At 46.0% G+C, this 144,179-nt stretch overlaps 1 long non-coding RNA gene across 1 annotated transcript; it reads left to right on the forward strand.

The window, feature by feature from the left end:
* The first annotated feature begins 38,724 nt into the window (after positions 1 to 38,724).
* LOC141207939 (uncharacterized) lies at positions 38,725 to 91,565 on the forward strand. Its single transcript, XR_012278212.1, has 3 exons — positions 38,725 to 39,067; positions 44,026 to 44,112; positions 91,283 to 91,565. It is a non-coding gene; the product is annotated as an uncharacterized lncRNA (long non-coding RNA).
* Positions 91,566 to 144,179: the final 52,614 nt, after the last annotated feature.

Raw genomic sequence — 144,179 nt, forward strand, 5'->3', positions numbered from 1 at the left:
CCGCCCCACAGTCAGCAGAGGGGGTAGCTTTTTGACCGCCCCACAGTCAGCCGAGGGGGTAGCTTTTTGACCGCCCCACAGTCAGCCGAGGGGGTAGCTTTTTGACCGCCCCACAGTCAGCCGAGGGGGTAGCTTTTTGACCGCCCCACAGTCAGCCGAGGGGGTAGCTTTTTGACCGCCCCACAGTCAGCCGAGGGGGTAGCTTTTTGACCGCCCCACAGTCAGCCGAGGGGGTAGCTTTTTGACCGCCCCACAGTCAGCCGAGGGGGTAGCTTTTTGACCGCCCCACAGTCAGCCGAGGGGGTAGCTTTTTGACCGCCCCACAGTCAGCCGAGGGGGTAGCTTTTTGACCGCCCCACAGTCAGCCGAGGGGGTAGCTTTTTGACCGCCCCACAGTCAGCCGAGGGGGTAGCTTTTTGACCGCCCCACAGTCAGCCGAGGGGGTAGCTTTTTGACCGCCCCACAGTCAGCCGAGGGGGTAGCTTTTTGACCGCCCCACAGTCAGCCGAGGGGGTAGCTTTTTGACCGCCCCACAGTCAGCCGAGGGGGTAGCTTTTTGACCGCCTCACAGTCAGCCGAGGGGGTAGCTTTTTGACCGCCTCACAGTCAGCCGAGGGGGTAGCTTTTTGACCGCCCCACAGTCAGCCGAGGGGGTAGCTTTTTGACCGCCCCACAGTCAGCCGAGGGGGTAGCTTTTTGACCGCCCCACAGTCAGCCGAGGGGGTAGCTTTTTGACCGCCCCACAGTCAGCCGAGGGGGTAGCTTTTTGACCGCCCCACAGTCAGCCGAGGGGGTAGCTTTTTGACCGCCCCACAGTCAGCCGAGGGGGTAGCTTTTTGACCGCCCCACAGTCAGCCGAGGGGGTAGCTTTTTGACCGCCCCACAGTCAGCCGAGGGGGTAGCTTTTTGACCGCCCCACAGTCAGCCGAGGGAGTAGTTTATTGACCGCCCCACAGTCAGCCGAGGGGGTAGTTTATTGACCGCCCCACAGTCAGCCGAGGGGGTAGTTTTCTGACCGCCCCACAGTCAGCCGAGGGGGTAGTTTTCTGACCGCCCCACAGTCAGCCGAGGGGGTAGTTTTCTGACCGCCCCACAGTCAGCCGAGGGGGTAGTTTTCTGACCGCCCCACAGTCAGCCGAGGGGGTAGTTTTCTGACCGCCCCACAGTCAGCCGAGGGGGTAGTTTTCTGACCGCCCCACAGTCAGCCGAGGGGGTAGTTTTTTGACCGCCCCACAGTCAGCCGAGGGGGTAGTTTTATGACCGCCCCACAGTCACCAGAGGGTAGTTTTATGACCGCCCCACAGTCACCAGAGGGTAGTTTTATGACCGCCCCACAGTCACCAGAGGGTAGCCCCTAACCTATTAGTCCCCTGTGCAGCTGCACTGGTTGCACCAATGATATCCACTTAGCCTAGTAAAATCTATCATCCCTTATCAAAGCTGAGCAACAAAAAACTCTCCTAGTTACCCATAGCAATCAGAAATTAAAAGGGTATTCCCATCTCCAAGATCCTATCGCAATATATAGTAGGTGTAATAATAATAATATTAGCAAATACCTCCAATAAGAAATGTAGAATACTTTTTCTGATTCGCTATGTTTCTTTCCTCATGTGCAGGCATTGCAGGACCTTAGGTATCTATGGTTACGACCACTAGCAACTAGATAACTATCGCTATAAGTGGTTTGTAAGCATGGATAGCTAAGGTCCTGCAATGCCTGCACATGAGGGAAGAGACATGGCGAATCAGAAAAACTATTCTACATTTCTAATTGGAGGTATTTGCTAACATTATTATTATTACACCTACTCCATATTCCACAGTGATATAAAAAAAGAATAAAAAGGGGAGACAAGGGGCGCAGAGTCTAAGTGTAGATGAATATGTGCATTTGCCACAACAATATTTGTTTTTTGCACTCACCCTTTAGATGTCTTGTATTTTCACTCAAATGATCTGAATAGTGGATCAGCTCTTTGCAATCCTCTGGTCTGCAGCACAAATGCGGGAACTATGTCAGCCCTGGTATAAGGCTTGCATGTTGGATATTGTAGTGGAGAGAAGATTTCCCTTTTTCGGCGCTTCCAGAGGATAAGGATCGTTACAGATGAATTCTTTTTCTCAAAATCAGATTTATTCGGACACTATATTAAGAACAAACAACGTGTTTCTGCCAGCAACGGCCTTCATCAGGTATAATATGCACTTGTAAGGACTTTAAGGGAAGACCATCTTTATAGACTAGTTACTCTTAAGATGTCGTGTTTTTTTTTTTTTTTTCTTTCCTTGACTTGGTTGAATTGATTAGGATTGACACCACACCCCAATTAAGTTAGGAGAGTGGGTAGTTGTTCAGCATTACATTCTAGCACCATTCTGTGTACTAGAATGGTAGATTTTTTTATATTAGAATAAACATATATATAATAAAATTCCTTTCTCTTATCATTTCCTTCACTTTCCCCTCCTTATATATATAGAAAGAGAAAGTGATATATAATAGTAATTTTAGAATACATAGTTGTGATTAAAATATACCTGGTGATGGTTATATTTATATATAAAAAAATAATAATAAATAAATTACATAGTACTGATCATAAAAATACATAATTGTTAGTCTAGTATATAAAAAAATTCATAAAATATAACCATTATTTTTACAGGAATGAGATCTTACAATAAAACAAATATTATTTTCAGTATTGGTAAATAGGGCTGTGCATTATTAAATATACATTTTTTTTCTTCTTTTTCCCCCTCACACATTTTCCACTATATCATTAAGACCATCTGGATATAGGGTTTTCAATCTAAAGATCCAAAAAGACTCTTTTCTGTTTAGTTTCTGGAGTTACCTTTATGTCAAATTGTTTGTGGTGTTTAACTAAAAGGTGTCTGGACAAACTGTGTTTTAAAAAACCTTTTTTGGTGTTGTGTCTGTGGCCATTCATACGCGACCGCAGTGTCTGTGTAGTGCGGCCCACGTATTGAAGACCACAGGCACAATTGATCACGTAGATAACGTGATCACTCTCACAAGTAAGGTGCTGGTTTATATTTATTGTCTCTCCTGTGCTTCTTGATGTGATACATTTTTGTTTGTGACTAATGATATTGCAGCAATGACATTTTTTTGATCCACATCTAAAAACTCCAAGGGGATTTTGTATAGGAGTCTTTTTTGGTCTTAAAGGAGAGAGGGGTTTCCCTAAGACACTAGGCGCAATAATGTTCCCAATAGTAACCGCCCTCCGGAATGTGATACCAGGATTCTCCGGTAGCCACTTTTTGAGAAAGGAATCCCTTCTTAGAATGTACCAATACTTTTTTTAAAAATAATAAATACAAAAATACTGAAAAAATATCATTCAGTACCAAAGACAATATTTCAAAATCAGAGAAGTTAGCTCTCAAGCAATTGAAAAATAATAAAAAAATAGTCATCAGACAAGCTGATAAAGGAGGTGGAGTGGTCATTCAGGACAGGGAAACATATCTGCAGGAAGCTCACAATATCCTAGCAGATAAAAAATACTATAACAAATTAGATACAGATCCTGCAAAAACATTTAAATCAGAATACCACATGTTCATAAATGTAGCATATTCACAAAATATTATCAATAAAAAAAAAAACGTTTCCTGACAAACAAAAACCCAAACACAGCAATTTTTTATCATTTACCAAAGGTCCACAAAAACCCTGTAGTACCACCAGGTAGACCGATTATTTCCGGTATTGGATCTCTAACTAGTCAGTTATCTCACTATATAGACTTACATCTTCAGGACCTTGTAAAAAAGCTACCGTCTTTCCTCCATGATTCTTACCAACTTATAAAGGAATATAGTTCTTTAAACTGGGAAAATGATTATCTTTTCATTACACTGGATGTGAATGCTCTGTACTCCAATATAGAACATAATATGGGAGTTGAAGCAGTATCACACTATTTATCTGAGATTCCAAATATGCCGTCGGCCCAGAGAGATTTCCTTCTATTAGGCTTAAAGTTTATATTGGAGCATAATGTTTTTGAATTCCAGGGTGAATTGTTCCTGCAGCAGTTTGGCACCGCGATGGGGACTCGGGTCGCGCCAAGTTTCGCTAATCTTTTTATGGGGCGATTCGAGTCCTCATCTCCCATCAGCCAAACACCATTTAAGGAACACATATTGCTATATAGGCGCTATATAGATGATTTAATCATCTTCTGGAAGGGCACAGAAAAACAAGCTATTTCTCTTATAGAGGAACTTAACAAAAATAGTTGGGGTATTTCATTCACATATAACATGGATAAAGAAAAAATCCATTATCTGGACCTGGAAATCAGTCACTCTAATAATAAAATTATAAGTAAAACCTGTTTTAAAAAAAACGGATTCTAATGGATTTTTGGACTTTCGGAGCGCACATTATCCAAAATGGAAGCAGAACATACTGTTCAGCCAATAGCTGCGCATCCGAAAGAACAATACGAAAGACAAAGATTATGTGGAACAATCCAAAATTCGGACTAAAAAATTCTTGGATAAAAAACACCCCAAAAAATTTATAGCAGAAGCCTATGAAACCAACCTGAAAAAAACTCAAAATGAATGTCTGTATGAAAAACTCACAGAAAAAAAACAGTGCTCTGTTATAGACAATGAACAAACAAATACGTACAAAAAGAGAGATAAAGAAAATAATACAAGATGGCAATATAATTTTATTACTGCTTTTAATCAGGGAAGTGTGAAAGTAAGACAGATTTTAAAAAAGTATTGGTACATTCTAAGAAGGGATTCCTTTCTCAAAAAGTGGCTACCGGAGAATCCTGGTATCACATTCCGGAGGGGGGTTACTATTGGGAACATTATTGCGCCTAGTGTCTTAGGGAAACCCCTCTCTCCTTTAAGACCAAAAAAGACTCCTATACAAAATCCCCTTGGAGTTTTTAGATGTGGATCAAAAAAATGTCATTGCTGCAATATCATTAGTCACAAACAAAAATGTATCACATCAAGAAGCACAGGAAAGACAATAAATATAAACCAGCACCTTACTTGTGAGAGTGATCACGCTATCTACGTGATCAATTGTGCCTGTGGTCTTCAATACGTGGGCCGCACTACACAGACACTGCGGTCGCGTATGAATGGCCACAGACACAACACCAAAAAAGGTTTTTTAAAACACAGTTTGTCCAGACACCTTTTAGTTAAACACCACAAACAATTTGACATAAAGGTAACTCCAGAAACTAAACAGAAAAGAGTCTTATTGGATCTTTAGATTGAAAACCCTATATCCAGATGGTCTTAATGATATAGTGGAAAATGTGTGAGGGGGAAAAAGAAGAAAAAAAATGTATATTTAATAATGCACAGCCCTATTTACCAATACTGAAAATAATATTTGTTTTATTGTAAGATCTCATTCCTGTAAAAATAACTGTTATATTTTATGATTTTTTTTTATATACTAGACTAACAATTATGTATTTTTATGATCAGTACTATGTAATTTATTTATTTATTTTTTTATATATATAAATATAACCATCACCAGGTATATTTTAATCACAACTATGTATTCTAAAATTACTATTATATATCACTTTCTCTTTCTATATATATAAGGAGGGGAAAGTGAAGGAAATGATAAGAGAAAGGAATTTTATTATATATATGTTCATTCTAATATCAAAAAATCTACCATTCTAGTACACAGAATGGTGCTAGAATGTAATGCTGAACAACTACCCACTCTCCTAACTTAATTGGGGTGTGGTGTCAATCCTAATCAATTCAACCAAGTCAAGGAAAGAAAAAAAAAAACACGACATCTTAAGAGTAACTAGTCTATAAAGATTGTCTTCCCTTAAAGTCCTTACAAGTGCATATTATACCTGATGAAGGCCGTTGCTGGCAGAAACGCGTTGTTTGTTCTTAATATAGTGTCCGAATAAATCTGATTTTGAGAAAAAGAATTCATCTGTAACGATCCTTATCCTCTGGAAGCGCCGAAAAAGGGAAATCTTCTCTCCACTACAACCTACTCCATATTGGGAGAGGATTTTGGAGATGGGAATACCCCTGTAATAAAAGCTGAGGTCTGACTGGTTGCTATGGGTAACGAGAATAGTTGTAATTCTGCTCCATAATCTACATAATTTCTCCCCTTTCTCATCATTCAGGTGGATGTGACGGGGTCCTGGGTCTCCTCCTCCGCTTCCATCCGGTCAGTCTTGTCATGGCTCAGTGAAGGCTAAGAAGCGGGTTATTCTGTTCTTCTTGGCTTCTCCTGTCCCTATTCTCCAATCGATTCTTCTTGCCTTCCTTGTGGTTTGTGAGCTCCCGTGTGTCTCCTCTCACCTGCGCTCCTGTGTATGCAGGCACCTGCCATTGTGATGTCATCGCTATGTCATAGATTCCACATTCCGGCACCTGCCATTGTGATGTCATCGCTATGTCGCCATGCTTCCACATGCTGGTATGTGCCTCTGTGATATCACAGCTTTGGCCAATATGGCTGTAGTCCTGGGGCAGCATAAGTCACATGACTGGTACCAGTCGTATGGTTCAGGACATTGCAGTCCAATTGAAGAAATCATTGCTGGATTACAATCCGGTTTTCCACACAATTTACCTCACACACATTATTTACACCAGTGCATTATTAATGGCCGTACAGAACTAGCCCTCAAAAAGGCTGGGTTTATTGAGGTCCTGACAAGACCAGGTAATGAAGGGTTTATTACAGGGTTTGATATGGAGGTTGGATGTGGAACTAGGAATGTGATAGGCTGGTGGTGGAGTTATAGTGAGATTTATATAATAGGAGGGCAGCCATATTTGGCGTGACATTCAGTGCTGGCTTCACTTTCCTCTCCTACAGACATCATTGACATCTGGAGGAGGTGGGAGAGCAGCTGCAGCGGTCAATTCCTCCAAAGTACGAGAGAGTGACGACACCTCTGATTGGCCGCAGGGATCGCGGGCCCCGGGAGAGCCAGTGCTGACACTGCTGGAATGGCCAAACCAGGTCTTCATAGGTAATTGAATAAAATGGAGGTTTATTTAGAATAAAGTTACAAGTAAAGGTATAGATAAGGATAAGATATAAAAACCTTATCCAGAAACCCCTATGAATGAGAAGTGGGTCTGCCTTCTTGCAAAAGGGTGCAGTATTTAAATCTAAATTTCTCTCATGCATGGAGTTTCCACGCACGCCCAGACAATATAATGAAATGACATGGAAATCTGTATTCCAAGCAAAACATCCATATTCACAGGTGATTAGAATGAGAGAAAAATGTATTTTGAATAATAGTTACAGTTCAGAGATGGAGATGAGACATAAAATGCGTATACAGGACCCCTATGATTGAGAGAGGGACCTACTCTGTTACAGAAGAGTGCAGGATCTAAACCAAAGTTCTGGCTCACAGTAACAAAGTTTCCATGCATGTTCAGATTAAACATTACAATTCTTAGTTCTCAAGGATAAGTCTGTTGCAGGAGACCTCCAGACGCCTGGTTTCTGTGAGTACATTTTATCTATAGAATAACATGGTACAGAACTTTCTAACAATATCTGCAGGCTCAGCCTTGATTTCCCTTACAGAAACAAAACATCATTTAATAAAGCTAGACTATATCAGACATATCACAAGTAATATAACATATTGGAAAATTATGGATTATAATTACTGTATTGATTATTTTTTTTATTAGAAATATTTAAAGTAAAATATAATTAGTACTTAAGCATAAATCTGACAAGGAGGCTTCCAGGCGGTTTGTTTCTGAAAGAATATCTGATCTATAGTGCAATGTCTTACAGAACCTTCTGACCATATCGGAAGCTTAGCACAGAGGCAGATCTGTTTTCCGGCACCCGGAGCAAGACTTCAGTTTGGCGCCCCCCACACACACCGCTCATGCAGTTTGAATAGTAGTCATGTGACCGCTCATATACGATTTGCTTTTTGACAGTCACGTGACTAGCTGCTCTTCCTAATTCTCTCAATTTCAGTGAAAAACTACAGCCCCTATTTCATGAAGAGAAGCAGGATTAAAGGCTAGTTGTCACATAACCGTAAGTATGAAAATCACATACGAGTGGTCATGTGGTGTCTGCTGGACCCAGCTAGCAGAGCTGAATCCTGACATTGAGTATATTGCACGCTGTTAAGGTTGGGCATGCTACAGTACTTAATTTTATAATTAAAAGGGTTGTCCAGGTTTGTGATTAAAGTCGGCAGTAACTCTAGGTGGCTGCAGACTTCTGAATACTCGCAGCGCATGCACTGCACACTTTCACCTTTCCTCCAGCACAGGAGAATCCTGAAAGGTCATGTGAGTGCAAGTATGAGATTTTCATACTTCTGGCCACATTCCAACTAAACGTGACCAGCCTCACTCAAGTCATTTGTATAGAATGAGGCCACGCATGTCTAGTTGGCATGTGACCAAGTGTATGCAAATCGCATAACTGTGGTTTCAAGATTTCCTGCTCTCACCACTAGCGCCAGAGAGTCCTGACCGCATGCAGTCCACATGCGCACGGTGAGAATTCAGAGGTCTGCTGTCAGTGATTGCAGACTTTCATCACAAATTTGAACAACCCTTTTAATTTTCCTAAAACAAATAAAAACAGAGTAACTCTTGTCAGACAGCACAACACTTTATTAATATGGCCATGTATCATGTAATTTTATAAGTTATGGACTGTTCAATGTGTACAGGATCAGAACCAATAACTGCACAATAATACATCAACATAACTACCAGCAGTATGCAAAAATACAGCATCACAACCCTCATCAATACAGTACAACACCAGAACCACCATCAGTACATGTACTGTCTCCTCCTTGGTATGTCCTCACACTGTCTCTTCATGTTACCCCTTTCCCCACATTACCCAGTCTCTATTATGTGCCCGCACAAGCTTTTCTCCTCCTATACTGTCTCCTGACACCCCCCCCCACCATTCCTTATACTATTTCTGCACACATCCCCCCCCCCCGTTCCTCATTATTTCCACACACCCATTCACGCTTGCTCCTCACACATTCCCTCCCCGCAGTGTTTCCACACACATTCCTCACCCCCGCTCACTATGCTGTTTCCTCACACATTCTCCCCTTGCTCTCCATTCTGTATCCCAATGCATCCCCCTCCCTATCCTGATCCCACACTCATCCCCCCCCTCCTCTCCGTACTGTTTCTTCACACATTCTCTCCATACTGTCTCCTCAAATTCACCCAGCATTACAATAATTCTTTCGTTCCTTCAGCTTAATTGGAGCGCTTGCCACACCAACAGACATTCTTCACGCCTATGTGTCGCTGAAGAGTGTCATCAGCAGTATAATCAGATGACCTGATGACGCTGCTGACGTCGCCCTGACCCAGAAGTGCGGGAAGTCAGTGCTTGAATTGTTCTTGTGCATGAAAGACGTGAGTAAAGTTGATTGCTGGGAGCCGTTGTTGCACCTTCTCTGAGCCGGCCATCAAGCTAATAGCTGAATCCCACTATGGGGGCGGCAGAGACACGTCTGACCGCGACTTTAGGTGGCCCGATGGCGCCCCCTGGCCGGCTGCACTGAAGTTTAATGCCACACCTGCACCCCCTTAGATACGCCCCTGATTAGAATTGGTTTCTTTTAGCTGAAACAAAACATCACTTTATAAAGCTGACATATAATCCATCATTTGCCAATATGTTATATTACTTGTTATAATAGCTATACGGATTATTTTCATCAGTTCCCACCTTTGTTTTGCACGTAAACAACTCTATGAATCACAAAATTAAAAGCAATAGCTACTTTTTCAAGCTTAAAAGTACACTGTTTCTATTTTGAATATTCATGTGTATTTGCAATGTCTAGAATTATAATAACACAAATTGCAACAATAGGTTTTGAGGAATGAAACAAAGAACTCAATCAACTGAGCTCCTAGGGAACCTATTTTGGATGCTATCACTTGGAGCTCTTTTACATTCTTGAGATGCTCAATCACAACTTCAGAGCTATCAAAGATACAACATTAATCCTCCACGAATGAACACACAACCTTGAGCTGCCAGTAAGAAATCTGCTACTCTACATGTCTGTTCTAATTCTAAAGAGATTTCTGCCAGAGCATCAGAAGTCTCATTGATAACCTGGTCCATAATATTACTATACAGATTTAGCTTTTTCATAATGAGGATACCCCAACCTATCAAAATTGGGGCCATTGAATAGAATCATAGATTCGTAGCTGTAAGTGACCTCCAGGTTCATCGTGTTCAACCCCCTGCTCAATGCAAGATTCAATAAACCATCTCCGGACAGATGTCTGTCCAGCCTCTGTTTGAAGACTTCTATTGAAGGCGAACTCGCCACCTCTCGTGGCAGCCTGTTCCACTCATTGATCACCCTGTCAAAATGTTTCTTCTAATATCTAATCTGTATCTGCTCCCTTTTCAGTTTTATTCCATTGCTTCTCTTGTTTCCATGTGCAAATTAGAATAAAGATGATCCCTCTACACTGTCCCATCCCTTCAGATATTTGTAGACAGCTATTAAGTCTCCTCTTGGCCTTCTTTTTGCAAGCTAAACATTCTCAGATCCTTTAACCGTTCCTCGTTGGACATAGTTTGCAGTCCGCTCAATATCCTCGTGGATCTTCTCTGAACTTGTTCCAGTTTTTCGATGTCTTTTTCAAATGTGGTGCCCAGAAGTGGACACAGTATTTCAGATGAGGTCTGACCATGGAGGAGTAGAGGGGGATAATTACTTCCCTTTATCTAGATTCTATGCTTCTCTTAATACATCCCGGAACTGTTTGCCTTTATTTCTGCTGCATCACACTGTTGACTTATGTGCAGTCTGTGATCTATTATTATACCCAAGTCTTTTTCACATGTGCTGTTGCTTGGTTCTATTCTTCCCATTCTGTAGATGTCCTTTTCGCTTTTTTCTTGCCCAATGAATGTAATTTTAAAAGTGGTAAAAATATCCCTTCTGATAATGATAGCCATGTGATGTGAAGAGCTAATCAGTTCTTTAACCCCTTCACCCTTGTTTCACCTTCATGACTAGGCCAACTTGTACAATTTAGACCACTGCCACTTTATATTGTAGTAACTCTGAACGCTTCAAATCCCAATGATTGAGATTGGGGTTTTTTTTTTGACACATTGTACTTTTAGTGGTAAACTTACAGTTAGGTCCATATATATTTGGACAGAGACAAAATTTTTCTAATTTTGTTTCACAATATTTTTATTGAATTTTATCAACATTTAAACACGAACTCGAACATGGTTCGCATGGGGGGGGGGCATGGGGGGGGAGGGGAAAGAATTTATGAAAGGGGAAGGAGGGTAATCAGGTACATTAACATTGTTTATCCAAGATAATATAAATCAAAACAAAACAGAACAAGTAAAAGCGAATACGCTTAGTAATGACACATTGGAACAACATGTTAAACCCGTGTGAAAGGTTTGGGAATGACTATTGTCTGTCTATGGTTTCTCTTTAATCGGGGAATTTTTTTGACCATAATGACCATTTTTTTAAGTTTCTTGTTGAGCCATTTATGCTGGAAGCATATCTGAACTCGTACGATTTATGGAGTGAGATTCTGCCTAGAAGTTCGAAGAAACGAGGGGGATCTGGTTTCTTCAAGTTATATGCGATTGAATTTTTTATTACCAAACATATGTGGATGATAAGGTATCTAGTGTGTGAGGTCAGTGATTCCAACTCTTAAGGACCAGAGAGCCTTCTGGGGTGTAAGGGCGATTTCTTGGTTGGTTAGGTTATTAATTAGTTTAGACGTCTGAGCCCAGATTTTTTTAATTTTGGGGCAGTTCCAGAAAATGTGGATCAGATCTCCGTATTGCCCGCAATTTCTCCAACAGAGAGGGGAATTGTTGGGGTCTATATGCGAGGGCCTTAAAGGGGTATAGTACCAACGTGATAACGTTTTATAGTATCCCTCATGTAACGCCATGCAAATGTTGGAGGAATATGATGAGCAGAGGGCGTTTTCCCACATCTCCATTGTGAAGGATGTATTTAAGTCTACTTCCCATTTTTTCATGAATGTAGTTTTTTTTAAAAATGCGTCTTTGTTAAAACTTGAGTAAATATATTTCAGACTCCAGAAGATGTTATGGTTTGTATTACGAAGTAAGTTTATAGAGGCCTCAGACATTGATTTCCTGCTGGATAGAAATATTCCAATCATGTCCTTAGTCATTGAGTAGTAGAAGAACTCGTCGGATGTCAATTTAAATTTGGATTTTAGTTCTGCGAAGGGAATAAAATTGCTACTGTTAAAAATGTCTTTGATTTTGCTTATGCCTATGATGGGCCAATGAGAGGGGAATGGGTGATTGTAGATTGCTGCGATATATGAAAGAGGAAAATTCAGTGAGTTATTTGAATTGTTTTTGCTTCTATTGAGAGTAATGAACTTTCCCCAAGCAAATAAAGCAGCTTGGAAGATAGGGTGGGATGGAGTATACCGGGATTTTTTGAAAAGATTATTAAGGAGTAGATTTTGGGGAAGAAGGTTACCATTGAGCAATGTCTCCAATTCAATCCATGCTGGAGGGTGTTTTGAATGTAACCAGTATTGGCTTTGTTTAATTAAATTTGCTAAATAGTAAGCGTTCACATTGATGAGACCAATGCCACCGTTAACTTTGCTTTTATATAGCAAAGCTGTCGGGGTCCTCACTTTTTTACCGCTCCAAATGAATGTATTGATAAGGCATTGCATCTTGGTTATGTATGGGGCAGGAATAATTAAGGGAAGGTTTCTTAGTACGTATAAGATTTTAGGAAGTACAAATGCTTTCAGGATTAGCGACTTGCCTAGCCACGATACGTCTTTGTCGTTAAAGTATTGTAAGTCTTTATTGTTTCTGTAATTGAAACCATATTTTTGGTGATAATTGAGTTTATATTTTTTGTGATGATGATTCCTAGGTATGTGAATTCTTCCTCTTCCCAATCGTAGTTAAAGTCTTTTTTTATTTTATTTATTATGCAGTTGCTTAGGTTGATTTGGATTATTTTTGATTTTTTGTTTATTTTGAAATACGATATTTCCGAGAATTTTTCCAGGGTGTTTGTTACCTCTTTGACCGAATTGAGGGGGTCAGCTAGTGTAAGGAGAATATCGTCTGCAAACAGACTAATTGTAAATTGTGGGGAGCCTGCCTGTATCCCTTTGATATTTTCATTTTCCCTGATTTTTTGTGCGAGGGGTTCAATTGCCAAAGCAAACAAAAGAGGTGATAGGGGGCAACCCTGCCTGGTTCCGTTATTTATTTTTATTGGGCTAGATAAGTGATTGTCGGCGTATATTTTGGCAGAGGGGTTAGAGTATAACGCGAGGATGGAAGACAAAATTTTTTCGCCAAAACCAAATTTCATTAGTGCAAGTTTTAAATATAGCAAGTTGAGACGATCGAACGCTTTTTCAGCGTCAAGAGTCAGGAGGATTGATGGGGTTTTGGATAAATTCAATAATTTGATAATATTAATGAGGCGTCTCGTTCCATCTGTAGATTGTCTTTTTTCGACAAAGCCAATTTGATCGTTGTTTATTAAGGTAGGTAATATAGATTTTAATCTATTTGCCAACACTTTGGAGTATAGTTTGACATCGGTGTTTATAAGGGAGATGGGCCTGAAGTTTTTGCCATCCTCCGGATTTCCTTTGGGATTGGGTATAAGTATGATTATGGCTTCCAGCATTTCGTCTGGGAATGAGCCCTGAGACGCTGCCTTATTGAATACTTGGGTGAGGTGAGGGGTAAGAATAGATTCGAACGTTTTGAAATATTCGTTGGTGAATCCGTCGGGGCCTGGGGATTTATAGGGTTTTAGTTGTGTTATTGCCTCGACGACCTCTTTTTCTGTAAAGGGGGATGATAAGGTTTCTAAGTCATGTTTACTGGCTTTTGGTAGATTAATTGAGGAAAGGAATTTGTTGATGAGTTCTTTGTTAGGCTTTGGTATGGAATCATTTGTGTTAATATTATATAGTTTATGATAGTATTTCTCAAAAGTGGAGACAATCTCTTTTGGGTGATGTTTAAGTGTGCCATCCTCCGATAGAACTTTATTAATCCTGTTTTGTATCCTCTTTTTCTTAATACGGTTCATCATAAATTTAGTCGGTTTGTTCAAGGATGCATATATTTTAAATTGTGAGTTCTTGACTAGAGATTCGAAGGGGGCAAATAATTCTTTTTTGAGTTCTACTCTTAAATTATTAATTTCTTGGCCAATTTTTTGAAATGGTGGGTAAGTGTTGGTTTGGATCTCCTCCTTAGATCTAATTAAGGCTTGGAGTTCTATAATTTTAGCTCTATTTTTCTTTTTGATGGAGGATGACAGTTTCAGCAATGTCCCTCTGAGGACTGCCTTATTAGCATTCCAGAGAGTAAATGGACTAATGGTTTCATTTTCATTTAAGTATTGTTTTAAATTTTTCTCAATTATAGATCTGTACTCTGGTGAATAAAGGAGGGACGGGTTGCATTTCCAAAGAAAGTTATTAGTGAGGGGTGGGCCTAACCTAATTTCTCCCAGCAAAGGGGAGTGGTCAGAGATAGATTTTGGGAGAATTTCAATTTTTGAGATGGAAAAGACATCAGTTAGAATAAGGTCTATTCTGGATGCAGTCTGGTGGACGTCTGAAAAAAACGTGTACTCTTTTGAGGTAGTGTTGATACACCTAAATGCGTCAAACAGCTCGTTTTTTATTTGCCACGGGTTTAGGGAAGCAGATAGACATCTTCTGGGGGATGAGGAGTCCATATGACCATCAGGAACCATATTGAAATCACCCAGTATAAACAGTTCTCCCTTCTTGATTTTGGAAATCTTTTTCATCACCTTGTTAAGAAAGCTGATTTGTCTTTTGTTGGGAGCATAAATGTTTACAATTGTACAAATCTTGTTATTGACCCCACAAACAAGAATGTGATATCTGCCATTAGGGTCAGAAACCTCTTCTTCAAGTTTAAAGGGGACGGTATTTTTGATTATAGTGGCGACCCCCGCTTTTTTTTTATTCTTGTTTGTAGACTCAAAAATGTTAGTAAAGTTTTTGTGGCCGAATTTGGGATGATTGGATTCTGAGAATTTTGTCTCTTGTAGACAGATAATGTCCGCTTTTTGGGAGTTAATTTCTTTCCAGAGGGAGAATCTTTTATTCGGGCTATTTAGTCCCTTAACATTATATGATGACATTTTAATACTCATGTTGGAGAATGCTTATATTCAATTGGGAAAGGTGGAGAGATTTAGGAGTTGGAATCAGGTAGTATGTTAAAGCTTTTTAGATGACTACACAGGTGAGTTATTATAAATGTGTCATAAAATGTGTGAACAATTCACAATGCAAACAACAAACAAATGAGAACAATAACACAACTTTTAGATTGTACGTGATAAGCGAAGTGAATATTTGTGTAATAAAATCACAACTTCTAGACAAACCTCCAGGGGATACCTACTAGTCCGTAGGGTTTTTTTTCTGGGGGAAAAAAGTTCGTGAAATTGTCCGATGTAGAACAACCAAGTTGTTAGAAGAGAAAATCCCAGTGTGAAGAGGTCCAGTTAGGATTGCATGCAGTTGGTATATAACACACTACGAAACGCATAATACCTGTATGATGAAAAGGTTATATAATTATAACATAACATTAAATCCTTCAACAACGTGGAGGGAAACTGCAGCTTTAAGGAGTAAACAAATTTTTAGAAAAGGTAATGGTTAGCCGGAAGTTCAACGATTGTCCCTTTGGGAGAGAGGAGGGACTTTAAATGAGGAATCGTCCTTCAGCGAGGCAATAAATTTACGCCCTTCCTCGGGGGAGAAAAGAACGATGGTTTTTCCTTTGTGAAAAACTAATAGTTTTAGCGGGAAGCCCCATCTGTAGGGCACTCCCGATTCTCTCAAATATGTCGTGGTGTCTCTGAAGGATTTTCTGGCATCTATTGTTTCCTTAGACAGGTCTGTGTAGATTTTTAGATCTTTAAATGGTTCAGGAAAGGTTTTTTCTACCTTGATAAAGTTTTGAATTTTTTCTTTTGTTTGGTAGAAGTGAATTCGTAAGATTGTATCTCTTGGTGTGTCGGCTGCAACTGAGTTGGGATGGGGTAGTCTGTGGATCCTGTCTATAGTGAGTTCTTGATTGGATAATAAGGGCAGAGCTTTTTTGAACACTGATTTAGCGTATTCAGATAGATCTTGTGGTGGGACTGTCTCCGGGATACCTCGTATTTTGAGGTTGTTCCTTGCAGTTACGGTCCTCCAAATCCGCAAGTTTTGCTCTGAGCTTGTTGATCTCTGCGTGGGTATTATACTGGTCGTTTGTTGTTTTTTCGGTTTTGACTTCTACAAGAGTAAGTCTTTTTTCATAATCCTCCAGTCTTTTATTGAAAACTTGGAAAGTGGAATTTATTGTTTCTGTTTTTGTCCAGAGTAATTTTCATATTATCGTTGATCACTCTGGCCAATTCTAACATGTAAGATTCAGTGTTATTTGAGGGAGGTGGAAATTCCTTGAAAATGCCTGAATTGTAAGAAGCTTTATCGGGGGTCTTGGGCCCGTGATCTGTTTTCTGCTTATTTTTTTCCGGGCTATGATTTGGGGATGAGTCTGTGAAGTCAGAGTCTGAGTCAGACTCAGCGTGATCCTGGCACACTGTGCCCTTGTGACCCCAGCTTTCAGGTTTCGATCTTTTATGAGATATTGAGGTGTCCATTCCCTCGAAGTTCAGATTGTTAGGTGCGATTGAAGGAGGATGGTCCTTGTTTATGACTGTTGGAGGGGATAGGATAGAGGAAGAGGGATTTTGGAAAGAAGTTTGTGACACTTCTTTTTGGGAATTTTTTCTGGAGGTTGATTTTTCTTCCCTTTTGAAGGGAGATCTGGACTTGAGAGGGCTTGCTGTATTTGGAGAGTCCTCCAGGGTATTACAGTATGTGTGGTAATGAGGATTTTTCTCGGCAGGATTTTTAGATTTATTTGTAGAATTAGAGGATTTGCTACTTGCAGTAGCACTTTTTTTGGTAGAGCTCATGTTTGACTGTGTCAGTTAGAGCAAAACTTTAAATTTTTAGACAGGATTTGATTTTGAAATGAGTTTATCCGACACCTCTGTAGTTTATAGGTTTTTGTAAAGAAAAAAAAATGTTATTGGATATTAAATGATCTCAACCAAGCAGAGGTAATCTGTCAGAGATATAATTAACCTGTATTACTAAGTTAGAAAAATACAAGTTAGACGGTTGGAAATAAGTCCGTGGGACTCTGTAATCCTAACGTTTAATATGATTTTCCTTCTTTTCCAGTGACAGGTTGAGACCTATTGCCTGAACATAGGAGAGTTTTGTAGGGGATCCAAGTAAATGATACGAGAATTGAACCTTAAGAGATCAGTAGCACTGATTTATTGTGCCAAAATTGAGGAAGTCACAACTTTGTCGTGTTATATGTGTCATAGATTTTGCATTCAGATGTGATCTATGCTCAAGATTGGCAGTTGGCAGAAGTAATTCTGTAGATTCAAGTAGGGAACAGTGTTACGTTTTGCAATTCCAATTAGTGCTGCGAGATGCACTTAGATTCTGCTGTTGAGGCAGTTGACTGTCAGGTGTAACACTGTAGGTGTTAGGGGAGTTGTAGCTGTGATATGCGGATGGCAATCTGTATTCACACTCTGAGTTCCAAAAGAGACAGAACTGCAATGTATAGATGCAATGTGCCACAAGGGCCAGTTAATATTTAAATGCAGAGCAGTCAGCAGTCTGTATTCACACTGTGGGAGCTGAGAAGGACGCGATGATTCCTTCGTTCGCCAGGTAGTAGGGGGGGGACGGGACGGGGGAGTATGTACTAGCCTGTACTATGTCTCCGCTGATCCGGTGTCCTCTTCGCTCCCTCCGTGCAGTCCGCGCTGTCCTCCTCACCGTGGTGCTGGATCTTCTCCTCCGTGCCTTCCTGTGTGGGACCTCGGTCGGCCTTTTCGTGATCCAAGGGTGTCAGGAAGGATGTGGGTTTGTGATGAGGCACAGCTTGTTAATGGTGCCTGAGGTGCTGTCGCCTTCCCTCTTCTCCCTTGGGAACTTGAGCTGTGCTTCTGATGGTGGGAAAGTGCAGCCGCCGGCTTCAAGTAGCTGGAACAACTTCAATTTTGGTGCGATTTCTTCAGGGAAGGTCTCAAAATACTCCTGAGAATTTCCCCAGACGGATTTTGTAGGAGCATTTGGGATTTCCTCATTTAAATTGCTTTGAGGTAGCTTTGATTTGGTTGCCTGTACGGAGCTCAGCTCTTCTGCAACCTACATCAGCCAAGCCCAGGCCACGTCCCCCACTTCTACTTTTTAAACCATTTTCACTATGCAGCATTTTTCCACACCTGCCTGTCTAGTTGATTGGAGGGGTTTCGGTCCTGAGGAAAGGTCTTGGGAGCCTGCCAACAACATCGTTCTCCCCCCTGCGATTTTTGAGCAGTTTCTCCGTCGGGTTGGCCTAAAGAACAGTGGGGCGTAAGGGGGGTGCTGTCACAGCAGTAACTCACGTGCCTCCTCAGCGTCGTCCTACTCTCCATCGTCAGCGTTCGGCGTCTCCTCCCATCAGGTCGGCTCGCTGAGGTTTGCCTCTTGCAGCTCTCCTCCCATCAGGTCCGCTCGCATGGTGTTTTCCATTTGGCCTTAGGGGGCATGGCCGGTCTCTGCAGGAATTTAACCCTGCTTTGTCCTGCAGAGATCAGGAGTGGTACCTGGCGACTACCTTCGGCCGAGACTATCCTCGCCACCAGAGGCTCTAGTGAAAACCAGTTAGTAGCTTAGTGACGCCACTCCAGGGTAAGCCCGGCCCCAGGAGCAGTGGGTCCACACCCAGCCGTGTTACAGGAAGTTTCAGCAGTTTTTATTTTAAGTACATTAAGACTTTTTCTGTTGAACAACTTCCTTTGTAGAGAAGCTGTCACTTGACATAAATGTGTAAATTTTTCCGTTCTCATGAATCTGCGTCATTTTGTTTTTCTTTCCTGTGCCCCTTCGTTTCTAAAATATGGCACTTTACGCCTTGTGTAAAGTAGTCTTTTTAGCCAACTCGGAGTGGTCTTTAACCCCTTACTGGCCAGGGGCGTATTAGTACGCCCCAGGCCATCACCCCCGGTTCAGCACTGGCTCTGGCGCTGAGCCCGCACTGAACCAGGCACATGTCAGCTGATTCTTACAGCTGACATGTGGCTGCAACAGCCGTTGGTGGAACTGCGATCTACCCGCAGCTGTTAACCACTTAAATGCCGCTGTCAATCTCCGACAGCGGCATTAGCCCCGCCCATCGGTGACCTGTCACGTGATCGCGGGTTACCGATGCGTGGGCATGGCAACCCGTGGTCTGCAGCAGACCCCTGTGGTTGTCATGTCTTGCTTGCTATGAGCGCCACCTAGTGGTTGGCGCTCATAGCACATGAGCATTTCTGCTACATAGAGGCCATCTGCTCATCGCCTTTCTGAAGCCGAGCCGATCATGTAACTGCAGCTTCTGGTCTCCTGTGGAGACTATTGAAGAGGCAGAAAGTGGAAAAAAATGTTTTAAAAAATATGAAAAAGGTAAAACAATATATAAAAGTTTAAATCGCCCCCCTTTCACCACATTCAAAATAATAATAAGAAAGAAAAAACACATACACATATTTGGTATTGCTGCGTTCAGAATCGCCCATTCTATCAATATAAAAAAAAGAATTAATCCGATCGGTAAACGGCATAACGAGAAAATTCTAAACGCCAGAATTGTGTTTTTTGGTCGTCACAACATTGAAATAAAATGAAATAACGGGCGATCAGCTCGACACGCAAAAAATAAGCCCTCACTTGGCCCCAGATCCCGAAAAATGGAGACTCTACGGGTCCTGGAAAATGGCGCCATTTTTAGCAAACGTTGGATTTTTTTTCACCACTTAAATAAAAAAGAACCTATACATGTTTGGTGTCTACAAACTCGTAATGACCCGGAGAATCATAATTGCAGGTCAGTTATAGCATTCAGTGAACGTGGTAAAAAAAAAACAACCGTGGAATTGCATTTCTTTTGCAATTTCACCGCGCTTGGAATTTTTTTCCCCGTTCTCCAGTACATGATATGGTAAAACCAGTGATGGGATTAAAAGTACAACTTGTCCCGCAAAAAATAAGCCCTCACATGGCAATATTGACCTAAAAATAAAAAGGCTATGGGTCTGGGAAGAAGAGGAGCAAAAAATGAAAATGCAAAAATGGAAAATGCTCCGGTCATTAAGGGGTTAAAAAGACCCCCATGTAGAGGAGTTTTGTATCACTACCACTTAGCTAAAGGGACAAGATGAATATATAAGTAAGAGGAGTGGAGTGGCAGATGGAAAAGGGAATAAAACCAATCCCAGATCCAGAAGAACAGCGGCATTTACACCAAATAAATGTTCTAGATTTATGACAAGTGACAGATCCTATTTAATGTGATTGTTTCTGTGACATTACAGCCATTTTCTGCTATTCTAGAACTCCTTTCCATATAAATGTATTGTGGGCTCTAGATGGTACCGTGTCTGCGATCATTGTAATCTCCATTACTGGATAGAATTAGAGAAGAAAGACTAAGGCTCGAAGCTGTGACCAAAAATTATCAAAAGTGACTGCAGATTTTATTAGTATTTTTTTTAGGCAAAAGGAGTTAATAACAGCGATCACCTGACCGGGGTCTTACATCTTCAAGCAACTATTCCCAATCATCTGGGAATCTACAAGAAGAAATGTCTTGTTTGCAGCCACTGATTTCTCTGCCTCCATTCAGTCCACAGTTGTGGATTTGTCCGGCTGAATCTTCCATGAGGCTTTTCCTCCATCACTGACTGCGAGGATCCATCACAGAACTGCCATAGATTCAGCTTATGTGCTCAGACATCACTGGGAGCCCCCCAGCAATGTATACATGACATTGCCAGAACAGACCACCCCACTGTATCCAGAGCTGATCATTCCGTACTAGGACCCTGGAATAGAAGTGGACGGCCCCCACACACAAGGGGCAGCTGTGGACGTGGTCCTGTGCCGGCTTCATTAGGGCAAGGTATATAGAGGATCTCATCTGTACCGAGAAGCCGGACAAGCAGTCCTGCAGCAAAAGTGACCGAACACTGCGAGGGTCAGGACCTAGGACCACCTCTTGGGAGGAGGAGGATGTTTTAATGAAGTATAAAAACTTAGGACACTATAGTCCTGATTGATCAATGCAATTATGCCAGAATTCTGGTGTAAATCACTTTGAAAAGTCACAATTTTTGTGCATTGTTGAGTTGATCAAAAATGTTGTGACGTTTGGTGTTTTCTCGTCAGTTTTGCCCAGCTTCACCAAAATGGGCAGAGTTGGGGCAGGATGGAAGTGTGGCACCACAGCTTGTCTAATTCATAGCGAACTGTGGCTTCCCTTACACCAGAAATCTTACTCCAGTCCGTGACTGGAGTAAGATTTGTGGCAAGGTGCACACACCACTTGTCAGAAGTGCATAATTCATGCGCCACTTAATGAATCTGGACCGTCTGACTCCAGCACGCTCCCTCATCAAGAGCAGCTTGAATATGGCCAGTATTAATGAATCCGTGTCCTAAGTGCTTTATTAGTTAAAGAATAACCGTTGTTCTAATTTTTGTTTTGTAAATTAATATTACACATGAAAATAAGTAATTTTATAATCTTATCAGAGAAGTCTTCTTTTTCCTGCTGGATTGATCTTTCAGTCTCAATTCGCGGTAACATCTGTAAAATCTGTATTCAGTGAAGACAAACTTTCCTATTAGTGAGATAGATGACAGTTAGTGCTATTAATACTCTTTACAGAAGGAAGGGGAGGAGCTAGCGGAAGGGGGAGGAGCTAGCGGAAGGCACAGACCTTCTGCTGCAAGTTCTCCTGAAACCACAGTTACTTCTCCATGGAAGATTGCAGCTGGTGTTTATACATAGAATCCTAGAACATTAGAATTGGAGGAACCTCCAGGGTCCTAGTGTCCAACCCCTGCTCAATGCAGGATTCACTAAAGCATCTCAGACAAATGTCTGTCCAGCCTCTGTTTGAAGACTTCCATTGAAGGAGAATTCACCACCTCTCGTGGCAGCCTGTTCCATTGAAAAACGCACCAAATCTGCAGCGTGTGCACACAGCCTTGATGTTCTTTTGGTCACAGGCAGGTCTTTGCACAGTCCTGAATGATAAGTACAGCACATACACGCTAAGGCTATGTGCACACGTAGCAGATTTACATGCATTTTTTCTGCCAGAGAGAAGTGTTTTTTCAGCATTTTTTCAGCGTTTTTTCAAGCACTTTTCCAAGTGATTTTGAGCATCACCTGGAAAAGTGCTTGACAAGTTGGTCACACAATATAAATCCATGCAACCGGCAACCGGCATGGATTTATATTGTGTGGCCAACTTAGATGCTTTAAATGCTGCATCTATAGTAAAAAAAAAAAAAAAAAAAGAATTAAAAAGTTAAAAATAATAAAAACCCTGTATACTCACCTCTCCAGTCTCCTCCCGGCGGCGTTCTCTCTCTGCAGCGTCCAGCGGTATACTGGCAGGACCTGCGGTGACGTCATTTAGTCAGCTGATGGTCACGCGACCATCACCTGACCTCTGACGTCAGTGGTCGCGTGACCATCAGCTGACTAGATGACGTCACCGCAGGTCCTGCCAGTACACCGCTGGACGCGGAGGAGAGAGGACGCCGCCGGGAGCAGACCAGAGAGGGGAGTATACAGGTTTTTTATTTTTAACTTATTTATTTCTTTTTTTCACCGCTTGGTAGCCGGGATGAAGAGGAGTTGTAGTCTCTCTTCTTCATCCTGGGTACCACACGCACCCAGATTACGCTGCAAATTCTCGGCCATTGAATTTAATTGAAACGCAGCAAATCCACATATACCTGCGGGTTTGCTGCTTTTCAATGGCCGCGTAATCGCGGTAGAAATGGTCATGCTGCGTGTTGCAACGCAATGCCAATTCGGCGCGCTAATTAGCGCATCATGTGCACAGCACATCCCAATTCACATTGCTTTGCATGGCAGACGGTTTTACATGGGCACATAGCCTAAGAGCGGGGAGCGGCTCTAGTGTCACCGGCTGGGATGGCACAATCACTGTCAGCAGGATACAGGGGACATTATCAGAAAGGAGGAGATGACGTCTCTGCCCTCTCGCCTATCAGAGAATAGATGGCTGTATACGGGGGGCCTTATCCTCCTCTATTACACAGCACTCAGCTCCTAAAGGGAATGATTTGACCATAATACAATATATTTGAGTGGGGCCAGTGCTCCAGGTTTACGTTCATAATGTTGAATGGAGATTGATCAGTGCCAGTGTGTCTGAACAGGGTCCGAGCCCACATCTCCTGAGCTCAGGCTTTACACTGAGCATCACTGTCACGGAGGTCAGATTAGAAGGGCATGGAGCACGATGTGGATGGTTGCCTCCGTATCCGCCATTACCTGGACTGCTAGCTTTACCTGGACACTCTGGATCAGCTCCTCCGTCTTGTCGAGACCTCTAAGGGCCTGTTCACACAAGCAGATAAAATATCATTCAGAGTTTCATCCAGAAAAGTGGGAGAATTCTTTTCTCACTTGTCGTCCATGTGCAGTCCAGATCTAATCTGGCTTTTTAACCATTTACAGTTTCCAGGGCTACAGGATTGCAATGTATCTGTAAAAAGCAGATTTTTTTCTGTACCCATAGACTTGAATGGGTGAATCTTGTCTGACGGATGAAACGAGGACATGCTGCCATTTTCTTTCTTTATTTTTTGCTCACACACAGATTCGATCAGTGACAAAAAAGAAAAATGACTCCTCTGCACTTTCCCATTGAATCCCATTGGTCTGAGTGCCGTCCATTTGTTCCACAGACAACTTTCCTACTGAAAATACATTCGTGTGAACGAGTCCTAAGAAAGACCTTGTAATTGGTTATTAGATGTTGACTGAAGTTTGGCTCTGAAAATGCAGGGCTCTTAAAGACGTTCTCTAATACTTTAATGCAGATGATTTATGCATAAAATAGGTGGTCTATATCAGATCGTTGTAGGTCCGACTCTTGGCTCCCCACCAATAAGCTGTTTATAGCTCTGGCAACGGCCGGATGTAACTTGTGAACAGAGCGCACCCCAGTGGCCACTGCCTGGTGCTGCAGATCACCTCCGGTACTCCTGAATAGCTGGTCTGCACCCGGCAGCGGCCGCAGTGTACGGAGCGGTTTTGTTCCACTTTGAACATTGCCTGCATCTTACCAGAGGTGATGACAGCTGATCATCGGGGGGCCGATGGTTGGACCCCCACCTATCTTATATTAATGACCTATCCAGTGGAGTATAAAAGTGTTGGATAAATCTTGTTTCCATCCCATTGTCTTATACAGCGTGTATCTGTGTTCTTTCTGTAACCAGATGGGCCTGACCTCTGATGGTTCTTCTAGGCTTCTATTACAGCTCTTACAGCCCCAGCATGCATCATTTGTGCTGGAGAGGAATATGAGGACGCAGGAGCAAATAGAAGAACAATTAGGAAAGCTTGGATTATTAGAAGAGCAAAAAATGCTCATAGTGGAGGTGAGCCGATTATTATTTTTTTTAACTTTCATTTTTATATTTTTTTATTTTTAGGACATTTGTTTCCTCTCTTCAGAAAATAACAGCAGATAAGATTGATTAAAGCTTCTGGAAAGGTGTTCAATAACGTCTGATCAGGTGGCTGGTTTGTAATGGTTGTCCCATCTTACCAATCCCTCTCTTCTACCATGAATGTGACATTGTGGGATGAATATATATATATATGTATATGTGTATGTGTGAAAAGTTGTTTGCCCCTTCCTGATTTCTCATTCTTTTGCATGTTTGTCATACTTAAATATTTCAGATCTCAAAACAAATTTTAATATTAGACAAAGATAACACAAGTAACCACAAAATGCAGTTTTTAAATGAAGATCCTAATTATTAAGGGAAAAAGAAATCCAAACCTACAGGGCCCTGTGTGAAAAAGTGATTGTCCTCTAAACCTAATAACTGGTTGAAGCACCCTCAGCAACAACAACTACAATCAAGTGTTTGGGATAATTGGCAATGAGTCTTTTACAACACTCTGGAGGAATTTTTGCCCACTCATCTTTGCAAAATTGTTGTAATTTAGCCACATTGGAGGGTTTCCGAGCATGAACCTCTTTCTTAAGGTCAGGACTTTGACTAAGCCACTGCAAAGTCTTAATTTTGTTTTCCTTAAGCCATTCAGAGGTGGACTTAATGGTGTGTTTTGGATCATTGTCCTGCTGCATAACCCAAGTGCACTTCAACTTGAGGTCATGAACAGAAGGCCAGACATTCTCTTTCAGGATTTTTTGGTTAACCAGCAGAATTCTTGGTTCCATTTCCACAGCAAGTCTTCCAGGTCCTGAAGCAGCATAACAGTCCCAGACCATCACGCTACCGCCACCATATTTTACTGTTGGTATGATGTTCCTTTTTTAAAATGCAGTGTTACTTCTACGCCAGATGTAATGAGACATACACCTTTCAAAAAGTTCAACTTTTGTCTTGTCAGTCCACAGAGTATTCTCCCAAAAGTCTTGGCGATCATCAAGATGTTTTCTGACAAAACTGAGATGAGCCTTTGTTCTTATTGCTCAGCAATGGTTTTCGTCTTGGAACTCTGCTATGCGTGTCATTTTTGCCCAGTCTCTTTCTTTTGGTGTAGTCATGAACACTGTCCTTAACTGAGGCAAGTGAGACCTGCAGTTCTCTGGATGTTGTTGTGGGGTCTTTTGTGACCTCTTGGATGAGTCGTTGCTGCGCTCTTGGGGTAATTTTGATCAGCCGGCCACGCCTAGGAAAGTTCACCATTGTTCCATATTTTTGCCTATTGTGGATAATGACTTCCACTGTGATTCGCTGGAGTCCCAAATCTTTAGAAATGGGTTTAGAACTTTTTCCAGACTGATAGATCTCAATTACTTTGTTTCTCATTTGGTCCTGAATTTCTTTGGATCGCAGCATGATGTCTAGCTTTAGAGGATCTTTTGTTCTACTTCACTTTGTCAGGCATGTCCTATTTAAGTGATTTCTTGATTGAGAACACGTGTAAACAGGGCTGTGTGGGGCTACGGAAATTGAACTCAGCTTCCCAAAGATGTGACAAATCACAGTTAATTTATGTTTTAAGGAGGGAGGGGCATCACTTTTTCACACAGGGCCCTTTAGGTTTGGATTTCCTTTTCCCTTAATCATAAAAACCTTCCTTTTAAAAACTGCATTTTGTGTATACTTGTGCTATCTTTGTCTAATAGGAGTCTGCTGCTGACATTGGTATTGGGGTAATGTCCCCCAATTCTGTTACTATCCTCCATCCTGGTATGTATGGTCCCTCCTTCCTGGTATATGTGGCCCCCATCACATCTTGGTATACGTGACCCTCATCCCCATCCTGGAATGCATGGCACCCCTTGAGCCCCCGGTATTCATGGCACCCCTTTGATCAACCATCCTGGTATGCATGGCACCCCCTGATCCCCATCCTAGTTTTCATGGCACCCCTTGATCCCCCATCCTGGTATGCATGGCATCCCTTGATCACCCATCCTGGTATGCATGACACCCCTTGATCTCCCATTCTGGTATGTATGGCACCCCGTGATCACACATCCTGGATATATACAGTAACAGACCAAAAGTTTGGACACACCTTCTCATTTAAAGATTTTTCTGTATTTTCAATGACAATGAAAATTGTACATTCACACTGAAGGCATCAAAACTATGAATTAACACATGTGGAATTATATACTTAACAAAAAAGTGTGAAACAACTGAAAATATGTCTTATATTCTAGGTTCTTCAAAGTAGCCACCTTTTGCTTTGATGACTGCTTTGCACACTCTTGGCATTCTCTTGATGAGCTTCAAGAGGTAGTCACCGGAAATGGTTTTCACTTCACAGGTGTGCCCTGTCAGGTTTAAAAAGTCTGGTGGATACACAGCTGATAGTCCTACTGAATAGAATTTGTACTATGGCAAGAAAAAAAGCAGAAAAACATGTCCCCAGCATGAGACACCCATTCAGGGCCGGCGTAATGGCAAGCAGACTAGGCATCTGCCTGGGGCCTCCAGCCCGTGGCATGCCTCTATAGGGTCCGTGAGTTCGTCCCCCCGCATCGCGCATTGAACTGTATCGGTAGCGGGGGAATGACTGTGCCTGCAGAGTGGAGCTGCTGAGACGCTCTGCAGAGCATGGAGCAGCTGGAGAACGAGGAGAGGTGAGTATTGTATGTATTTGTTTTTTTATACGTGGTGACCATAATACTGCAGAACTGGGGGGCTGCATTATACTGTATGGAGTGGCTGAATTATACTCTATGGTTGGGGCCGAATTATACTTTACGAGGACTATGGGTTGCATTATATTATATGTACTATATGTTTGGCTGCATTATACTATAGGGAGGCTGCATTATACTCTATTAAGGACTGAGGAGAATGCATTATACTATATGAAGGACTATGGGGAGTGCATTATACACTATGAAGGACTATGGAGAGTGCATTATACTATAGGGAGGGCTATGGGGAGTGCATTATACTATAGGGAGGGCTATAGGGAGTGCATTATACTATATGGAGGGCTATAGGGAGTGCATTATACTATATGGAGGACTATGAGGTGCATTCCATTATATGGAGGACTATGGGGAGTATATTATACTATATGGAGGGCTATGGGGAGTGTATTATACTATATGGAGGACTATGAGGGGCATTATACTATATAGAGGGCTATGGGGAGTGTATTATACTATATGGAGGACTATGAGGTGCATTATACTATATGGAGGGCTATGGGGAGTGTATTATACTATATGGAGGGCTATGGGGAGTGCATTATACTATATGGAGGGCTATGGGGAGTGTACTATACTATATGGAGGACTATGAGGTGCATTATACTATATGGAGGGCTATGGGGAATGTATTTACTATATTGAGGAAAATGGGCCACATTATACAATATGGAGGGCTGTGGGGCACATTATACAATATGAAAGACTATGGGGAGTGCATTATGCTATATGAAGGACTATGGGGAGTATATTATACTATATGGAGGGCTATGAGGTGCATTATACTATATGGAGGGCTATGAGGTGCATTATACTATATGGAGGACTATGAGGTGCATTATACTATATGGAGAACTATGAGGTGCATTAAACTATATAGAGAGCTATGGGGAGTGTATTATACTATTTGGAGGAATATGGGCCACATTATACAATATGGAGGGCTATGGGGAGTGCATTATACAATATGGAGGACTATGGGGAGTGCATTATACAATATGGAGGGCTATGGGGCACATTATACAATATGGAGGACTATGGGGAGTATATTATACTATATAGAGGGTTATGGGGAGTGCATTATACTATATGGAGGGCTATCGGGAGTGTATTATACTATATGGAGGACTGTGGGCCTCATTATACAATATGGGGGGCTGTGGGGCACATTATAAAATATGGAGGACTATGGCATGTATTATACTAAACAAGCAAAATGCTGCCTATTCATCGAGTAATTGGATTGTTTATGCCAGAACAAAAATCCTTGTTCTCAGCAGCACATCGGCCGGTGTAACCTGCAGATGTGCTGCTGATAACATGATGCTGTATGGGGACAGATTGATCTATTAGTGATTGTTCTGTATCCATCATTCTTCCTCAGCTGGTGTAAAGAGGTCGGGAAACAAGCGTCGAACGGCTTCAGTATTGTGGATTGCGCTCGTTTAGCGGCCTGATCTCAGGGCATGCACATACAAGCTAAATGTTTGTGTGGTGCTGTATGTCAGCATTTGGGACCCCACCTTAAACTTTTCCCCAGGGCCCCACTTTATCTAAAATCGGCCCTGCACCCATTTAAATGGTTCCCGTCCGCTGCACAGACTGGGAGAGAGAGAGGAGACTATTTGTGGCTTATGTAGTGGCGCTCAGTTTTGTGGACATCGGAGGGAAAGTTTTCTTTTAATTTATGAAATTCAATTCATGTGCTAAATGTAAAAAAATATTAGTAACAATTCAACTTTATTTTAATCCTTAGGTTATGGGTGAGGATCTTTTGGCAGAAAGAACAGAGGAAGGACAAATGGACACAAAAACCACTCAGACATTGGCCTCTTACATAATGCCGTCTGACGCCGAGTTCACAGTCAAATGGTTTCAGAAAGCGACCACTTTCCTAATGAGCAGCGAGTAAAGATGATCAGCTCTCCGCCATCACTGACTGTCTGCAGACTGGAGCTTGTCCATCTCTAATCATTCCTGCTCAATGGGGGCCACAATATTTTGACTTCACAGTAATCACTGACATCTTTTCGGAGTATATTGTATACATAGTGATCTTTATACGGCTGGAGCACTTACAGTAGCCAATCAGATGGCATGCAGGTAGCGTTGTGCGAGATCCAGTATGCCGTCCTGCTTCTATCATTAGAGGGTCCTGCTAGAGAACAGCGGCCACACTATTATACTGTGTCCAGAGTTACAGGAGTCTGTCAGATGTGGACTGCTACGTTGCAAAAAATGCTTAATGAGTTATTTTTTTTCAAACTGGATTGATATGCAAAATATTTTTAATAAAATAATTTTCTTATACTTGCAGGGTTTCTGTTTATTCAGTAATGTTGTAGCTGTTTTCTCTCACGCTGTGGATGATTGTAAATGAATACAGTTTCCTACATAATCATTGCAGCGGATCAGTTAAAAACGGGTGCCGTATGTGTTGTACCCAGGGCCGGCATCACCACCCGGGCAAGTGCCTGGGCCCTGAGCGAGCAGGGGGCCCACTCACCCTCTGGGACACCAGCGCGCTATGGGGCCCATGAGTCAGCGGGGCCTGATGCCAGCGAATGGGCACTTGCACTGGGCCTTCCCCAGTGCTTTAAACTGTTTGCAATACTTACCTCTCCCTGTTCCTCTGCTGCTCCTCTGTCTTCTGCGTCTTCTTACTCTGTGACATCTCAGGACAGAGGGCGCAATGACGTCACTACAGAGCGCCCTCTGCTGAGCAGTCCCAGTGCAGAGAGTCAGAAGACGCTGATGAGACAGGCCTGCTTCCAGCATGGAGCGGTGAGTATTTGATTTTTTTTTTTATGTTATGAGTATTATATGGGGCTCATTATCTATTGAACAATATATGGGGCCCATTATGTATGGAGTATTATATAGGGCTTATTATCTATTGAACAATATATGGGGCTCATTATGTATGTAGTATTATATGGGGCTCATTATCTATTGAACAATATATGGGGCCCATTATGTATGGAGTATTATATAGGGCCCATTATCTATGGAGCATTATATGGGGCCTATTCTTTATGGAGCAATATATTGGTCCCACTATTTATGGAGCAATATATAGGGCCCATACTGTATGGAGCAATATTTGGGCTCCATTATTCTGTATGGAGCATTATATGGTACCCATTATGTATGGAGCAATATATGGGGCTCATTTTACTTTATGGAGCAATATATGGGATCCATTATACTGAATGGAGCAATATATGGGGATCATACTGTATGGAGCATTATATACGGTCCGTTATTCTGTATGGAGCAATATATGGTGCCCATAGTACTGGATGCAGGACCATGTGGTGCCCATAATACTGTATATGGAGGACCACGTGGTGCCCATAATACTGTATGGAGGACCACGTTGTGCCCATAATACTGTATATGGAGGACCACGTGGTGCCCATAATACTGTATATGGAGGACTACGTGGGGCCCATAATACTGTATAGAGGACTATATTGTCTGGTCTGCACTGTGCGCTGGGAAGATTCGCCGGTTTCTGAGCTGTTGTAGACTTTACAATAGATATCACTCATGTAATGTGAGAAGTAAGTGAAATCTTTAGCATTGTACTATACCTATATTCCTGTGCATCATGAATCGTGGTAGGTGTGAAAGGGGCCCACTGAGACTTTTGCCCGGGGCCCATGAAATCCTGGAGCCGGCCCTGGTTGTGGCATCTATTTCTTTTTGTACTGTATGCATGAGTTTTAATGGCGAATTTCTTTAAAAAAACAGTGGGATAAACAGTCATGTGAACTTGTCCCTTAACTTACATTGGTCTGTGAGGTGATCTGAAAGCAGAAAATCCAATGCTGACTTCTAGAACATTTGGGGTAACTTTCCCGCATTGGTCTCTACATAATCTGTGAATTCAGGGAACTGCTAGATCTGCGGCAGATAAAAGAGGGATTATATCAAAATGCCATCATGCAGACCAGCAAGTGACACATCGCTGGGATAAGGTCCTCTGCCCCGACTTGTTGCTTTTAGATTACATAGCAAAAACCTGATGACAGTTTCCCTGTAATAAAATCCCAGAGCTTCTCCCATGGGAAATCCAGCGGGTGGCAGATACTGGCCTGGAATCCTGCAGATACACAGCACTGCCGTCGCCTATACACTGCATTGTGAAAGGATTTGGCCCCCTTGAACTTTTCTACCTTTTGCCACATTTCTGGCTTCAAACATAAAGATATAAAATTCTATTTTTTGGGGGAAGAATCAACAACAAGTGGGACACAATCGTGAAGTGGAATGAAATTTATTTGCTATTTTAAACTTTTTTAACAAATTAAAAACTGAAAAGTGGGGCGTGCAATATTATTCGGCCCCCTTGAGTTAATACTTTGTAGCGCCACCTTTTGCTGCGATTAGAGCTGCAAGTCGCTTGGGGTATGCCTCTATCAGTTTTGCACATCGAGAGGCTGAAATTCTTGCCCATACTTCCTTGCAAAACAGCTCGAGCTCATTGAGGTTGGATGGAGGGCGTTTGTGAACAGCAGTTTTCAGCTCTTTCCACAGATTCTCGATTGGATTCAGGTCTGGACTTTGACTTGGCCATTCTAACACCTGCATATGTTTATTTTTGAACCATTCCATTGTAGATTTTGCTTTATGTTTGGGATCATTGTCTTGTTGGAAGATAAATTTCCGTCCCAGTCTCAGGTCTTTTGCAGACTCCAACAGGTTTTCTTCCAGAATGGTCCTGTATTTGGCTCCATCCATCTTCCCATCAATTTTAACCAACTTCTCTGTCCCTGCTGAAGAAAAGCAGGCCCAAACCATGATGCTGCCACCACCATGTTCGACAGTGGGGATGGTGTTTTGAGGGTGATGAGCTGTGTTGCTTTTACGCCAAACATATCGTTTTGCATTGTGGCCAAAAAGTTTGATTTTGGTTTCATCTGACCAGAGCACCTTATTCCACATGTTTGGTGTGTCTCCCAGATGGCTTGTGGCAAACTTCAAACGAGACTTTTTATAGATATCTTTGAGAAATGGCTTTCTTCTTGCCATTCTTCCATAAAGCCCAGATTTGTGCAGTGTATAACTGATTGTTGTCCTATGGACAGACTAACCCACCTCAGCTATAGATCTCTGCAGTTCATCCAGAGTGATCATCGGCCTTTTGGCGGCATCTCTGATCAGTCTTCTCCTTGTTCGAGATGAAAGTTTAGAGCAGTGTTTCCCATACTCCAGTCCTCACAGACCCCACAGGTCATGTTTTCAGGATTTCCATAGTATTGCACAGGTGAGAAAATTCCTGATGCCTTGATGATACTTCCATCACCTATGCAATACTAAGGAAATCCTGAAAACATGACCTGTGGTGGTCCGTGAGGACTGGAGTTTGGGAAACACTGGTTTAGAGGGACGGCCGGGTCTTGGTAGATTAGCATTGGTCTGATACTCCTTCCATTTCAATATGATCGCTTGCACAGTGCTCCTTGAGATGTTTAAAACTTGGGAAATCTTTTTGTATCCAAATCCGGCTTTGAACTTCGCCACAACAGTATCTCGGACCTGCCTGGTGTGTTCCTTGGTCTTCATGGTGCTCTCTGCACTTGAAACAGAACCCTGAGACTATCACAGAGCAGGTGAATTTATACAGAGACTTGATTACACACAGGTGGATTCTAGTTATCGTTACCAGTCATTTAGGACAACATTGGATCATTCAGAGATCCTCACTGAACTTCTGGAGTGAGTTTGCTGCACTGAAAGTAAAGGGGCCGAATAATATTGCACGCCCCACTTTTCATTTTTTATTTTTAAGTTTAAAATATCCAATAAATTTCATTCCCACTTGTTGATTCTTCCCAAAAAAATTTGAATTTTATATCTTTATGTTTGAAGCCAGAAATGTGGCAAAAGGTAGAAAAGTTCAAGGGGGCCAAATCCTTTCACAATGCGCTGTATCTACCACTCGCCGACCTCCCTCTGTGAGAAGCTGATGGTTATTAATGATGGAATACAATGTTTTATTATAGCGGTGAGTGCTGCATTCACTTCTTACACTCATTCATGTGGATTTGTCTGATTAGTGACCTGCACCAGCTTATATCATGGGGCTGCTCAAAGTATAAAAATTTACCAAAAAGGTGTGGTCTGTTTATTTTCTTTTGGTTTCCATTTTTTTTTACTTTTTTTTTTTCTTTACGTGGATCTTTCAGTAAAAAATAAATAAATAAAAAATAAAATATAGTCAACCTCTGGTATGCTCTACTACCATGAGATCCCCATAATAAAGGCAGAATTTAATAAAGGGTTACACATTTATCCAAGACATTGAAAGTTATGGTTAAAAAGGTAAAAAGACTTTTCTTTTTTTGCAGCAAAATTGGCTACAATTGCCCAGACAGGTTATATTTGCCCACAGCGTCGGACTGGGGAGACTGGGGCCCACCCTACAGCTAGATGCAGATACCTGATAGCCGTTATCCCCGTTATAGTGGGACCTCGACTGTAAAACACAGGCGACTCCTGCACATCTACTGTGCGCACAGCACAACTGGGATGGACAATTACGGTAGTTTGCATTAAAGGGCTTCTTTGGTGAAAACAAGTTATCACCGATCCATGGGCTCCTCAGGATTGGTGATAACTTAATGATCGTTTGGGTCCGACCATTGGAAACTGCACTGATCAGAATTGGGAAGTTTTATCCCTGACAGGACACTTTTATCCCCATTTTAAAATGCAGCGGCAGGTGGGATGTCTGACCGCAGATCCATTCATTCTCTTTGGGGCTTCCAGAAAAAAACAAGAGCAGCGCTCGCAGCCATTGAGGGAATGAATGGATCAGTGGTGAAGTCGCACATGCTGCTCCAGTCTAGTGGGGATAAAAGCTCCACATTCTACCAATCGGTGCGGGTCCCAGCAGTCAGACCCCCACCAATCAATACCTTATCACTTATCCTTTGGAAAGGTGATTACTTGTTTTCACAGTAGAATTCCTGTAAGTGCATCTTGTTCCAAGTATTTAATCACAAATCTAAATAAAGATTATTCTCCTAATATCAGAGAGAACAATTGACTGCTATACACAACACACTCCACTTTTTCAAGACCAATAATACCACATTCAAGGGAGAACTAACGTGACACTGTGACCAGACCACATATTACCAGCATAAAGCGACCGAATAATCCCACGTAGAAGGGAGAAATACAGCCACACCGTGACCAGACCACATATTACCACCACATAGTGACCGAATAATACCACATATTGTATAAGGGACAAATATCGCCACACCATGATCAGACCAGATTTTAGCAGCATATAGCGACCAAATTATTCCACATAGAAGGGAGAACTACCGTCACACCGTGAGCAGACCACATGACCACCACATAGTGACCGAACAAGACCTCATACTGTAAAAGGGACAAATATCGCCACACCATGACCAGACCAGATTTTAGCAGCATATAGCGACCAAATTATTCCACATAGAAGGGAGAACTACCGTCACACCGTGAGCAGACCACATATGACCACCACATAGTGACCGAACAATACCTCATACTGTAAAAGGGAGAAATATCGCCACACCATGACCAGACCAGATATTACCAACATATAGCGACCAAATAATTGCACATACAAGGGAGAAATACCACCACACCATGTCCACACCACATAGTGACCAAATAATAACACATACAGGGATAAATACCACACCATGACCGGACCAGATATTACAACATAGTGACCGAATATTACAATACTGATCATTAATGAAATGTCCTCGGACGCACATTCAGTTGAAACCAGTGGGCCCCCTCTACGTCCTGCTCAAGGTCCTGCCAAGGACCCTGGTCCACCGGATAATCGTCCAGTGTCCCGGTGCACCAGTCAGACCCTGTTTGCCCACCAAACTCATCCATTTAAATGTCTGATTTTAGAGTTTGCATTGTGTTCCTTTTCTTTGCTTATAAAAACATAATAATTATAGTCTATGGACCTTTTCTGATGCTGATGGTTCACAAAAGAAATTTGAGACATGTTTGATTATAATCTGATTTGCAGATAAAGCTGGCCCATTCAAATGATTGGATTGCCAAAAAAAGATCCATTTGCATCCTTGTTCTGTATGTTTTTCACTGACTAATGTTAGAAGTTTGTAAATCTTCATCACTTTTTTTCTCTCATCAATAGGTGGCAGAAAATGTCATTTTTCAACATGAGGAGAGAAAACTTCATTCCACCACTTTCAGGGGCGGACACAGACTGTAGTGGGCCCCTGTGCAAGAAATTTTTTGGGCCCCCCCCCCCTGCGCTTCATAAGGCAACAAAGTTATCTAAACATAACCCTCCCCCATGTGCATCTCTCGCCCCCCCATGTGCAGCTCTCATCCCCCCCATGTGCAGCTCTCATCCCCCCCATGTGCAGCTCTCATCCCCCCCCATGTGCAGCTCTCATCCCCCCCGTGCATCTCCCATCCCCCCCATGTGCATCTCTCATCCCCCCCATGTGCATCTCTCAACCCCCCCCATGTGCATCTCTCAACCCCCCCCATGTGCATCTCTCATCCCCCCCCATGTGCATCTCTCATCCCCCCCACTCCTAGTTAACTACTTGTATTTAAAACAAATAAAACTTGTTATACTTACCCCCATGCGATCCCTGCAGAATCCTGGCGCTCGTCCACGTCGCTGCCACCAGACGGTGCCACATACATAGCCATCAGCTTTTGTTTTGGCCAAAAGATTTTTAAAGCCGCCACCACGATAAGGTAGACTCTTCTGGCAGGGCCCTACTCTAACCTATTAAAATTTTCTTAAAATATCCAATACTCTTTTTAGATATATTTTTATTTAGTTTTCTTTAAGGGAATGTGTCATATACATTTTTTTTTAAAAATGACCAATAATACCACATACAGGGAATACTGCCACACCATGATCAGACCACATATTACCACAACATAGTGACCGAATAATACCACACAGAAGGGGGAAAAACTGCCACACCATGACCAGACCACATATTACCACCACATTACTAATATTACCACCACATTACTAATATTACCATAAGTGTCATTATGCACGGGAGCTCTATACATGGTATGTATAATGTAAGTGTCCAGGTAATCTAGTGATCACCAGTGACATTATACACAGGAGCTCTGTATATAGTGTCAGTGTACAGGTAATACAGTGATCACCAGTGACATTATACACAGGAGCCCGGTACATAGTATATAGTGTAAGTGTACATGTAATACACTGACTCACTGGTGACGTCTCTAGGTGAAGTCCTTCAGCTACGCTTTTCTCCTTCATCCAGCACAGACCGCCATTACGTCTTCCAGCCAGGACTCGTCTCTGCATAAAATAACACAGTTATCTAGTGCACATTCCCCAACTTCTACATTACGCAGCTGAATACAGACGTGTATCCACCATCAATATATGGTTAGTTATTATACAACCTACCATTCCAAATATAAATTGTAATCCACCACGGTGCCCCCATTAACTGTAAATAGGCACTTAATATATAATTTAATTAGAACCTCTACTCTTTCCGCCAATTTGTTACCAGTTACACTCCTGCATCCGCAACGCCCCCTACTCTATACTTCCTGCTCCCCGCATTCATTATTTACATGCACCCCCTGCCCCAATTCATTATATCATGTCCTGCTCTCCCCACCCCATCATCATTTATCATTTACTGTCCCCCACCCCACATTCATTATGTGCAGCTCATTATCCCCCTACTCCCAATTCCCCCATGTGCAGCTCATTTTCTCCCAATTCCCCCATGTGCAGCTCTCACCCCCCCATGTGCACATCTCTCATCCCCCTCCCCCACATGTGCCCCTCTCTCATCCCCCTCCCCCACATGTGCCCCTCTCTCATCCCCCTCCCCCACATGTGCACCTCTCTCATCCCCCTCCCCCACATGTGCACCTCTCTCATCCCCCTCCCCCACATGTGCACCTCTCTCATCCCCCTCCCCCACATGTGCACCTCTCATCCCCCTCCCCCACATGTGCACCTCTCTCATTCCCCCTCCCCCACATGTGCACCTCTCTCATCCCCCTCCCCCACATGTGCACCTCTCTCATCCCCCTCCCCCACATGTGCACCTCTCTCATCCCCCTCCCCCACATGTGCACCTCTCTCATCCCCCTCCCCCACATGTGCACCTCTCTCATCCCCCTCCCCCACATGTGCACCTCTCTCATCCCCCTCCCCCACATGTGCACCTCTCTCATTCCCCTCCCCATGTGCACCTCTCATCCCCCTCCCCCACATGTGCACCTCTCTCATCCCCCTCCCCCACATGTGCACCTCTCTCATTCCCCTCCCCCACATGTGCCCCTCTCTCATCCCCCCCATGTGCACATCTCTCATCCCCCTCCCCCACATGTGCACATCTCTCATCCCCCTCCCCCACATGTGCACCTCTCTCATTCCCCTCCCCCACATGTGCACACCTCTCATCCCCCTCCCCCACATGTGCACCTCTCTCATCCCCCTCCCCCACATGTGCACCTCTCTCATTCCCCTCCCCCACATGTGCACCTCCCATTCCCCCCACTCCTAGTAAATTGTATTTAAAAAAAAAAAAAAACTTGTTATACTTACCCCCATGCGATCCCTGCAGAATCCTGGCGCTCGTCCAAATCGATGACACCAGGTTCTCCTGACTTCCGGTCATGTGACGGTGCCGTCACATGACCGGAAGTCAGGGGAATCATGAAAGCGCTGCCGCAGCAGCGCAGCGCTGAGATGTTCCGGCCCCGGCGCTTAGCATGGGGCCGGGGGCCCCATGAGGAGAGAGACGCACAAGAGGGGGGCCCCCAAGGGGGCCCCTACCGGCTGGGCCCCATACTGGAGTCAGGGCAGTCATGCCCTGATGGCGGCCCTGCTGGAGGCTGAAGGGGCCCCCTCTCCCTCGGGGCCCCCGTTCAATGAACCGGCTGCACGGGCGGTAGTTCCGCCCCTGACCACTTTACCTGATGGGCCCATGCAGGGTCGGACTGGCCTGGTGTGATAAATTCCCGGTGGGCCCCGATGAGAGAGTGAGAGAATTGGTAGCGGGGGCTCTTAAAAAGTGCGGACCCTTTAAAAGCGCAGCCGAAGGAAATGTAGCGTCGCGTGCGGCGCTCATACTATTCAGTGGTGACAGCGGGTGACGCGCATAGTCACATGACAGGAGGACGTGATCTTAGTGGGCGGTGACACGCACCGCGCTCTGCTTTCCCGCTGGTGGCTGGCAGTTGTGTGGTGTCAGGTGACACGCTGACGTCACGCTCTCCTCTCCCTGCTCCCCTGCCGGTTTTTGATACGCCGACGCCGCGCTCTGCTCTCCAGTCCCGGCTTCTGCTCCCTTGGAATTGGCCTTGTAACACCGGCTCTCGTCCGGGTATGTAACACCGCACCAGCACCGCGCACCGCCCTCTTCTCTCCTGCTCTCTTGGCCTTTTAAGCCGGCTCCTGGGCTGAGTATGCGGTGACCTGCACTCTGCTCTCTCACCATCACCCTGGAAACAAGGCTGCCGGCCCCGGCTACAGCTCTCCCTGCTTCAACTTCAAGTCAAGTGCAACATCCACGTTTTTCTGGGTGAGTGTTCCCAGCATTGGTCATCATCCATATATGGAGGGGTCGCAGGCTGGTCACATGGTGACATGGATGGAGACATGGGGCTGAAGGGGGGGCTGGATGGACCCATGGGGACATGGGGCTGAAGGGGGGGCTGGATGGACCCATGGGGACATGGATGGGAACATGGGGCTGAAGGGGGGGCTGGATGGACCCATGGGGACATGGATGGGGACATGGGGCTGAAGGGGGGGCTGGATGGACCCATGGGGACATGGATGGGGACATGGGGCTGAAGGGGGGGCTGGATGGACCCATGGGGACATGGGGCTGAAGGGGGGGCTGGATGGACCCATGGGGACATGGGGCTGAAGGGGGGGCTGGATGGACCCATGGGGACATGGGGCTGAAGGGGGGGCTGGATGGACCCATGGGGACATGGGGCTGAAGGGGGGGCTGGATGGACCCATGGGGACATGGGGCTGAAGGGGGGGCTGGATGGACCCATGGGGACATGGGGCTGAAGGGGGGGCTGGATGGACCCATGGGGACATGGGGCTGAAGGGGGGGCTGGATGGACCCATGGGGACATGGGGCTGAAGGGGGGGCTGGATGGACCCATGGGGACATGGATGGGGACATGGGGCTGAAGGGGGGGCTGGATGGACCCATGGGGACATGGATGGGGACATGGGGCTGAAGGGGGGGCTGGATGGACCCATGGGGACATGGATGGGGACATGGGGCTGAAGGGGGGGCTGGATGGACCCATGGGGACATGGATGGGGACATGGGGCTGAAGGGGGGGCTGGATGGACCCATGGGGACATGGATGGGGACATGGGGCTGAAGGGGGGGCTGGATGGACCCATGGGGACATGGATGGGGACATGGGGCTGAAGGGGGGGCTGGATGGACCCATGGGGACATGGATGGGGACATGGGGCTGAAGGGGGGGCTGGATGGACCCATGGGGACATGGATGGGGACATGGGGCTGAAGGGGGGGCTGGATGGACCCATGGGGACATGGATGGGGACATGGGGCTGAAGGGGGGGCTGGATGGACCCATGGGGACATGGATGGGGACATGGGGCTGAAGGGGGGGCTGGATGGACCCATGGGGACATGGATGGGGACATGGGGCTGAAGGGGGGGCTGGATGGACCCATGGGGACATGGATGGGGACATGGGGCTGAAGGGGGGGCTGGATGGACCCATGGGGACATGGATGGGGACATGGGGCTGAAGGGGGGGCTGGATGGACCCATGGGGACATGGATGGGGACATGGGGCTGAAGGGGGGGCTGGATGGACCCATGGGGACATGGATGGGGACATGGGGCTGAAGGGGGGGCTGGATGGACCCATGGGGACATGGATGGGGACATGGGGCTGAAGGGGGGGCTGGATGGACCCATGGGGACATGGATGGGGACATGGGGCTGAAGGGGGGGCTGGATGGACCCATGGGGACATGGATGGGGACATGGGGCTGAAGGGGGGGCTGGATGGACCCATGGGGACATGGATGGGGACATGGGGCTGAAGGGGGGGCTGGATGGACCCATGGGGACATGGATGGGGACATGGGGCTGAAGGGGGGGCTGGATGGACCCATGGGGACATGGATGGGGACATGGGGCTGAAGGGGGGGCTGGATGGACCCATGGGGACATGGATGGGGACATGGGGCTGAAGGGGGGGCTGGATGGACCCATGGGGACATGGATGGGGACATGGGGCTGAAGGGGGGGCTGGATGGACCCATGGGGACATGGATGGGGACATGGGGCTGAAGGGGGGGCTGGATGGACCCATGGGGACATGGATGGGGACATGGGGCTGAAGGGGGGGCTGGATGGACCCATGGGGACATGGATGGGGACATGGGGCTGAAGGGGGGGCTGGATGGACCCATGGGGACATGGATGGGGACATGGGGCTGAAGGGGGGGCTGGATGGACCCATGGGGACATGGATGGGGACATGGGGCTGAAGGGGGGGCTGGATGGACCCATGGGGACATGGATGGGGACATGGGGCTGAAGGGGGGGCTGGATGGACCCATGGGGACATGGATGGGGACATGGGGCTGAAGGGGGGGCTGGATGGACCCATGGGGACATGGATGGGGACATGGGGCTGAAGGGGGGGCTGGATGGACCCATGGGGACATGGGGCTGAAGGGGGGGCTGGATGGACCCATGGGGACATGGGGCTGAAGGGGGGGCTGGATGGACCCATGGGGACATGGGGCTGAAGGGGGGGCTGGATGGACCCATGGGGACATGGGGCTGAAGGGGGGGCTGGATGGACCCATGGGGACATGGGGCTGAAGGGGGGCTGGATGGACCCATGGGGACATGGGGCTGAAGGGGGGGCTGGATGGACCCATGGGGACATGGGGCTGAAGGGGGGGCTGGATGGACCCATGGGGACATGGGGCTGAAGGGGGGGCTGGATGGACCCATGGGGACATGGGGCTGAAGGGGGGGCTGGATGGACCCATGGGGACATGGGGCTGAAGGGGGGGCTGGATGGACCCATGGGGACATGGGGCTGAAGGGGGGGCTGGATGGACCCATGGGGCTGAAGGGGGGCTGGATGGACCCATGGGGCTGAAGGGGGGGCTGGATGGACCCATGGGGACATGGGGCTGAATGGGGGGGCTGGGTGGACCCATGGGGACATGGGGCTGAATGGGGGGGCTGGCTGGACCCATGGGGACATGGGGCTGAAGGAGGGGCTGGCTGGACCCATGGAGACATGGATGGGGCTGATGGGGGGGCTGGCTGGACCCATGGGGACATGGAGGGGGACATGGGGCGGAAAGGGGGGCTGGCTGGACCCATGGGGACATAGAGGGGGACATGGGGCGGAAAGGGGGGCTGGCTGGACCCATGGGGACATGGGGCTGAAGGGGGGGCTGGCTGGACCCATGGGGACATGGGGCTGAAGGGGGGGCTGGCTGGACCCATGGGGACATGGGGCTGAAGGGGGGGCTGGCTGGACCCATGGGGACATGGGGCTGAAGGGGGGGCTGGCTGGACCCATGGGGACATGGGGCTGAAGGGGGGGCTGGATGGACCCATGGGGACATGGGGCTGAAGGGGGGGCTGGATGGACCCATGGGGACATGGGGCTGAAGGGGGGGCTGGATGGACCCATGGGGACATGGGGCTGAAGGGGGGGCTGGATGGACCCATGGGGACATGGGGCTGAAGGGGGGGCTGGATGGACCCATGGGGACATGGGGCTGAAGGGGGGGCTGGATGGACCCATGGGGACATGGGGCTGAAGGGGGGGCTGGATGGACCCATGGGGACATGGGGCTGAAGGGGGGGCTGGATGGACCCATGGGGACATGGGGCTGAAGGGGGGGCTGGATGGACCCATGGGGCTGAAGGGGGGGCTGGATGGACCCATGGGGACATGGGGCTGAAGGGGGGGCTGGATGGGGACATGGGGCTGAAGGGGGGGCTGGATGGACCCATGGGGACATGGGGCTGAAGGGGGGGCTGGATGGACCCATGGGGACATGGGGCTGGATGGACCCATGGGGACATGGGGCTGAAGGGGGGGCTGGATGGACCCATGGGGACATGGGGCTGAAGGGGGGGCTGGATGGACCCATGGGGACATGGGGCTGAAGGGGGGGCTGGATGGACCCATGGGGACATGGGGCTGGATGGACCCATGGGGACATGGGGCTGGATGGACCCATGGGGACATGGGGCTGGATGGACCCATGGGGACATGGGGCTGGATGGACCCATGGGGACATGGGGCTGGATGGACCCATGGGGCTGAAGGGGGGGGCTGGATGGACCCATGGGGCTGAATGGGGGGGCTGGATGGACCCATGGGGCTGAATGGGGGGGCTGGGTGGACCCATGGGGCTGAATGGGGGGGCTGGGTGGACCCATGGGGACATGGGGCTGAATGGGGGGGCTGGCTGGACCCATGGGGACATGGATGGGGCTGAAGGAGGGGCTGGCTGGACCCATGGAGACATGGATGGGGCTGATGGGGGGGCTGGCTGGACCCATGGGGACATGGAGGGGGACATGGGGCGGAAAGGGGGGCTGGCTGGACCCATGGGGACATGGAGGGGGACATGGGGCGGAAAGGGGGGCTGGATGGACCCATGGGGACATGGGGCTGAAGGGGGGGGGCTGGATGGACCCATGGTGACATATGGATGGGGACATGGGGCTGAAGGGGGGGCTGGGTGGACGCATGGGGTGACATATGGATGGAGGCAGGGGGCTGAAGGGGGGCTGGCTGGACGCATGGGGAGACATGGATTGAGGCATGGGGCTGAAGGGGGGGGCTGGCTGGACGCATGGGGAGACTTATGGATGGAGGCACGGGGCTGAAGGGGGGGGCTGGCTGGACGCATGATCGGACACATGGAGGTGAAGGTGGCCAAGTTGGGGACCTGGATGGACACATGGAGGTGAAGGGCGGCAAGCTGGACACATGGGGACCTGGATAGATATATGGGGTGGGATGGGATGCATATATGAGGGGGACAGGATGGATATATGAAGGGGGGCGGGCTGGACACATGGAGGCCCGGATGGATATATGGGAGGGGCAGGCTGGACACATGGAGACCAGAATGGATATATGGGGGGGGGGGGGGTCAGGTTGGATAGATGGGTGGCCACGCTGGACAAGGGACCTTATTACTGTTTAGGGGCCAGATTGAGGAACTTTATTAGTTTATGATGGCGAATGGGGAACATTATTACTTTAGAGTCCAATTAGGGACATTATTACTTCTGTAATATAATTTACTTTTTAGGAAACTGTTTTCCATAAGAGGGGACAAAAGGGGGGTCCTGTTACTGTGCAGGGCGCCACTATGTCGCTTTATTTCTTCAACTGGTGTAGTGTAGAATCCTGGGGAAAAGTGGGAATGTGCTCTAAAAGAGATCAGTTATTGATAACTGTGTGTTATTTTCTGCAGAGATGATTCCTGGCTGGAAGAAGTGATGGCGGACTGTGCCAGATGAAGAAAAGCGAAGATGAAGGACTTCACCTAGAGACATCACTGGTGAGTCAGTGTATTACTGTACACTTACACTATATAGTATATACTGAGCTCCTGTGTATGTCACTCGTGATAACTGTATTACCTGTACACTATATACAGAGCTCCTGTGTATAATGTCACCGGTGATCACTGTATTACCTGTACACTGACACTATATACAGAGCTCCTGTGTATAATGTCACTGGTGATCACTGTATTACCTGTACACTGACACTATATACAGAGCTCATATGTATAGTGACAGTGTTGTTAGTATTGTGGTTTTTATTCCTGATCAGTATTGTATTATTTGGTCACTATGTGGTGGTAATATGTGGTCTGGTCATGGTGTGGTGATATTTGTCCCTTTTGTATGTGGTATTATTGGTGTTGTTATAGTGGATGATGTTGTGTATGGCGGTTATTTGTTCTCGCTGAGATTAACTAGGAAAAGATTTTTTTCCATGAGGCCACGGCTTCACTATCAGTATTTGGTCAGTATTTTTTCTCAGTAGTGAGAGGCAAAAGCAGGAGTGGGTGATAAATCCAGAATTGGTGACTTGTTTCTATTCTCCCTTTTCTCTGATTGTTCCTCACCTGGTTTTGGCTCCCACTCCTGAGAATAATCCTGACTGAATACTGATAGTGGGGCTGTGGCCTTAGAGATGAAATACTTGGAGCAGAGCGTCAGAGATGCACTTACAGGGGTTCTCCGGTGAAAACAAGTCATCACCTCTCCACAGGATCAGTGATAACTTATTGATTGGTGGGGTCTGACTACTGGGACCTGCACCGATCGGCAGAATGTGGAGCTTTTCTCCCCATTAGACTGGAGCTCATGTGCGACTCGACCACTGATCCATTCATTCCCTCAGAGGCTGCGAGCGCTGCTCTTTTTTGGAAGCCCCCAAGAGAACGAATGAGGCTGTGGTCAGACGTCCCACCTGTCGCTGCATTGTAAAATGGGGATAAGTGTCCTGTCAGGGATAAAACTTCCCCATTCTTCCAATCGGTGCGGTTTCCAATCAATAAGTGATCACCTATCCTGTGTAGCCCATGAATCTGTGATCACTTGTTTTAACCAAAGAAGCTCTTTCATGCAAACTCCAGAAATTGTCCATCCCTGTTCTAGTCTGTGCACAGTAGATGTGAGGAGCCGCCGGTCACTGCTCCACTATAACAGGGAGAGCAGAGAAAAGAGATCTGCATATTGCTGTAGGTGGCCCCTAGAGTCAATGTCCCCTGTGGGCCCCAGACACCCCAGTCCGACCCTGCTGACATCTGATTAAAGCCTAAGGCCCCGTTCACATGTCAGGTTTTAATCAGTGTTTTTTTCTAATTTTCATCTGATTTTGGTCAGTGTGGCAGTTTCTCTCCTCATTCGGGCATATTTTTTTATATGTAAAGTAAAAGGCTAAAGGTTTCCTGGCCTCGCTTGCCCGGCCTATAGACACTGGAGAACAGGCAGTACAGGCAACATGGTTGGTTCTGGCCATTTTTCTGACCGACTCATTGACTTCAATAGATGATCTTTATCTACAAATCGCATGAAAATCGGACCAGTCTCAGTTTTGATTTACAGATCAATCGTCCACAATAAATAGAGCTGTAAACCTGTCCCCGGTCTATAACGGAGCATATTCTACCTGTTACAGAAATAACCAGACGTGAAAAGAGCCATGTGCTATTCTTACAGGGAAGGGGCCACCATTTTATGTTTTGTATTAATAATTATGTAATCAATTATTTTTAATACAAAATTAAATGTCCCACTTTATTAGTTTTTTAGTTATTTATGTTGACATTGGCCACTAGGGGCTGCCATTTTTATTTGGGGGGGGGTGTAATAAGCGCTCTTACACACCTCATTTACGGCAGCCCTGGCCATAAGAGACAGTAGTCTGTCACCGACCCTATCTCTAACACTAGAGGCCGCTCCTCCTGCCTCTAGCTGTGACCTGGGCACGCCCCCTTGGCTGTTCAGGTCGCAGCCGTGGGAGGAGATTGCAGCCATCTTTGTGGAGCCTGCAGTGTAAGCTGTACATTCCCCCTGTCGTCGCACGCACTGCTCAGTCAGAGCATGCCATGACAGGAGCTGCCGGGGAGGAAATGCCTGGGAGTGGACGTCCCGAGTGAGTATCTGCGGCGGCGCCGTGCGGTGATCTCAGCTTCTCTGCTGTTATCACTGCCGACATCCTCAGGCACCACAGACACAGCGCTGCGTGGGAACGTGGAAGGTGAGTAGAAGCGTTTATTGTTTTGTTTGTTTTTTTTCCTTTGCATTGAATATATGGGGGCATATACACACAAGGGTGTAGTTGGAGGCATATACCCACCAGGGTGGAGGGGGGGGGCATATACCCACCAGGATGGATGGAAGGGGCATATACCCACCAGTATGGAGGGGGGGATATACCCACCAGGATGGATGGATGGAGGGGGGCATATACACCTACCCAGGATGGATGGAGGGGGGCATATACACCTACCCAGGATGGATGGAGGGGCATATACACCTACCCAGGATGGATGGAGGGGCATATACACCTACCCAGGATAGATGGAGGGGCCGATACACCTACCCAGGATGGATTTATGGATGGAGGGGCATCTACACCTACCCAGGATGGATGGATGGAGGGGCATATACACCTACCCAGGATGGATGGATGGAGATGCATATACACCTACCCAGGATGGATGGATGGAGGGGCATATACACCTACCCAGGATGGATGGTTGGAGGGGAATATACAACTACGCAGGATGGATGGATGGAGGGGAATATACACAGACCCAGGATGGATGGATGGAGGGGCATCTACACCTACCCAGGGTGGATGGATGGATGGATGGAGGGGCATATACAGCTACCAGAATAGACTACCCAGGATGGATGGATGAAGGGGCATATACACCTACCCATGATGGATGGATAGATGGAGGGGCATATACAGCTACCCAGGATGGATGGATGAAGGGGCATATACAGCTACCCAGGATGGATGGATGAAGGGGCATATACACCTACCCAGGATGGATGGATGGAGGGGCATACACACCTACCCAGGATGGATGGATGGAGGGGCATATACACCTACCCAGGATGGATGGATGGAGGGGGATATACACCTACACTGGATGGAGGGGGATATACACCTACCCAGGATGGATGGATGGAGGGGGATATACACCTACACTGGATGGATGGATGGAGGGGGATATACACCTACCCAGGATGGATGGATGGAAGGGTATATACACCTACGATGGATGGATGGAGGGGCATATATGTGACACCCTAGGGGTCTGGTTGCCACAGTGATAGAGATATTACGTCTGAGAGCAGGTGGGAGGTCTCTTGGTCAGGAATCCTATGCATGCCACACCTCCTGCCCAGTCCTGGGAGGGGAAGAACTTCCCCTGTATAAACCTGGGTCTGAGGCAGGGTTAGAGAGTGGAGAGGGAGAGTTCAGCCAGGAGGGCTGACAGGGAGCTGTGGCTCCGGCTGGGCCCAGCTCCTGGGCCATGCCAGAAGTAGAGAAGAGAAGCAGCATAGGAAGAAACAACAGGAGCTCTGTGGGAGCAGTGTTACAAGGAGTCAGGGGCTGGCAGCTGCAGAGCTCGCCCTGACTGAGAAGATTTCTTACCGGACCCGGAGTCCGAGGCTGTGGGGACTAACTCCTACCCAGCAGCAGAATCCGTCAGGCAGGGGATTTCAGGTCCTCTGGCCAAGAAACCCGAAGGCACGGTCGCACGCATGGGACCAGCACCGCCGTCGTGGAGCGGAAGCTACTAGAAGGCCCCGAGTCACCGGCCATACGGGTGAGCACCACACGGTACACTCAGGGACGTGGGCTACTTATACTCGCTTCAAGCAAGGTAGCCAGAAGAGTATCGTTAGTTTGGGAGGCCTACAACTCCGCCTGGCCAGGGGAGATCCCATCTGCTCAAGGACTGACCAGGCCCCAACCGCTAGCCAGTACTCCGGGAGGGTCTATCTTTGTCACCAGTAAAGACCCTGAACTACACCGCATCGTCTCTGAGTGGTTCCTGCTACCCCCATCATCCACTTCGGCTGCCCTGAGGCCATACCCCTCCCGTTGGGGGTTATACCATCCCCGCTGCACCATCCTTCCACCGGCCTCAGCGGTCTGCCCTGCAGCGGCAGCTCCAAAGCTGCATTCAACGGGTGGCGTAGTCATCCAACATCTACTGCTAATAGACTCGCCACTTAGTTTGACTCCCTGGGCACGGACCGGGTCACCGCCACGAGACTACTACCCCCATCTGATCCGGCTCCGGGTAAGCCCCCGTGCACGCGATGCCGCACGACACAGAAGGCCCAGGGGCGCGTCAACTTTTGGCGTAGTCGGCAGGATTTCGTGCCCGCAACCACCGGGTACTGCGTGCCTGAAAAAGACTGTTCAAACTTACCAGTGGTGAAGATTCCCGCCATCCGGCGCCATCTTCAGCCTTCTTCCCGCCATCCGTGAAGATTCCCGCCATCCGGCGCCATCTTCAGCCTTCTTCCCGCCATCCGTGAAGATTCCCGCCATCCGGCGCCATCTTTTGCCTTCTTCCCGCCATCCGTGGAGTTTTCCCGCCGTTGGACGCCATCTTGAAGACGCCGCGCGGGAAGAAGAGGGGCGTGGACTCCGAAAGCGCGCGAGAACTGAAGCTCCGCCTCACGTCCAGACGTCGCGTAAGGTCCTGGAAGGAGCCCAGCAGACGCTGACGTCACAGGAGCGCGACGGAAGGTCCTCAACCCTGACGATCCACTGCGGAGCCGCGGCCTACGGAAGAGGATCATCGCAAGGTAGGCCACGGTCCACTAGGGGGGAGGAAGATGTCGGATACGGAGGAGAGCTTCACTGCCTCAACCCCCGCCAGCGCCACCGCTGCTGCAGTCATGCCTTTCACCATGCCCTATATCCCGGGAGCGGCCTGGCTACCCCAGTACTCAGGGGAGTCACATACTCTGCATGACTTTAGAGAAAAGCTGGATAGCCTCTTCCAGGTGTACCCCCTCACAGAAGAGCAAAATGTGAGCATCCTGGTGGCCCAATTAACTGGGGCAGCCCAAAGGGAGGTAAAGTCCTGGCCACCTGGGGGAAGGACTGTCGCAGGGATACTAACCCGGCTGAGGGACACCTTTGATACCCGCACCTCAGCCGAGATTAAGCTTAGATTCTATGGGTGCAAGCAGTGAGCACATGAGAGTATAAGGGACTATGCACTAAACCTACAAGAGGCCCTGAGAGCCATTAAGCAGACCGACCCTGACGGCGTGGGAAACGAGGACAGGCTGTTGACCGAACAATTTATAGAGGGACTATATTGCAATGCCCACCGAACCCAGTTGCGGGCAATGGCCTTACAGGATCCTCATCTGGACTTTGCACAGTTCAAGGACAGAGCCATCCGGGTGCTCCGAGAACCGGCACCGGGTGGCGTTGTGACCCACAGGCGCCCTACTACCGCTTACCACCAGGAGGCGGCGCCCTTGTCGACAGGGCCTGTGGGAGCTGACGCGCAGGCTTTGAACAATGACCCGGCTCCGGACCTGCACCATCAGGTCCAAGAGCTAGCTAAAAGCGTTGCTGCGCTAACCCGAACTGTGCAGTCTTTACAGGTTTCCACTCCAGGGAAGATCCAGCTGGCATCCGGACCGGAGGACATCCCGTGGCGTCGACCAAGGAGGACCCCACCGGCCAGAGGAAGACCCAGCGACCGGTACAACGAGGACGGACAACCTATCTGCCGCCGCTGCAATCAACCCGGACATATGGCAAGGTACTGTCCTTTAAACTGGCACAACCTGGGGTAGAGGGCCAACCCCCAGGAAAAAGATCACCAGGCCCATCGAACTGGCGTGACAAATATGTGGGAGGACGTCCAGTCTTGCCTGTGGTACTGGATGGCATTCCTATGAGTGCCCTACTGGACACTGGGTCACAGGTCACCACCATCCCGTACGTGCTCTTCAAGCAGTACTGGAATGACTCGGATATAACCCGCTACCCTGACGACGACTTGAGTATCATCGCCAGCAATGGTCAGCCCGTGCCACAGATCGGATTTAAAGAGGTGACCATTAAAATCGGTAGAGTCGTGCTGGCAGCCCAGGGACTGATCATTGTGGACATTGACAAGCGCGAGAGTCACCCTAAGATAACTCTAGGAACTAATGTAATTGAAAATTGTCTTGCAGAGGTGATTTTTATTTTACAGCAGGTTGCCAAGAACGCCAGCTCCGGCCAGCAGCGAGTGCTCCAAAAAGAGATCCGGGCACTGATGCGACGGCAACAGGTGGAACTCTCCGGCGGTGAGATTGGTAGCGTGAGAATGTGTGACCCTTTTCCTATTGCCATGCCCCCAAAAAGTGAAATGATGATTTGGTGCCGGGCGGCTAATGGTCTGAGGGGTAGAGATTACCAGGCAATGGTAGAACCAGTTTACTCAGACAGTAGGCCCACCATTTTGACAGCACGGGGGGTGGTCAATGTACGCCATGGGAGGGTGCCCGTTCGCATAATAAATATCGGGAAGAGGGAAGTGTACCTGCCCCGGTATGCCACGCTAGCCAAATTGTATACTATCAATCAGAATTCCATACAGTCCGTAGAACCCTTGCCTCCATCTTCTCCGGAGGAAGGTAACGGCTCTAAACAACAAATGGAGGATTGGTGTCAGCAACTACATTTGGGTACTGACTCCACTCCCTCACACCAGAAACAGGGAGTCTATCGGGTGGTTCAAGAGTATGAGAGAGTGTTTAGTAAACACCCGTTAGACTTCGGGCGAGTCAAGGGGGTAGAACACCACATCCCCACGGGAGACCATCCTCCCATAAAAGAGAGGTATCGACCCGTACCCCCTGCACACTACCAACACGCCAAGGGGATGCTTAGAGACATGAAGGAGGCTGGGGTAATCAGAGATAGCTGTAGCCCCTGGGCAGCTCCACTAGTCTTGGTCAAAAAGAAAGACAACACCATGAGAATGTGTGTAGATTACCGGAAAATCAACCGTATCACACACAAGGATGCGTACCCCTTACCAAGGATAGAGGAGTCTTTGGCTGCTTTAAAATCTGCTAACTTCTTCTCTACCTTGGATCTCACTAGCGGGTACTGGCAGGTTCCTGTAGCAGAGGCGGACCGGGAGAAAACTGCATTCACCACCCCGATGGGACTTAGTGAGTTTACCTGCATGCCGTTCGGGCTCTGTAACGCACCAGGAACCTTCCAACGATTGATGGAATGCTGTCTGGGACACCGAAACTTTGAGACGGTTTTGTTGTACCTGGACGATGTCATCGTATATTCCAAGACTTATGAGGACCACCTGAAACACCTGGCGGAAGTGTTCGAAGCTCTGGCAAGCTACGGCCTAAAGGTGAAACCCTCCAAGTGTCACCTCCTGAAGCCAAAGGTGCAGTACCTGGGACACGTGGTGAGTGCGGACGGAGTGGCTCCCGACCCTGATAAGATCACCGCAATTAAGGAATGGCCAAGCCCCTCCAGCGTAAAGGAAGTGAGGCAGTTCCTCGGGTTGGTAGGCTACTACCGAAGGTTCATTCCCGGTTTCACCAAAAAGGCAGCCCCTATGCAGGACCTCCTGATAGGCCAGTCCAGGAAAGCCAAGAACCAGAAGCCACCCTTCAGATGGGAGAAGCTGGAAGAAGAGTCCTTCCGTCAGCTGAAGATGGCCCTCACGGGGGATGAAATCCTGGCGTACCCTGATTATAGCCAGCCCTTTATCCTCTACACCGACGCCAGTAGCATCGGGCTAGGAGCCGTACTGTCCCAGATCCAGCAGGGGAAAGAACGGGTAATTGCTTACGCCAGCCGAAAACTGCGACCCACCGAAAGAAACCCTGAGAATTACAGCTCATTTAAGCTAGAGTTCCTGGCAGTGGTGTGGGCAGTCACCGAACGCTTTAAGCACTACCTCGCTTCTTCCCGGTTCACCGTGTACACGGATAACAACCCGTTGACACACCTGGACACTGCAAGACTCGGTGCCCTAGAGCAGAGATGGATGGCCCGCTTGTCCAACTATGAGTTTACAATCAAATACCGGGCAGGACGCTCCAATACCAACGCGGACGCCCTGTCCAGGATGCCAAACCTACCGGACGAGGGTGAGGATTCAGAAGACTTGGAAGAGGTCGAACTCCCTGCGTTCCACCGTCATGGGACTATCCAGTATTCCCACCGTGTAAGGGGTAAGCAAGCCGCTACGTTCAACCCCTTACCTCACTACAACTGGGCGGAAACGCAAGACAGTGACCCTGCCGTCCGGCTGGTGAAGGAGATGCTGACTCAGCCAGAAGCTCGCCTTGACCCAGACGCTCCGGAGGAGGCCAAGCAACTGTGGGCAGAGAAGAGTCGACTGTTCCTTTACAAGGGGAAGTTGTGCCGCAGAATGGTTAACTCCCGGACGCATGAACTGATCTGGCAAGTAGTGGTGCCAAGAAGGGACGCAGCTATGGTGATGGAGGCATACCACGACGGGGCTGGGCACTTCGGATGGAAGAAGCAGGAGTTCCTGCTGCGCGGGCGGTTCCATTGGGTAGGCATGAGAGGAACCATCGAGAGGTGGTGCAGAGACTGTGGCCCATGCAACCTAAGAAGGAAGGACCGTGCCAGCCAGAAGACCCCCCTTCAGTCCATCGTCACCCGGCAGCCGTTGGAACTGGTCGCCTTGGATCATGTAAAACTGACCCCAAGCAGAAGTGGCTACGTCTACGCATTAACCATCGTGGATCACTACTCCCGGTTCTTGGTTGTCGTCCCCGTCAAGGACTTAACGGCTCAAACAGCAGCTAGAGCCTTCCAGCAGCACTTCTGCCGTCCACACGGCTACCCAGAGCAGGTGCTGACGGACCAGGGACCTGCCTTTGAAGCGGAGGTCTTCCAAGAGTTCTGTACTCTGTATGGCTGCCGGAAGATCAGGACGACACCCTATCATCCGCAAACTAATGGACTTTGTGAGAAAATGAACCAGGTGGTGATAGATCTTCTAAAAACATTGCCCCTGGAAGAACGCAGTCTGTGGCCTGAGAAGCTGCCCGACCTGGTGGACCTATACAACTACATCCCTGTAGGTTCCACCAACTGTACCCCGGCTTACCTAATGAGGGCAAGACCCGGTAAGCTACCTGTTGACCTGGAGATGGGAGTCCGAACACCCGAGGACACTTCACCGGAAGCAGACTGGGACACAGAGAGGCAGCAGCAGTACCGGAAAGTACAGGAGAGCGTGGAGCGAAGTCTCTGTCTAGCTAGGGAAAGACAAGAGAAAACTTACAACCAGTATGCTCCCGCTGTTCCCTTGGTACCCGGAGAGCAGGTCTTGAAGAGGAAAAGACGGCTCCACAAGTTGGACGACCAGTGGGAGAAGGACCCGTACATCGTACTGCCCTCAAGCCACGACAACCCAAAGGTCTGTACCATCAGTAAAGACGGAGGGGAAACCACAACCATTGTATCCCGGGATCACCTGAAGAAGTGTCCCGAACAGCTACGGAACCCTGAAGAGGAACAAGAAGACCCTCGACCCGTAGAGGAAAGGGAAGATGTGGTTAGTACTGTGCTCGGAGACTTCCCTCGGTCCTGGACTCAAGTCAGTGGTGCAGTTGTGGTACCCGTCCTCACGTTCCTCCAACCAGCATCCCAAGTACTTGCGGAGCAACCGGTAGAGCTGGAAGAACAGCCGGTCCAGGAGGCAGAAGACTCCACACAAGCAGATCAGGAGGATCAACCCTCTGCTTATAGTGAGCCTGCCATACCCCTAGTGAGTCAAAGAGCCTGTAGACAGCTGCCCAGTTTATCCTTGACAGCTCCTACACCCTGTAGTTCAGGGCCAGACAGTCAGCTCCGTAGGTCCACTAGGGCCACTAGAGGCCAGTTACCCGCACGTTGGAGGATTTGAAGTGTTTAAATTGTTTTATTTGTGGTCACCTGTCTGTTACTTGTAAATAATTATGTGTTTCTAGTTATTTTTAGGAGTCCTTGGTGGATTACCGGGAATCCTTGTACAAATAGTTGGAGCGTAACCCAGGACGGACTAAAGACTGTTAAGGACTCGGGGCAGGACAGACCCCTAACTGGTTACGTCTCCCTGTTTTGGTGAAATGGACACCTTGCTTTTCTTCAAAACTGCACCCGGTTGCGGACACGCCGTAACCATCTTTATGTGTTTTTCTTATTGTATTATTATTGTTTATACCTTGTTATGTTTTTCTAAAAATATGTTTAGTCCCGGAGTACTAAATTTCACTAGGGGGGAATGTGACACCCCAGGGGTCTGGTTGCCACAGTGATAGAGATATTACGTCTGAGAGCAGGTGGGAGGTCTCTTGGTCAGGAATCCTATGCATGCCACACCTCCTGCCCAGTCCTGGGAGGGGAAGAACTTCCCCTGTATAAACCTGGGGCTGAGGCAGGGTTAGAGAGTGGAGAGGGAGAGTTCAGCCAGGAGGGCTGACAGGGAGCTGTGGCTCCGGCTGGGCCCAGCTCCTGGGCCATGCCAGAAGTAGAGAAGAGAAGCAGCATAGGAAGAAACAACAGGAGCTCTGTGGGAGCAGTGTTACAAGGAGTCAGGGGCTGGCAGCTGCAGAGCTCGCCCTGACTGAGAAGATTTCTTACCGGACCCGGAGTCCGAGGCTGTGGGGACTAACTCCTACCCAGCAGCAGAATCCGTCAGGCAGGGGATTTCAGGTCCTCTGGCCAAGAAACCCGAAGGCACGGTCGCACGCATGGGACCAGCACCGCCGTCGTGGAGCGGAAGCTACTAGAAGGCCCCGAGTCACCGGCCATACGGGTGAGCACCACACGGTACACTCAGGGACGTGGGCTACTTATACTCGCTTCAAGCAAGGTAGCCAGAAGAGTATCGTTAGTTTGGGAGGCCTACAACTCCGCCTGGCCAGGGGAGATCCCATCTGCTCAAGGACTGACCAGGCCCCAACCGCTAGCCAGTACTCCGGGAGGGTCTATCTTTGTCACCAGTAAAGACCCTGAACTACACCGCATCGTCTCTGAGTGGTTCCTGCTACCCCCATCATCCACTTCGGCTGCCCTGAGGCCATACCCCTCCCGTTGGGGGTTATACCATCCCCGCTGCACCATCCTTCCACCGGCCTCAGCAGTCTGCCCTGCAGCGGCAGCTCCAAAGCTGCATTCAACGGGTGGCGTAGTCATCCAACATCTACTGCTAATAGACTCGCCACTTAGTTTGACTCCCTGGGCACGGACCGGGTCACCGCCACGAGACTACTACCCCCATCTGATCCGGCTCCGGGTAAGCCCCCGTGCACGCGATGCCGCACGACACAGAAGGCCCAGGGGCGCGTCATATACACCTGCCCATGATGGATGGATGGAGGGGGATATACACCTACCCAGAATGGATGGAAGGATGGATGGAGGGGTATCCACACCCACCATGGATGGATGGAGGGGCAACTACACCTACCAAGGATGGATTGATCGATGGAGGGACATCTACACCTACCCAGAATGGATGAATGGAGGGGTATCTACACCTACCCAGAATGGATGGATGGAGGGGCATATACACCTACCCAGGATGGATGGATGGAGGGGCATATACACCTACCCAGGATGGATGGATGGAAGGGCATATACACCTACCCAGGATGGATGGATGGAGGGGCATATACACCTACCCAGGATGGATGGATGGAGGGGCATATACACCTACCCAAGATGGATGGATGGAGGCGCATATACACCTACCCAGGATGGATGGATGGAGGGGCATATACACCTACCCAGGATGGATAGATGGAGGGGTATATACACCTACCCAGGATGGATGGATTGAGGGGCATATTCTCCTACCAAGGATGCATGGAGGGGCATATGCTCCTACCCAGCATGGATGGATGGAGGGTCATCTACACCTAACCAGGATGGATGGAGGGGCATAAACACATACTAGAATAGACTACCCAGGATGGATGGATGGAGGGTCATCTACGCCTACCCAGAATGGATGGATGGAGGGGCATATACACCTACCCATGATGGATGGATGGGCCGATACACCTACCCAGGATGGATTGATGGATGGAGGGGCATCTACAACTACCCAGAATTGATGGATGGAGAGGCATATACACCTACCCAGGATGGATGGATGGAGAGGCATATACACCTACCCAGGATGGATGGATGGAGAGGCATATACACCTACCCAGGATGGATGGAGGGGCATATACACCTACCCAGGATGGATGGAGGAAGGGACATATACTGTTACCCAGGATGGATGGATGGAGGGCCATATACACCTACCCAGGATGGATGAACGGGCAAATACACCTACCCAGGATGGATGGAGGGGCCGAAACACCTACCCAGGATGGATTGATGGATGGAGGGGCATCTACAACTACCCAGAATTGATGGATGGAGAGGCATATACACCTACCCAGGATTGATGGATGGAGAGGCATATTTACCTACCCAGGATGGATGGATGGAGGGGCATATACACCTACCCAGGATGGATAGATGGAGGGAGGGACATATACTGCTACCCAGGATGGATGGATGGAGGGGCATTTACACCTACTGAGGAAGGATGGAAGGGTATATACACCTACCCAGGATGGATGGATGGAGGGGCATATACACCTACCCAGGATTGATGGATGGAGAGGCATATTCACCTACCCAGGATGGATGGATGGAGGGGCATATACACCTACCCAGGATGGATGGATGGAGGGGCATATACACCTACCCAGGATTGATGGATGGAGATGCGTATTCACCTACCCAGGATGGATGGATGGATAGGCATATACACCTACCCAGGATTGATGGATGGAGAGGCATATTCACCTACCCAGGATGGATGGATGGAGGGGCATATACACCTACCCAGGATGGATGGAGGGGCATATACACCTATCCAGTATGGATGGGGGGGCGTATACACCTACCCAGGACGGATGGATGGAGGCGCATATACACCTACCCAGGATGGATGGATGGAGGGGCATATACACCTACCCAGGATGGATGGATGGAGGCGCATATACACCTACCCAGGATGGATGGATGGAGGGGCATATACACCTACCCAGGATGGATAGATGGAGGTGTATATACACCTACCCAGGATGGATGGATGGAGGGGCATATACACCTACCCAGAATGGATGGATGGAGGGGCATATTCTCCTACCAAGGATGGATGGAGGGGCATATACTCCTACCCAGCATGGATGGAGGAAGGGACATATACTGCTACCCAGGATGGATGGAGGGGCATAAACACATACTAGAATAGACTACCCAGCATGGATGGATGGAGGGTCATCTACGCCTACCCAGAATGGATGGATGGAGGGCCATCTACGCCTACCCAGTATGGATGGATGGAGGGGCATAAACACATACTAGAATAGACTACCCAGGATGGATGGATGGAGGGTCATCTACGCCTACCCAGAATGGATGGATGGAGGGTCATCTACACCTACCCATGATGGATGGATGGGCCGAAACACCTACCCAGGATGGATTGATGGATGGAGGGGCATCTACAACTACCCAGAATTGATGGATGGAGAGGCATATACACCTACCCAGGATGGATGGATGGAGAGGCATATACACCTACCCAGGATGGATGGATGGAGAGGCATATACACCTACCCAGGTTGGATGGAGTGAGAAGCATATACACCTACCCAGGTTGGATGGAGTGAGAAGCATATACACCTACCCAGGTTGGATGGATGGAGAGGCATATACACCTACCCAGGATGGATGGAGGGGCATATACACCTACCCAGGATGGATGGAGGAAGGGACATATACTGCTACCCAGGATGGATGGATGGAGGGCCATATACACCTACCCAGGATGGATGGACGGGCAAATACACCTACCCAGGATGGATGGAGGGGCCGAAACACCTACCCAGGATGGATTGATGGATGGAGGGGCATCTACAACTACCCAGAATTGATGGATGGAGAGGCATATACACCTACCCAGGATTGATGGATGGAGAGGCATATTTACCTACCCAGGATGGATGGATGGAGGGGCATATACACCTACCCAGGATGGATAGATGGAGGGAGGGACATATACTGCTACCCAGGATGGATGGATGGAGGGGCATTTACACCTACTGAGGAAGGATGGAAGGGTATATACACCTACCCAGGATGGATGGATGGAGGGGCATATACACCTACCCAGGATTGATGGATGGAGAGGCATATTCACCTACCCAGGATGGATGGATGGAGGGGCATATACACCTACCCAGGATGGATGGATGGAGGGGCATATACACCTACCCAGGATTGATGGATGGAGATGCATATTCACCTACCCAGGATGGATGGATGGATAGGCATATACACCTACCCAGGATTGATGGATGGAGAGGCATATTCACCTACCCAGGATGGATGGATGGAGGGGCATATACACCTACCCAGGATGGATGGAGGGGCATATACACCTATCCAGTATGGATGGGGGGGCGTATACACCTACCCAGGATGGATGGATGGAGGCGCATATACACCTACCCAGGATGGATGGATGGAGGGGCATATACACCTACCCAGGATGGATGGATGGAGGCGCATATACACCTACCCAGGATGGATGGATGGAGGGGCATATACACCTACCCAGGATGGATAGATGGAGGGGTATATACACCTACCCAGGATGGATGGATGGAGGGGCATATACACCTACCCAGAATGAATGGATGGAGGGGCATATTCTCCTACCAAGGATGGATGGAGGGGCATATACTCCTACCCAGCATGGATGGAGGAAGGGACATATACTGCTACCCAGGATGGATGGAGGGGCATAAACACATACTAGAATAGACTACCCAGCATGGATGGATGGAGGGTCATCTACGCCTACCCAGAATGGATGGATGGAGGGCCATCTACGCCTACCCAGTATGGATGGATGGAGGGGCATAAACACATACTAGAATAGACTACCCAGGATGGATGGATGGAGGGTCATCTACGCCTACCCAGAATGGATGGATGGAGGGTCATCTACACCTACCCATGATGGATGGATGGGCCGAAACACCTACCCAGGATGGATTGATGGATGGAGGGGCATCTACAACTACCCAGAATTGATGGATGGAGAGGCATATACACCTACCCAGGATGGATGGATGGAGAGGCATATACACCTACCCAGGATGGATGGATGGAGAGGCATATACACCTACCCAGGTTGGATGGAGTGAGAAGCATATACACCTACCCAGGTTGGATGGAGTGAGAAGCATATACACCTACCCAGGTTGGATGGATGGAGAGGCATATACACCTACCCAGGATGGATGGAGGGGCATATACACCTACCCAGGATGGATGGAGGAAGGGACATATACTGCTACCCAGGATGGATGGATGGAGAGGCATATACACCTACCCAGGATGGATGGACGGGCAAATACACCTACCCAGGATGGATGGAGGGGCCGAAACACCTACCCAGGATGGATTGATGGATGGAGGGGCATCTACAACTACCCAGAATTGATGGATGGAGAGGCATATACGCCTACCCAGGATTGATGGATTCAGAGGCATATTCACCTACCCAGGATGGATGGATGGAGGGGCATATACACCTACCCAGGATTGATGGATGGAGGGGCATATACACCTACCCAGGATTGATGGATGGAGGGGCATATACACCTACCCAGGATTGATGGATGGAGAGGCATATTCACCTGCCCAGGATGGATGGATGGAGAGGCATATTCACCTACCCAGGATGGATGGATGGAGGGGCATATACACCTACCCAGGATGGATGGATGGAGGGGCATATACACTTACTCAGGATGGATGGATGGAGGGGCATATACACCTACCCAGGATGTGGACCATATTCCATATACCAGGATGGGGCATATAGAAGGATGAGGGGCATATACTGTAGGGCGTATATGGTGTCATTACGCTTAGGCTCTTTTGATACCTGTGATACGTCTGACCTCATAGTATGTCCCCCCCTTTTTACTCTTTTGAAGGAGGCTGTTTTACACTTGAAGCATATATGTGTTACAATCCATAACTAAATCGTGTATATTTTTTTATTTTTCCTCTTTAGTGGTTAACTCTGGAACGAAGCACCGCTTTGTATTCATTTATATGAGATATTTTCATGTGCTGAGTGTCGGCTTATTTGTTACCCCCCCCCCTCTTTTTCTCAGATATGATTGTAATTTGATTTATCATGAGACGATGGATTTTCGTTTTTTATACAGTTCTTCCCATTTTTGTATTGTTTTAGATAAACCTTGATAAAGGCTGAGGCCGAAATGTTGGTCAAACATCTGTATCATGAACAATTTATTGTCTGAATAAATACCTTGATTTGCATCAATATCCATTGTGCCTAAAGGTTTATATATATATATAAAATAAGTATTTTTGCATGTGAGTTTTCTTATAATGGTTTTAAATAGAAGACCGTACTGCGATATCATTAAGATACAAATGTTTCTGTTGCGATCCTCAGCTCTACCTGAGAACACAATCTGCGTGGGGGGCATCTGGCCAACATATAGCGGCGGGCACTCTGCAGCAACTCAGCACTGTTGACTTTGGAGGTCCTCTTCATTCCCTGGTGGTCAGCGGCTGCATGCATCCCCTAGAACTGGATATGCGAAGACTGTTTGCTGTGGAGCCCTCTAGTTTCGATCAGATAAATGTGGAGGACAGCTCAACATATCTGTCATCATAGACAATCTGTGCCGAATCCGCACCCCTCACTGCTGAGCAGCTACCCTGTCTAGGTGGCAGCACACAGTGCTTTGTGTGTGTCCCATTGTGTTACTAGTGATATAGCAGTATACTAGGGATGCACCAACTCCACATTTTTATTAATATTACTCCAGATATGGACGAAACCCTCCAAGATGCAGGCTTTATTATACTACAGAATTTTGGTGCATCCATAATATATGCTCAAGCACTTTAATAGAAACCTGTTCCACCATGTCCATCCTTCACTGCGCTACTGGTATTTATTTGGAAACACAGGGATATTCCAGGAAAACGTGTTTTATGCTTAATAGAAATAAACTGATAACATTTTCAAAGAATTTCCATTGGTGTTTATCTCCTTTTTGTAATTTACCTGTCTGGTTAATTCACATTTTTCATGTTTTTTTGTACAACCAGTTAATGGGGTGGTCTCAGTTTCTTAAAGGGAGTCTGTCACCCCAATACTCAAATCATTTATGGATTTGTATAGGAATCTTGGCCCCTATAAAAAAAAATATACTTTAGGTACAGATGATATTTTTATGCAAAAACAGCATTTACACCCCACGCTTAATTACCATCCTCTGCCCCTTACGATGATTGACAGCACAACCTATATTGAATCCTCATCCCTGCACACACTGACACTGCAGGAGCTGAAAACTCAGTGTCACGAGCTTGTGGGCATCCTCTGATCCCCTTGTCCAGTCTACAGTTGTCTTGTTCAGTGGGCAGAAAAAAGCTTTTACTTAAAAATTGTAAGTCTCGATTTGAGTTTGCCAAAAAACATGTGGGAGACTCCCAAAATATATGGAGGAATGTGCTGTGGTCAGATGAGACCAAAATTGAACTTTTTGGCCACCAAGGTAAACGCTATGTCTGGCACCAAACCAACAGCTCATCACTCCAAGAACACCATCCCCACAGTGAAACATGTTGGTTGCAGTATCATGCTGTGGGTATGTTTTTCTGCAGCAGCCACCTCCATTATCTGAATGCAAGGAAGATTGTGAACTTGTGCAGTAACACTTTGTCATTTCTGCTCCATTCTGTCTTCAAGCACAGGGTTAACAATGCTCTGACTTCATATCCAGCTTCATGGCTTGATCATAGATGCTGGATCCTGATTCCCAAGAAAATCCCACCAACCCAAGATTGTGAAAGAAATGCACAAAACACTTTTAGTGAATGTTAAATAGACCAAATTTTATTACAAATCATATTATTTCATTCAGTGTCTGAAATTTAGAATCAGCCAATTGCTATGAAAAAGACACTGAAAATGGCAAACCTCCGACTCACGAAGAATCATCCGTCAGCACTCAGGAGAGGAAAACCCCCTGTGGAGGAAACCTCTAGGGAACCATGGCTGGAGGACTTGCCCATCCCTCGGGCTTAGAAGGATAGTGCCAACAAGTAACAACAAATTGTACTAGAATTTGTACATTGTATCATATTTACAGTGAGACATGATATACATCCACTATAGATATGATAGCAGTGACATCACATAGTCACACAAGTTACACATTACATCATCAGAAAACAGACAGTAATGGAGATGGTCAAAGTAGGTGCCCTGTGCGAGCACCATATGGAGAAGTCTAATGCGACATCTCCAGGCCGTACACATAAAGGTGAAGGCAACTAGTACCGGACGTGAGGGAGATCTGGCTGCAACATCTGTCACCCCATTGATCGCTAGGGTTAGTTTGATCTGGCTGGCTAGGCGATATGGCTGATCTGGCTGGCTAGGCGGTATGGCTGATCTGGCTGGCTAAGCGGTATGGCTGATCTGGCTGGCTAGGCCGTATCCCCTTCCTCCCTTACAGGTTGTGGAGTGATGAAGCTCCAGGTCTCCAGACACATCAAGTACGGCGCTTCATACGGCTGAATGACCTGTGGTTCCGGAATCATCTTTTATATCATAGATGTAAGTGTTTATGACATCAGCACAGTTGCCGTAGTTACCACAGGTGTTTATTACTGGTGCTTCACTGGCTAGAAAGTCTCTCTCAGTGTTCCAAAGAATTAACCCTTGAATGACTGGCACTGTACATTTGTCCGGAATCCTGTAACATAATCTTGTCACTATGCAGGACCGTTATCAATATTATACTTTAAAATTGCCCTAAACAAAGTCTAATTAGTGAGCGCATCTACAGATTTGATGGGTAACAAGCACAATAATCCCCTTAAGCCCTACTAAATGCATAAATGTCCAATATGAGTACAGAGCAGTCCATACAGAATGGATGATATAGAGGGCAATACAGTTAGATAAAGAAGTAGAAAGCCAAACCAAGTAAATGTCTCCTGAGATCTCGGCTACTGAGGTCTCAATTGCGCATGTGCTGCCTCAGGCGGCCATTTGTGTAACACAAGCGATCGGAAGATCACAGCTTCTAGTCTGCTAAGGAGACTATTGAAGCATGTAAAAAGTAAAAAAAAATATTTAAAAGTTCAAATCACCCCCCTTTTACCCCATTCAAAATAAAACAATCAAAAATACACGTTTGGTATCGCCGCATTTAGAATCGCCCGATCTATCAATATATAAGAAGAATGACTTCGATCAGTAAACTGTATAACGAGAAAAAAAACAAAACTCCAAAATTAAGTTGTTTTGGTCGCCGCAACATTGCATTAAAATGTAATAACAGGCGATCATAACATCATATCTACACCAAAACGGTATCAATAAAAATGTCAGCTCAGTGCGCAAAAAATAACCCCTGACCCGGCTCTAGATCACCAAAAATGGAGACGCTACGGGTCTCGGAAAAATTTTATTTTTTTTTTACAAGCTTTGAATTTTGATTTCACCCCTTAAATAAAATAGAAGCTCCACATGTTTGGTAACTACGAACTCGTAATGACCTGGAGAATCATAATGGCCGGTCAGTGTTAGCATTTACTGAACATGGTAAAAAAAACCTTTTGTGGAATTGCACTTTTTTTGCCATTTCACTGCACTTGGATATTTTTCCCATTTTCCAGTACACAATATGGTAAAATCAATGGTGGTGTTCAAAAGAATAACTCATCCCATAATACAACAAGCCCTCACATGGCCATATTGACGGAAAAATAAAAAAGTTATGGCTCTGGGAAGAAGGGGAGCAAAAAATGAAAGCGCAAAAACGGAAAATCCTGAGGTGATAAAGGGGTTAACTGGAATTTTCTGCCATGGACTCATTGGCAAATCTGAAATAGATATTTCTCGCTCCCTTATCAGTGTGGAAACATATATCTTTGGCCTCATTCAGACGTCTGTTTTTCATGTTTGTGTCCTCTCCATATTTGTTACGGATAGATCACATACACAATATAATCTGTGGAGTCGTCCACATGTCATTTTTTTTTGTTGAAAACCGCGTAGTGTCCGTTTTTTATCCTAGTGGTTGATGAAAATTCTCCAGTCAGATCTATGGGTCCATGACATCGCTGACAGCTGGCATTGCCATCCATGTGCTGTCTGGGATAACACTGTTACCATAGTAACATAGTTACATAGTTAGTAAAGCCGAATAAAGACTTGCGTCCATCAAGTTCGACCTGTTAGTTCTGTAATTGCTAAAGTTGATCCAGAGGAGGGCAAAAACCCCAAATGATTTAGCCAATCTTCACCTGAGGAAAAATTCCCTCCCGACTCTGAAACCAGCAGTCAGAATAAATCCCTGTATCAACTTACTATTTTATTTTATTTTTAAGTATATGCAGAAATCTGCCTGGTATCTAGAAATGCATCCAGTCCCCGCTTGAACTGGTGTAGTGAATCCGACATTACCGTCTCCTCACTCAGTGAATTCCATATTCTCACTGCTCTTACCGTAAAGAACCCCTTCCTATGCTGGTGCTGAAACCTTTTCTCTTCCAGTCTTAGTGAGTGCCCTCTTGTTACCGTAATATCCCTCCTTTTGAACAAATCCCTGGCAAGATCTCTATACTGTCCCCTAACATATTTGTACACATTTATTATGTCCCCCCTCAACCTTCTCTTTTCCAGGCTGAATAGTCCTAGTTTTGCCAACCTCTCTTGGTATTGCAGTCCCTCCATTCCCCTTATTAATTTTGTTGCCCTCCTTTGTACCTTTTCAAGCTCATTTATATCCTTTCTATATATTGGGGCCCATAACTGAGCACAGTATTCCAAGTGTGGTCTGACCAGTGCTTTGTACAGTGGAAGAACAATGTTCTCCTCCTTTGCAGCTATACCTCTTCTGATACATCCCATTACCCTGTTTGGCCTTACAGCAGCGGCCTGACTTTGGGCACTCCAATTTAGTTTGCTATCAATCAAGATGCCCAAGTCCTTCTCCATCTCTGAATTCCCCAATGATTTCCCATTCAGTGAGTACTGGTGACTTCCATTTTTCCTTCCCATATGTATGACCTTACATTTCTCCTCGTTAAACCTCATTTGCCATTTAATGCTCCACCTACCCAGCTTATCCAAATCCCTCTGTAGGTCTGCACTGTCCTCTTTTGTATTAATTGTTTTACATAACTTTGTGTCATCTGCAAATATTGATATTTTACTATTTATCCCATTGACTATGTCGTTAATAAAGATATTAAATAACATTGGGCCTAGTACAGACCCCTGTGGTACCCCACTAGTGACGCTTACCCAATCTGAGTATATTCCATTTATAACCACCCTCTGCCTTCTATCCTTTAGCCAGTTAGCTACCCACTTGCAGACATTTTCCCCCAGCCCCATCATTCTCATTTTGTATACCAACCTATTATGTGGCACGCTATCGAAAGCTTTTGAGAAGTCGAGATACACGACATCCACTGGTTCCCCCTGATCTACTCGAGAGCTAACCTCCTCGTAGAAGTCAATCAGGTTTGTTTGGCAGGAGCGATTCCTCATGAATCCATGTTGGTTCGGGATTAAAAGATTATTAGCATCAAGATGCTCCATAATTGCCTCTTTAATGAAGCTTTCAAAAATTTTGCCCACAACGGACGTCAGACTCACCGGCCGATAGTTTCCGGCGTCACTTTTCGCTCCCTTTTTGAATATTGGCACTACATTCGCCTGTCGCCAATCAAGTGGCACAGACCCAGTCTCAACAGAGTCCTTAAATATAAGATATAACGGTCTGTCTATCACATTACTTAGTTCCCTTAGTACCCGTGGGTGTATGCCATCAGGTCCTGGTGATTTGTTTATTTTAATGTTACTGAGGCGTTTCTGTACCCCAGCTTGGGTTAGATTTGTCATACTTAGTGGAGGATTAAGTTTGTCACTTCTCATTTCTCCTGTTAGTTCGATTTCCTTTGTGAAAGTTGTCGAAAAAAAATTATTTAATAGATTAGCTTTATCCTCATCTTTCTCTATGATTTTGCCTTCCTCACTTTTTATCGGTCCAATATTATCCGATTTAATCCTTTTACTATTTATATACGTAAAGAACAGTTTGGGATTTGATCTACTTTCCCTAGCAATACGTCTCTCTGTTTCCTCCTTCGCTATTTTTATTTGTTTTTTGCAGGTTCTCGTTTTTTCCTTGTAACACATTAGTGCCTCCTTACTGTTTTCCTGTTTTAATCTCTTGAATGCCTCTTTTTTGCTATTTAACGCCCCTTTTACGTTCTTGTTCAACCATATTGGTTTCCTCTTATTTCTGGCCCTTTTATTCCCATACGGTATATACCTCTCGCACTGAGTATTCAGAATTCTTTTGAAGGTTTCCCATTTACTATTCGTATTCCTTTGATTAAGAACTTTGTCCCAGTCAATAAGTTGAAGGCTTTCTTTCAGCTGATCAAACTTCGCCCTCCTAAAGTTTAATGTTTTTGTTGTTCCCTTATTGATAACCCTACTGAAGGGCATTTTGAAGTCGATAATATTATGGTCGCTATTACCTAGGTGCCCCCCTATCTGTACCTCAGTTATTCTATCAGGCCTATTAGTCAATATTAAGTCTAACACGGCCTTCCCTCTCGTTGGTTCCTGCACTAGTTGGGAGAGATAATTATCCTTAATATTTGTCAAGAACCTTTTTCCTTTCTGAGATCTACAGGTTTCTGTTTCCCAGTCAATATCCGGGTAGTTGAAATCCCCCATTACAATCACTTCATTATGTTTTGCTACTTTGTCTATTTGTCCTAATAGCAGTTTCTCATTCTCCTCTGTTATATTGGGTGGCTTATAGCCGACCCCCAGTAATATTTTATTATTATTTTTAGTTCCCTCTATCTCTACCCACATGGACTCGACCCCCTCTTCTCCCTCTCCTATATCTTCCCTTAGTCTGGGTTTTAGACATGACTTTACATATAAGCAGACTCCTCCGCCTTTCCCCTGTTTCCGGTCCCTTCTAAATAAACTATAATCTAATAAATTTACCGCCCAGTCGTAGCTATCGTCTAGCCAAGTCTCTGTTATACCTACGATGTCATACCTCTCCTCCCATATAAGCGCCCGCAGCTCATCCGCCTTATTGGTCAGGCTTCTTGCGTTGGTCAGCATGCAAGATAAAACTTTGTGGTTATTTAGCATCCTATTCTTCTCTAACGATCTAACTGTACTATCCCCACCCCCCTCTCCACCCTCATTATATTCACTTCTCCCCTTCCCCCTTGCTTGCCTCACATCCCACCTATTTCCTTGGTTTCCCCCCCCTCGTCTCTAGTTTAAAAACTCCTCCAACCTATTAGCCATCTTCTTCCCCAGCACCGCTGCACCCTCCCCATTGAGGTGCAGCCCGTCCCTACGGTAGAGCCTGTAGCCGACCGCGAAGTCGGCCCAGTTCTCCATGAACCCAAACCCTTCTGCCTTGCACCAACTCTTTAGCCACTTATTCACCTCCCTAACCTCCTGTTGGCGCTCCTGTGTGGCTCGCGGGATTGGTAGTATTTCTGAGAAAACTACCTTGGAGGTCCTTGCCCTAAGCTTCCTACCTAGGTCCCTGAAATAATTTTTAAGGACCCTCCATCTACCACTCACTTTGTCATTGGTGCCAATGTGGACCATGACCGCTGGGTCTTCGCCAGCCCCACCCAGTAACCTGTCAACCCGATCCGCGATGTGCCGGACTCGAGCGCCAGGGAGGCAGCACACCGTTCGGCGATCCCGGTCTTTGTGACAGATTGCCCTGTCTGTCCCCCTAATAATAGAGTCACCCACTACCAGAACCTGTCTTGCCTGCCCTACACTTCCCCCCTCCCCCTCATTACTGGAGCATACACTCCCCCGGCGGTCAGAGGATCTGTCGTGCTCCAATAATGCCGGTTCTGAACCAGCCTTCCTATACTTCTTCCCTCTATCCCTCCTTACTGTTATCCAGCTCCCTGCCTGTTCAGCCTGCACTTCCCCTCTATGCTCCACCCCCAGTATTGACCCATTGAGTGTCTGCTCGGTGAGCAGCAAACTCCGTTCTATGTTGTCGATGCTCCTCAGTAACGCTATCTGAGCACTTAGATCCAGAATTTGGGCTTCCAAGTGCACGATATGCTCACATCTCTCGCAGCAGTATGGATCCTCGAGCGGGTGCTCACGGAATGCATACATTGCGCAAGATGTACACTGCACGGCTCCGTCCAACATGGACGTCATTCTAAATATGGGGATACAGTCAGTATATATATACAAGTACAAAACACAATTATTTATATATAGGTGTATGGACGGGGATCAATTAGGGATGTGCAAGTGTATCAATTAGATATCGGCGGGGGATCAGTTAAGTATGGACGGGGGATCAATTAAGTATCAAGTATGGACGGGGGAATCAGCTAAGTAGGTCAGGTGGATTAATTAAGTAAAAAGTAAAGTAAAGAAAGAATGAAATACAGTCAGCAATTCAGTCCTAAGTCCTCCCTTCCAAACTCCCTGAATCCAAAGTCACTGAAAAACAAGTCACACACTTACTTTCGTTCGCACTTACGCTCCGGACACACGCAGCTCGTTCACACTCGCAAACTAATAGATTTAAAGTGTTTTTTTTTTTTGGTTTTTTTTTTCCTTTTCCAGCAATGTACCCTTCACCTCAATGCACTTCCAAAGGACTTGATGCCCAACCAGCTGCCCCTTATAAACCCTTAATTATGACCCCTTCCCCTTAATTAACCCCTTGTGAGTAAATCTACACCTCAGGATTTTAGTGCAATGTAGTTAACCCTTAAATACACAGGTAGTAAACTAAGAAACTAAAACTGTAGTGAGAAAATAGATTTTTAATAGCCCAATAAATCTAAACAGGTAGAAAAGCACTCAGCAGATCACAATGCAGCACTCACCGCAATTCACACAGGTATTTTCTGCAGGATTCCCAATACCTCTTCACTAGTGTTGAGCATTCCGATACTGTAATATCGGGTATCGGCCGATATTCGCGGTATCGGAATTCCGATACTTAATTCCGATACTTTTACAATATCGGATACCGGAATCGGAAGTTCCCATAATGCCTGCGCTCTGCAGTGTCTGTGAAGGATGACAAGTTGGATGGCAGCGCGATCCAGCCTGTCATCAGAATGCCATCCCAGCGGGGGAGAATTCTCCTGATTGTTTAAAAGCCGGCGGGCGGTATAAAGCCGCCGGCTTTTAAACAATCACACAGCCCCATACTGCTTCCCCGCAGCCTCCCACCCCGATCCTCCGCTCCCCTCGCCACCTCCCATCCCGATCGTAAGTTAGGACCGGGCGGGGAGCGCAGCTCCAAGGAGCGGGGAGTGAAGGACCCGGGCGGGGAAGCCGGCAGTGAAAAGACTTCACCGCCGGCTTTCCCGTTCTGTGCTGCGCTTTCCCGCCGGTTATTTCAAATGAACAGCTGAGGTATCAGCTGATGCCGATCAGCTGTTCATTTGAAGTCGCCGCGTTGCCCTCAGAGGGTTCATGTGAGTTCATGCTTGACTGCATGAACTCACATGAACTTTCCCACGGCCGCACAGGTCAGCCTCACCTCCCAGACCCGTCATGATTAGTGTGTGTGCGGGGTGTGTGTGCGGGGTGTGTGCGCGATGTTTGTGCGGGGTGTGTGCGGGTGTGTGTGCGGGGTGTGTGTGTGCGGGGTGTGTGTGTGCGGGGTGTGTGTGTGCGGGGTGTGTGTCTGCGGGTGTGTGTGCGGGGTGTGTGTGCGGGGTGTGTGTGCGGGTGTCTGTGCGATGTGTGCGGGTGTGTGTGCGGTGTGTGTGCGTGCAGGCAGACATAGGCCGATGTGACACTACTACTCCCATCGGCCTATGTCTGTCCCCCGTCCACTCCTGCCAGCAGGATCAGCTCGATGGGAGCAGTAGTTCCCATCAGCCTGATCCTGCTATTTAAATTGCCCTACTGTGTCCCCAATAAATGTTAAATACATGTCATTGGTGGCCAGTGGTTACCTAAAAGAAATTAGTTCATACATTACCTGTCCCCGCCGATCGCCACCTAAAATAAAGTAAAAAATAAAAAACTACACCTATACTCACCAAGACACCTAATTCCCCGAAGCCATCGATCTCCTGTAATAAAATATAAAATAATAAACCACAACCTTATCCTTACCCCTCCGTAGCAGTCCACGAGTGTCCCACGAAGATCTCCAGTTCAGAGCAGCCACATAGAATGTGACCGCTCTGAACCGCTGCCGCCGCTAGAATGACGGGGCCGTAAGGGTTCACCGGAGTTCAGGCAGCGCTGCTCCGGTTAGCTCCTTTACGGCCCTGCTGTATCGTGAGAAATTCCCACGGTACAGCAGTGCCGTAAAGGAGGTCTCCGGAGCTGCGCTGCCTGAATGCACTCCGGTGACCTCAGTCAGTGGCTCCCGCTGCCGGGAGCGGACGTGTTCCCGGCAGCGTGAGCTTACAGCAGCCATGCACAGCTGTCACCATCTCCAGATGTGACAGCTGTGCATGGGAGATCAGCGCAGGAACGTGGACAGGTAACTATTATTTTTAGTAAACTAAGAATTAAATAAAATTGTGTGTTTTATTTCAAATAAATTATTTTTTTCTGGGTGTAGTGTGTGTTTTTTTTTTTTAACACTTTGTAGGTTAGTAATGGGGGTGTCTTATAGACGCCCATCATTACTAACCTGGGCTTCATGGCAGCTGGCGCTGACATGAACCCCACCACTATTACCCCCTGCCACCGCACCAGGGCAGCGTGGAAGAGCGAGGCTAAGTGCCAGAGTTGGCGCATCCTATGGATGCGCCATTTCTGGGGCGGCTGACGACTGGTGTTTCTAGCCTGGGAGGGGGCCAATATTCATGGCACCCTTCCTGGGCTATTAATATCAGCCCCCAGCTGTCTGCCTAGCCTTTGCTAGCTATTAAATAGGGGGTCCCCCATTTTAATAGCTAGTAAAGGCTAGGTATTCAGCTGGGGGCTGATATTAGTAGCCTGGGAAGCTCCGTGGGTTTTACCCCCTTCCCAGGCTTCAAACATCTGCCCCAGCCGTCTGCTTAACCTCCGCTAGAGACTAAAATTATGGGGGATCCCACGCTATTTTTTTTTTAAATAAATCCATTATTTTAACACTAAATGACATTTGAGGAGTTAATAAAGATGCAGTCCCTAAATTATTATTTATTTTTTAATTAATTTTTCCCAAAACTTTTGACGTGGGCTTCGCCATATTTTTGTATGCCAGCCAGGTACAGCATCCAGCTTCTATGAACGCGCCATTTTCCGGGGCGGCTGCGGACTGCAATTTTCAGCGGGGGGCAGAAAGCTTGGGCCTCCCTGCGCTGCAGATTCCATCCCCCAGCTGCCTAGTTGTACCTGGCTGGACACAAAAATAGGGAGAAGCTCCACGGTTTTTTTTTTTTAATTATTTCATGAAATTCATGGAATAATTAAGAAAAAAAGGGCTTCCCTATATTGTTGTGTCCAACCAGGTACAAATAGGCAGCTGGTGGTTGGGGGCAGCCCGTTCCTGCCTGCTGTACCTGGCTGGACCCAAATATAGTGCAAAGCCCCACGTCAATTTTTTTTTAATTATTTCAGGAAATTCATGAAATAATTAAAAAAAAATTATGTGGGGCTTCGCCCTATATTTGTGTCCAGTCAGGTACAGCAGGCAGGAACGGGCTGCCCCCAACCACCAGCTGCCTATTTGTACCTAGCCGGACACAACAATATAGGGAAGCCCTTTTTTTCTTAATTATTCCATGAATTTCATGAAATAATTAAAAAAAAAAATACGTGGGGCTTCGCCCTATTTTTGTGTCCAGCCAGGTACAACAAGGCAGCTGGGGGCTGGAATCCGCAGCGCAGGGAGGCCCAAGCTTTCTGGGCCCCACCCGCTGCAAATTGCAGTCCGCAGCCGCCCCGGAAAATGGCGCGTTCATAGAAGCGCCATCTTCTGGCGCTGTACCCAACTCATCCAGGGCCCTGGTGCGGTGGCTCACTGGGTAATAAAGGGGTTAAGGCCAGCTTGGCATTATCAGCTGGCCCTAAGCCCGAAATTCATGGGGTCACGCCAATATTAGACATGACCACCATGAATTTCTAGTAAAGTATTTAAAAAAAACACAAACACCCAGAAAAAAAGTCCTTTAATTGAAATAAAGACACAATTCTTTATTGTTCTAAATTAAACCATACTTACAGTCACGCCCATTCCAGCTGAAGCCAACGATCTCCTGCAATAAAAGTAAAATAATAAAGCAACCTCATCCTTACCTTTCCATGGTTCCCAGGACAGCTTCAGCTCTGCTACATCGAGATGACAGGCTGGACCGCAGCAGAACGCTGCCATCCAGCCTGTCATCCCGCAGACACTGAGAAGCGCAGGCATGCTTGCGCTCCTCAGTGTCTCGCTGTGACGGCATCCAGATGAGCCGAGGTCATGTCCAATGAACTCAGCTCACCTCATGCACGTCACTGACAGCGTGGGAAAATTCTCCTGCACTCAGCGCTTCAGCGTGAGAATTTTCCCACGCTGTCAGTGACGTGCATGAGGTGCGCCGAGTTCATTGGACATGACCTCACCTCATGCACGTCACTGACAGCGTGGGAAAATTCTCACGCTGAAGCGCTGAGTGCAGGAGAATTCTCCCACGCTGTCAGTGACGTACATGAGGTGAGCCGAGTTCATTGTCGGCTCATCTGGATGCCGTCACAGCCAGACACTGAGGAGTGGAAGTATGCCTGCGCTTCTCAGTGTCTGCGGGATGACAGGCTGGATGGCAGCGTTCTGCTGCGGTCCAGCCTGTCATCTCGATGTAGCAGAGCTGAAGCTGTCGTGGGAACCATGGAAAGGTAAGGATGAGGTTGTTTTATTATTTTTCTTTTATTGCAGGAGATCGTTGGCTTCAGCTGGAATGGGCGTGATGGTAAGTATGGTTTAATTTAGAACAATAAAGAATTGTGTGTTTATTTCAATTAAAGGACTTTTTTCTGGGTGTTTGTGTTTTTTTTAAATACTTTACTAGAAATTCATGGTGGTCATGTCTAATATTGGCGTGACCCCATGAATTTCGGGCTTAGGGCCAGCTGATAATGCCAAGCTGGCCTTAACCCCTTTATTACCCAGTGAGCCACCGCACCAGGGCCCTGGATGAGTTGGGTACAGCGCCAGAAGATGGCGCTTCTATGAACGCGCCATTTTCCGGGGCGGCTGCAGACTGCAATTTGCAGCGGGTGGGGCCCAGAAAGCTTGGGCCTCCCTGCGCTGCAGATTCCAGCCCCCAGCTGCCTAGTTGTACCTGGCTGGACACAAAATTAGGGCGAAGCTCCACGTTTTTTTTTTTTAAATTCATGAAATTCATGGAATAATTAAGAAAAAAAGGGCTTCCCTATATTGTTGTGTCCGGCTAGGTACAAATAGGCAGCTGGTGGTTGGGGGCAGCCCGTTCCTGCCTGCTGTACCTGACTGGACACAAATATAGGGCGAAGCCCCACATCAATTTTTTTTAATTATTTCATGAATTTCCTGAAATGATTTAAAAAAAATTGACGTGGGGCTTCCCACTATATTTGTGTCCAGCCAGGTACAGCAGGCAGGAACGGGCTGCCCCCAACCACCAGCTGCCTATTTGTACCTGGTTGGACACAACAATATAGGGAAACCCTTTTTTTCTTAATTATTCCATGAATTTCATGAAATAATTTAAAAAAAAAATGCGTGGGGCTTCGCCCTATTTTTGTGCCCAGCCAGATACAACTAGGCAACTGGGGGCTGGAATTCGCAGCGCAGGGAGACCCAAGCTTTCTGGGCCACCCCCGCTGCAAATTGCAGTCCGCAGCCACCCCGGAAAATGGCGCGTTCATAGAAGCGCCATCTTCTGGCGCTGTACCCAACTCATCCAGGGCCCTGGTGCGGTGGCTCACTGGATAATAAAGGGGTTAAGGCCAGCTTGGCATTATCAGCTGGCCCTAAGCCCGAAATTCATGGGGTCACGCCAATATTAGACATGACCACCATGAATTTCTAGTAAAGTATTTAAAAAAACACAAACACCCAGAAAAAAGTCCTTTAATTGAAATAAACACACAATTCTTTATTGTTCTAAATTAAACCATACTTACCATCACGCCCATTCCAGCTGAAGCCAACGATCTCCTGCAATAAAAGTAAAATAATAAAGCAACATCATCCTTACCTTTCCATGGCTCCCACGACAGCTTCAGCTCTGCTACATCGAGATGACAGGCTGGACCGCAGCAGAACGCTGCCATCCATCCTGTCATCCCGCAGACACTGAGAAGCGCAGGCATACTTCCACTCCTCAGTGTCTGGCTGTGACGGCATCCAGATGAGCCGAGGTCATGTCCAATGAACTCAGCTCACCTCATGTACGTCACTGACAGCGTGGGAAAATTCTCCTGCACTCAGCACTTCAGCGTGAGAATTTTCCCACGCTGTCAGTGACGTGCATGAGGTGAGCTGAGTTCATTGGACATGACCTCACCTCATGCACGTCACTGACACCGTGGGAGAATTCTCACGCTGAAGCGCTGAGTGCAGGAGAATTTTCCCACGCTGTCAGTGACGTGCATGAGGTGAGCTGAGTTCATTGGACATGAACTCGGCTCATCTGGATGACGTCACAGAGAGACACTGAGGAGCGCAAGCATGCCTGCGCTTCTCAGTGTCTGCGGGATGGCAAGCTGGATGGCAGCGTTCTGCTGCGGTCCAGCCTGTCATCTCGATGTAGCAGAGCTGAAGCTGTCGTGGGAACCATGGAAAGGTAAGGATGAGGTTGCTTTATTATTTTACTTTTATTGCAGGAGATCGTTGGCTTCAGCTGGAATGGGCGTGATGGTAAGTATGGTTTAATTTAGAACAATAAAGAATTGTGTCTTTATTTCAATTAAAGGACTTTATTCTGGGTGTTTGTGTTTTCTTTTAACTTTGACTATGGGGTTAGTAATGGGGGTGTCTTATAGACGCCTCTCCATTACTAACCTGGGCTTGATGTCAGCTGGCATTATAAGCTGACATCAACCCCAACCCTATTACCCCCTGCCACCGCACCAGGGCAGCGTGGAAGAGCGAGGCTAAGTGCCAGAATTGGCGCATCCTATGGATGCGCCATTTCTGGGGCGGCTGACGGCTGGTGTTTCTAGCCTGGGAGGGGGCCAATATTCATGGCTCCCTTCCTGGGCTATTAATATCAGCCCCCAGCTGTCTGCCTAGCCTTTGCTAGCTATTAAATTAGGGGGGACCCCACGTCATTTTTTTGGGGGGGTTCCCCCATTTTAATAGCTAGTAAAGGCTAGGTATTCAGCTGGGGGCTGATATTAGTAGCCTGGGAAGCTCCGTGGGTATTACCCACTTCCCAGGCTTCAAACATTTGCCCCAGCTGTCTGCTTAACCTCCGCTAGAGCCTAAAATTAAGGGGAACCCCACGCCAATTTTTTTTTAAATAAATCCTTTATTTTAACACTAAATGACAAGTACAGTAAGCAACACTGTCACTGTACTTCATATATATGTGACTGACATGTTTCTATCTATCTAATCTATGTGTGATTCTCTATTCTTTCTATTCTAAATTGTCGGGTACAGATGCTGAATTGCCGGCCGGCTTTCTTAAAGAGACGGTGCATGAAAACACTATTATTTTTTTAAATAAATCCTTTACACTAAATGACAAGTACAGTAAGCAACACTGTCACTGTACTTCTTATATATGTGGCTGACATGTTTCTATCTATCTAATCTATGTGTGAAGCTCTATTCTGTCTGTTATAAATTGTCGGGTACCGCTGCTGAATTGCCGGCCGGCTTTCTTAAAGAGACGGTGCATGAAAACACTATTATTTTTTTAAATAAATCCTTTACACTAAATGACAAGTACAGTAAGCAACACTGTCACTGTACTTCTTATATATGTGGCTGACATGTTTCTATCTATCTAATCTATGTGTGAAGCTCTATTCTGTCTGTTATAAATTGTCGGGTACCGCTGCTGAATTGCCGGCCGGCTTTCTTAAAGAGACGGTGCATGAAAACACTATTATTTTTTTAAATAAATCCTTTACACTAAATGACAAGTACAGTAAGCAACACTGTCACTGTACTTCTTATATATGTGGCTGACATGTTTCTATCTATCTAATCTATGTGTGAAGCTCTATTCTGTCTGTTATAAATTGTCGGGTACCGCTGCTGAATTGCCGGCCGGCTTTTTTAAAGAGACGGTGCACGAAAACACTAATATTTTTTTTAATAAATCCTTTACACTAAATGACAAGTACAGTAAGCAACACTGTCACTGTACTTCATATATATGTGACTGACATGTTTCTATCTATCTAATCTATGTGTGATGCTCTATTCTTTCTGTTGTAAATTGTCGGGTACCGGTGAATGCCGCTGATGAATTGCCGGCATTTCATGTCATTCTACATTATTGTTAGTTGTTTTCCTTCATGTAGAATTAACCTACAAGGAAAGAAAGGGTTTATTTTCATTCCGATATTTGTGTACCATTGACTTGCATTGGTTTCCGGTATCGGAATCGGCGATATCCGATACTTTTTGGGTATCGGCCCGATCCAATCCGATACGATATTTCCTGATATCGGAAGGTATCGCTCAACACTACTCTTCACTGAAAAACAAGTCACACACTTACTTTCGTTCGCACTTACGCTCCGGACACACGCAGCTCGTTCACACTCGCAAACTAAGAGATTTAAAGTGTTTTTTTTTTTTTTTTTTTCCTTTTCCAGCAATGTACCCTTCACCTCAATGCACTTCCAAAGGACTTTATGCCCAATCAGCTGCCCCTTATAAACCCTTAATTATGACCCCTTCCCCTTAATTAACCCCTTGTGAGTAAATCTACACCTCAGGATTTTAGTGCAATGTAGTTAACCCTTAAATACACAGGTAGTAAACTAAGAAACTAAAACTGTAGTGAGAAAATAGATTTTAAAAAGCCCAATAAATCTAAACAGGTAGAAAAGCACTCAGCAGATCACAATGCAGCACTCACCGCAATTCACACAGGTATTTTCTGCAGGATTCCCAATACCTCTTCACGCAATTCACACAGGTATTTTCTGCAGGATTCCCAATACCTCTTCACGCAATTCACACAGGTATTTTCTGCAGGATTCCCAATACCTCTTCACCTTCACCTCAATGCACTTCCAGTTTTAGGCTTTATCAGGTAAGTTTTGGCAAACTCCAGCCTGGCTTTTTTATGTCTCGGGGTAAGAAGTGGGGTCTTCCTGGGTATCCTACCATACAGTCCCTTTTCATTCAGACGCCGACGGATAGTATGGGTTGACACTGTTGTACCCTCAGACTGCAGTGCAGCTTGAACTTGTTTGGATGTTAGTCGAGGTTCTTTATCCACCATCCGCACAATCTTGCGTTGAAATCTCTCGTCAATTTTTCTTTTCCGTCCACATGTAGGGAGGTTAGCCACAGTGCCATGGGCTTTAAACTTCTTGATGACACTGCGTACGGAAGACACAGGAACATTCAGGTCTTTGGAGACGGACTTGTAGCCTTCAGATTGCTCATGCTTCCTCACAATTTGGTTTCACAAGTCCGCAAACAGTTCTTTGGTCTTCTTTCTTTTCTCCATGCTCAATGTGGTACACACAAGGACACAGGACAGAAGTTGAGTCAACTTTAATCCATGTTAACTGGCTGCAAGTGTGATTTAGTTATTGCCAACACCTGTTAGGTGCCACAGGTGCTCTTTCAGCTGCTCATAAAACCCGGCCCTGTAATCCGGACCCATTAAATTCCTCTCAGCACTATGTGTGCTGGAGCCTGCTTCTCCGGATCCTACATCACCGAAGCATGGCACTTCGAGGACACATACCTCCCGTCCACGATCTGTCCGGCAGCAACCTTACATACACCCCCCCTCTGTCCAAAGCCGTAGGGCTTGGCACCTTCTGTCACCATACAATAAACCCTTGACAAGGCAGCGGCATTCCCATGTTGTTTCCCAGGCCTATGCTCTACCCGGAAACTAAAATCTTGTAGAGCCAGGAACCACCTAGTCACTCTGGCATTGTTTCCCTTCTTTTCTCGCATCCACCTCAATGGGGCATGGTCTGACACTAACCTGAACCTTCTACCTAATAGGTAATACCTCAGAGTGTTTAGCGCCCACTTAATGGCCAAACATTCTTTTTCTACAATGGAGTAGTCCTTCTCACAAGCGGAGAGCTTCAGACTGAGGTATTTTACAGGGTGTTCTTCTCCGTTAATCTCCTGGGACAAGACTGCTCCCAGCCCGACATCCGATGCATCCATCTGGACCACAAACTCCTTGGAGAAGCTGGGTGCCACCAAGACTGGTTGTTTACAGAGGACCAGTTTCAATTCCTGGCAGGTCGCTTCTGCTTCCGGGGACCACTTGGCCATAGCTGACTTCATCCCTTTCAGAAGATCCATCAGTGGGGCTGCTATCAGGGCAAAGTTAGGGACAAATCTTCGATAGTAGCCCACAATGCCTAGAAACGCCATGACCTGCTTCTTCGAGAGGGGCTGTGGCCAGTTCAAGATCGCCTCGACCTTATTTATTTGTGGTTTTATTTCCCCTCTACCAACCACGTACCCTAGGTACTTGGCTTCCTCCATCCCCATGGCACATTTCTTCGGGTTGATAGTAAAGCCCGCCTTCCTTAGGGCATCAAGTATGGCTTGAACTTTGTCCAGATGACTTTCCCAGTCCTGGCTAAATATGACGATGGCATCTAGGTAGGCCGCTGCATACTGTTTGTGGGGTGCTAAGATCCGGTCCATGGCTCTCTGGAAGGTGGCCGGAGCTCCCTTCAACCCAAACGGCATCCTGACGTATTGGCGTTGAGAAGGCTGTCTTCTCCTTAGCCTCTTTGGACAGGGGAATTTGCCAATATCCTTTGGTGAGGTCCAGAGTGGTGATGTACCGAGCGGGTCCTAGCCTTTCGATAAGCTCATCTACCCTAGGCATTGGGTAGGCGTCGAACTTTGAGACCTCGTTCAGCTTCCTATAGTCGTTGCAAAACCGCCATTCCCCATCTGGTTTCGGCACTAAGACTATAGGACTGGACCATCCACTTTTGGACTCTTCAATGACTCCCAGGTTTAGCATCCGCCTTACTTCTTTAGAGATCACCTCTCTGCGGGCTTCGGGGATCCGGTATGGTTTTAGATTGACGCGAACATGAGGCTCTGTGAGAACCTCATGCTCTATGACCTGAGTGAGTCCTGGCAACTCCGAAAACATGTCTTTATTTCGCTGTAACAACTCTTTGCACTGTTGCTTTTGGGCATGTGACAGTGACTCTGCCACCTTGACCTCTTTCACATCGGCCTCAGCCATTAAACAGGGAGCTTCCGCAGGCTCTCTATCTTGCCATGGCTTAATCAAGTTAACATGGTAAATTTGGTAGGGCTTCCTCTTCCCTGGTTGGTGGATCTTAAAGTTGACTTCCCCCACTTTCTCTACCACCTCATAGGGGCCCTGCCACTTGGCCATGAACTTGTCTCCACTGTGGGACTAGCACAAGCACTCGATCTCCTGGGTTGAACGATCTCACCCTGGCCGACCTATTATACACCCTGGACTGTGCCTTTTGTGCCTTAAGGAGGTGCTCCCTCACAATGGGCATCACATGGGCAATCCTCTCTTGCATCTGGGCAACGTGCTCCACCACTCTCCTATAGGGAGTGGTCTCAGCTTCCCAGGACTCTTTCTCCACCTCCAGGAGTCCTGAGGGTGTCGTCCATAGAGTGGTTCAAACGGGGAGAAACCTGTGGAAGCTTTGGGAACTTCCCTCATGGCGAACAACATATAGTCCCAGTCTCGGCCATCCTTTTCCACTGCTTTCCTCAACATTGCTTTCAAGGTTTTGTTAAACCTCTCTACCAGTCAGTCCGTCTGGGGAGAGTACACGGAGGTTCTCAGTTGTGCAATCTGCAGTGTCTTGCACAATTCCCTCATGACCTTCGACATAAATGGAGTTCCTTGGTCTGTTAGGATCTCGTTAGGCAACCCAGTTCTTGAAAACATGTGGACTAACTCCCGGGCTATACACCTGGTGGAGGAGTTTCGTAGTGGTACGGCCTCCAGATACCATGTAGCATAATCTAATACCACCAGGATATACTGATGCACTTGGGCGGACTTGACCAGAGGCCCCACTAGATCCATTGCTATGCGTTCGAATGGAACCTCGATGACTGGTAGTGGCACTAGGGGACTGCGGAAGTGGGCCACTGGGGAGGTTATCTGGCATGTGGGGCAGGAACGACAATAACTCTATATTTCTCTATAGCAACCTGGCCAGTAGAATCTTTGGAGGATCCGTTCTTGAATCTTGTCTGCACCCAGGTGACCACCCAACACATGAGAATGAGCCATGTCTAACACCCTGCGTCTATAGGGCCCTGGCACCAGCAACTGTTCTATTCCCTCACCCCTTGGCTTGGTTATTCTGTACAGCAAATCCCCATTCACAGCAAAATGAGGGAACCGAGTGTCAGCCCCCGGTTCCTGAGGCACCCCATTTAACACAGAAACATTTTCAAAGGCCCCTTTCAGAGTTAAATCCCTGAGTTGGGCAGTTCCAAAGTTTCCCTCGGACACCTAAAGCTCAGGGATATTGGACTCAGGGGATGCTACTTCAGCCTCATTGCCCACCAGCACACACATGGGAAACTCATCTACTATGTTCTGCGGGTAAGTTTCCTTAGGGGCGATCTGGCTGTCGTCCAAGCAACCAGGTGTCCCCGCTTTCCCCCACATTTCCCAGAATAATGCAAAGTAACGTCCAATTATTATGGGATGCAATAGGTCCTTAACGACCGCCACTTCATGAGATGTGGTGCCACAGTCTGTGTTTACATCCACCTGGGCCACAGGATAGTTCTTAGCGTCCCCATTGATACACCGGACACCCACCACCTTCCCAGAAACCAGCCGATGAGGGAGTGTGGCCCTTATCAGGGTCACCAAACTTCCTGAGACCAATAGTCCAGAGACTTGTGCCCCGTTAACTGACACTGAGCATCCCTGAGGGCCCTCGCCATGTTGACGAACCGCGCTGCAGGCGGGGTAGGCAAAATAAGAGCAACGCCGGCCCATGTTACAGTCCATTGGTTCAGAGGTTATGGGACACCGGGAGGCAATATGGCCAGGGGTATGACATCTCCAACACACTATATTATGGGGTGGGACCTTGGGCAGCAACTCAGACCCCTCCTGAACTCTAGGATGCCCCCCAGGTGTGGCGCTAGCTCCCTTCTTTTGGGTGTCCGCCTCCTTTTGGGAACCCCAGTATTGAGAGGCTACGACCCCTTGTTTTCCCAACGGACTCTCAACCGCCTGGTATCTTTCCACCAACCCCACCAAGTCATCAGCATTATAGGGATCTCCCTGGGCAACCCAGGATTTTACCGACTTCGGGAGAGAGTGTATAAACCTGTCTATAACGACCTCTATCTCATATCATAGGACTATCTATCATCTATCTATTATCTATATGACGCGCCCCCTGGGCCATGGGGCACCCGGGACCGGACTTCAGGGCAATGCTGGGAGTAGTTGTGGCGACCTGGTCCCGTGGCTCAGGGTGGCCAGACCAATATTGTGGCAGTCTCTGTATCAGTATAATGCAATGTCCGACTACGCCACCCGTGGATTGCGGTCAATAAGAACGGCCGCTGCTGAGCAGACCTCTGAGGCTGATGTTGTGAGGGCAGCAGAGTGTAGTATAACTCCCCACGGGAGGAGTATAGCCTCAGGCTAGTGAGTGTGGATGATAGGAGTGATGGTACACGAGCGCAGCAGGAACGACTCAGAGGCTTTGCAGTGCAGTTCAGGGTCTTTACTGATGGTGATAAGGCAGACCCTCCCGGGAGTACTGGCTAGCATAAGAGGCCTGGTCAGTCTGTGAGCAAACTGGAGTTCCCCTGGCCAGGTGGAGTTGTAGGCCTCCCCGACTATCTGCACTCTTCCTGGCTACCTTGCTGTAAGCGAGTGGAAGTAGCCCACGTCCCTGAGTGTTCCGTGTGGTGCTCACCTGTATGGCTGGTGACTTGGGGCCTTCTGATAGCCCCCGCTCCTCGATTGCAGTGCTGGTCCCTTGCTCGTGACTGAGCCTCCGGGCTTCTATGGCCAGAGGACTTGAAATCCCCTGCCGGCGGGTTTCTGCTGCTGGGTATATATAAGTCCCCGCAACCTCGGACTCCTGTGTCCGGTTCTCAGAGTCTTCTGCCAGGATGAACTCCGCTTAGCTCAAGTCCCTGGTCTTCAGCTCCTGCTCCTACAGAGCTCCTCGCTGTTACTTTCCCTGTGTCTGGAACTAACTCCAGGCTCTGACTTCACTAACCCCGCCCCAGATCCAGTTTATATAGGGCAGGTTCCTCCCCTATCTGGTCTGGGACAGGAGGTGTTCCATGTTTAAGGGCTCCGAACCAGGAAACCTCCCACTTGCTCTCAGACATAATATTTCTATTACAGTGGTAACCAGACCCCTGGGGTGCCACATATCCATCTATCTATCTCATATCTATCTATCTATCAATCTCATATCTATCTATCTTCTCCACTTTTTATCTGGTCTCAGGTATGACTTTCATATTACCCACGACTGTTACTTGCCACAGGTGAGTTTTAACGAGCATCACATGCTTGAAGCAAAGTTGTTTTTCCACAATTTTGGAAAAGTGCCAACAATTTTGTCCGGCCCATTTTTGGAGCTTTGTGTGAAATTATGTCCAATTTGCCTTTTTTTCCCATTTTTTGTGCTGTTTCAATACACACAAAGGAAATAAATATTATAACAAATGTATAACAAAACGTGTAATTGTAATAATTTTCTGGGAGAAATACTTCACTTTCTGGAACAATCTCAAGGTTGCTAAACACTTCCGGCCATGACTGTGTGTATATATGGGCCCTCAATAAACCATCCCTCTCAACGAAAAGGCCACAGCAAGGGTCAGGAATCGGTGTCCTTCCCTCTCCGAATCTTAGGGAGAGACGGTTGTGCTTCCAGCATCCACCTAGGCTGCCACCCCAGTGGAACTAATAGCAGGGTAGCCAACTGTCCAGAAATTCTTGGACAGTCCATAAAAATAGGGCACTTTTTTCCCTGTCCGTAAAAAAAATGTGATGCGTCCATAATCTTTCTGAAGTTGGAGAGACTTGTTCAGATGGAGGGAGATGTAGGGGCATCATATTGTGTATAGGGAGATGTAGGGGCATCATATTGTGTATAGGTATCATATTGTGTATCTGCATGTGTGGGGACATCATACGGTGTATATGGAGCTGTGAGCACATCATACTGTATTTAGGGAACAATGAGGGAATCATACTGTATACAAGGAGCTGTGGAAACATAATGCTGTGTATAGGGTCTGTGGGGTCATCATCTAATATACAGTACAGACCAAAAGTTTGGACACACCTTCTCATTTAAAGATTTTTCTGTATTTTCATGACTATGAAAATTGTACATTCACACTGAAGGCATCAAAACTATGAATTAACACATGTGAAATTATATACTTAACAAAAAAAGTGTGAAACAACTGAAAATATGTCTTATATTCTAGGTTCTTCAAAGTAGCCACCTTTTGCTTTGATGACTGCTTTGCACACTCTTGGCATTCTCTTGATGAGCTTCAAGAGGTAGTCACCGGAAATGGTTTTCACTTCACAGGTGTGCCCTGTCAGGTTTAATAAGTGGGAGTTCTTGCCTTATAAATGGGGTTCGGATCATCAGCTGTGTTGTGCAGAAGTCTGGTGGATACACAGCTGATAGTCCTACTAAATAGACTGTTAGAATTTGTATTATGGCAAGAAAAAAGCAGCTAAGTAAAGAAAAATGAGTGGCCATCATTACTTTAAGAAATGAAGGTCAGTCAATGCAAAAAATTGGTAAAACTTTGAAAGTGTCCCCAAGTGCAGATGCAAAAACCATCAAGCGCTGCAAGAAACTGGCTCACATGAGGACTGCCCCAGGAAAGGAAGACCAAGAGTCACCTCTGCTTCTGAGGATAAGTTTATCCGAGTCACCAGCCTCAGAAATCGCAGGTTAACAGCAGCTCAGATTAGAGACCAGGTCAATGCCACACAGAGTTCTAGCAGCAGACACATCTCTTCAACAACTGTTAAGAGGAGACTTTGTGCAGCAGGCCTTCATGGTAAAATAGCTGCTAGGAAACCACTGCTAAGGACAGGCAACAAGCAGAAGAGACTTATTTGGGCTAAAGAACACAAGGAATGGACATTAGACCAGTGGAAATCTGTGCTTTGGTCTGATGAGTCTAAATTTGAGATCTTTGGTTCCAACCACCGTGTCTTTGTGCGATGCAGAAAAGGTGAACGGATGGACTCTACATGTCTGGTTCCCACCGAGAAGCATGGAGGAGGAGGTGTGATGGTGTGGGGGTGCTTTGCTGGTGACACTGTTGGGGATTTATTCAAAATTGAAGGCATACTGAACCAGCATGGCTACAACAGCATCTTGCAGCGGCATGCTATTCCATCCGGTTTGCGTTTAGTTGGACCATCATTTATTTTTCAACAGGACAATGACCCCAAACACACCTCCAGGCTGTGTAAGGGCTATTTGACCAAGAAGGAGAATGATGGGGTGCTACGCCAGATGACCTGGCCTCCACAGTCACCAGACCTGAACCCAATCGAGATGATTTGGGGTGTGCTGGACCGCAGAGTGAAGGCAAAAGGGCCAACAAGTGCTAAGCATCTCTGGGAACTCCTTCAAGATTGTTGGAAGACCATTTCCATTGACTACCTCTTGAAGCTCATCAAGAGAATGCCAAGAGTGTGCAAAGCAGTCATCAAAGCAAAAGGTGGCTACTTTGAAGAACCTAGAATATAAGACATATTTTCAGTTGTTTCACACTTTTTTGTTAAGTATATAATTCCACATGTGTTAATTCATAGTTTTGATGCCTTCAGTGTGAATGTACAAATTTCATAGTCATGAAAATACAGAAAAATCTTGAAATGAGAAGGTGTGTCCAAACTTTTGGTCTGTACTGTATATAATCGTCTAATCCCGTCTGTCTGTCTGTCCTTCTGTCCAGGAAATCCTGCGTCGCTGATTGGTCCAGCCGCGGCCAATCAGCGACGCGGGATTTCAGAAAAAGATGGCGGCCGTTAGCAGCTCATCTGCCGCACGGAGGTCAGCGGCGATGCAGCCGGGAGATGACCGGCGCTAGCCGCTCATCTCCCGGCTGCTCGCAGCAGAAGTACCGCGACCGGCGGCGCTGCTGACCTCCATGCGGCTACCGTCGGGAGATCAATGGCTAGGGCCGCTGATCTCCCGACGGCAAGTGTGAAGCGAGGACCGGGGAGCGGCGCCGCCAGTCGGGATACTTCGGCTGTGAGCAGCCGGCCATCTCCCGGTTCCTCGCAGCGGAAGTACCCGCACAGGTAGCGTCGCTGCCCGGTCCTCAGTAATACGATTCGCTGATTGGTCGGAATCAGCGATATTGGCGCCACATTTAAACACCACTCTGTTGATTGCTCCTGGTCGGCCGCATACAGATTCTAGAATACCCGATGCGTTAGAATCGGGACACCATCTAGTACTGTATATAAAGAGCTGTGGGAGCCATCACACTATATATAGAGACCTGTGAAAAGCTAATGTGTTGATCCAGAGGAAGTCAAAAAACCCCATGAGGCAGATGCTGCTTGCCCAAAATTAGGGGAAAAATTCCTTCCCGACTCCACATATGGCAATCAGACTAGTTGCTTGGATCAACGTCCCATAACAAAATCTAGTATGAATAACCTGTAATGTTATTCAAGAAAGTCACACAGGACCTCCTTGAACTTTTTTTTAGAGAATTAAGTATTACAAGGTCATGTGGTAGAGAGTTCCATACCTCACACAATAAAACATTGCCATCTAACTTCCTTTAGACAAAGCGAATTAGGAGCTTGATGCTAGAGTAGTTGAATTAAAACTGAAAAAAATTATTAACACAGCAAAAAAGAGGAACAGTATTTATTCTCCAGCCCAGGTCTCAAAACGAATGCACTAATCAGGATGAAGCAAACCATATAATAAAGGCAGGGGCAGCACAGGTGCAAAATACTGATGAGACAACCAACTCATAACCTACCAATTCTTGGAGGGGGTCATTGCTTGGTATTAAAACTGCACACAAAAAATGGCTTGTATAGGTCACTGGTCACACACAGATTGTTAGGGGAATGGTTGCAAACAACTTTATTAAATAATGGAAAGCAAACGAACCCGGGGTCCGCGATGCAGCCTGGAGGACTGCGGACGAACACCTTCCGGGTAAGAAGGTAAAACAACCAACTGAAATAACAATCCCCCCCGTGTTACTGCACACCGGAACGGGAATAGGGATTCGCACTATCTCCGTTAACTGCACGAGAGATGTGCGACACATAATGTAGCTGTAGCCCTGTTAACTGCACAGAGGCTACGCAGCAGGCGCTAGGATGCGTGTGTGATTCACGCCGGCTTATACGTGCTCCCAGCCGGCGTGCTACCGGACTGAGGAGTATCTCTCCACGTGGCTAACAGGCGGTGCCGGGAATACGGAGTCCGCAGTCTGCTCGGGGTGTATAGCGACCCCCTTGTTGGAGCCAGACTGTCAGACGAAGCTACCTGCCTCCCTCCATCTAAGGCTGCCTATCCCCTGCTAAACCTGCCTGTCAGAAGCTATAACAGCAAAAGCACACGTGGAGCCGAAACGACCAAGCGTCCACACAATAACACCAACTCAGCTCAATGATCAGAGCGCGCCGCCATGTTTGTGGGCGTGCTATTTAAATATTAAGCCATGCCCACCGTCACATTATTGGTGACGTCACCCGCGACCAATTAGGCGGTGCCAGGTCACCGGATCAGCTGACTCCCAAACCACTAATCACGGTCCGCCATGTCACGGGCATGCTCAGTGCAATGTATCCTGGACTTAGGCTGTAACAGCCCTGTTTCCCTCCGCAACCTATCCTTCATGTTGCTAGGAACAAAGACCCAAGAGACAGCTTGTACATCTCGTTCACCAGCTAGGCGTTGGGACCAATGATGATGCTGAGCAGCATCTGCCCTGGCTGGACCAGAATGGGAGACCACAGAATCCACTGATGATTCTGAACCCATTTCAAATCCAGAAAACACCTTACACAGATAGTGCTCAATATAGGGCTTACAGCCTATTAGTGACCCTCATACTGTTAGACTAGGCAGGCTGCAAAGCACTATCTAAGTGCACCCCATGAGGACAGACCCCCTAGTTTACAAATCCAGCATTGATGGGCTTGGCTGCACCCTGAATAAAAATAACGTGCAAAATCTATATATGAGGTACTGGTAGATATTTTGGCGCTGGTCACGCACAGTGTCTGGTTTACAGCCTATTAGTGACGCCCATACTATTAGATTAGGCAGGCTATGCTCCCCTCATACACCTTACCACGGTGTGTAGTGTGACATGGAGCTAAACCCCCTGTCTTCTTAAGAATCAGGCTGCGAAAACCCTTCTCTTTATTGATAGTAGAGAAACCTCCATACAGTAGATGCGGAAAACATACGATGAACCCCAGTATTGTACCACATAGATAGGGCTCTTACCGGCTAAGCTTGGAGCAGGCTGTGTGCACAGAGCCCAAGATACAAAACTGTAGGGATGTGGACTGTCTTACCCTGTTCCTGCCCCTGAAGACAACAAACACCTCATGTGAATACTGTCTTGCGGTTTTATATCTAAAAGTGATATGTGTCTTATGTAATGTATAATGGTGATGTAACAGCATGTGAAGTGTTAATGCATAATGTGAGTATAGCATAAGATAAGCTTAGGATACCATAAGACATAAGTATAACATAAACCCTAAAATACAAATTTTATTAAATCTCTTTAAAATCGGGACATGCGGCATAAAGATGATCCGCATCAGTATTGCACTTTATCAAGATAAGTTCCTTTTATTGTTTAGTCTTGTGATCATTTATGTCATTGATACCTCTATGGGTGATTAATTCCAGGGCTGGCTAGGGTTATCCAGGGATAGCCGCCGTGGAGCGGGGGCGCCACAGTGTCAACATTAACTAGGGTGTCACCCTCCACTATAAGGCAGGTAATCAGCATCTAGGGTGTTGAACAGGGCTGATTGTAGCCTTTGTTTGGATGCCCGAATGTATCCTTTGGCTTGGAGGTCCAAAGATATTAGGAACGTTCTTGGGTGTTTTTATAAATTTGCACATTGTCACTTTATTCACTGTTGTCACTTTAATCATTTAGTACACACTGAGGATTGATTGTTTGATGTGATATCTGTACCAGTTTCTGGTAGACTGTCAGATCTTTGGTCTATGTAAGTACGAATAAGGGACTTTTAGGGTCTAGGGGCAGCTGCTGTTCAGCAAGGGTGCCATTGTCATCTATATGTAGGATGCCCATCTCCGTTGACATGCAGGTTCAGGCTAGGGTATCTATAGGGTGAGTTTTATTGAAGTACAGTGGGTACGGAAAGCATTCAGACCCCTTTAAATTTTTCACTCTTTGTTTCATTGCAGCCATTTGGTAAATTCTAAAAAGTTCATTTTTTTCTCATTAAAGTCCACTCTGCACCCCATGTTGACTGAAAAAAACAGAAATGTAGAAATTTTTGCAAATTTATTAAAAAAGGAAAACTGAAATATCACATGGTCATAAGTATTCAGACCCTTTGCTCATATTTAAGTCACATGCTGTCCATTTCCTTGTGATCCTCCTTGAGATGGTTCTACTCTTTCATTGGAGTCCAGCTGTGTTTAATTAAACTGATAGGACTTGATTTGGAAAGGCACACACCTGTCTATATAAGACCTCACAGCTCACAGTGCATGTCAGACCAAATGACCAGTATTGAGTAGAAGCCCCCTTTTGAGCTAGTGCATCCATGAGTCTTCTTGGGAATGATGCAACAAGTTTTTCACACCTGGATTTGGGGTTCCTCTGCCATTCTTCCTTGCAGATCCTCTCCAGTTCTGTCAGGTTGGATGGTGAACGTTGGTGGACAGCCATTTTCAGGTCTCTCCAGAGATGTTCAATTGGGTTTAGGTCAGGGCTCTGGCTGGGCCAGTCTAGAATGGTCACAGAATTGTTCTGAAGCCACTCCTTTGTTATTTTAAGGCTGTGTTCACACGATGCGTATTTCATGCGTTTCCGCGGCGTTTTTGCAGTTGCGTAAACGCCGCGGAAACGCATGAAAAACGCATGGTAGAAGGGAAGCAATGTTCCCCAATGGAAATCCGCATGTGCTGTGCCCATGATGCGGATTTTTCCGCAGCGTTAACGCTGCGGTCAAAAATCCGCAGCATGTCAATTAATTTTGCGGAAACGCGGCGATTTCGCCGCCATTGACTTGCATTAGAACGCGCCAATTCCGCAAGACTGCATCTGTACTTGCGTAATTGGTGCGTTCTAATGTGCGGATGGTACCCGGGTGTGGAGGAGAGGAGAGTCTCATCCACACCCAGGTACCATTAAAAAAGCTGTAAAAGAAGAATAAAATAAAAAATAAATGTATTCTTACCTTCTGTCGGCCCGCGCAGCGCTCCCGCTTGGTTCCCGGCACTTGCAGTGAGTTGTAGGACCTGCGGTGACGTCAGAGTCATGTGACGGGTCACGTGACGCTGACGTCGGCAGGTCTTTCAATTCAAAGTTGCCGGCGAGGGAGAACAGATTGAGCAGGACAGCGCGGGCCATCGGAGGTAAGTATATACACTCTCTCGGTTCACACTGTATAAATCCATGCTGTTTGCATGGATTTATACAGTGTGACCTAGTTATCAAGCACTTTCCAGGTGATGCTAACATCGCCTGGAAAGCGCTTGTCAATCTGCATGCGGAAACGCATGTGAATCTGCATGTGGATCCGCATGTATTCTGCAGGAAAAACGCATGCACAATCTGCATGCGTTTTTTCTGCCAGGGAGATGCAGAAATGATGCAGAAATTTTCTGCTTCATTTCTGCATCGTGTGCACATACCCTAACTGTGTGCATAGGGTCATTGTCTTGTTGGAAGGTGAACCTTCGGCCAAGTCTGAGGTCCAGAGCACTCTGGAAGAGGTTTTCATCCAGGATATCTGTGTACTTGGCCGCATTCATGTTTCTTTCAATTCCAACCAGTCGTCCTGTCCCTGCAGCTGAAAAACACCCCCATGATGCTGCCACCACCATGTTTCACTGTTGGGATTGTATTGGGCAGGTGATGAGCAGTGCCTGGTTTTCTCCACACATACCCCTTAGAATTATCACCAAAAAGTTCTATCTTAGTCTCATCAGACCAAAGAATCTTATTTCTCATAGACTGGGAGTCCTTCATGTGTTTTTAAGCAAACTCTGTGCAGGCTTTCATATGTCTTGCACTGAGGAGAGGCTTCCGTTGGGCCACTCTGCCATAAAGGCTCGACTTGTGGAGGGCTGCAGTGATAGTTGACTTTATGCAACTTTCTCCCATCTCCCTACTGCATCTTTGGAGCTCAGCCACAGTGATCTTGGGGTTCATCTTTACCTCTCTCACCAAGGCTCTTCTCCCACGATTGCTCAGTTGAGCTGGACGGCCAGGTCTAGGAAGACTTCTGGTGGTCCCAAACTTCTTCCACTTAAGGATTATGGAGGCCACTGTGTTCTTAGGACCCTTGACTAATGCAGAAATTCTTTTGTAAACTTGGCCAGATCTGTGCCTTGCCACAATTCTGTCTCTAAGCTCCTTTGGCAGTGTCAGGATGCCAGGTTTAATTTTACTTTGCCAGTAGTTTTTCCCTTAGCCAAGATGGCTTCCATTGCCTCACTGGGGTCATGTGTTTCCTGCCTGTGGACCTACTTAAACTGCATGTGTTGCAATCATGCCTTGCCTGAGTATTGTGTGCTTTTAGCTTTCTACTCACCTGTGCTAGCCCTCTGAATAGAGTCTTGCTGACTTTGTGTTTACTCCTAGTCATCCGCTGAAAGGATTTCTGCCTGAATCCTCTGCTAAGGGGACTTCTGCTGAAAGGAACCACTGGCTGTTGTTCACTCACGCTGGGATCTCTGAACTTTTGTCTTCCTGAAGAAAACTTCTCCTGGATCTCTACACCTCTGGTATAGTCACCATCTTGCTCTGTGTTTAAATACCCGGCTCCAGCTCTGCTTAAGACATCGCTGTTTCCTCCGCTGCACCTCCTGCATTCTTCAATATCCAGATCCATATTCCACTTTGTCTTCTCTTCTGCACTACGTGAGTCCACAATCAACTGAGGAATGCCTACGTCTGCTTACTATCCTTATTTCTGTTTGCATATTACTGTACCTAAGTAAACTTGAACTATGGTTAACTTTTGCATACCCTAATAGTAATGAAGGCCGTGCCTTACAGATTAGGTTCTAAGAAGTATTGTTTGGAATGAACTTACCTTCATAAACTGTTTGCTGTGATCTTTTGCACTTGAGTTTAAAATAGACTTTCACACTACTCTTGTCTCAGTCTCTGCTTTTGGCCCACGCCATTGGACTTCAGGGTATCTACTAACATCGTAACAGGCAGTTCCTTTGAGCTCATGATTCTCATTTGGTCTGACATGCACTGTGAGCTGTGAGGTCTTATATAGACAGGTGTGTGCCTTTCCAAATCAAGTCCTATCAGTTTAATTAAACACAGCTGGACTCCAATGAAAGAGTAGAACCATCTCAAGGAGGATCACAAGAAATGGACAGCATGTGACTTAAATATGAGCAAAGGGTCTGAATACTTATGACCATGTGATATTTCAGTTTTCCTTTTTTAATAAATTTGCAAAAATTTCTACATTTCTGTTTTTTTTCAGTCAACATGGGGTGCAGAGTGTACTTTAATGAGAAAAAAATGAACTTTTTAGAATTTACCAAATGGCTGCAATGAAACAAGGAGTGAAAAATGTAAAGGGGTCTGAATGCTTTCCGTACCCACTGTATATAGTACTCAATGGGTGTGGCCTGCCTCTGATTGAGAAGTGCCTCTTCCGGCAGTCTGAATAAGGGTCTATCGTTAGGGGTGTGACTAATTTGTTTTCACTTAGGGTGATATATGTCCCGCTTTTAATGAGATTTAATAACATTTGTATTTTAGGGTTTCTATTATAATTCTGGGATTTCCTAATTTGTTTATAGAATTTTTGAATTGCATAACACATAGGATAAGGATAATAGGTTTAGTATATGAGATAGGAAATAGTTATTGATAGAACTAGTGCAGTGGATGGGCACTAGTGTTAATAAAAAGAGGGGCACTTCCTGATAGTGTGCGCCATGTCCCATGATTTGGGAATCTTACAGACCATATTGCACTATCATTAAGTTGCTGTTTTGTTGCTATGCAGTAAGGTTTTCCTTTCTTATAAGTTTGTCCTTTGTCTCTCCCTGTCTCTCTCAGATGTAGCTGTGATGTCAGTAACCCCTCCCTTCTTCTCCATTCTTCTTCCTCATTCACCATCTTCAGCCATGTTAGAAGCTTATGTGCTTCCAGCCCGTTTCTAAAAAAGTCTTTTTACCTGCTGTACATTTGCACATCATCGAGTATTCTGCTAGAAAATAAATCTTCTTCTGAATCTTCAACAATGTGCTTCTTGCAGTCGAGTTAAACTATCTGAAGACATCACTATGTGTGAGTACGGTAAAGAGACAGCCTAGAAACGGTGTCTCACAGCGCCCTATGCTTGCAGCTTAGTCATGGAGTCAGAATAGTGTGAGTTCAGTGAGAGTTAGTGAAGTGCATAGTGAAGGTGAAGTTCAGGTGCGGTGGGCTGCTAGGGGCAGCATGTGTCACTTGTTCCAGGCAGTGGGAGGCATTACTGGGATCCAGAGCAGTCGCTCCAGTCACGTCCAGAGCCTAAGGTCTGGCATAGGAGCTGCCGGACACTTTGTGTGCTCTGAAGTACAAAGGAAGATGGACAGGGACCTGCATAGATGGAAGTTGAAGGCCAGTCCCGGGTGCACTGCAGAGGTGGACGAGAAATACAGGATGAGCTAGCAACAGGGCTGAAGAGGAGTTATGCTAAGAAGGAGGATAATGTGAATTGCTGTGCCTTATCCCATCTGTACCCACCTGATGAACTTGAACTGTCAAGTATATGTTTGACTGTTACAAAGAACTTCGTGTTCCCTAAATTGTGAGCGGCGGCTTCTGAGGACAGAAGCCTGAAGGCAGTGGAGGCCTGCGGCCTACAAGAGAGTGTGCTGCACCCCACACCCTAGAGCACACTGGGACTGGGACACCCATTGTCTGTAAAGTGCCAGAGCGAAATCAGACCGACGTTCAGTCACGACTACCGCTCTGTGCCACTTTACAAGATGAGTGATAAGGGAACTTCTCCATCAGAAGAGAAGAGGAAATAATGGTCGCTGCCCAAACTGTGACAAGAACAGGACCACAATGCAACAAGAACTGTCTCACAATGCTCTTGGAACTTTCCCATAATGCATTGCAAATTGAAACTAGAGCAAATACATTAAATCACTAGCAGACAGTGCAGTTATCAAACAATAAAAAAGAGACAGGATTCAAATGCAAGCAACATAATGTCAGAACTGATATACACATAAAGTGACTAGATTCCCTGGATAGCTAAATTCGCTGCTGAGGCAAGAACACGGGCTGCCCAGCACTATTTAAGTGCACCCCATGAAGATAGACACTCTAATTTACAAGGCCATAACATATAGGTGCATCTCACAAAATTAGAATATCATCAAAAAGTTAATTTATTTCAGTTCTTCAATGCAAAAAGTGAACCTCATATATTATATAGAGTCATTACAAACACAGTGATCTATTTCAAGTGTTTATTTCTGTTAATGTTGATGATTATGGCTTATAGCCAATGAAAACACAAAAGTCATTAACTCAGTAAATTAAAATAATTAACAAAAAACACCTGCAAAGACTTCCTAAGCATTTAAAAAGGTCCCTTAGTCTGTTTTAGTAGGCTCCACAATCATGACAATCATGATGAAGACTGCTGGCTTGACAGATGTCCAGAGTTCCAATTTTCATTTGAAATCAAGGTCCCAGAGTCTGGAAGAAGAGTGGAGAGGCCACAATCCAAGCTGCTTGAGGTCTAGTGTGAAGTTTCCACAATCAGTGATGGTTTGGGGAGCCGTGTCATCTGCTGGTGTAGGTCCACTGTGTTTTTTCAACACAAAAGTCAGCGCAGCCGTCTACCAGGAAATTTTAGAGCACTTCATGCTTCCCTCTGCCACAGTATCAAGCTACCAGGGGGGCAAAGGGGGCGGTGGCCCCGGGCCCCTCGCTCTTAGGGGGCCCATCCAGGGCTACGCCAGTGTAACTGTATCTAGCATGCCCCTGGTGCCAGCATCGGGCCCCACTGCCCGCCACCGCCGCAAGTTTACTGATGAGAGAGGGAGCGCGGATCTCTCTCCCATTAGTCCCTTCTGTGACTGACGTCTCTGACATCATCACTTGGCGCCCAGCCCGCTGTGCTGAAGATGTGTGCGTGCTGGGTGCTCTGAGCAGCGAGGGAACCAGGAGGAGAGATGAGTACTGTTTATTTATTTTTTGCCGGGTGGGGGGCGGCATTATATTACAGACTCTGCCTATGGGAAGGGGGAGGTGCATTATACTACAGACTCTGCCTATGGGGGAGCATTATCCTAAAGACTCTGCCCACAGAGAGGGGGGGCATTATACTAAAGACTCTGCCTATGGGGAGGGGGGGCATTATACTACAGACTGTCTATGGGGAGGGGGGGAGCATTATACTAAAGCCTCTGTCTATGGGGGGGCATTCTACTACAGACTCTGCCTATGGGGGGCATTATACTACAGACTCTGTTTATGAGCAGGGGAGAGCAGTAGACTACAGACTCTGCCTATGGGGGGACATTGTACTACAGACTCTGCCTATAAGAGGGGGAGCATTATACTACAGACTCTGCCTATGGGGGGTGCATTTTACTACAGACTCTGCCTATAGGTGGGGCATTATACTACAGACGCTGCCTATGAGATGGGGGGGGCATTATATCACAGACTCTGCCTATGAGGAGGGGGGGCACATTATACTACAGACTCTGCCTATCGGGGCGCATTATACTATACGAAGGACTATGGGGAGTGCATTATACTATATTGAGGACTATCTGGTGCATTATACTATATGTACTCTATTTATACAGTGTGGGAGATAATGTGGGTTCTTTGAACAGTGTGGGGGCCATCATACAGTGTGGGAGATAATGTGGGATCTTTGTATGGTGTGGAGGCCATCATACAGTGTTGGAGCCATCAGCTTGTGGGCTACTAAGGGGTCAGTATACTGTGTGGGGGTACTATACAGTGAGGGGGAATTATATAGTGAATAGGAGAGCATCATACTGGTTAGAGCGGAGCTCTACATGGGGGGAGACTCAGGACATTATTAAATCTTAGGTGGGCACTTATTGTTATAGGGGAACTCAGGTTATCGTGACTGTCGAAGGGGCACTATTACTTTCTAGGGGGCACAATGTGGGCACTGTTTTCTAGGACACTTGCACACGGCATTACTTTATTTTAGAGGTTTGTTTTACCATCTAGAGGGCACACAGTAGGTGCAGTAATAGGGACACATTTTGCAGCAGAGGCTCAGTATTGGGGTATCAGCAGGATGAGAAGTTTGTGCAGGTTGGGGATAGATGTGGTCAGTGCCTGAAATGTAAGGAGTCAAATGTGTCTTTGTTGTGATCTCTGCATACCTGAGACTCTGAGTCCTGGCTGGAGAAGTTGTCGTGTCGGTCTGGGCCAGATGGAAAAGACGGGAAAAGTGAACAATTTAATCAGAAAGAACGTCAGCTGTAAGGTACTATATATAACTGAGCTGTGATCTCTTATATGTTCTGCAGGACTGGCATCTATCAATATATGTCACCATATGGCGGTAATATCAGTGCTGGTCTTTGTATAGAGATTATTTTTAGTAACAGCGCGGTCATCTGCTGAGGTTTTCCTACATCCACTATCTGGGTGCGCCGCTATAGTTGGAATCAGGGTTACCTGGTTAGAGGCCCACTCAGAAGTTTCGGCCCCCTGAACCAAAACCTTAGCTACGCCAAGCTTTTTGGAGATGGAAATTTCATTCTCCAGCAGGACTTGGCCCCTGTCCACACTGACAAAAGTACTAATACCTGGTTTAAAACAACAGTATCACTGTGCTTGATTGGCAGCAAACTCACCTGACCTTAACCCCATAAAGAATCTATGGGGTATTGTCAAGAGGAAAATGAGAGACACCAGACCCAACAATGCAGACGAGCTGAAGGCTTCTATCAAAGCCACCTGGGCTTCCATAACCCCTCAGCAGTGCCACAGGCTGATCCCTCCATGCCACATTGCCGCATTGATGCAGTAATTGATGTAAAAGGAGCCCCGACCAAGTATTGAGGGCATTTATTGAACATACATTTCAGTAGGACAACATTTTGGATTTTGAAAACATTTTTCAAGCTGTTGTTATAAGGTATTCTAATTAATTGAAATAATGACTTTTGAGTTTTCATTGGCTGTAAGCCATAATCATCAACATTAACAGAAATAAACACTTGAAATAGATCACTCTATGTGTAATGGCTCTATATAATATATGAGTTTCACGTTTTGTATTGAAGAACTGAAATAAATTAACTTTTATGGTGATATTCTAATTTTGTGAGATGCACCTGTAGATGGGCTTGGCTGCACCCTGAATAAAAATAGCATGTAAAAAATATATATGATATATATGAGGTATTGGTCGATATTTTGGCCAAAATATACAAGCTCGCAACCTGCTCAAGGGTCCTCACACTTGCGAGTCCCTACACTAACATTAAAAGCAAAGTCACAAAAACAAGGAATTAAAGTTCCCACCAAAATTCAAGAATTAACACAGCAAATACAGCAACAATAATTACAAGGATGCAGCAAACCCATATAATGAAGAAGTCAGCAGCACAGGTGCAAAATATTGATGAGACAACCACTCACAACCTACCAATTCATGGAGGGGGTGATTGCTTAGTATTAAAACTGCACACAAATAAGCCTTGTATAGGGCACTGGTCACACACAGGTAGTGCACAATGTCTGGCTTACAGCCTATTAGTGAAGCCCAAACTATTAGATTAGGCGGGCTGCCCAGCACTTTTTAAGTGCACCCCATGAAGACAGACACCCTAGTTTACAAGGCCAACATTGATGGGTCTGGCTGCACCCTGAATAAAAATAACGTGCAAAAAATATATATGATATATATGAGGTATTAGTAAATATTTTGGCCAAAATACACAAGCTCGCAACCCGCGTCAAGGGTCCTCATACTTGCGAGTCCCTACACTAACATTAAAAGCAAAGACAAATTTAAATTCCCACCAAAATTCAAGAATTAACACAGCAAGAAAAGGGCAACAGTGTTTACCTGCCTAGGTCTCAGTACTAATCATACAATATAATAACGATGACAGCAATACAGGTGCAAAATACTGATGTGACAACCACTCACATATTACCAATTAATGGAGGGGGGTGATTACATAGTATTAAAACTGCACACAAAATTATATGTGATTGCTACATCCTAATAGTGCATTAGTTCTGAGATCTGGGCAGGTAAATGCTATATTAATAATTGATTTTTTGGGGAAAGTTAAATTCTCTTTTGTTGGCTTTACTTTTAATCTAACTGAAATACACATAAGCTTTTTTCCTAAACATTAGGATCTGTTTAGAGCCATCAGCTCAAAAAGGCTTCCTTTGACAGACTTGGCATAAGCAGGTCAAAAGGAACCCTGATCTTTACCATTACACCCCTTTACAGGAATGGAGACTTACCACATGCTCAGGGTTGCATCTACAGAGTAGCTGCTGGCTAGAGGAGCGAGCTTGAGGCTATAACTCTAACTAAAGCTTTTTTATTACTAAATGATGGGTTCTGTCTAAGGCCATTGGCTCAAAAAGACTTCCTCGGACAGACTTGGCGCAAGCTACTCCATTCTGCAGATCCCAAGGGAACCCTGGCCTTTACCATTACACCCCTGTACAGGGATAGATACTTACCATAGGCCCAGGGTTGCATCTACAGAGTAGCTGCTGGCCGGAGGAGCGAGCTTGAGGCTATAGTGGTTGATTCAACTCTAACTAAAGCTTTTTTTTCCTAAATACTGGGATCTGTTTAAGGCTGTTGGCTCAAACAGACTTCCTCGGACAGACTTGGCGCAAGCTACTCCATTCTGCAGATCCCAAGGGAACCCTGGTTTTTACCATTACACCCCTGTACAGGGATAGATACTTACCATAGGCCCAGGGTTGCATCTACAGAGTAGCTGCTGGCCGGAGGAGTGCGCTTGAGGCTTGAGTAGTTGAGTCAATCCTAACTAAAGAAAAACCTATCTAATGACACTTTCTTGTTAGGACCTGTCTGAGGCCTATGGCTCAAAAAAGCAACTTTGGAAAAACTTGGCAAAAGCCAGTCTATCCTACAGGTTCCAAAGGAACTCTGACCTTCACTCTTACAGCCCTGTACAGTGATAAAGACTTATTACAGGGCCTTGATTGCATCTACATAGTAGATGCTGACTGGAGGGGCAAACTTAAGGTTAGAATGGTTCAGCCAACCCTAACTATTGCTACTTTCTTAAATGTTAGGATATTTCTGAGGCCGTTGGCTCAAACAGGCTTCCTTGGACAGACTTGGCGCAAAACACACCATTTCTGATGTTTCCAAATGAACCCTGGGCTTCACCCTTGAACCTCTATACAGGGACCGTTTCATAGTTTTAAGGTTGAAAGACACAAGTCCATCAAGTTCAACCTAAAAGCTAATGTGTTGATCCAGAGGAAGGCAAAAACCCCATGAGGCAGATGCTAATTGCCCCATATTAGGGGAAAAATTCCTTCCCGACTCCACATATGGCAATCAGACTAGTTCCCTGGATCAACGTCCCATAACAAAATCTAGTACGGATCACCTGCAATTTTATATTATTCAAGAAAGGCACACACATGCCCTCCTTGAATTTTTTTTAGAAAATTAAGTATTTCAATTTCATGTGGTAGAGAGTTTCATAACCTCATTGCTCACACAATAAAAATTTGCCAACTAACTTCCTTTAGACAAAGTGAATTAGGATCTTTATGCTAGAGTAATTGAATTAACTCTAACTGAAATAGATTAATGCTTTTTTCCTAAATGTTGAAATTTGTTTAAATCCATCAGCTCAAAAAGGCTTTCTCGGACAGACTTGGCGCAAGCTACTCCATTCTGCAGATCCCAAGGGAACCCTGGCCTTTACCTTTACACCCCTGTACAGGGATAGATACTTACCATAGGCCCAGGGCTGCATCTACAGAGTAGCTGCTGGCCGGAGGAGCGAGCTTGAGGCTATAGTGGTTGATTCAACTCTAACTAAAGCTTTTTTTTCCTAAATACTGGGATCTGTTTAAGGCTGTTGGCTCAAACAGACTTCCTCGGACAGACTTGGCGCAAGCTACTCCATTCTGCAGATCCCAAGGGAACCCTGGTTTTTACCATTACACACCTGTACAGGGATAGATACTTACCATAGGCCCAGGGTTGCATCTACAGAGTAGCTGCTGGCCGGAGGAGTGCGCTTGAGGCTTGAGTAGTTGAATCAATCCTAACTAAAGAAAAACTTATCTAATGACACTTTCTTGTTAGGACCTGTCTGAGGCCTATGGCTCAAAAAAGCTTCTTTGGAAAGACTTGGCAAAAGCCAGTCTATCCTACAGGTTCCAAAGGAACTCTGGCCTTCACTCTTACAGCCCTGTACAGTGATAAAGACTTATTACAGGGCCGTGATTGCATCTACATAGTAGATGCTGACTGGAGGGGCAAACTTAAAGTTAGAATGGTTCAGCCAACCCTAACTATTGCTACTTTCTTAAATGTTAGGATATTTCTGAGGCCATTGGCTCTAACAGGCTTCCTTGGACAGACTTGGCGCAAAACACACCATTTCTGATGTTTCCAAATGAACCCTGGGCTTCACCCTTGAACCTCTATACAGGGACCGTTTCATAGTTTTAAGGTTGAAAGACACAAGTCTGTCAAGTTCAACCTAAAAGCTAATGTGTTGATCCAGAGGAAGGCAAAAACCCCATGAGGCAGATGCTAATTGCCCCATATTAGGGGAAAAATTCCTTCCCGACTCCACATATGGCAATCAGACTAGTTCCCTGGATCAACGTTCCATAACAAAATCTAGTACGGATAACCTGCAATTTTAAATTATTTAAGAAAGGCACACACATGCCCTCCTTGAATTTTTTTTTAGAAAATTAAGTATTTCAATTTCATGTGGTAGAGAGTTTCATAACCTCATTGCTCACACAATAAAAATTTGCCAACTAACTTCCTTTAGACAAAGTCAAAGTGAATTAGGATCTTTATGCTAGAGTAATTGAATTAACTCTAACTGAAATAGATTAATGCTTTTTTCCTAAATGTTGAAATTTGTTTAAATCCATCAGCTCAAAAAGGCTTTCTCGGACAGACTTGGCGCAAGCTACTCCATTCTGCAGATCCCAAGGGAACCCTGGCCTTTACCATTACACCCCTGTACAGGGATAGATACTTACCATAGGTCCAGGGCTGCATCTACAGAGTAGCTGCTGGCCGGAGGAGCGAGCTTGAGGCTATAGTGGTTGATTCAACTCCAACTAAAGCTTTTTTTTCCTAAATACTGGGATCTGTTTAAGGCTGTTGGCTCAAACAGACTTCCTTGGACAGACTTGGCGCAAGCTACTCCATTCTGCAGATCCCAAGGGAACCCTGGTTTTTACCATTACACCCCTGTACAGGGATAGATACTTACCATAGGCCCAGGGTTGCATCTACAGAGTAGCTGCTGGCCGGAGGAGTGCGCTTGAGGCTTGAGTAGTTGAATCATTCCCAACTAAAGAAAAACCTATCTAATGCCACTTTCTTGTTAGGACCTGTCTGAGGCCTATGGCTCAAAAAAGCTTCTTTGGAAAGACTTGGCAAAAGCCAGTCTATCCTACAGGTTCCAAAGGAACTCTGGCCTTCACTCTTACAGCCCTGTACAGCGATAAAGACTTATTACAGGGCCTTGATTGCATCTACATAGTAGATGCTGACTGGAGGGGCAAACTTAAGGCTAGAATGGTTCAGCCAACCCTAACTATTGCTACTTTCTTAAATGTTAGGATATTTCTGAGGCCGTTGGCTCAAACAGGCTTCCTTGGACAGACTGGGCGCAAAACACACCATTTCTGATGTTTCCAAATGAACCCTGGGCTTCACCCTTGAACCTCTATACAGGGACCGTTTCATACTAGCAAAAAAGAAGCAAGACAAAATTATATCTCATACCCTACCATAATTATATATAAATGTAAAGCAAAATTGCATAATAAATATAGGGTACTTAGTGAACTATTTTTGATCAAAAAAAGTATACAAGCCGTCCCACCAGCGGCAAGGTGACCCTAAATTGGGACGGTACCTATACTGCCTATATTAAAAACCTTACTGTATATCAAAGTTGAAGTAATGCATATAAAAGGGTAGACAAATAGGACCGGGTCCCAACTCCAGACCACCTAGGCCCGTGGTAAGCTACATATATACCAATCAGCTCAACAAAGGGCATGCCACACCCTTAAATTGCACAGAATGCAAACAAGTCAAAAAACCAGACAATGTGAACTGAGGTCTAAGATGGCAGACATACAAGAAACAGAGGCATGTTCACACTAGCAAAAAAGAAAAAAAGAAGCAAGACAAAATTATATCTCATACCCTACCATAATTATATATAAATGTAAAGCAAAATTGCATAATAAATATAGGGTACTTAGTGAACTATTTTTGATCAAAAAAAGTATACAAGCCGTCCCACCAGCGGCAAGGTGACCCTAAATTGGGACGGTACCTATGCCCTTTGTTGAGCTGATTGGTATATATGTAGCTTACCACGGGCCTAGGTGGTCTGGAGTTGGGACCCGGTCCTATTTGTCTACCCTTTTATATGCATTACTTCAACTTTGATATACAGTAAGGTTTTTAATATAGGCAGTATAGGTACCGTCCCAATTTAGGGTCACCTTGCCGCTGGTGGGACGGCTTGTATACTTTTTTTGATCAAAAATAGTTCACTAAGTACCCTATATTTATTATGCAATTTTGCTTTACATTTATATATAATTATGGTAGGGTATGAGATATATTTTTGTCTTGCTTCTTTTTTGCTAGTGTGAACATGCCTCTGTTTCTTGTATGTCTGCCATCTTAGACCTCAGTTCACATTGTCTGGTTTTTTGACTTGTTTGCATTCTGTGCAATTTAAGGGTGTGGCATGCCCTTTGTTGAGCTGATTGGTATATATGTAGCTTACCACGGGCCTAGGTGGTCTGGAGTTGGGACCCGGTCCTATTTGTCTACCCTTTTATATGCATTACTTCAACTTTGATATACAGTAAGGTTTTTAATATAGGCAGTATAGGTACCGTCCCAATTTAGGGTCACCTTGCCGCTGGTGGGACGGCTTGTATACTTTTTTTGATCAAAAATAGTTCACTAAGTACCCTATATTTATTATGCAATTTTGCTTTACATTTATATATAATTATGGTAGGGTATGAGATATAATTTTGTCTTGCTTCTTTTTTTCTTTTTTGCTAGTGTGAACATGCCTCTGTTTCTTGTATGTCTGCCATCTTAGACCTCAGTTCACATTGTCTGGTTTTTTGACTTGTTTGCATTCTGTGCAATTTAAGGGTGTGGCATGCCCTTTGTTGAGCTGATTGGTATATATGTAGCTTACCACGGGCCTAGGTGGTCTGGAGTTGGGACCCGGTCCTATTTGTCTACCCTTTTATATGCATTACTTCAACTTTGATATACAGTAAGGTTTTTAATATAGGCAGTATAGGTACCGTCCCAATTTAGGGTCACCTTGCCGCTGGTGGGACGGCTTGTATACTTTTTTTGATCAAAAATAGTTCACTAAGTACCCTATATTTATTATGCAATTTTGCTTTACATTTATATATAATTATGGTAGGGTATGAGATATAATTTTGTCTTGCTTCTTTTTTTCTTTTTTGCTAGTGTGAACATGCCTCTGTTTCTTGTATGTCTGCCATCTTAGACCTCAGTTCACATTGTCTGGTTTTTTGACTTGTTTGCATTCTGTGCAATTTAAGGGTGTGGCATGCCCTTTGTTGAGCTGATTGGTATATATGTAGCTTACCACGGGCCTAGGTGGTCTGGAGTTGGGACACGGTCCTATTTGTCTACCCTTTTATATGCATTACTTCAACTTTGATATACAGTAAGGTTTTTAATATAGGCAGTATAGGTACCGTCCCAATTTAGGGTCACCTTGCCGCTGGTGGGACGGCTTGTATACTTTTTTTGATCAAAAATAGTTCACTAAGTACCCTATATTTATTATGCAATTTTGCTTTACATTTATATATAATTATGGTAGGGTATGAGATATAATTTTGTCTTGCTTCTTTTTTTCTTTTTTACTAGTGTGAACATGCCTCTGTTTCTTGTATGTCTGCCATCTTAGACCTCAGTTCACATTGTCTGTTTTTTTGACTTGTTTGCATTCTGTGCAATTTAAGGGTGTGGCATGCCCTTTGTTGAGCTGATTGGTATATATGTAGCTTACCACGGGCCTAGGTGGTCTGGAGTTGGGACCCGGTCCTATTTGTCTACCCTTTTATATGCATTACTTCAACTTTGATATACAGTAAGGTTTTTAATATAGGCAGTATAGGTACCGTCCCAATTTAGGGTCACCTTGCCGCTGGTGGGACGGCTTGTATACTTTTTTTGATCAAAAATAGTTCACTAAGTACCCTATATTTATTATGCAATTTTGCTTTACATTTATATATAATTATGGTAGGGTATGAGATATAATTTTGTCTTGCTTCTTTTTTTCTTTTTTGCTAGTGTGAACATGCCTCTGTTTCTTGTATGTCTGCCATCTTAGACCTCAGTTCACATTGTCTGGTTTTTTTACTTGTTTGCATTCTGTGCAATTTAAGGGTGTGGCATGCCCTTTGTTGAGCTGATTGGTATATATGTAGCTTACCACGGGCCTAGGTGGTCTGGAGTTGGGACCCGGTCCTATTTGTCTACCCTTTTATATGCATTACTTCAACTTTGATATACAGTAAGGTTTTTAATATAGGCAGTATAGGTACCGTCCCAATTTAGGGTCACCTTGCCGCTGGTAGGACGGCTTGTATACTTTTTTTGATCAAAAATAGTTCACTAAGTACCCTATATTTATTATGCAATTTTGCTTTACATTTATATATAATTATGGTAGGGTATGAGATATAATTTTGTCTTGCTTCTTTTTTTCTTTTTTGCTAGTGTGAACATGCCTCTGTTTCTTGTATGTCTGCCATCTTAGACCTCAGTTCACATTGTCTGGTTTTTTGACTTGTTTGCATTCTGTGCAATTTAAGGGTGTGGCATGCCCTTTGTTGAGCTGATTGGTATATATGTAGCTTACCACGGGCCTAGGTGGTCTGGAGTTGGGACCCGGTCCTATTTGTCTACCCTTTTATATGCATTACTTCAACTTTGATATACAGTAAGGTTTTTAATATAGGCAGTATAGGTACCGTCCCAATTTAGGGTCACCTTGCCGCTGGTGGGACGGCTTGTATACTTTTTTTGATCAAAAATAGTTCACTAAGTACCCTATATTTATTATGCAATTTTGCTTTACATTTATATATAATTATGGTAGGGTATGAGATATAATTTTGTCTTGCTTCTTTTTTTCTTTTTTGCTAGTGTGAACATGCCTCTGTTTCTTGTATGTCTGCCATCTTAGACCTCAGTTCACATTGTCTGGTTTTTTGACTTGTTTGCATTCTGTGCAATTTAAGGGTGTGGCATGCCCTTTGTTGAGCTGATTGGTATATATGTAGCTTACCACGGGCCTAGGTGGTCTGGAGTTGGGACCCGGTCCTATTTGTCTACCCTTTTATATGCATTACTTCAACTTTGATATACAGTAAGGTTTTTAATATAGGCAGTATAGGTACCGTCCCAATTTAGGGTCACCTTGCCGCTGGTGGGACGGCTTGTATACTTTTTTTGATCAAAAATAGTTCACTAAGTACCCTATATTTATTATGCAATTTTGCTTTACATTTATATATAATTATGGTAGGGTATGAGATATAATTTTGTCTTGCTTCTTTTTTTCTTTTTTGCTAGTGTGAACATGCCTCTGTTTCTTGTATGTCTGCCATCTTAGACCTCAGTTCACATTGTCTGGTTTTTTGACTTGTTTGCATTCTGTGCATTTTAAGGGTGTGGCATGCCCTTTGTTGAGCTGATTGGTATATATGTAGCTTACCACGGGCCTAGGTGGTCTGGAGTTGGGACCCGGTCCTATTTGTCTACCCTTTTATATGCATTACTTCAACTTTAATATACAGTAAGGTTTTTAATATAGGCAGTATAGGTACCGTCCCAATTTAGGGTCACCTTGCCGCTGGTGGGACGGCTTGTATACTTTTTTTGATCAAAAATAGTTCACTAAGTACGCTATATTTATTATGCAATTTTGCTTTACATTTATATATAATTATGGTAGGGTATGAGATATAATTTTGTCTTGCTTCTTTTTTTCTTTTTTGCTAGTGTGAACATGCCTCTGTTTCTTGTATGTCTGCCATCTTAGACCTCAGTTCACATTGTCTGGTTTAGGGACCGTTTCATAGTTTTAAGGTTGAAAGACACAAGTCCATCAAGTTCAACCTAAAAGCTAATGTGTTGATCCAGAGGAAGGCAAAAACCCCATGAGGCAGATGCTAATTGCCCCATATTAGGGGAAAAATTCCTTCCCGACTCCACATATGGCAATCAGACTAGTTCCCTGGATCAACGTCCCATAACAAAATCTAGTACGGATAACCTGCAAATTTATTTTATTCAAGAAAGGCACACACATGCCCTCCTTGAATTTTTTTTAGAAAATTAAGTATTTTAATTTCATGTGGTAGAGAGTTTCATAACCTCATTGCTCACACAATAAAAATTTGCCAACTAACTTCCTTTAGACAAAGTGAATTAGGATCTTTATGCTAGAGTAATTGAATTAACTCTAACTGAAATAGATTAATGCTTTTTTCCTAAATGTTGAAATTTGTTTAAATCCATCAGCTCAAAAAGGCTTTCTCGGACAGACTTGGCGCAAGCTACTCCATTCTGCAGATCCCAAGGGAACCCTGGCCTTTACCTTTACACCCCTGTACAGGGATAGATACTTACCATAGGCCCAGGGTTGCATCTACAGAGTAGCTGCTGGCCGGAGGAGCGAGCTTGAGGCTATAGTGGTTGATTCAACTCTAACTAAAGCTTTTTTTTCCTAAATACTGGGATCTGTTTAAGGCTGTTGGCTCAAACAGACTTCCTCGGACAGACTTGGCGCAAGCTACTCCATTCTGCAGATCCCAAGGGAACCCTGGTTTTTACCATTACACCCCTGTACAGGGATAGATACTTACCATAGGCCCAGGGTTGCATCTACAGAGTAGCTGCTGGCCGGAGGAGTGCGCTTGAGGCTTGAGTAGTTGAGTCAATCCTAACTAAAGAAAAACCTATCTAATGACACTTTCTTGTTAGGACCTGTCTGAGGCCTATGGCTCAAAAAAGCTTCTTTGGAAAGACTTGGCAAAAGCCAGTCTATCCTACAGGTTCCAAAGGAACTCTGACCTTCACTCTTACATCCCTGTACAGTGATAAAGACTTATTACAGGGCCTTGATTGCATCTACATAGTAGATGCTGACTGGAGGGGCAAACTTAAGGTTAGAATGGTTCAGCCAACCCTAACTATTGCTACTTTCTTAAATGTTAGGATATTTCTGAGGCCGTTGGCTCAAACAGGCTTCCTTGGACAGACTTGGCGCAAAACACACCATTTCTGATGTTTCCAAATGAACCCTGGGCTTCACCCTTGAACCTCTATACAGGGACCGTTTCATAGTTTTAAGGTTGAAAGACACAAGTCCATCAAGTTCAACCTAAAAGCTAATGTGTTGATCCAGAGGAAGGCAAAAACCCCATGAGGCAGATGCTAATTGCCCCATATTAGGGGAAAAATTCCTTCCCGACTCCACATATGGCAATCAGACTAGTTCCCTGGATCAACGTCCCATAACAAAATCTAGTACGGATAACCTGCAATTTTATATTATTCAAGAAAGGCACACACATGCCCTCCTTGAATTTTTTTTAGAAAATTAAGTATTTCAATTTCATGTGGTAGAGAGTTTCATAACCTCATTGCTCACACAATAAAAATTTGCCAACTAACTTCCTTTAGACAAAGTGAATTAGGATCTTTATGCTAGAGTAATTGAATTAACTCTAACTGAAATAGATTAATGCTTTTTTCCTAAATGTTGAAATTTGTTTAAATCCATCAGCTCAAAAAGGCTTTCTCGGACAGACTTGGCGCAAGCTACTCCATTCTGCAGATCCCAAGGGAACCCTGGCCTTTACCATTACACCCCTGTACAGGGATAGATACTTACCATAGGCCCAGGGCTGCATCTACAGAGTAGCTGCTGGCCGGAGGAGCGAGCTTGAGGCTATAGTGGTTGATTCAACTCTAACTAAAGCTTTTTTTTCCTAAATACTGGGATCTGTTTAAGGCTGTTGGCTCAAACAGACTTCCTCGGACAGACTTGGCGCAAGCTACTCCATTCTGCAGATCCCAAGGGAACCCTGGTTTTTACCATTACACCCCTGTACAGGGATAGATACTTACCATAGGCCCAGGGTTGCATCTACAGAGTAGCTGCTGGCCGGAGGAGTGCGCTTGAGGCTTGAGTAGTTGAGTCAATCCTAACTAAAGAAAAACCTATCTAATGACACTTTCTTGTTAGGACCTGTCTGAGGCCTATGGCTCAAAAAAGCTTCTTTGGAAAGACTTGGCAAAAGCCAGTCTATCCTACAGGTTCCAAAGGAACTCTGACCTTCACTCTTACATCCCTGTACAGTGATAAAGACTTATTACAGGGCCTTGATTGCATCTACATAGTAGATGCTGACTGGAGGGGCAAACTTAAGGTTAGAATGGTTCAGCCAACCCTAACTATTGCTACTTTCTTAAATGTTAGGATATTTCTGAGGCCGTTGGCTCAAACAGGCTTCCTTGGACAGACTTGGCGCAAAACACACCATTTCTGATGTTTCCAAATGAACCCTGGGCTTCACCCTTGAACCTCTATACAGGGACCGTTTCATAGTTTTAAGGTTGAAAGACACAAGTCCATCAAGTTCAACCTAAAAGCTAATGTGTTGATCCAGAGGAAGGCAAAAACCCCATGAGGCAGATGCTAATTGCCCCATATTAGGGGAAAAATTCCTTCCCGACTCCACATATGGCAATCAGACTAGTTCCCTGGATCAACGTCCCATAACAAAATCTAGTACGGATAACCTGCAATTTTATATTATTCAAGAAAGGCACACACATGCCCTCCTTGAATTTTTTTTAGAAAATTAAGTATTTCAATTTCATGTGGTAGAGAGTTTCATAACCTCATTGCTCACACAATAAAAATTTGCCAACTAACTTCCTTTAGACAAAGTGAATTAGGATCTTTATGCTAGAGTAATTGAATTAACTCTAACTGAAATAGATTAATGCTTTTTTCCTAAATGTTGAAATTTGTTTAAATCCATCAGCTCAAAAAGGCTTTCTCGGACAGACTTGGCGCAAGCTACTCCATTCTGCAGATCCCAAGGGAACCCTGGCCTTTACCATTACACCCCTGTACAGGGATAGATACTTACCATAGGCCCAGGGCTGCATCTACAGAGTAGCTGCTGGCCGGAGGAGCGAGCTTGAGGCTATAGTGGTTGATTCAACTCTAACTAAAGCTTTTTTTTCCTAAATACTGGGATCTGTTTAAGGCTGTTGGCTCAAACAGACTTCCTCGGACAGACTTGGCGCAAGCTACTCCATTCTGCAGATCCCAAGGGAACCCTGGTTTTTACCATTACACCCCTGTACAGGGATAGATACTTACCATAGGCCCAGGGTTGCATCTACAGAGTAGCTGCTGGCCGGAGGAGTGCGCTTGAGGCTTGAGTAGTTGAATCAATCCTAACTAAAGAAAAACCTATCTAATGCCACTTTCTTGTTAGGACCTGTCTGAGGCCTATGGCTCAAAAAAGCTTCTTTGGAAAGACTTGGCAAAAGCCAGTCTATCCTACAGGTTCCAAAGGAACTCTGGCCTTCACTCTTACAGCCCTGTACAGCGATAAAGACTTATTACAGGGCCTTGATTGCATCTACATAGTAGATGCTGACTGGAGGGGCAAACTTAAGGCTAGAATGGTTCAGCCAACCCTAACTATTGCTACTTTCTTAAATGTTAAGATATTTCTGAGGCCGTTGGCTCAAACAGGCTTCCTTGGACAGACTGGGCGCAAAACACACCATTTCTGATGTTTCCAAATGAACCCTGGGCTTCACCCTTGAACCTCTATACAGGGACCGTTTCATAGTTTTAAGGTTGAAAGACACAAGTCCATCAAGTTCAACCTAAAAGCTAATGTGTTGATCCAGAGGAAGGCAAAAACCCCATGAGGCAGATGCTAATTGCCCCATATTTGGGGAAAAATTCCTTCCCGACTCCACATATGGCAATCAGACTAGTTCCCTGGATCAACGTCCCATAACAAAATCTAGTACGGATAACCTGCAATTTTATATTATTCAAGAAAGGCACACACATGCCCTCCTTGAATTTTTTTTAGAAAATTAAGTATTTCAATTTCATGTGGTAGAGAGTTTCATAACCTCATTGCTCACACAATAAAAATTTGCCAACTAACTTCCTTTAGACAAAGTGAATTAGGATCTTTATGCTAGAGTAATTGAATTAACTCTAACTGAAATAGATTAATGCTTTTTTCCTAAATGTTGAAATTTGTTTAAATCCATCAGCTCAAAAAGGCTTTCTCGGACAGACTTGGCGCAAGCTACTCCATTCTGCAGATCCCAAGGGAACCCTGGCCTTTACCATTACACCCCTGTACAGGGATAGATACTTACCATAGGCCCAGGGCTGCATCTACAGAGTAGCTGCTGGCCGGAGGAGCGAGCTTGAGGCTATAGTGGTTGATTCAACTCTAACTAAAGCTTTTTTTTCCTAAATACTGGGATCTGTTTAAGGCTGTTGGCTCAAACAGACTTCCTCGGACAGACTTGGCGCAAGCTACTCCATTCTGCAGATCCCAAGGGAACCCTGTTTTTTATCATTACACCCCTGTACAGGGATAGATACTTACCATAGGCCCAGGGTTGCATCTACAGAGTAGCTGCTGGCCGGGGGAGTGCGCTTGAGGCTTGAGTAGTTGAATCAATCCTAACTAAAGAAAAACCTATCTAATGCCACTTTCTTGTTAGGACCTGTCTGAGGCCTATGGCTCAAAAAAGCTTCTTTGGAAAGACTTGGCAAAAGCCAGTCTATCCTACAGGTTCCAAAGGAACTCTGGCCTTCACTCTTTCAGCTCTGTACAGCGATAAAGACTTATTGCAGGGCCTTGATTGCATCTACATAGTAGATACTGGCTGGAGGGGCAAACTTAAGACTAGAATGGTTCAGCCAACCCTAACTATTGCTACTTTCTTAAATGTTAGGATATTTCTGAGGCCGTTGGCTCAAACAGGCTTCCTTGGACAGACTGGGCGCAAAACACACCATTTCTGATGTTTCCAAATGAACCCTGGGCTTCACCCTTGAACCTCAATACATGGACAGTTTCATAGTTTTAAGGTTGAAAGACACAAGTCCATCAAGTTCAACCTAAAAGCTAATGTGTTGATCCAGAGGAAGGCAAAAACCCCATGAGGCAGATGCTAATTGCCCCATATTAGAGGAAAAATTCCTTCCCGACTCCACATATGGCAATCAGACTAGTTCCCTGGATCAACGTCCCATAACAAAATCTAGTACGGATAACCTGCAATTTTATATTATTCAAGAAAGGCACACATATGCCCTCCTTGAATTTTTTTTAGAAAATTAAGTATTTCAAGTTCATGTGGTAGAGAGTTCCATAACCTCATTGCTCACACAATAAAAATTTGCCAACTAACTTCCTTTAGACAAAGTGAATTAGGATCTTTATGCTAGAGTAATTGAATTAACTCTAACTGAAATAGATTAATGCTTTTTTCCTAAATGTTGAAATTTGTTTAAATCCATCAGCTCAAAAAGGCTTTCTCGGACAGACTTGGCGCAAGCTACTCCATTCTGCAGATCCCAAGGGAACCCTGGCCTTTACCATTACACGCCTGTACATGGATAGATACTTACCATAGGCCCAGGGCTGCATCTACAGAGTAGCTGCTGGCCGGAGGAGCGAGCTTGAGGCTATAGTGGTTGATTCAACTCTAACTGAAGCTTTTTTTTTTCCTAAATACTGGGATCTGTTTAAGGCTGTTGGCTCAAACAGACTTCCTCGGACAGACTTGGCGCAAGCTACTCCATTCTGCAGATCCCAAGGGAACCCAGGTTTTTACCATTACACCCCTGTACAGGGATAGATACTTACCATAGGCCCAGGGTTGCATCTACAGAGTAGCTGCTGGCCGGAGGAGTGCGCTTGAGGCTTGAGTAGTTGAATCAATCCTAACTAAAGAAAAACCTATCTAATGCCACTTTCTTGTTAGGACCTGTCTGAGGCCTATGGCTCAAAAAAGCTTCTTTGGAAAGACTTGGCAAAAGCCAGTCTATCCTACAGGTTCCAAAGGAACTCTGGCCTTCACTCTTACAGCCCTGTACAGCGATAAAGACTTATTACATGGCATTGATTGCATCTACATAGTAGATGCTGACTGGAGGAGCAAACTTAAGGCTAGAATGGTTCAGCCACCCTAACTATTGCTACTTTCTGAAATGTTAGGATATTTCTGAGGCCGTTGGCTCAAACAGGCTTCCTTGGACAGACTGGGCGCAAAACACACCATTTCTGATGGTTCCAAATGAACCCTGGGCTTCACCCTTGAACCTCAATACAGGGACAGTTTCATAGTTTTAAGGTTGAAAGACACAAGTCCATCAAGTTCAACCTAAAAGCTAATGTGTTGATCCAGAGGAAGGCAAAAACCCCATGAGGCAGATGCTAATTGCCCCATTTTAGGGGAGAAATTCCTTCCCGACTCCACATATGGCAATCAGACTAGTTCCCTGGATCAACATCCCATAATAAAATCTATTACCACTAACCTGAAATGTTATATTATTCAAGGAACATTTTTCATCAAGCAGTTTTCACCGGAAATGTGTTGCACAACTGTTTGAATCTCAGTAAATTCCTGCACAACTTACATTTGAATACTCTGACCTTTTTACACCCACTCTTTTAACTTCTTAAATAGTGAACAGAGCTTATCTGGACCGCTTGTGGCTTAGCTTTACCTGAAAACTTATTACAAATTAGGCTGGAAAAGTGGTGTAAAATAGGACTGAAATTGACTCCATCTTTTGACTGGAGTACATTTCTTGAGGTGTAGTACGTTAGCTTTAAGGGGATATTTCAATAAATGAATGACCCTGGCTGCAGGTATAAAGAATCAAACTGTGCTGTCCTGACCCATTCCTGGGATTGTGTATGGCACTGACATCACCTCAATACTGCCGCAGCCAACAAATGTAATCAGACGGACTGCCCAGCTGAGCGCACTGAGCTGCTGCAGCACTGAGATGGTGGAACCTCTTTTTTTTAATTAAATGACCTGCAGCTAGGGACATTCATTTATTGAAAGGGAACAACCCCTTTAAGGATGAGTCAAGTTCATTAAGAGGTTTAGTCTTTTTAATGAATTTGGTGCACGTTCCTCCAATAGGTGCTTCATGAATGCTGGTATAGAAATCCACCAGCCTTGATGAATCGGCCACCATAGGTTTACATGGCATGAGCATATACAGAACAGTTGTGTAGTATACGTTACCAGGCCCTCATGATGCTCTTGGTCCTGGATGGCCTTCCACAGTCTGCTTTCTTGCTTCATCATCTTGAAGGGCTCCACTTTCTTTTCTTCTGGCTGGCATGGTGCGGCTCTATCATCCTGCTCCTTTAACACGAAGGGACGAATGACTGTAAAGCTGCCAGGAGCGTTTCTTTATCCCCTTAGATCATTGTGACACCACAAAGTGATGACATAGACAAGTGGGTGAGGCGCTTTTATTCAGTCATCGGGTGTGGTCAGAAGAAATTAGCATATTCCGTGATGTTACTACAATGAGAACAGACATGAACATTCTATTCGGAACCCGACCGCCATTATCAGCGGAACCTTCACTGCTGTCAGATTGGCACTAAAAACAAAAAGAGACCGCGGTGAACCTGGACAGTAACAATCTACAGGGACAGTGACTGCTAAGCGGACTTCATGTCAGATGTTATGCAGTTTTGTCAGAAAAAAAAACAATAAAATATATAAAAGACAGGCTCCAATAAACCTTAAACACTGGGCTGTAGTCACAGATTCTCCTTCCACCTGCAGCACATTGCTCCCCTGCCTAACCCTCCCCATCCTGCAGCATGTTCCTCACCGCTTAATTCTCCCACTCCTGCAGCACATCACTCCCCTGTCTAAACCTCCCCCTCTTGCGGCACATTGCTCCCGTCTAATCCTCCCCTCCTTGCAGCACATTGTGCCCTTTCTAAATCTCCCCCTTCCTGCACCACATCACCCACTGCCAAATCCCCTCTTGCACCACATCGGCAACTGCCAAATCCTGCACTTCCTGCAGCATATCGCTCCCTGCCTAATCCTCTCCTATTGCATTACATCACTCCCCTGCATAAGCCACCTCTTCCTGCAGCACATCGCTTCCCTGCCTAAGCCTCCCCCTCCTGCCTTACATCACTCCCCTGCCTAATCCTCCTCTTCCTGCAGCACAGCGCTCCCTGCCTAATCCTCCTCTTCCTGCAGCACATCGCTCCCCTGACCCCCTCTTACGTGACATCTTTTCTATCAGTTACATTTGTGAAGTAACTGCTGTCTCCTGTGAGCAGTGGAGAGCGAAGCTGAGAGCCAGGAGGCTCTGCCCCTCTGCCCCTTCTTGCCACATCATCATCCATCTACATCAGGGCTGTCAAACTCAAATATATAGAGGGCCAAAAGGAAGAGTTTAACTCAGAAAAATAAGTCAACACTTTATCAGATGTTTCTGTGAAAACTTGAGTACAACAAATAAGATTTTGTTATTTTCCCTCAGTTATAAAAAAAATAGTTATGAGAAAAGTGTGACAAAAAGGAGTCATAAAATGCACCAAAATGAAATATCACAATTTATGGCTCAAATTGAGGTGAAGCAAGGAAGAGGTTGAGCTTAGCTAATGAGATGCATCAAACATACAGGTGCTTCTCACAAAATTAGAATATCATCAAAAAGTTTATTTATTTCAGTTCTTCAATCCAAAAAGTGAAACTCATATATTATACAGAGTCATTACAGAGTGATCTATTTCAAGTGTTTATTTCTGTTAATGTTGATAATGATGGCTTACAGCCAATGAAAACACAAAGTCATTATCTCAGTAAATTAGAAGAATAAAATCACCTGCAAAGGCTTCTTACGCATTTAAAAAGGTCCCTTTGTCTGTTTCAGTAGGCTCCACAATCATGGGGAAGACTGCTGACTTGACAGATGTCCAGAAGGCAGTCATTGACACACTCCACAAGGAGTGTAAACCACAAAAGGTCATTGCTAAAGAAGCTGGCTGTTAACAGCGTGCTGTATCCAAGCATATTTATGGAAAGTTGAGTGGAAAGAAAAAGTGTGGTAGGAAGAGGTGCACAAGCAACCGGGATAACCGCAGCCTTGAAAAGATTGTTAAGGAAAGGCCATTCAAACATTTGGGGAAGATTCACAAGGCGTGGACTGCTGCTGGAGTCATTGCTTCAAGAGCCACCACACACAGACGTATCCAGGACATGGGCTACAAGTGTCACATTCCTTGTGTCGAGCCACTCATGACCAATAGACAACGCCAGAAGCATCTTACCTGGGCCAAGGAGAAAAACACCTGGACTGTTGCTCAGTGGTCCAAGGTGTTGTTTTCCGATGAAAGTAAATTTTGCATTTAATTTGGAAATCAAGGTCCCAGAGTCTGGAGGAAGAGTGGAGAGGCCACAATCCAAGCTGCTGGAGGTCTCGTGTGAAGTTTCCACAATCGGTGATGGTTTGGGGAGCCATGTCATCTGCTGGTGTAGGTCCACTGTGTTTTATCAAGACCAAAGTCAGCGCACCCGTCTACCAGGACATTGTAGAGCCCTTCATGCTTCCCTCTGCCCACAAGCTTTTTGGAGATGGAAATGTCATTTTCCAGCAGGACTTGGCCCCTGTCCACACTGCCAAAAGTACCAATACCTGGTTTACACAACAGTATCACTGTGCTTGATTGGCAGCAAACTCACCTGACCTTAACCCCATAGAGAATCTATTATAGAGAATCTATGGGGTATTGTCAAGAGAAAGATGAGAGACACCAGACCCAACAATGCAGACGAGCTGAAGGCTTCTATCAAAGCCACCTGGGCTTCCATAACACCTCAGCAGTGTCACAGGCTGATCGCCTCCATGCCACATTGCCGCATTGATGCAGTAATTGATGCAAAAGGAGCCTGGCCAAGTATTGAGGGCATTTACTGAACATATATTTCAGTAGGACAACATTTCAGATTTTAAAAACATTTTTCAAGCTGGTGTTATAAAGTATTCTAATTTACTGAGATAATAACATTAACAGAAATAAACACTTGAAATAGATCACTCTGTCTGTAATGACTCTATATAATATGAGTTTTACTATTTGTATTGAAGAACTGAAATAAATTAACTTTTTGATGATATTCTAATTTTGTGAGAAGCACCTATAGTATGCTATATGCCCAATTTTAACAAATATACTGCAATTTTTGCTGAATGTGTTCAGAAATGTACAGATGTGTAAGCAGACAAATGCAGAGACTTAGGCTATGTGCCCACGATGCAGAAATGCTCCGGATTTTTCCTGAGCGTTTCTGCATCTCGCTGGCAGAAAAAACGCATGCGGATTGTACATGCGGATTGTACATGCGGATTGTACATGCGGATTGTACATGCGGATTGTACATGTGGATTGTACATGCGGATTGTACATGCGGATTGTATATGCGGATTGTATATGCGGATTGTACACGCGGATTGTACATGCGGATTGTACATGCGGATTGTACATGCGGATTGTACATGCGGATTGTACATGCGGATTGTACACGCGGATTGTACACGCGGATTGTACACGCGGATTGTACATGCGGATTGTACATGCGGATTGTACATGCGGATTGTACACGCGGATTGTACACGCGGATTGTACATGCGGATTGTACATGCGGATTGTACATGCGGATTGTACATGCGGATTGTACATGCGGATTGTATATGCGGATTGTACATGCGGATTGTATATGCGGATTGTACATGCGTTTTTCCTGCCAGGGACATGCAGAATTGAAGCGTTCTTCACATGCATTTCCGCATGCGGGTTGACAAGCGCTTTACAAGCGATTTTAGCATCACTTGGAAAGTGCTTGACAACTTGGTCACACTATAGAAATCCATGAAAACGGCATGGATTTATATAGTGTGACCCCAACGACTGGTTAAAAATAAAAAAATAAATCTATACTTACCTTCCGATGGCCCCCGCAGTCTCGCTTCGCTCCGTCCTGGCTGCCGGCAGATCGCGGTACACTGAAGGACCTGCCGTCACATGACTATGACGTCAGCGCTGGTCCTTCAGTCTATCGCGAGCTGCCGACATGGGAGGACGAGCGCAGCGGGGGCCGTCAGAAGGTAAATATAACATTTATTTTTTATTTTATTCTTTATTTTGACAGGTTCTATGGTACCCGGGTCCGGAGGAGAGTCTCCCATCCTCCACACCCGGGTACCATCCGCACATTGAACGCATGTATTCCGCATGTGCTTATCTAGTGAAGCGGAATCCATGCGTTCCAATGCAAGTCAATGGCCAGGAAAACGCTGCGCTTCCGCAAAATAATTGGTAGTGCTGCGTTTTTTTCCGCAATGATAATCCGCAGCGGAAATTTCCGCAGCATGTGCACAGCACATGCAGACTATCATTGGGGAACATGGCAGGCCTTCTAACATGCGTCTTTAAGCGTTTCTGCAGCGTTTTTGCCATGCGGAAACGCTTAAAATACGCGTCGTGGGCACACAGCCTTAGGCTATGTGCCCACGTAGCGTTTTTGTAGCGTTTTTGCGGCGTTTTTACGGCCGCGAAAACGCTTGTAAAACAGTCTGCCATGCAAAGCCATGTGAATTCGGATGTGCTGTGCACATGATGCGCTAATTTGCGCGCCGAATTCGCATTACTTTGCAAAACGCAGCATGACCATTTCTACTGCGATTACGCTGAAGCTTATTCGCGATGCGTGTGGTATCTGGGAGGAAGACGAGACTACAACTCCTCTTCATCCCGGCTACCACGCGGTGAAATAAAGAAATAAAAAAGTTAAAAACAAACAAAACCTGTATATTCACCTCTCCGGCGGCCCCCGGTCTGCTCTCCGGTCTCCTCCGGTCTGCTGTCTGTACTGTCAGGACCTGCGGTGACGTCATTTAGTCAGGTGATGGTCGCATGACCGCTGACGTCGGCATCAGGTGATGGTCGCGTGACCATCAGCTGACTAAATGACGTCACCGCAGGTCCTGACCGTACACTGCGGGACGCTGAAGAGAGAAGACGCGGCCGGGAGGAGACCGGAGAGCAGACCGGGGGCCGCCGGAGAGGTGAATATACCGTTGTTTTTTTTTATTTATTAACGTTTTCTTTTTTTTACTATAGATGCTGCATTTAAAGCATCTAAGTTGTTCACACATTATAGATCCATGTCGGTTGCATGGATTTATATTGTGTGATCAACTTGTCAAGCACTTTTCCAAGTGATGCTCAAAATTGCTTGGAAAAGTGCTTGAAAAAACGCATGTGAAAACGCTTCTCTCTGGCAGAAAAAACGCATGTAAATCTGCATCAAATCTGCTAGGTGTGCACACAGCCTTATAGCTGGTTTTGCTCTGAGCTGAGATGTCCAGGCTGAATAATGCTCTGGGAGCAGAACCCATCAGCAGAATCTGTCTGTTTCCTGCCTTGTAGCAGTGGATCCCGGCTATTTAGCTCACAGAGCATTGTCTACACAAGATACAATTGTATCCAATTTTCAGCTGGGAACAGGACTATGGACAAGTTTTGCAGCAACTGCATTTGTGATAGGAAATGTTGATCAATCTAGATTTTCTTCAGTGTTCTTATTCATTGCAGAAAATCTTAAAAAAGCCGAGGAATGTGGGCAACATGGTGGGTCAATGATTAACGCTGTGGGCTGGGTTCATATAATAGCAAGGACAACATCTGCAAGGAGTTTGTATGTTCTCCCCGTGTTTGTGTGGGTTTCCTCCGGGTTCTCCGGTTTCCTCCCACACTCCAAAGACATACTGATAGGGAATTCATATTGTGAGCCCCAATGGGGACAGTGATGATAATGTCTGTAAGGTGCTACAAAATCTAACGGCGCTATATAAGAGAGTAAAATAAATATATAACTAAATAAAATGAATGTATTAAAAGGCTAAGATTGCAAAGAGCTTGTAAAAACAAGAAACTTTGCAATTTCCTTCTTATTCAAAATCTTCTCTGTTCTCAAGAAGGAAAAGATTTTTAATTCTGCAGTGTACAGCTCATTGCTATGGTTACTGACCACCTGAGAAGTGGCTGGTCTCCTTGGCAAGAAGCGCTCACTTGCAGACTGGTGGACTTCAGCGCCCCTGTGCCTGTCCCATTCTGCAGAGGCAAAGCCGCCTCTGCCCGCAGAATGCAAGAGGGCACAATTCAGACAAGCGGCTCAGCCAAGCCACCGGCCAGAACTGTAAATCTTCAGCTTCTGATGAGAGGAACACAAGACCACCCCTTTAATAAAGGAGTAGAGCAGAACTCATACAGTGATTAGTGGGGGTCTGACACCTGAAATCCCCAGACATCAGCTACTTCTGCAAGATGATGTACACAGTGTTAAGAGCTGGAATAGCACAGCTCCGCACACTGTGCAATGGCTGGTTTCAGGTACTACAGCTCAGATCACAATCATTTCAATAGGAGCTGCAGTACCAAGATCGGCCACTACACAGTGTACAGCGCTGTGCTGTTTGGTCTCTACGCTGAGTATTTCTAGCTGCTGTCTTATTGGTGAGGGGGCCGTGTGTTGGAACCTCACTGATCTGATATTGATGACCAGGGTCGGACTGCGGTGTCTGGGGCCCACAGGGGAAATTAACTCTAGGGGCCCACCTACAGCAAGATGCAAATATCTGTTATCCGCTCTCCCTGTTATAGTGGAGCATTGACTGGCGGCTCCTGCACATCTACTGGGCGACACTCTAACTGGGATGGACATGTTTGCATTAAAGGGCTTCTTTGGTTAAAACTAGTGTTGAGCGAGTATGTTCTGTTAACCCTTTCGGCGAGTATGCTCGGGCCGAGCTCCGAGTATTTATAGCTCCTCGGTGATATGGTTGAATCGCTCCCATGTGCATGATTTGCGACTGACGGTTTTAATACATGTGAGGAATGTGTAAGAAATAGACATTCCTCACATGTATTAACCCCTTAAGCCGCGGAGCATTTTCCGTTTTTGCATTTTCGCTTTTTGCTCCACTTGTTCCCAGAGCCATAGCGTTTTTATTTTTTAGTCAATATGGCCATGTTAGGGCTTATTTTTTGCGGGACGAGTTGTACTTTTTAACGCCATTACTAGTTTTACCATGCCGTGTACGGGAAAACGGGAAAAAAATTCCAAGCGCCGTGAAATTGCAAAAAAAGTGCAATACCACTGAGGTTTTTTTAAAATTTTTTTTACCACGTTCACTGAATGCTAAAACTGACCTGCCATTATTATTCTCCAGGTCATTAAGAGTTCAAAGACACCAAACATGTATAGGTTCTTTTTTATTTAAGTGATGAAAAAAAATTCCAAAGTTTGGTAAAAAAAAAAAATGGTGCCATTTTCCGAGACCCGTAGCGTCTCCATTTTTTGGGATCTTCGGCCAGGTGAGGGCTTATTTTTTGTGAACCGAGCTGAAGTTTTTATAGATGCTATTTTGGGGTAGATCCGATGTTTTGATCGCCCGTTATTGCATTTTATTGCAATTTTACGGCGACCAAAAAACGTAATTCTGGCGTTTAGAATTTTTTTCTCATTACGCCATTTACCGATCGCATTAATTCTTTTTTTATATTGATAGATAGGGCAATTCTAAATGCGGCGATACCAAATATGTGTATGTAGGGTTTTTTTTTATGATTTTATTTTGAATGAGGCGAAAGGGGGGTGATTTAAACTTTTATATTTTTTTATTTTTTTTCATATTTTTTAAAACTTTTTTTTTCACTTTTTGCTTGCTTCTGTAGTTTCCATAGGAGACTAGAAGCAGCAACTGTCCGATCGCCTCTGCTACATACAGGGGACGATCAGATCCCCTGTATGCAGCAGAAATGGTCCTGTGCTATGAGCGCCGACCACTAGGTGGCGCTCACAGCGACAGGATCATTACAACCACTGGTGTCTGCTGCAGACCCAGGGTTGTCATGACCACCCATCGGCGACCCACGATCATGTGACGGGGTCGCCGATGGGAGGGGTAAGTGACGCGCTTTCAGGAAGCGCGCGTTAAATGCCGCTATCGGAGATTGACAGCGGCATTTAATATGTTAACAGCCGCGGGTGGATCGCGATTCCACCCGCGCCTGTTGCGGGCACATGTAAGCTGTAATAATCAGCTGACATGTGCTTGGTTCAGTGCGGGCTCAGCGCAGCAGCCCTCACTGAACCGGAGGATAACGACATGCGCGTACTAATACGTGACATGTCGTTAAGGGGTTAAAGCTGTCAAACAGTTGCAAATCATGCACACGGGAGCGATTCAACCATATCACCGAGCAGCTGTAAATACTCGGAGCTCGGCCCGAGCATACTCGGACAGAACATACTCGCTCAACACTAGTTAAAACAAGTTATCACCGATCCATGGGCTCTACAGGATAGGTGATCACTTATTGAGCATTTGTTTCCGAACATTGGAAAACGCACCTATCGGAAGAATGGGGAAGTTTTATCCCTGACAGAACACTTATCCCTATTTTAAAATGCTGCGGCAGGTGGGACGTCTGACCGCAGCTCTATTCATTCTCTTAGAGACTTGCAAAAAAGAGCAGCGCTCACAGCCACTGAGAGAATGAATGGATCAGTGGTCGCATCTCACATGCCGCTCCAGTCTAATGGGGAGAAAAGCTCCACATTCTGCCGGTGTGTGCAAGCAGTCAGACCCCCACCAATCAATATTATCAATGATCCTGTGGAGAGGTGATTACTTGTTTTCACCGGAGAACCCCTGTAAGTGCATCTCTGCCGCTCTGGTCCAAGTATTTAATCGCTAAGGCCACGGCCCTACTATCAGTATTCGGTCAGTGTCCAGTCAGTATTTTTTCTCAGGAGTGGGAGCCAAAACAGGTGATGAACAATCAGAGAAAAGGTATAATAGAAACAAGTCACCAATTCTGCATTTATCAACCATTCCTGGTTTTGGCAGCCACTCCTGAGAAAAATACTGAACAAATACTGATGGTGGGGCTGTGGCCTAATGGAAAAAAATCTTTTTCTAGTTAACATCAGCGAGAACAGAATGACCGCCATACACAACACAGTCCACTATATCAACACCAATAATACCACATACAAAAGGGACAAATATCGCCACACCATGACTAGATCACATATTACCACTACATAGTGACCGAATAATACCACATACAAGGAACAAATATGGCCACACTATGACCAGACCATATATTACCACCCCAAAGTGACCAAATACTACAATACTGATCATGAATACAAAACCACTAATACTAACTAAGCTCTGTATATAGTGTCAGTGTACAGGTAACACAGTGATCACCAGTGACATTATAGACAGGAGCTCTGTATATAGTGTATAGGTAATACAGTGATCACCAGTGACATACACAGGAGCTCTGTATATACTATATACACACGTGGTCAAAATTGTTCGTACCCCTCGTTTAATGAAAGAAAAACCCACAATGGTCACAGAAAAAAATTGAATCTGACAAAAGTAATAATAAATTAAAAATCGATGAAAATGAACAAATGAAAGACAGACATTGCTTTTCAACCCTGCTTCCACAGAAATGAAAAAAAAATTAAACTCATGAAATAGGCCTGGACAGAAATGATGGTACCCCTGAAAATAATGTGACAAAAGGGACATGTTAAATCAAGTTGTGTCCACTAATTAGCATCACAGGTGTCTACAATCTTGTAATCAGTCAGTGGGCCTATATTTAGGGCTACAGATACTCACTGTGCTGTTTGGTGACATGGTGTGTACCACACTCAACATGGACCAGAGGAAGCAAAGGAAAGAGTTGTCTCAGGAGATTAGAAAGAAAATTATAGACAAGCATGTTAAAGGTAAAGGTTATAAGACCATCTCCAAGCAGCTTGATGTTCCTGTAACTACAGTTGCACATATTATTCAGAAATTTAAGATCCATGGGACTGTAGCCAACCTCCCTGGACGTGGCCGCAGGAGGAAAATTGATAACAAATCAAAGAGACGGATAATATGAATGGTAACAAGAGCCCAGGATAACTTCTAAAGAGATTAAAGGTGAACTTCAAGCTCAAGGAACATCAGTGTCAGATCGCACCATCCGTCGTTGTTTGATCTAAAGTGGACTTCATGGGAGACGACCAAGGAGAACACCATTGTTGAAAAAAAAACATAAAAAAGCCAGACTGGAATTTGCCAAACTACATGTTCACATGTCACAAAGCTTTTAGGAGAATGTCCTATGGACAGATGAGACAAAAATGGAAGTTTTTGGCAAGGCACATCAGCTTTATGTTCACAGATGGAAAAATGAAGCATATCAAGATAAGAACACTGTCCCTACTGTGAAACATGGAGGAGTCTCTTTTATGCTTTGGGGCTGGTCTGCTGCATCTGGCACAGGGTGTCTTGAATCTGTGCAGGGTACAATGAAATCTCAAGACTATCAAGGGATTCTAGAGAGAAATGTGCTGCTCAGTGTCAGAAAGCGTGGTCTCAGTCGCAGGTCATGGGTCTTGCAACAGGATAATGACCCAAAACACACAGCTAAAAACACCCAACAATGGCTAAGAGGAAAACATTGGACTATTCTGAAGTGGCTTCTATGAGCCCTGACCTAAATCCTATTGAGCATCTTTGGAAAGAGCTGAAAGAGCTGAAACATGACATCTGGAAAAGGCAACCTTCAACCATGAGACAACTGGAGCAGTTTGCTCATGAGGAGTGGCCAAAATACCTGTGGAGAGGTGCAGAAGTCTCATTGACAGTTACAGGAATCGTTTGATTGCAGTGATTGCCTCAAAAGGTTGTTCAGCAAAATATTTGTCAGATTCAAGTTATTTCTGTGACCATTGTGGGTTTTTCTTTCATTAAACGAGGGGTACCAACAATTTTGACCACGTGTGTAGTGTAAGTGTACATGTAATACACTGACTCACCAGTGACGTCTCTAGGTGAAGTCCTTCATCTTCGCTTTTCTTCTTCATCTGGCACAGACAGCCATCACTTCTTCCAGCCAGGAATCATCTCTGCAGAAAATAACACACAGTTATCAATAACTGATCTCTTCTAGAGAATATTCCCACTCCACCCCCCGACTTCTACACTACACTAGTTGAAGAAAAAAAATCAATATAGTGCGGCCCTGCACAGTAACAGGAGCCCGCTTTTGTCCCATCCCATGGAAAACAATTTCCTAAAAAGTAAATTATATTACAGAAGTAATAATGTCCCTAATTGGACTCTAAAATAATAATGTTCCCCACTGGCCACCATAAACTAATAAAGTATGTTCCTCAATCTGGCCCCAAACAGTAATTAAGTCCCTTGTTCAGCCTGGCACCCCCATATATCCATCCTGGCCCCCCCTTCCCTGCATATATCCATCCTGACACCCCCCCATATATCCCTTCTGGCCCCCATATGTCCAGTGTGACCCCTCCATATATTTATCCTAGCCCACGTGTATCGAGCCTGCCCCCTCCCATATATCCATCCTAGTCCCCCATGTGGCCTGCCTGTTCCCCCCATATATCCATCCTGGCCTCCATGTGTCCAGCCTGCCCCCCCATATATCTGTCCTGGCCTCCATGTGTCCAGCCTGCCCCCTCCCATATATCCGTCCTAAAGCTCCATGTGTCCAGCCTGCCCCCCTATATATCCATCCTGGCCTCCATGTGTCCAGCATGCCCCCCTACATATCCATCCTGGCCTCCATGTATCCAGCCTGCCCCCCGCAATATATCCATCCTGGCCTCCATGTTTCCAGCCTGCCCCCCCATATATCCATCCTGGCCTCCATGTTTCCAGCCTGCCCCCTCATATATCCATCCTGCCCTTCCCCCCTGCATATATCCATCCTGACACCCCCTCCATATATCCATTCTGGCCCCCATATGTCCAGCGTGGCCCCTCCATATATTTATCCTAGCCCACGTGTATTGAGCCTGCCCCCCCCCACATATCTATCCTAGCCCCTCATGTGTCCAGCCTGCCCCCTCACATATCCATCCTGGCCATCATGTGTCCAGCCTGCCCCGCCCCCCATATATCCGGCCCCCCCATATATCCATCCCCCCCACATATCCATCCTGGCCTCCATGTGTCCAGCCTGCACCCCCATATAGCCATCCTGCCCCCCTTTCCCATGTGTCCAGCCAGGCTCCTCCTTATGTGTCCAGCCAGACACCCCCCCTTGTGTGTCCAGCCAGGGTTCCCCCCTTGTGTGTCCAGCCAGGGTTCCCTCTTGTGTGTCCAGCCAGCTCCCCCCTTGTGTGTCCAACCAGGGCTCCTCCTTGTGTGTCCAGCCAGGGTTCCCCCTTGTGTGTCCAGCCAGGGCTCCCCCTTGTGTGTCCATCAAGGCCCCTCTTGTGTGTCCAGCCGGGCCCCCCCTTGTGTGTCCAGCCTGCCCCCCATATAGCCATCCTGCCCCCCCTTTCCCATGTGTCCAGCCAGGCTCCCCCTTATGTGTCCAGCCAGGCTCCCCCCCTTGTGTGTCAAGCCAGGGTTCCCCCCTTGTGTGTCCAGTCAGGGTTCACTCTTGTGTGTCCAGCCAGCTCCCCCCTTGTGTGTCCAGCCAGGGCTCCCCCTTGTGTGTCCAGCCAGGGTTCCCCCTTGTGTGTCCAGCCAGGGCTCCCCCTTGTGTGTCCAGCAAGGCCCCTCTTGTGTGTCCAGGCGGGCCCCCCCTTGTGTGTCCAGCCAGGGTCCCCCCTTGTGTGTCCAGCGGGCCCCCCCTTGTGTGTCCAGCCAGCGGCCCATCCCATTCTGCATCCACTCATATACACACAGACACACACACAGACACAGACACCTCTTACCTTCCTGCGCTCCCGTGCGGTGTCCTTCTTCTCCGGCGGCTGAGTTGCGCGCCTCCTTCACAGCAGGCGCATGACGATGACATCATATGCTGGCCGGGGAAGGGAGACGCGCAGTTTCAGCTGCTTCACTGGGACGTGTGTCGCGGCGGTTCAGGTAATGAGCGCCGCGTGCGCGCGTCCCTGCATACACTGTGCCTGCGCTTTTAAAGGGCCCGTGCCCCTTAAAACCGCAGGTTTTTTTTTTCTTCATTCTCTTCTCCCCCTCTCCTCTGCAGGAGGGTACCCCGCCAGCCCAGTCCCACCCTGTTGATGACTTATCCTAAAATCGGTCATTAATATATAAGTCCTGGACAGTCCCGTTAAGCTTGTTTTACCTAGTTATAAAAGCCCTTTAAGTCCTCATTATAAGGTAAGGTATGAATGGATCTAATTAAATTCTCCAAAGAGAACTATTTATACATTTTTAGACACTGTGAGCTTTCTACAAGATATTGCGGGCAGTATATAGCGAATATACGGACACAGAGCCATTCGCCTGCTCAGATTGCCAATAAGCACCTTGTAAATATGAGACCTTGACTCAGAAAGTTTAGGATCAATGGTCCATTTGTAACGGTACACCGAACAGGTGTAGAGGCACAAAATCATTGCATTTATGCGACGTCTGCTCCGGTACACACCTGCCTTCTAAAATTGGGGAGCACAGTTTTTTCTTTATTAGGTTGAATATTATATGATTTTACGATGTCGCATTATTTTGAAATTATGGAGAAATCTTATTACTGAAATACCATAACTATACAGTAAAACCAGGAGACTCTGAGTTTTGTTAAATAAAGTTTCAAAATTATTAGTTTTAAAAGCAAACACTCACTTTAAAGGAGTTATCACCTGATTTAAAAGTGATTCTTAAAGGGGCTTTCCACTAATGGCCAATAGCTTTACTGGCCATTTTGAAAATTAAAAAAAAAAATCTTCACACCTCCCGGACCAACATGGTTCCTCCAATCACAGGGCTGTGTCTGCCAGCTTTCACATGACATGTCTTATGACCACTGCAGCCAATCAGCAGCCATTGGCAGCGGGGAGGAAGGGGCGTAATGATCACATCACAAGAGTGGGCGACGGCAATCAGGCTCATGTGGGGGACGTCGCCTACGCCAGTGCTTATTCCACCTGGATGTACATCCTCGGATGCACATTCAGATGAAATGTACTGTGGCGCAGAGACCCACTGATTCCCTGCACTTCAATACATGCTGCCGGCCAATCAGAGGCTGGCAGCTGACCTTGGCTTGCCCGTCATGGGCAGCACATGGAAATGACGTCTTGCGCTACTCATGCAGGCTCATCAAAGTCAGCTGCTGGCTTTTGCACCAGCTATAAAAGAGGATGCCGCACATTGTGGCAGCGGGAAGGTAAGAATTAATGTTTTGTTTTTTTTTTAAATGTACTGGAGAACAAATTATTACTGGAAGGGGCCTAGAATGGGGGGCTATATAGCAGGATGGGGACCAGGAAGTGGGAAATTGTTCTAAGATGGGGCCCAGGATGGAGAGGGGCATTATTACAGGGAGAAGCCAGGAGGGGGACATTATTACTGGAAGGGACTCAGGATGGGGAGCTATATATCAGGAAGGGGCCAAGGATGTGGGAAATTGTTATAGGATGGGGCCCAGGATGAAGTGGGGCATTATCACAGGAAGAAGCCAAGAGGGGAACATTATTACTGGAAGGTTTCAGGAAGGGGACATTATTACTGGAAGGGGCCAAGGATGGAGGACTTTATACCAGGAAGTGGTCAAAGTTGGGAGACATTATATCAGAAAGGAACACAGTATGGGGAATATTTTGCCAGGAAAGGGCACAGTAAGGGGTACATTGTTATCGGATAGAGGGGCATTAATACAGGAATGGGCCCAGGACAGGGGACAATAATTCAGGAAGGGGTCAGGAGGGGAACATTATTACTTGAAGGGGCCAGGACGGAGGACATTATTACAGGCAAGGACCAGGATGAGGAAAATTATTACAGGAAGGAGACAGGATGGGGGACATTATTACATGGGGGGGGGCGAATATATATGTTTTTGTAGGTTCTAGAACGCTTACAGAAGGTAAGGTCCAAATTTTGCATGGGGCCAATCGGACTCTAGTTAAGCCACTGCAGAGATGTCTCCTGATGGTTGAAAAGCGCTGATCCAGGTGGTAAGTAGTTGTTTATTTTATGATGGTCAGTTTAGCTGTTAAGAAGGAGCTGGACAACCACTTTAATGAGTTTAGGGTAGGGATATAATGTAAATAAAAAGGACAACATCTTCAAGGAGTTTGTATGTTCTCCCCGTGTTTGCATGAATTTCCTCTGGGTTCTCCATTTTCACTCATACTGCAAAAACAAACTGACATCATAGGTTACTTGGCTTAATATGAAATTGTCCCTCATGTGTACCGCATTGTGGGCAGGGACTATATGTACATCACTGCAGAATATGTTGGCAATAAAAAGTCAACAGAAATTAATATCATGCAGATTGTTATGGGTCCGGGTGGTGGAACCTCTGTGCTGAGGTGCAAGGAGGGACCCAGAGGGGCGTGACTAAGTATCCACCCGAACCAACCCTGGTCGTACGGCAGCTAACGACACTGTGACCAGGGAGGATCCGGGCTGAGGGACCAGGTGCTACTCTGGGGACGACCTTGTAAGAGAGCAGGTGGCTCCCACGGGTCAGATGGCTGGGACTGACCGGTATGGCGGATGGACACGGCAAGCAGGCGGAAGTCTCTGGTAGCAGACAGGTGGTCACAGTTCAAGAAAGCAGAGCAAGCAGCAGTCTTTAGGTTTACCAGGAAGGTGGTCACAGCAAGTGACGGCAGGGTCTCCAGGCAGGCTGGCAGGAAACAGGCAGGTGCTCCCAGGTGAGCGGGCAGACAGATGAGGCGGGTAACTGGCAGGTAACTGGTGGGTGCTCCCAGGTGAGCCGGCAGACAGACGAGGCAGGTAACTGGCAGGTAACAGGTGGGCGCTCCCAGGTGAGCGGGCAGACAGACGAGGCAGGTAATTGGCAGGTAACAGGTGGGCGCTCCCAGGTGAGCGGACAGACAGACGAGGCAGGTAACAGGCGGGTGCTCCCAGGTGAGCGGCCAGACAGACGAGGCAGGTAACTGGCAGGTAACTGGTGGGCGCTCCCAGGTGAGCGGTCTGACAGACAAGGCAGGCGGATGCTCCCAGGTGAGCGGACAGATAGCCAAGGCAGGTAACCGGCAGATAACAGGTGAGCACTCCAGGTGAGCAGGCTGGCAGGTAACGGGCAGATAATAGGCTGGCAGGCAGGAAGAGGAGTCAGGCTAGGAGCGGGACCTCAGGGCTGAAGCACAGATCAGACACAGTGCAAACAACTTTGCTCGGGCTCCTCCATTTTGGAGGAGGTGCCTTATATATGGGAGGTCCTCTGGCAATTGGCCGGGGACTCCTTAGGACGGCGTGCGCGGTCCCTTTAAGAGAGGGGAAGTGCGCGAGCGCGCGCCCTAAGCACACAGCCGGGGAAGGAGCGCGTGCCGGAAGCAGTGGGGAGAGAAGCGCTAGAGGACGCCGCGCCAGGAGCGGGGAGGTTAGAGGGATGGCGTCTCTGCCTAGCAAGGGGCAGAGACGCCGATGCTACACAGATCCTCACCAGGACTCCAGCAGTGTCACCATCCTGCCACCATACAGCTATAGAAGGACAATAAACCTGCAGGGTTCTCCCCTCAGTTATTTTTTCCTTTAATTTTATTATCTGTTTCTTACTCACAGTGACAGAACAGTCATCAGATATTTTATTCTTCACTTTTTATTTTACAGTCTCAGCTCTGAAGAATAGAACGTCTTATGAATAAATGACAGCTCACTTACACTGTGTTCCAAATTATTATGCAAATAATATTTTCTCAGATTTCCCAAATTACCTATATGAATTGCAGTCATTGTAATTTTCCAGTCAAATAACTATTAGAGTACAATTGAAAGGTTTTTGTACAAAGTGCCTATGATAACAGTATATTTTTTAAAAAATAAAAAACTCAAACTGCACTCAAAATGCATGTTCCAAATTATTATGCACAGCAGAGTTTTCAACCTTTTCATTTTAATAAAGAACAAAAAAAATGTTCATTTTTGAAATTATAGGCATTAGCAGGTTATTACAAACTGAAATCAAACAGTTTTCAACTCAAAACTTTATTCTAGGTGATGTTACATTTGCACATAGGACCGCTTGTTCGAATGGAGCTTCTGAACTCTCTCGTCCATTGAATTTGTCAGGTTTTGGATGGTTTCTGCTTCCAATTGTTTTGCATGATGACAGAATACCCTCCCAGAGCTGTTGCTTAGATGTGAACTGCCTCCAGCCATCATAGACACGCCTTTTGATGATGCTCAAGAGGTTCTCAATGGGGTTGAGGTCTGGGGAGCATGGGTACCACACCATAAGTTTGTCCCCTTTTATGCCCATAGCAGCCAGAGATGCAGATGTGTTATGTGCAGCATGAGACGGGGCATTATCATGCATGAAAATGATCTTGCTGCGGAATGCACGGTTCTTCTTCTTGAACCATGGAAGGAAGTGCTGTTTGAGAAACTCAACATACATTATGGAGTTCATCTTTACCCCTTCAGGGATCCTAAAAGGGCCGACAATCTCTCTCCCCATGATTCCAGCCCAAAACATTACTCCACCTTCTCCTTGTTAGCACCGTAGCCGTGTTTGCATGGGGTGTCCATCAACCAGCCATCCTCCACTCCATCCATCTGGACCATCGAGATCATTTCATGCATGATAATGCCCCGTCTCATGCTGCACATAACACATCTGCATCTCTGGCTGCTATGGGCATAAAAGGGGACAAACTTATGGTGTGGCACCCATGCTCCCCTGACCTCAACCCCATTGAGAACCTCTGGAGCATCATCAAAAGGAGTGTCTATGATGGCGGGAGGCAGTTCACATCTAAGCAACAGCTCTGGGAGGGTATTCTGTCCTCATGCAAAATAATTGGAAGCAGAAACCATCCAAAACCTGACAAATTCAATGGACGAGAGAGTTCAGAAGCTCCTTTCGAACAAGCGGTGCTATGTGCAAATGTAACATCACCTAGAATAAAGTTTTGAGTTGAAAACTGTTTGATTTCAGTTTGTAATAACCTGCTAATGCTTATAATTTCAAAAATGACCATTTTTTTGTTCTTTATTAAAATGAAAAGGTTGAAAACTCTGCTGTGCATAATAATTTGGAACATGCATTTTGAGTGCAGTTTGAGTTTTTTATTTTTTTTTAAATATACTGTTATCATAGGCAGTTTGTACAAAAACCTTTCAATTGTACTCTAATAGTTATTTGACTGGAAAATTACAATGACTGCAATTCATATAGGTAATTTGGGAAAATCTGAGAAAATATTATTTGCATAATAATTTGGAACACAGTGTATTACAGTGGTGGCCAAAAGTATTGGCACCCCTGCAATTCTGTCAGATAATACTCAGTTTCTTCCTGAAAATGATTGCAATCACAAATTCTTTGGTATTATTATCTTCATTTAATTTGCTTGCAAGGAAAAAATACAAAAGAGAATGAAGCAAAAATCAAAACCTTGATCATTTCACACAAAACTCCAAAAATGGGCCGGACAAAAGTATTGGCACCCTCAGCCTAATACTTGGTTGCACAACCTTTAGCCAAAATAACTGCGAACAACCGCTTCCGGTAACCATCAATGAGTTTCTTACAATGCTCTGCTGGAATTATAGACCATTCTTCTTTGGCAAACTGCTCCAGGTCCCTGATATTTGAAGGGTGCCTTCTCCAAACTGCCATTTTGAGATCTCTCCACAGGTGTTCTATGGGATTCAGGTCTGGACTCATTGCTGGCCACCTTAGACGTCTCCAGTGCTTTCTCTAAAACCATTTTATAGTGCTTTTGGAAGTGTGTTTTGGGTCATTGTCCTGCTGGAAGACCCATGACCTCTGAGAGAGACCCAGCTTTCTCACACCGGGCCCTACATTATGCTGCAAAATTTGTTGGCAGCATAGGCGGATTATAATGAGGGCAATCCGGGCTACCGCCCAGGCCCCCGAGCCTGCAGAGGGCCCGCGGCTCCGGGCGGGGTGTCTAATGCCGGATTGCCCTCATTATATGTGCGGGCCACCGCGGCACATACCGGTAGCAGTGGCGGGAGGGGGGGCCCCGGACCGCTCCCCCAGCAGCGGCCGCCGCTACTTCTTCATCGGCCGGGCCAGCACTGCAGCAGTTAACTTCCCTGTGCTGGCCCAACCGCGTCACTGCTAGGAGACACGGCCCCGTCACTGCTAGGAGACACGGCCCTGTGCGCTGTGATGTCACGCAGTGCGCGCCCGGCCTGCACTGCTGCAACGGAGAAATCAGAGCAGGCAGGAGGAATGGAGCCGGGGGATGGTGAGTCTGTGTCTGTATGTATGTACAGTCATGGCCAAAAGTTTTGAGAATGACACCAAAATTATATTTTCCCATGATCTGCTGGCCTCTGGTTTTTATTAGTGTTTGTCTGATGTTTATATCACATACAGAAATATAATTGCAATCATATTATGAGTACCAATAGGTTATATTGACAGTTAGAATGAGTTAATGCAGCAAGTCAATATTTGCAGTGTTGCCCCTTCTTCTTCAAGACCTCTGTAATTCTTCCTGGCATGCTCTCAATCAACTTTTGGACCAAATCCTGACTGATAGCAGTCCATTCTTGCATGATCAATGCTTGCATTTTGCCAGAATTTGTTGGTTTTTGTTTGTCCACCCGTCTCTTGATGATTGACCACAAGTTCTCAATGGGATTAAGATCTGGGGAGTTTCCAGGCCATGGACCCAAAATCTCTATGTTTTGTTCCATGAGCCATTTAGTTATCACCTTTGCTTTATGGCAAGGTGCTCCATCATGCTGGAAAAGGCATTGTTGGGCGCCAAACTGCTCTTGGACGGTTGGGAGAAGTTGCTCTTGGAGGACATTCTGGTACCATTCTTTATTCATGGCTGTGTTTTTAGGCAAGACTGTGAGTGAGCCGATTCCCTTGGCTGAGAAGCAACCCCACACATGAATGGTTTCAGGATGCTTTACAGTTGGCATGAGACAAGACTGGTGGTAGCGCTCACCTCTTCTTCTCCGAATAAGCTGTTTTCCAGATGTCCCAAACAATCGAAAAGGGGATTCATCAGAGAAAATGACTTTGCCCCAGTCATCAGCAGTCCACTCCCTGTACCTTTTGCAGAATATCAGTCGGTCCCTGATGTTTTTTCTGGAGAGAAGTGGCTTCTTTGCTGCCCTCCTTGAAACCAGCCCTTGCTCAAAGAGTCTCCGCCTCACAGTGCGTGCAGAAGCACTCACACCAGCCTGCTGCCATTCCTGAGCAAGCTCGGCACTGCTAGTAGTCCGATCCCGCAGCTGAAACAGTTTTAAGATACGGTCCTGGCGCTTGCTGGTCTGTCTTGGGCGCCCTGGAGCCTTTTTGACAACAATGGAAGCTCTCTCCTTGAAGTTCTTGATGATGCGATAGATTGTTGACTGAGGTGCAATCTTTGTAGCTGCGATACTCTTCCCTGTTAGGCCATTTTTGTGCAGTGCAATGATGGCTGCACGTGTTTCTTTAGAGATAACCATGGTTAACTGAAGAGAAACAATGATACCAAGAACCAGCCTCCTTTTAAAGTGTCCAGTGATGTCATTCTTACTTAATCATGACTGATTGATCGCCAGCCCTGTCCTCATCAACACCCACACCTGTGTTAATGGATCAATCACTAAAACGATGTTAGCTGCTCCTTTTAAGGCAGGACTGCAATGATATTGAAATGTGTTTTGGGGGTTAAAGTTCATTTTCTGGGCAAATATTGACTTTGCAAGTACAGTAATTGCTGTTAAGCTGATCACTCTTTGACATTCAGGAGAATATGCAAATTGCCATTACAAAAAATGAAGCAGTAAACTTTGGAAAAATTACTATTTGTCTCATTCTCAATACTTTTGGCCATGACTGTATGTATGTATGTATGTGTGTGTGTGTGTGTGTGTGTGTGTGTAGGCAGATATCATTGTGTGATGTCTGTTTATATGTATTTTTGTGTTTCAAATGTGTTTATGCTTGTATGTATATGTCTGTATATGTTTGTGTGTGTGCGTGACTGCATGCGTGACAGCGTGCGGCCTCCTGCTGAGTATAGTTGGCGCCGTGCGGCCTCCTGCTGTCTCTGGGGGGGGCGCCGTGCGGCCTCCCACTATGTATAGATGGCACCGTGCGGCCTCCTGCTGTATATAGATGGCGCCGTGCGGCCCCTGCTTTGTATAGATGGTGCCGTGCGGCCTCCTGCTGTGTATAGATGGCTACATGCGGCCTCCTGCTGTGTATAGATGGCTATGTGCGGCCTCCTGCTGTGTATAGATGGCGCCGTGCGGCCCCCTGCTGTGTATAGATGGCGCCATGCGGCCCTCTGCTGTGTATAGATGGCGCCGTGCGGCCTCCTGCTGTGTATAGATGGCGCCGTGCGGCCCCCTGCTGTGTATAGATGGCGCCGTAAGGCCCCCTGCTGTGAATAGATGACGCCGTGCGGCCCCCTGCTGTGTATAGATGGCGCCGTGCGGCCTCCTGCTGTGTATAGATGGCGCTGTGTGCCCTCCTGCTGTGTATAGATGGCTACGTGCGGCCTCCTGCTGTGTATAGATGGCTACGTGCGGCCTCCTGCTGTGTATAGATGGCGCCGTGCGGCCTACTGCTGTATATAGATGGCGCCGTGCGGCCTCCTGCTGTGTATAGATGGCGCCGTGTGGCCCCCTGCTGTGTATAGATGGCGCCGTGCGGCCCCCTGCTGTGTATAGATGGCGCCGTGCGGCCCCCTGCTGTGTATAGATGGCGCCGTGCGGCCTTCTGCTGTGTATAGATGGCGCCGTGCGGCCCCTGCTGTGTATAGATGGCGCCGTGCGGCCTCCTGCTGTGTATAGATGGCGCCGTGCGGCCTCCTGCTGTGTATAGATGGCGCCGTGCGGCCTCCTGCTGTGTATAGATGGCGCCATGCGGCCTCCTGCTGTGTATAGATGGCGCCGTGCGGCCTCCTGCTGTGTATAGATGGCTACTTGCCCCCACCTGCTGTGTATAGATGGCGCCGTGCGGCCTCCTGCTGTCTCTGGGGGGGACGCCGTGTGGCCTTCCGCTGTGTATAGATGGCGCCGTGCGGCCTCCTGCTGTGTATAGATGGCGCCGTGCGGCCTCTCGCTGTGTATAGAAGGCTACGTGCGGCGTCCCGCTGTGTATAGATGGCTATGTGCGGCCTCCCGCTGTGTATAGATGGCTACGTGTGCTCAATATTGAGTCATACAATTAATGTAAGGCTATGTGCCCACGATACAGAAATGTTCCGGATTTTTTTTGAGTGTTTCTGCATCTCCCTGGCAGAAAAAATGCATGCGGATTTTACATGTGGATTGTACATGCGGATTTTACATGCGTTTTCCTGCCAGGGACATGCAGATGTGAAGCGTTCTTCACTTACATTTCCGCATGCGGGTTGACAAGCGCTTTCCAAGCGACTTTAGCATCACTTGGAAAGTGCTTGACAACTTGGTCACACTATATAAATCCATGCAACCAGCAAGGATTTATATAGTGTGACCGTAAAAGAATGGTAAAAAATAAAAAAATATATACTTACCTTCTGATGGCCTGCCGATGTCAGCGGTCGCGTGACCCGTCACATGACTAAATGACGTCACGGCAGGTCCTTTTCAGACCATCGCGAGCTGCCGGCAAGCCAGGACGCATCGCTATGAAGACCGGGGGCCATCAGAAGGTAAGTATAATATTTATTTTTTATTTTATTCTTTTTTTACAGGTTCTATGGTACCCGGGTCCGGAGGAGAGTCTCCTGTCCTCCACACCCGGGTACCATCCGCACATTGAAACGCATGGATTCTGCATCTACAGATGCAGGGATGCGGATTCCATGCGTTCTAATGCAAGTCAATGGCGGCGAAAAGCCGCGCTTCTGCAAAATAATTGGTAATGCTGCGGATTTTTCCGCAATGATAATCCGCAGCGGAAATTTCCGCAGCATGTACACAGCACATGCAGATTATCATTGGGGAACATGGCAGACCTTCTACCAAGCGTTTTTTAAGCGTTTCGGCAGCGGAATTGTCGCTGCGGAAACGCTTAAAAAACGCATAGTGGGCACACAGCCTAAAAAAAGATATTATAATTAATATTGTGCCAAATTAATTTCACGTGAACTATCACATGATTTATCACAGGGGATCATGTGACATGTCACGTGATAAATCAGGTGTGTGTGGGGGGGGCCCGTGCCTTCTAAACTGCCCCTGGGTCCTTGCTCCTTTTAATCCACCCCTGGTTGGTAGTCTTCAGACTTCATAATGCCATGCACACGGTCAAGCAGTCCAGTGCCAGAGGCAGCAAAGCAACCCCAAAACACCAGGGAACCTCCACCATGTTTGACTGTAGGGACCATGTTCTTTTCTTTGAATGCCTCTTTTTTTTCCCTGTACACTCTATGTTGATGGTTTTTCCCAAAAGCTCGACTTGTTATGTTCTGCTACCAAAGCTAAGGAAAGAGAGGAGATCTGTCCCTACTATAGGACTCAGCTGAATCCCTACGATGTAACAGGGAACCTGATCCTGCGATCAGACCTGCTAAAGTCCTAATCTAGTCTGTACGGAGACCTATAGATGTGGGGAGGGAATCCCTACAAGTACTAAGGACTGGGAGGAATATGGGACACCTCCTAACAGAAATAGTAGCAGACAGACGAACAAACAAAATAGATAGAACATAGAGGTCCGTAGACCAAGCAAACTAACAGAGTTAGATACAGAGCACAGGCTAGCTAGAAAGTAGATATACAATGAAGTCCAGCAAAGCCAGAAGGGCGGAGCAGGATTAAATAGGCCAACAAGGTCATGTGACCAGCAAAGGAAAAAAAACCTAACAGCAAGGTTCTAACAGTACCCCCCCCCTTCTAAGAGGATCCTCCGGATCCCCTAGGACCAGGCTTATCAGGAAATCTCCTGTGAAACGCTCTGATAAGTCTGGACGCGGAAACATCATCTGACCTCACCCAAGAGTTATCCTCGGGTCCGAAACCTTTCCAGGCCACAAGATACTGCAAACTACCTCTATACCGTCTAGAGTCAAGGATGCGAGAAATTTCATATTCCCCGTCCTCCACCACCGGAGGAACAGAGGCAGAGGCGTCACCATCCGACACAACAGCTTTTTTTAACAGAGAGACATGAAAGACCGGATTAATTCTCCAGGAGGTAGGAACCTCCAACCTAACAGCAGATTGGTTGACAACCTGAAGCACCTTAAAGGGCCCTACAAACTTGGGACCCAATTTCTTAGAAGGAATCCTCAACCGCAGATTCCTAGAGGACAACCAAACCATGTCACCAACAGTGAACAAAACCTCCTGTCGTTTCCTATCAAAGTAGTCTTTAGATTTTCTGTTGGCCTCCTGAAGATTACCACGCACATCCGTCCAAACTCTTTCCAAATCACCGGAAAAATTCTCCTCCTCAGGCACGGCAGATCCCAACTTGGAGAACGACCCAAACGACGGATGTCTCCCAGAACAACAAAAAAAAGGCGAACAACCAGCAGAAGAAGATGTATGATTGTTCAGAGCAAATTCGGCAAGTGGCAGAAACTCAGACCACCCCTCTTGATTGTCTGCCACAAAACAACGCAAGAACTGCTCAACATCCTGGTTTTTCCTTTCTGTCTGGCCATTAGATTCAGGATGATATCCGGACGAAAACGACAAATGAATTCCCAACCTGTCACAAAAGGCACGCCAAAAACGAGCCACGAACTGAGGACCCCTATCAGAAACAATGTCAGTAGGAACGCCATGAAGTCTGACAATTTCCTTGACAAAGGCCTTAGCGAGAGTTTTAGCGCAGGGCAGTTTGACGAAGGGAACCAAGTGACACATCTTGCTAAAACGGTCCACGACCACCCAGATGACAGTAAAACCCTCAGAGGGGGGAAGGTCAGTTATAAAGTCCATAGCCAAATGTGTCCAAGGAGCACTGGGGACCTCCAAAGGACAAAGCAACCCCGCAGCAGGAGTATGTGAGGACTTAGATCTAGCACATATAGTACATTGGCGCACCCACTTAATGACTTCCTTCTGCCATCCAGGCCACCAAAAACTGCGACCCACCAGTCTCTTGGTCTCAGAGATTCCGGGATGACCTGCCAACCGAGATTCGTGACACTCAACAAACAAATCTCTCCTAAAGGTCCCAGGCACAAACAACCTCCCATGAGGAGTGTTAGATGGGGCATTCTCCTGAGCTTTAAGAATCTCATCTTCCAAAACGGAGTCTAAAGCAGCTATCACAACACCTTCTTGTAAAATGTTTTCCTCTTTCTCAGCACCGACTATGGGAGAAAAACTGCGAGACAAGGCATCCGCCTTAACATTCTTAGTACCAGGGATGTAAGTAACGGAGAAATTAAACCGCGAGAAAAACAGTGCCCACCTAGCCTGACGGGCATTCAGGCGCTTGGCAGCATCAAGATATATCAGATTTTTATGATCCGTAAGAACCTGAACGGGAAATTCCGCACCTTCCAAGAAGTGGCGCCAGTGTTCAAATGCGAGTTTAATAGCCAATAATTCCCGATTACCAATATCGTAATTCAGTTCAGTCTCCGAAAATTTTTTTGAAAAAAAGGCACAGGGATGTAATCCATCCCCGTTATCCTGAGACAATACTGCGCCAACCCCCACAGAGGAAGCATCAACCTCAACCAAAAACGGCCTAGTAACATCAGGCTGCATAAGGATGGGAGCAGAGTTGAACTTCTCCTTGAGATACACAAAAGCTTCAATGGCCTCAGAAGACCACTGAACCGCATCAGCACCTTTCCTGGTGAGATCAGTCAGAGGTTTGACAATACTAGAAAAATTTTTTATGAATTTTCTGTAGTAATTGGCGAAACCCAAAAACCTCTGTATCGATTTCAAACCAATAGGCCTAGGCCATTCCTGCACAGCCTGAACCTTAACCGGATCCATCTCAAAACCTTTGCTGGAGATAATGTAGCCCAAAAAACTAATTCTCTGTACAGCGAACTCACATTTCTCCAGCTTAGCAAAAAGCGAATTGTCCATTAATAACTGTAATACCTCACGCACGCTCCGCCAATGAGACTCCAGATCTGGCGAATAAATCAAAATGTCATCCAAATACACAACCACATTTTTACCGATCAAAGGTCTAAGGATGTCATTAATCAGATTCTGAAAAAATGCAGGAGCATTAGTAAGACCAAAAGGCATAACCAGATTCTCAAAATGACCCACAGGAGTGTTAAAAGCAGTCTTCCATTCATCACCCTCCTTCATGCGCAACAGATTGTATGCCCCCTTAAGGTCAATTTTAGAGAACCACTTGGCCCCCAATAACTGGTTAAACAGATCAGGAATCAATGGCAGTGGGTAAGGATTGCGTACCGTAATTTTGTTAATCTCACGAAAATCCAGACAAGGACGTAAACCGCCGTCCTTTTTTTTTACAAAAAAAAATCCAACCGCCACAGGAGACTTAGAGGGCCTAATGTGACCGGCGGCCAAACTTGTCTGTATGTATTCCTCCAAAGCCTTCCTCTCAGGAATAGTAAGGTTAAATAAACGACTTTTAGGAAGAGTCGCTCCAGGGACAAATTCAATAGAACAATCATAGTCTCTATGGGGAGGCAAAACCTGCGATTCCTTCTCAGAAAAAACTCTCCAAAAATCCTGAATAGGAACAGGCAATTCTCCCCTATCCAAAGCTGCAATACGCCCGTTACAACACTTGTCATAACATTTATGGCTCCAGGATTTAATTTCACTGGTAGACCAATCCAGTACAGGATTGTGAAATTTTAACCAGGGCAAACCCAATATTACTGGAGAAGGCAAGTTATTCAACACTACCAAATCCAATTTCTCATGGTGAACACCATTAATAGTGAGAGGAAATTCACTGACCTTGAGAGTAATATTCTTCAAAGGGGAGCCATCCACAGAAACCACAGCAATGGGGGATGATAAAGGTTCAGGTTTTAAATTGAGTTTTTCCACGAATCCCCCATCAATTACATTCAGTGTAGACCCGCAATCAACAAACACCCGAAATTCCATTAATTTTTCCTGAGCAATCGTGGAAGCAGCTAAAAATATACCCTTGGAATTTAAACAGGCAATACGGGCGTGACTGACCATTTTTTTTTCTTTCTTCATACGAAGCTCACAGCCTTTAATCAAATGACCAGATTTTCCGCAATAGAAACACAAGCCTTCCGAAAAACGACGGTCTTTTTCTTGAGAGCGAGGTGCCACCGATCCAATCTCCATCGGTTCACCACTGTTAGTACACACATTATCATAACCAGAAACTGACATAGCAGAGGATTTGCTCTCATTAACCCTAGCACGCAGTCTTCTATCCACCCGTATAGCTAATTGCATAGCCTGTTGCAAATCCTCAGGTGTAGGATAAGCAATTAGCAGGTCTTTAACCCTTTCACTGAGCCCAGCAAGAAATAGACTTTTCAGAGCAGAATCGTTCCACCCTGTTTGAGTGGACCAACGACGAAAATGAGTACAATATTTCTCGACATTACCTGATCCTTGTCTTAAACGTCTCAACTCAGTCTCAGCTGATGCCACACGGTCAGGATCATCATATAATAGTCCTAAAGCAGAAAAAAAACTATCCACTGATCTGAAGCATGTATCACTAGGTTGCAAAGAAAAGGCCCACTCCTGAGGCTCTTTGCGCAAAAGTGACATTATGAACCCTACGCGCTGGGATTCATCCCCAGAGGACTTGGGTCTCAAACGAAAATACAATAAGCAAGCATTTTTAAATGAAAAAAATTCTCGATGTTCACCAAAAAATAAATCCGGCAAACATACCTTAGGCTCCAAGAAATATGCTCCAGGACAGTTACTCACGTGCTGACGGAGCTCGGCCACTTCCAGAGAGAGTCCCTGCAGGTGTTTAGCCAAATCCTGAACCGACACCATGATGGAACAAAAAAAAAAATCTTTCCTTAGAGAATTTGCAGGCTGGACTTACTGTTATGTTCTGCTACCAAAGCTAAGGAAAGAGAGGAGATCTGTCCCTACTATAGGACTCAGCTGAATCCCTACGATGTAACAGGGAACCTGATCCTGCGATCAGACCTGCTAAAGTCCTAATCTAGTCTGTACGGAGACCTATAGATGTGGGGAGGGAATCCCTACAAGTACTAAGGACTGGGAGGAATATGGGACACCTCCTAACAGAAATAGTAGCAGACAGACGAACAAACAAAATAGATAGAACATAGAGGTCCGTAGACCAAGCAAACTAACAGAGTTAGATACAGAGCACAGGCTAGCTAGAAAGTAGATATACAATGAAGTCCAGCAAAGCCAGAAGGGCGGAGCAGGATTAAATAGGCCAACAAGGTCATGTGACCAGCAAAGGAAAAAAAAACTAACAGCAAGGTTCTAACACGACTTTTGTCTCATCTGACCAGAGAGCATTCTTCCAAAACGCTTTAGGCTTTATCAGGTAAGTTTTGGCAAACTCCAGCCTGGCATTTTTATGTCTCGGGATAAGAAGTGGGGTCTTCCTGGGTATCCTACCATACAGTTCCTTTTCATTCAGACGCTGACGGATAGTACGGGTTGACACTGTTGTACCCTCAGACTGCAGGGCAGCTTGAACTTGTTTGGATGTTAGTCGAGGTTCTTTATCCACCATCCGCACAATCTTGCGTTGAAATCTCTCGTCAATTTTTCTTTTCCGTCCACATCTAGGGAGGTTATCCACAGTGCCATGGGCTTTAAACTTCTTGAAGACACTGCGCACGGAAGACACAGGAACATTCACGTCTTTGGAGATGGACTTGTAGCCTTGAGATTGCTCATGCTTCCTCACAATTTGGTTTCTCAAGTCCTCAGACAGTTCTTTGGTCTTCTTTCTTTTCTCCATGCTCAATGTGGTATACACAAGGACACAGGACAGAGGTTCAGTCAACTTTAATCCATGTTAACTGGCTGCAAGTGTGATTTAGTTATTGCCAACACCTGTTAGGTGCCACAGGTAAGTTACAGGTGCTGTTAATTACACGAATTAGAGAAGCATCACATGATTTTTCAAACAGTGCCAATACTTTTGTCCACCCCCTTTTTTAGGTTTGGTGTGGAATTATATGCAATTTGGCTTTAGGACAATTATTTTTGTGTTTTTTCATTGAAAACAAATTAAATGAAGATAATAATACCAAAGAATTTGTGATTGCAATCATTTTCAGGAAGAAACAGAGTATTATCTGACAGAATTGCAGGGGTGCCAATACTTTTGGCCACCACTGTATTTCATGCGGCAGAAGTTAGCCTCCAGCAATGGAAGAGGGAACCGAGAAAGTGTAGAAAATGCTCTATCATGGCAGCAGTGGTATGAGACATTGGAAATGCACGATCAAACCTATCATATCATAGGATTATCTATCATCTATCTATCCTTATATTCTCTATTTCATATCTATCTATCCATCTATCTAGCCATATATGTATCTATCTATCTTTCTATCTATCCATGTATGATAGATGGATAGATAGATGGATAGATGGATAAATAGATGGATAGATAGATAGATAAATAGATAGATAGATAATGTAGGGATTTGTACTCACTGAGCCGCGTTGGAGGTAGGCACGGGTTCACACAGTGATGCAGTCCACGGGTTCAAACAAACTGGTGGCTTATTTTAGTGTCCATACACCAGTTAAGAAACAAAAGTTACAGCCTTTTCCTGGCACAAAAAGGAATAACAGAACAAAGCTCAAAATAACAAGTCCATGCAGCACGGCTTCAGCCGTTTAAACAAGGTGCTTTTCTCTGCCTCCTGCAGAGTCTAAGAAGCACCTGCAAGGTCTGCTCACCTTGCCCAGCAAACACAGATAGACAGAGACAGGTGCAGCTGTCTTAAATTAGCCTTCCAAGACCTGGACTGGAGGTAAGTGAGCAGCTGTTCCCCCCCAGCTCTTTCAGCTGCTCATAAAACCTGGCCCTGTAATCCGGACCCATTAAATTCCTCTCAGCACTATGTGTGCTGGAGCCTGCTTCTCAGGGTCCTACATCACCGAAGCATGGCACTTCGAGGACACATACCTCCCATCCACAACCTGTCCGGCAGCAACCTTACATACACCCCCCCTCTGTCCAAAGCCGGAAGGCTTGGCACCTTCTGTCACCATACAATAAACCCTTGACAAGGCAGCGGCATTCCCATGTTGTTTCCCAGGCCTATGCTCTACCCAGAAACTAAAATCTTGTAGAGCCAGGAACCACCTAGTCACTCTGGCATTGTTTCCCTTCTTTTCTCGCATCCACCTCAATGGGGCATGGTCTGACACTAACCTGAACCTTCTACCTAATAGGTAATACCTCAGTGTCTAACGCCCACTTAATGGCCAAACATTCTTTTTCTACAATGGAGTAGTTCTTCTCACAAGCGGAGAGCTTCCGACTGAGGTATTTTACAGGGTGTTCTTCTCCGTTAACCTCCTGGGACAAGACAGCTCCCAGCCCGACATCCGATGCATCCATCTGGACCACAAACTCCTTGGAGAAGCTGGGTGCCAACAAGACTGGTTGTTTACAGAGGACCAGTTTCAATTCCTGGCAGGTCGCTTCTGCTTCCGGGGCCCACTTAGCCATAGCTGACTTCATCCCTTTCAGAAGATCCGTCAGTGGGGCTGCTATCAGGGCAAAGTTTGGGACAAATCTTCGATAGTAGCCCACAATGCCTAGAAACGCCCTGACCTGCTTCTTCGAGAGGGGCTGTGGCCAGTTCAAGATCGCCTCGACCTTATTTATTTGTAGTTTTATTTCCCCTCTACAACCACGTACCCTAGGTACTTGGCTTCCTCCATCCCCATGGCACATTTCTTCGGGTTGATAGTAAAGCCCACCTTCCTTAGGGCATCAAGTATGGCTTGAACTTTGTCCAGATGACTTTCCCAGTCCTGGCTAAATATGACGATGTCATCTAGGTAGGCCGCTGCATACTGTTTGTGGGGTGCTAAGATCCGGTCCATGGCTCCCTGGAAGGTGGCCGGAGCTCCCTGCAAACCAAACGGCATCCTGACGTATTGGCGTCGAGAAGGCTGTCTTCTCCTTGGCCTCTTTGGACAGGGGAATTTGCCAATAT

Source organism: Phyllobates terribilis, unplaced genomic scaffold (genome assembly GCF_046119375.1).
Source record: "Phyllobates terribilis strain yellow unplaced genomic scaffold, ASM4611937v1 Scaffold_168__1_contigs__length_4147262, whole genome shotgun sequence".
Taxonomy (NCBI): Eukaryota; Metazoa; Chordata; class Amphibia; order Anura; family Dendrobatidae; genus Phyllobates; species Phyllobates terribilis.